At 41.5% G+C, this 144,179-nt stretch overlaps 1 protein-coding gene across 1 annotated transcript; it reads right to left on the bottom strand.

Annotated features, from left to right (window-relative positions):
- Positions 1 to 26,729: 26,729 nt before the first annotated feature.
- LOC115165596 (teashirt homolog 2-like) lies at positions 26,730 to 104,465 on the bottom strand. Its single transcript, XM_029718806.1, has 2 exons — positions 103,963 to 104,465; positions 26,730 to 30,464 (listed from the first exon to the last, which is right to left on the bottom strand). Exons 1-2 carry the CDS (start codon positions 104,000 to 104,002, stop codon positions 27,421 to 27,423), a joined length of 3,084 nt encoding a protein of 1,027 aa, XP_029574666.1. The 5' UTR covers positions 104,003 to 104,465; the 3' UTR covers positions 26,730 to 27,420.
- Between the last annotated feature and the right edge of the window lie 39,714 nt (positions 104,466 to 144,179).

Here is a 144,179-nt window from a genome sequence, read left to right as displayed (position 1 = left end):
CCAGCTGGCAAGTGTCTTCACTGACATTTTCAACCTCTCCCTGACCCAGTCTGTAATACCTACATGTTTCAAGCAGACAACCATAGTCCCTGTGTCCAAGAATGCCAAGGTAATCTGTCTAAATGACTATTGCCCCATAGCACACATCTGTAGCCATGAAAAATGCTTTGAAATTCTGGGTATGGCTCACATCAACATCATCATCCCAGACACCCTGGACCCACTCCAATTCCCATACCACCCCAACAGATCCACAGATGACGCAATCTGTATTGAACTCCACACTGCCCTTTCTCACTGGGACAAAAGGAACACCTACGTGAGAATGCTGTTCATTGACTACAGCTCAGTGTTCAACACAATAGTGCCCTTGAATCTCATCACTAAGCTAAGGTCACTGGGACTGAACACCTCCCTCTGCAACAGGATCCTGGACATCCTGACATGCCGCCCCCATGTGGTGAGGGTAGACAACACCACATCCGCCACGCTGACCCTCAACAAGGGGGCTCCTCTAGAGGTGCGTGCTTAGTCCCCTACTGTACTCCCTGTTCACCCACGACTGTGTGGCCGCGTACGACTCCAACACCATCATTAAGTTTGCCGATGACACAACGTGGTAGGCCTGATCACCGATGACGATGAGGGAGGTCAGAGACGTGGCAGTGTGGTTCCAGGACAACAACCTCTCCAGCAATGTCAGTAAGACAAAGGAGCTGATTGTGTACTACAGGAAAAGCCGAGCACACCCCATTCACATCGACAGAGCCGTAGTGGAGTGTCCACAACACTAAGGATCTGTCATGGTCCAAACACACCAACACCGTCGTGAAGAGGGCAGGACAACACCTCTTCCTCCCCAGGAGGCTGAAAAGACTTGGCATGGGCCCTTAGATCGTCAAAAAGTTCTACAGCTTCACCATCAAGAGCATTTTGATTGGCTACATCACAGCTTGGTATGGCAACTGCTTGGTGTTCGACCGCAATGTATTACAGAGAGTAGTACGTATGTTACAGTACATCCCTGTGCCGAGCTCCCTGCCATCCAGGACCTGTATATGTTACGCCCCTGAAAAAGGGGAGAAATAATCACGAGAGTGATACGGTATTGTTTCCTCAATGAGAACTTTTACTGTAATCATTTTACCAAAGTAACACATTTTACAAAAGTAACACATTTTACAAAACAACAGATCTACAGGAAAGAGCTAGTGTTGTAGGATACAAGGCTTATTCAAGTCACAACAGTATACTCTGTAATTCACTGAAACATACACTCATTTCAATATAACTGTCAAGCACAAAGCTTTAACTCAGTAAACCATAACTTAATTTATCAACAGTCAATAAAGTGTTTGAAAAACCATTACACAAATAACACCGCAAAATCGTATTAGCAACGCACATGTTCATTCACGATCGACATAAAATGGCAGCTACTCTCAGAACGAAGCTAGCCTTAGCTGCAACCGAGCAGGGCTCATATTACTCTGCAAACGTAACTCTAACTTTCTCAAGATGTTACTAAGACACACCTTAAACACTCTTGACATGTTAGCGAGTTATTACATTTAAATGACTCTGTTTTATCATCAATAACATACCTGAAAAAGGGGAGAAATAATCACGAGAGTGATACGGTATTGTTTCCTCACTGAGAACTTTTACTGCAATAAGGAAAAGACCGCGATTTCCCCGCGAACTTGGGTGGAGACCAGAGCAATCGATCTCAGGCTCATGGATTAAAGAGCATTTAGTAGATCACAGATTAACACTTTCCCCTTCAATTAGGCACCACAAAATAAAGTAATCAATATAACGTTTACACATTCCTTTTACAATTCTTACCCTTTGTACACTTGATGGATTTTAACTTTAACACAATTATATGAATGTTATCAATCTCTATCAACTAATACAGAATGCATGATCTGTTTAACCTTAGATGTTTTAAGATCCTCACATTCTATGAACTTACTAATACTTTTTAATGTATAACAGGATATGAGTATTTCCTTTAACCTGTCACATATACCAGGTGGTGTAAGAGAGGAAGGACCAAAAAAGTTCAAAGATGTACCAATGCACCACATCTGGAACCAACAGGACCCTGAACAACTTCTACCCCCAAGCCATAAGACTTCTAAACAAGACCGCAAACAGCTAATCAAATGGCTTCCCGGACTTCATGCATTGATCCTTTTTTTGCACTAACTCTATGCACACACACTGGACTCTAACGACACACTCAAACATACTGTACTTACACTGACACTCCAACACACACACACGCCCACATAACATTCCCACACATGCACACACACACACACACACACACACACACACACACACACACACACACACACACACACCAAATACGCTGCTGCAAGTCACTTTACCCCTACCTATACTGATCAAAAATATAAACGCAGCATGGTCCCATGTTTCATGAGCTGAAATAAAATGTCTCTCAAATTAGCAAGCATTTCTCCTTTGCAAAGATAATCCATACACCTGACAAGAAGCTGATTAAACAGCATGATCATTACACAGGCGCACCTTGTGCTGGGGACAACAAAAGGCCACTCTAAAATGTGCAGTTTTGCCACAGATGTGTCAAGTTTTGAAGGAGAGTGCAATTTGCATGCTGACTGCAGGAATGTCCACCAGAGCTGTTTCCAGAGAATTTAAAGTTTCTCTACCATAAGCTGCCTCCAATGTCGTTTTAGAGAATTTGGCAGTACGTCCAACCAGCCACACAACTGCAGACCAAGTGTAACCACGCCAGCCCGTGACCTCCACATCCGGCTTCTTCACCTGCAGGATTGTCTGAGACCAGCCACCCAAACAGCTGATGAAACTGAGGAGTATTTCTGTCTGTAATAAATCCTTTTGTGGGGTAAAACCTTATTCTGATTGGCTGGGCTTGGCTCCCAAGTGGGTGTGCCTGGCTCCCAAGTGGGTGGGCCTATGCCCTCCCAGTCCCCCGCATGGCTGGGCCCCTACCCAGTTATGTGAAACCCATAGATTTGGGCCTAATGAATTTATTTCAATTGACTGATTTCCTTATATGAACTGTAACTCAGTAAAATCGTTGAAATTGTTGCGTGTTGCGTTTATATTTTTGTTCAGTATATATGTATAGTGCATAGCTACCTCAATTACCTCGTACCTCTGCACATCGACTCGGTATACAGCCATGTTATTTTCTCTTCCCTATATATAGCCATATTATTTTTACACGTTATTTGTATTTGTTGTTCACTGTGCCACTATTTCTGTTAGTCTATACCTATTGTCTATGATGCATGTTACAAATACAATGTGATTAGATTTTTTTATTTGATTTTGACATCTCATTGATTTTGCATGGCTGACGACATCTGCCATGTATTTGATGTGTTTCGGGTCAATTTCACTGCTTTCAATAAATCAAATCAAATTTATTTGTCACATGCACATGGTTAGCAGATGTTAATGCGAGTGTAGAGAAATGCTTGTGCTTCTAGTTCCGGCCATGCAGTAATATCTAACAAGCAATATAACCTAACAATTTCACAACAACTACCATATACACACAAGTGTAAAGGAATTAATACAAATATGTACATAAAAATATATGAATGAGTGATGCCCGAACGGCATAGGCAAGATGCAGTAGATGGTATAGAGTACAGTATATACATATGAGATGAGTAATGTAGGGTATGAAAACATTATATGAAGTAGCATTGTTTAAAGTGGCTAGTGATACATTACATCAAGATGGCAAGATGCAGTAGATGGTATAGCGTACAGTATATACATATGAGATGAGTAATGTAGGGTATGTAAGCATTATATAAAGTGACTAGTGATACATTTATTACATCAATTTTTCCATTGTTAAAGTGGCTAGAGTTGAGTCAGTATGTTGGCAGCAGCCACTCAATGTTAGTGATGGCTGTTTAACAGTCTGATGGCCTTGAGATAGAAGCTGTTTTTCAGTCTCCCGGTCCCCGCTTTGATGCACCTGTGCTGACCTCGCCTTCTGGATGATAGCAGGGTGAACAGGCAGTGGCTCGGGTGGTTGTTGTCCTTGATGATCTTTTTGGCCTTCCTGTGACATCGGGTGGTGTAGGTGTCCTGGAGGGCAGGTAGTTTGCACCCGGTGATGCGTTGTGCAGACCTCACTACCCTCTGAAGAGCATTACGGTTATGGGTGGAGCAGCTGCCGTACCAGGCGGTGATACAGCCCGACAGAATGCTCTCGATTGTGTATCTGTAAAAGTTTGTGAGTGTTTTTGGAGACAAGCCAAATTTCTTCAGCCTCCTGAGATTGAAGAGGCGCTGCTGCGCCTTCTTCACCACGCTGTCTGTGTGGGTGGACCATTTCAGTTTGTCCGTTATGTGTACGCCGAGGAACTTAGCTTTCCACCTTCTCCACTGCAGTCCCTTCGATGTGGATAGGGGGGTGCTCCCTCTGCTGTTTCCTGAAGTCCACGATCATCTCCTTTGTTTTGTTGACATTGAGTGTGAGGTTATTTTCCTGACACCACACTCTGAGGGCCCTCACCTCCTCCCTGTAGGCCGTCTCGTCGTTGTTGGTAATCAAGCCTACCACTGTAGTGTCGTCTGCAAACTTGATGATTGAGTTGGAGGCGTGCATGGCCACACAGTCATGGGTGAACAGGGAGTACAGGAGGGGGCTGAGAACGCACCCTTGTTGGGACCCAGTGTTGAGGATCAGCGGGGTGGAGATGTTGTTACCTACCCTCACCACCTGGGGGCGGCCCGTCAGGAAGTCCAGGACCCAGTTGCACAGGGCGGGGTTGAGACCCAGGGTCTCGAGCTTAATGACGAGTTTGGAGGGTACTATGGTGTTAAATGCTGAGCTGTAATCGATGAACAGCATTCTTACATAGGTATTCTTCTTGTCCAGATGGGTTAGGGCAGTGTGCAGTGTGATGGCAATTGCGTTGTCTGTGGACCTATTGAGGCGGTAAGCAAATTGGAGTGGGTCTAGGGTGTCAGATAAGGTGGAGGTGATATGGTCCTTGACTAGTCTCTCAAAGCACTTCATGATGACGGAAGCGAGTGCTACAGGGCGGTAGTCATTTAGCTCAGTTACCTTAGCTTTCTTGGGAACAGGAACAATGGTGGCCCTCTTGAAGCATGTGGGAACAGCAGACTGGAATAAGGATTGATTGAATATGTCTGTAAACACACCAGCCAGATGGTCTGCGCATGCACTGAGGACGTGGCCGGGGATGCCGTCTGGGCCTGCAGCCCTGCAAGGGTTAACACGTTTAAATGTTTTACTCACGTTGGCTACTTCCATTTCAGTAAGTAGCATTTGGTATACTGTAGCCTATTCATTTATGAGTGGTTATTGAGTACATGCAGTTGTATCATGCTTGTTAGCATGAGCTCATGATAATCCCTTTCAAGGTTTTTGGAAATGTGTTTGTTATAGTGATGATATGTCAATTTTATGAGGACATTCTGGGAGCATTATGGTTATGTTTTGGGTACATTATGATGATGTTTTGGGGACACTATAGGAACATTATAGTAATGTTTTGGGGGCATTATAGGAACATTATGGGAGCACTATGGGAATGTTGTGATGTTATGGGAACATTATGGTGATTTTATGGGAACATCAGTGACATTATGGTAATGTTATTGGAACATTATGGGGTCTTTATGGGGATGTTACAGTGATGTTATGGGTACATAATGAGAATATTATGCTAATGTTATGGAAGCATTATGGGGATGTTGTGAGAAAATTATGGGGATGTTGTGATGTTCTGGGACCATTGTGGGGATAGTATGGTGATATTAAGGGAATATTGGGGAGATATATTTATGGTGTGGTTTTTATATAAGCCTTTTTGGGCTTCCAACCTCACCTGCACACTGTTTTGTCTTTCACCCTTTTCTTTGGTGCAAATAAATAAAACCTAAACTGTTATGGGAACATTATGTGGAAGTTGTGGGAACATTATGGAAAAATGATGGGTATGTTATGGGACTATTATGCAGAAGTTGTGGAAACATTATGAGGATGTTAGGGTGATGTTATGGGGTAGGCTTTGGAGAGGTTATGGGGATGTTATGGGACATTTTTGGATATGTTTTGGTGATGTTATGGGGCAGTCTTGCTATATTTAAAATATGTTGTTGAGGTCTGTATGATGATGCATTGTTGCTAAGTCTACCTTTACATGAAATATTCTACACTTTCTTTTAATGGGAGAAAAGTCCCGTATATGAGAGTCACACAAAGAAGAAAGAAGGTAGAAAGAAAAACTTGGACTGGAACAGCTTCCATTACAGATCAGTCAACTTGAGAAACGTCATTAAAACAAAATGTATGTACTTCCCAGAACACTTAAATAGAAATGCTTGGGAGAAGGATGATGAGAGCTCAGAGTGGGAGCTGTCTGACAATTTGATTGTTCACATTATTTTATGACATAAGATGATTATTTGTGCTGAAAGTGAAGCAAAGAAATTGTATTTGGAGGCCTGCATTTCACAGTTGTCATATAGATGTCTTGATTGAGTGACTATACCTGCAGGTCAGGTTATGTAGCTATTAGCTATAGTAGCTATTTACAGTAGCACAAATAGCATCTATTGTAGCAAGATCAAGGGTGTGGGGTTTCCACATCATCAATTCGATAACAAAACAGGAACCAGTAGCACAAATAGAATGCAAAGGGGAAGTTTATCAGGGATTTTCATACACGGGGAAAGAAGGGAGAATTCACCAATCACCATTCTCTTTGTCCGTTCTGTTTTCCAGGGGTAATCCTCACACTCAGGTCCTCAGCCAATCCGGTCCGGTACACAGGGGGGTAGTCCAACAGTCCAGGTCACAATGGGCAATCACACAGATTTTGCTCTCGTTTTTCTTACTCTTCATACCTCTCTTGTCTCTCACCTCCTTTGACCCTTTGTGCAGGCTGCTTCCTCCTTTATCCCCAAGCACTCCCTGGCTTAACGAGGGAGGGCAGGAAGTCCATATAAGGCTTGGGGGTGGAGCCAGCTACCTGCAAGATATCTATCCTCAATTACCACTCCCCTCACCTCTCACTGCCGTCTGCCACACTATGTAGGCATAATAGTAGCCATGTAGCCGTAATAGTAAGTAATGTAGCCACCATTGTAGCTACAGTGCATTCAGAAAGTATTCAGAACCCTTGACGTTTTCCACATTACAGCCTTATTTTAAAATGTATTAAATAAAAAAAATCATCAATCTACACACAATACCCCATAATGACAAAGAAAAAACAGTTTTTTTATTTTTGAAAATGTATTAAGAACAAAAAACAGAAATACCTTATTTGCATAAGTTTTCAGACCCTTTGCAGCAGTATGAGATACGAAATTGATCTCAGTTGCATCCTGTTTCCATTGATCATCATTGAGATGTTTCTACAACTTGATTAGAGTCCAACTGTGGTAAATTCAATTGATTGGAAATGACTTGGAAAGACACACACCTGTCTACATAAGGTTCCACGGTTGACAGTGCATGTCAGAGCAAAAAAACCAAGCCATGAGTTTGAAGGAATTATCCATAGAGCTCCGAGGCAGGATTGTGTCAAGGCACAGATCTGGGGAAGGGTAACAAAGAATTCTGCAGAATTGAAGGTCCCCATGAAATGAAAGAAGTTTGGAACCACCAAGACTCTTCCTAGAGCTGGCTGCCTGGCCAAACTGAGCAATCGGGGGAGAAGGGCCTTGGTCAGGGAGGTGACCAAGAACCCGAAGGTCACTCTCACAGAGCTCCAGAGTTCCTCTGTGGAGAAGGAAGAAACTTCCAGAAGGACAACCATCTCTGCAGCACTCCACCAATCAGGTGTTTATGATAGAGTGGCCAGACGAAAGCCCCTTCTCAGTAAAAGGTACATGACAGCCCGCTTGGAGTTTGCCAAAAGGCACCTAAAGAACTCTCAGACCATGAGAAACAAGATTCTCAGTCTGATGAAACCAAGATTGAACTCTTTGGCCTGAATGCCAAGAGTCACCTCTGGGGGAAACCTGGCACAATCCCTACGGTGAAGCATGGTGGTGGCAGCATCATGCTGTGGGGATGTTCATCAGCAGTACGGACTGGGAGACTAGTCAGGATCGAGGGAAAGATGAATGTAGCAAAGTCCAGAGAGATCCTTGATGAAAACCTGCTCCAGAGTGCCCAGGACTTCAGACTAGGGCAAAGGTTCACCTTCCAACAGGACAATGACCCTAAGCACATAGCCAAGACAATGCAAGAGTGGCTTCAGCACAAGTCTCTGAATGTTCTTGAGAGGTCCAGCCAGAGCCCGAACATCACTGGAGAGACCTGAAAATAGCTATGCAGCAATGCTCCCCATCCAACCTGACAGAGCTTAAGAGTATTTGCAGAGAAAAATGAGAGAAACTCCCCAAATACAGGTGTGCCAAGCTTGTAGTGTCATACCCAAGAATACTCGAGGGTGTAATTGCTGCCAAAGGTGCTTCAACAAAGTACTGAGTAAAGGGTCTGAATAGTTATGTAAATATGATATTTCACAAATCTATTTTTGCTTTGTCATTATGGGATATTGTGTGTAGATTGATGAGGAAATAAAATAATTCCATCAATTTTAGAATAAGGCTGTAACGTATCAAAATGTGGAAAAGTCAAGGGGTCTGAATATTTCCGAATGCACTGTATTTTTTTTATTTCACCTTTATTTAACCAGGTAGGCCAGTTAAGAACAAGTTCTCATTTACAACTGCGACCTGGCCAAGATAAACCAAAGCAGTGCGACAAAAACAACAACACAGAGTTACACATGGGATAAACAAACGTACTGTCAAAAACACAATAGAGAAATCTGTATACAGTGTGTGCAAATGAAGTAACGCGGTAAGGCAATAAATGGGCCATAGTGGCGAAGTAATTACAATTTAGCAATTAACACTGGAGTGATAGATGTGCAGATGAGGATGTGCAAGTAGACATACTGGTGTGCAAAAGAGCAGGAAAACAAAAACAATTATGGGGATGAGGTAGGTAGTTGGTTGGATGGGCGATTTACAGATGGGATGTGTACAGCTGCAGCGATCGGTAAGCTGCTCTGACAGCTGATGCTTAAAGTTAGGGAGATGTAAGTCTCCAACTTCAGTGATTTTTGCAATTCGTTCCAGTCATTGGCAGCAGAGAACTGGAAGGAAAGGCGGCCAAAGGAGGTGTTGGCTTTGGGGATGACCAGTGAAATATACCTGCTGGAGCGCATGCTATGGGTGGATGTTGCTATGGTGACCAGTGAGCTGAGATAAGGCGGATCTTTACCTAGCAAATACTTATAGAGGACCTGGAGTCAGTGGGTTTGGCGACGAATATGCAGCGAGGACCAGCCAACGAGAGCATACAGGTCGCAGTGGTGGGTAGTATATGGGGCTTTGGTGACAAAATGGATGGCACTGTGATATACTGCGTCCAATTTGCTGTGTAGAGTGTTGGAGGTTATTTTGTAAATGACATCGCCGAAGTCAAGGATCGGTAGGATAGTCAGTTTTACGAGGGTATGTTTGGCAGCATGAGTGAAGGAGGCTTTGTTGTGAAATAGGAAGTTGATTCTAGATTTAATTTTGGATTGGAGATGCTTAATGTGAGTATGAAAGGAGAGACTACAGTCTAGCCAGACACCTAGGTATTTACAGTTGTCCACATATTGTAAGTCATATTGTAAGTCAGTATGTAGCTATAATAGGAGCTACTTAGCCATAATAGAGATCAGGAGTATACAGTTGAAGTCAGAAGTTTACATACACTTAGGTTGGAGTCATTAAAACTCTTTTTCAGCCACTCCACAAATTTCTTGTTAAAAAACTATAGTTTTGGCAAGTCGGTTAGGACATCTACTTCGTGCATGACACAAGTAATTTTCCCAACAATTGTTTACAGACAGACTATTTCACTTATAATTCACTGTTTCACAATTCCAGGGGGTCAGAAGTTTATATACACTAAGTTGACTGTGCCTTTAAACAGCTTGGAAAATTCCAGAAAATGATGCCATGGCTTTAGAAGCTTCTGATAGGCTAATTGACATCATTTGAGTCAATTGGAGGTGTACCTTCAGACTCAGTGCCTCTTTGCTTGACATCATGGGAAAATCAATAGAAATCAGCCAAAATGGTAGACCTCCAAAAGTCTGGTTCATCCTTGGGAGCAATTTCCAATGCCTGAAGATACCATGTTCATCTGTACAAACAAGAGTACGCAAGTATAAACACCATGGGTGTCACAGGATCCAACGAGAGTGGCGCCCCTCCTCGGTCGGGCGGCGCTCGGCGGTCGTCGTCGCCGGCCTATTAGCTGCCACCGATCGTTGTTTCTGTGTCGTTTAGTTTTGTCTGTCTGTTCCGCACCTGTTTTGTGTATGTCATTAGTGGGGACTTATTTAATGTGTGTTTTCAGTTGGGATTTTGTGCGGGATTGTTTATTGTCCATGTTGTGTCAGCGACAATTATACGGGAAGGATTTACCGGGCTGCGCTCCTTGCCTTTTTGTGCCTTTGAATTATATTTTGTGTTTTATGGGAAAGTGTTTCTCCCAGGCGAACTTTGTATAGCGCCCTGTGCTTTTCGGCGTTTGTGTGTGTCCGTTTTATTATAAGACACTCACCTCCAGCACCTCTGTCTCCTGCATTTGATTCCGCCTATCTGCCAGTCCAAATCAGACGTGACAATGGGACCACGCAGCCGTCATACCGCTCAGGAATGAGACGCGTTCTGTCTCCTAGAGTTGAACGTACTTTGGTGCGAAAAGTGCAAATCAATCCCAGAACAACAGCAAAGGACCTTGTGAAGATGCTGGAGGAAACATGCACAAAAGTATCTATATCCACAGTAAAACGCGTCCTATATCGACATAACCTGAAAGGCTGCACAGCAAGGAAGAAACCACTGCTCCAAAACCGCCATAAAAAAGCCAGACTACGGTTTGCAACTGCACATGGGAACAAAGAACGTACTTTTTGGAGAAAAGTCCTCTGGTCTGATGAAACAAAAATAGAACTGTTTGTCCATAAAGACCATCGTTATGTTTGGAGGAAAAATGGGGAGGCTTGCAAGCTGAAGAGCACCATCCCAACCGTGAAGCACGGGGGTGGCAGCATCATGTTGTGGGGGTGCTTTGCTGCAGGAGGGACTGGTGCACTTCACAAAATAGGTGGCATCATGAGGCATTACAATTATGTTGATATATTGAAACAACATCTCAAGACATCAGTCAGGAAGTTAAAGCTTGGTCACAAATGGGTCTTCCAAACAGACAATGACATCAAGCATACTTCCAAAGTTGTTGCAAAATGTCTTAGGCCCATGGTTACGGATTTAGGGTTGTACCTGGTTGGTTCCTTGATGATTTGTGTGAGCTTGAGGGCATTTAGCTTAGATTGTAGGATGGCCAGGGCGTTAAGCATGTCCCAGTTTAGGTCACCTAACAGTACGAACTCTGAAGATAGATGGGGGATGATCAATTCACATATATGGTGTCCAGGGCACAGCTGGGGGCTGAGGGGGGTCTATAACAAGCAGAAACGGTGAGACACTTGTTTCTGGAAAGGTGGATTTTTAAAAGTAGAAGCTCAAATTGTTTGGGCACAGACCTGGATAGTATGACAGAACTCTGCAGGCTATCTCTGCAGTAGATTGTAACATTGCCCCCTTTGGCAGTTCTATCTTGTCGGAAAATGTTATAGTTAGGGATGGAAAGCCAGGATTCAGACACGGCTAGGACATCCGGGTTGGCGGAGTGAATAGAACAAACTTGGGGAGGAGGCTTCTAATGTTAACATGCATGAAACCAATGCTTTTACGGTTACAGAAGTCAACAAATGAGAGCGCCTGGGGAATGGGAGTGATACTGGGGGCTGCTGGGCCTGGGTTAACTTCTACATCACCAGAGGAACAAAGGAGGAGTAGTACAAGGGTACGGCTAAAGACTAAAAGAACTGGTTGTCTAGTGCGTTCGGAACAGAGAGTAAAAGGAGCAGGTTTCTGGGCGCAGAAGAATAGATTCAAGGCATAATGTACAGACAAGGGCATGGTAGGATGTGAGTACAGTGGCATTGAGTGACGATGAGGCAGGTGCAGTCACTGCATGTGTGGGGGTGGAACATAAGCTAAGGCATATTGAGCAGGGCTGGAGTTTCTACAGTGAAATAAGGTAAAAATTACTAACCAAAACAGCAATAGACAAGGCATATTGACATTAGGGAGAGGCATGTGTAGCCGAGTGATCATAGGGCCCTGTAAGTAGCTAGGCGAGCTGGAGGCATGGCGATTCAGACAACTAGCAGGCCGGGGCTAGCAGCAGGCTAGCAGATGGGCCTCAGGGGGAACGTCGCAACAAGAGTCTGTTGAAACTCTCTCGGACAGTTACGTCGGCAGGGGCTCTGTGTCGGCAGCAAAGGGTCCCGGCCAATTGGCAGAAGAGGTATTGAAGCCCAGGAATTATCTGATGGAATTCTTTGACTAGCCTGGAGAAGGGCCTAGCTCCAGGCTAGCTCCGGGCTAACTGGTGGTTGCTTCGGGACAGAAACCCCCTCAGACGGTTACATTGGTAGACCAGACGTGATGGATCGGCGAGGCTCCGTGTCGGCAGCAAAGGGTCCAGGCCAATTGGCAAAAGAGGTAATTGAAGCCCAGGGATTGCTTGATGGAATCTCTTCAGCTAGCTGGCAGATGGGCCTAGAAAGATGCTAGCTCCAGGCTAACTACTAACTAGTAGCTAGTTAGCTGGCTAGCTTCAGAAGTGGGTTCCGGTTCAAAAGTGTAAAAATAGAAAGATCCATACCACATTGGGTGAGGCGGGTTGCAGGAGAGTATGTTCAGTCCGTAGATGGAAAATTAGATAAAAAAATAAGTAATTATACCAATATATATGAAATATATACAAAGAAAAACTATATATACAAGGGACGGGACAAGACAATCAAAACAGGCATCCCCACTGCTACGCGATCTTGGTTGACAGTGAAGAAGCGACTTTGGGATGCTGGCCTTTGTCGGGCCAGTGTCTGTGTTCTTTTGCCCATCTTAATCTTAATATTTTTATTGGCCAGTTTGATAAATGGATTTTCTTTGCAACTCTGCCTAGAAGACCAGCATCCCGGAGTCGCCTCTTCACTGTTGACGTTGAGACTGCTGTTTTGCGGGTACTATTTAATGAAGCTGCCAGTTGAGGACTAGTGAATTTAGCCCACATAATTATACCTACGGAGGTGCGGTTTCTATAAAGGAACTTTGAATGTCTTTGAACTTCAGAGAGTTGGCTTAACTAACGTTTGACTGGAGCTAGCCCTTGATCATGACTCTCAGTTCCATTACATTACACATAATGCTGCCTAGAGTTTTCAAGAGCTAGAGCAGAGCTAGCTAACAAGCTTGTGTGTGCAGAGCAGCACCAGAATTAAAATAAAGACACATCTTTACTTTTTGTAGTTAATCCAATGTGAAAGTGATAACTATAGTATCCTTAACTATAATTGAAAAAGTTAATCCATTGTTCTCTAATTAAAAATCTCTCTCCCTAATTTCTGAATCACACCTATAACGTCAGTAGCTGCAGTAGACTATGCATGCTTTGGAGGGAGGGGGAGGGGCAGGTAGCCTACACACACACACACACACACACACTCGTAAATATTTTCATCTGGCAGACAGGCAGACAAAAGAATACGTTTCTTAGTGACAGTGAAGGCTTTGCATAGGCATTCTGTTGCGTTTTTTGTGGGACTGGAAAAAAATGCTCGGAACATGAAAAAGAGCATTATTAACCAGTTCATATGCTTTTAAAATAACGGTTCTGTTGGGGAAAAGTATAGATCACTTTCCTTCTCAGTTCTGGTTCTGTTCCTTGAAAAATGTATTTCTTTTCCAGTTTTTGGTTCTGTTTCCTGAACCGTTTCAAACCCGTGCTCTAAATGTAAAACTGCTCTTGTGGGCCATGCACCTGTCCTGAGGCCAGTGGTTTCAGGCCATGGTGTGGTTAGTGAAGGTTGTTCTTTCGATTTGGGCCTGCTATGTGAACTCTGCCTGTGTTTACAGACTGAGAGAAATGGCTTAAATCTTCTGCCGTCAACCCTGAGTGACGGGTGACCTAGGAGCTGCTCGTCTGACAGTGAGACGGATTACAAGTGAGCACAACGCCAACAACCTCTGGCCTGCTGTGGGGCAACAGATGACAGGAGAGGAGGGCAAGAGGTGGAGAGAAAACACTGGACCTGCATTCATCCTCCCATCCTTTTTATTTATCTCTGTATGCTCTTAGACAGCTTAGGCCTAATGTACAGAAGAGCGGTTGAAAAGCATCCTAAGGCCAAAACTTCATCTTTCTGTTTTTCATCAATCTAATCATAGACATATAATCATCAAGCATAAAGAATTTGCTACAAAGGATATATTTTTATGAATAATGTCTTAAAAATCCATATATACAGTCGGAAGTTTAAATACACTTAGGTTGGAATCATTAAAACTCGTTTTTCAACCACTCCACAAATTTCTTGAAAACAAATTATAGTTCTGGCAAGTCGGTTAGGACATCTATTTCGTGCATGACACAAGTAATTTTCCCAACAATTGTTTACAGACAGATTATTTCACTTATAATTCACTGTATCACAATTCCAGGGGGTCAGAAGTTTACATACACTAAGTTGACAATCAAAAGAAATCAGCCAAGACCTCATAAAAAATTGTAGTCCTCCACAAGTATGGTTCATCCTTGGGAGCAATTTCCAAATGCCTGAAGGTACCACGTTCATCTGTACAAACAAGAGCACGCAAGTATAAACACCATGGGACCACGCAGCCGTGGCTCATGGGCATCCCTGTGGCTCAGTTGGTAGAGCATGGTGTTTGCAACGCCAGCATGGTGTGTGCAACGCCAGGGTTGTGGGTTCGATTCCCACGGGGGGCCAGTACAAAAAAAATAATAATGCATGAAATGTATGCATTCACTACTGTAAGTCGCTCTGATAAGAGCGTCTGCTAAATGACTAAAATGTAAAATGATATAGCTCAGGAACGCGTTCTGTCTCCTAGAGATGAATGTACTTTGGTGTGAAAAGGGAAAATCAATCCCAGAACAACAGCAAAGGACCTTGTGAAGATGCTGGAGGAAACAGGTACCAAATTACGAGTCCCATATTAACATAACCTGAAAGGCCGCTCAGCAAGGAAGAAGCCACTGCTCCAAATGTGCCATAAAAAAGCCAGACTACGGTTTGCAACTGCACATGCTTTGCTGCAGGAGGGACTGGTGCACTTCACAAATGAGATGCTAAATTATGTGGACATATTGAAGCAACATCTCAAGACATCAGTCAGAAAGTTAAAGCATGGTGGCAAATGGGCATTCCAAATGGACAATGACCCCAAGCATACTTCCAAAGTTGTGGCAAAATGGCTTAAGGACAACAAAGTCAAGGTATTGGAGTGGACATCACAAAGCCCTGACCTCAATCCTATAGAAAATGTTTGGGCAGAACTGAAAAAGTGTGTGCAAGCAAGGAGGCCTACAAACCTGACTCAGTTACAGCAGCTCTGTCAGGAGGAATACTAATCAAGTGTATGTAAACTTCTCACCCACTGGGAATGTGAGGAAAGAAATAAAAACTGAAATTAAATAATTCTCTCTACTATTATTCTGACATTTCACATTCCTAAAATAAAGTGGTGATCCTAACTGACCTAAGACAGGGAATTTTTACTATGATTAAATGTCAGGAATTGTGAAGAACTGAATTTAAATGTATTTGGTGTATGTAAACTTCCGACTTCAACTGTAGGCCTTATAAAGGGTTTATAAAGGCTTCATTAATGCCTTGAAAATTATATTTAGTTTAATGCTTTTGACCAAATACCATACAGACAATATAGCTACATTCAGAGTTGGTTTCGCACCCACACTGTCTTCCATCAAACAACCACATTTGATTTGACTGAACACAGACATTGTTGCAGATGTAAGCTCTATTTACATCTAAACCATGTATTTACCGAGGCAGAATCCTCCTTCTCTCCCAACACATCTTTACAAGTGTATTAAAGTCATCTGATAAGCATAGGTGTCACCCTCATCTCTGGCGCCCAGCCATTAGTGTTTGGTCTGTGAGTCCGAAGTTGCTTCGGAGGCACAAGCAGCCAGTCGGCAGGAATTAGAGAGGCGTCTGTGATTGTGCTGACATCTGCAAGGGGGCTAGGCTGCAGATTAGGCTCCAATAAAAATGTGTGATTTGTTGTGTTCATATTTGGGACATGTCAGCTTCAATTTGAGCCAGCATGGTGCCTTGAGGCAGGCTGGGTGACACATTTGAAGGATGCACTGATGAACTGCTGGCAATCAAGTGTTCGTTTTCTCCTCCAGTAAATGATGGCAATGAAAATGTTGGTCATGCATTCCTACGCTGAAATTCGTCCACATTTCTCTGTGGCAAACTCATCCTGTTTAAAAAGAAACTTTGGAAGGGGAATACAGAAATGCTAAATGTGGACTTTTACCAATATTTTAATTAAGAGGATTTGAATAGAGGGTATATGTCTGGCTGAAAATAATCACACTATCCAAAGCAAATAGGAGAGTATTGGATAAACTGGAGGAACTGTTTCACCTTAGCTACCTTATCGTCCCCTGAACTACTCAATTACCCCATGTCAGATACATTTTTTGCTAAGATTGTTAAGTAAGTTAGTCTAGCCAGCTTTTAAAACCTTGTAGTCATTATGGCCGAATTACTGACCATGCCCAGTGGCCCTGACCAGTGGCCCTGACCTTCAGCTCTGATTTTGTCAGTTACTCTCACTCAGATATCATATGAAGATGGCTTAAGTCATGGAAAAATGTGTAGAACTGAAGGGCATTAGCTTTAAAACTGCTGAATGTTATCTCCATCTCATTGCAAAATGAGTAGAATCAGATGAAGATAGTTTTGGTCACACTTTATTTGAATAGTCTGGGTGTTCCATCTGTAGATGCTCTACAGATGATCATACTATCAAAAAACTATATTTTAATAAGCAACTGCTTGCTACGGTTAGGGTTAGTTTTAGTATAAGGGTAAGGGTTAAGTTTTGGGTTAGGATAGGAATTAAGGTTAGAGCAAGAGATAGGGTTAGTAGATAGTTGAAAGGGTACTGATTGTCTGTAGATAATCTGTAGAGCATCTACAGATGGACTATCCAAATAAAGTGTTACCTTAGTTTTAACACTGCAACATTTTGTCTCTGACCCATGGAAAAATGTGTAGAATTGCAGAAAATGTGCTTTAAAACTGCAACATTTGATCTACGACCCATGGCAAAATGCAGGACATTCACATTCAAGCTTCACATTTTTCTCTCCGCCGCTAATTTTTTTTTTCTTCATATAAAAACTGCCAAAAAAGCACTCACTATATATAACATGTTCTCTTGAGAAGATTGACTCACTTTGAAGAGTGACAAAGTAAGTATAAGAATATGAACTCCTGAAGCTCTGTCCTGCAGGACATTCAAGAAGATGTGTTAGGTTATTCTGGAAAATGTCACCATTCTTTCTCTTCTTCTTAACAACGTAAAAGAGTACACTCCACAGTAGTGGTGCGTGGGTGAAATTGCTGGGGAAGTCAAGCCCCCACCTCCTCCCAAAAATAAGCCGTATTACAACCTATGTGTTGTGATAATTGCGTTGTTTGCTCTATAATCAGTTAATTAATATGCCTTGCGACCGTGATATTCAGGTATAAAGGCAGAGACAATAAGAATTTTTATTTTTTATTTTTTATTTAACTACGCAAGTCAGTTAAGAACAAATTCTTATTTACAATGACGGCCTACCAAAAGGCAAAAGGCCTCCTGAGGGGGCGGGGGCTGGGAAATATAAAACAAAACACACATCACGACAAGAGAGACAACACAACACTACATAAAGAGAGACCTAAAATAGCAACATAGCAAGGCAACAACACATGACAACATAGCATGGTAGCAACACAACATGACAACAACATGGTAGCAACACAACATGGTAGCAGCACAAAACATGGTACAAACATTACTGGACACAGACAACAGCACAAAGGGCAAGAAGGTAGAGACAACAACACATCACGCAAAGCAGCCACAACTGTCATTAAGAGTGTCCATGATTGAGTCTTTGAATGAAGAGATTGAGATAAAACTGTCCAGTTTGAGTATTTGTTGCAGCTTGTTCCAGTCGCTAGCTGCAGTGAACTGAAAAGATGAGCGGCCCAGGGATGTGTGTGCTTTGGGGACCTTTAACAGAATGAGACTGGCAGAATGTGTGTTGTATGTGGAGGATGAGGGCTGCAGTAGATATCTCAGATAGGGGGGAGTGAGACCTAAGAGGGTTTTTATAAATAAGCATCAACCAGTGGGTCTTGCGACGGGTATACAGAGATGACCATGGCCGAAAGGAAAATAACATCTAGCCGCTCGAGAGCACCCTTACCTGCCGATCTATAAATTATGTCTCCGTAATCTAGCAGGGGTAGGATGGTCATCTGAATCAGGGTTAGTTTGGCAGCTGGGGTGAAAGAGGAGCGATTACGATAGAGGAAACCAAGTCTAGATTTAACTTTAGCCTTCAGCTTTGATATGTTCTGAGAGAAGGACAGTGTACCATCTAGCCATATTCCCAAATACTTGTATGAGGTGACTACCTCAAGCTCTAAACCCTCAGAGGTAGTAATCACACCTGTGGGGAGAGGGGCATTCTTATTACCAAACTACATGACCTTTGTTTTGGAGGTGTTCATAACAAAGTTAAGGGTAGAGAAGGCTTGTTGGACACTAAGAAAGCTTTGTTGTAGAGCATTTAACACAAAATCCGGGGAGGGGCCAGCTGAGTATAAGACTGTATCATCTGCATATACATGGTTGAGAGAGCTTCCTACTGCCTGAGCTATGTTGTTGATGTAAATTGAGAAGAGTGTGGGACCTAGGATTGAACCTTGGGTTACTCCCTTGGTGACAGGCAGTGGCTGAGACAGCAGATGTTCTGACTTTATACACTGCACTCTTTAAGAGAAGTACGTAGCAAACCAGGCCAAAGACCCCTCAGAGACACCAATACTCCTTAGCCGGCCCACAAGAATGGAATGGTCTACCGTATCAAAAGCTTTGGCCAAGTTAATAAAAATAGCAGCACAATATTGCTTAGAATCAAGGGCAATGGTGACATCATTGAGGACCTTTAAGGTTGCAGTGACACATCCATAACCTGAGCGGCAACCAGATTGCATACCAGAGAGAATACTATAGACGTCAGGAAAGCCAGTCAGTTGATTATTGACAAGTTTTTCCAACAATTTTGATAAACAGGGCAAAATAGAAATAGGCCTATAACAGTTAGGATCAGCTTGATCTCCCCCTTTAAATAATGGACGAACCGTGGCTGCCTTCCAAGCAATGGGAACCTCCCCAGAAAGGAGAGACAGGTTAAAAGGTTGGAGATAGGCTTGGCGAAGATAGGCGCAGCAATCTTAAAGAAGAAAGGGTCTAAACCATCTGATCCAGATGTTTTTTTTGGGGTCATGTTTCAGGTGCTCCTTTAGCACCTCGGACTCAGTGACTGCCTGCAGGAAGAAACTTTGTAGCGGGGCAGGGGAAAAAGAAGGAGAAGCATCGGGCATAGTTGCATTAGAAAGGGTGGGAGATGAGGAAATGTTGGACGGGCAAGGAGGCATGACTGAGTCAAATAGGAATCCTGACTTAAAAGTGGTGAGTAAAGAGCTCAGCCATGTGCTTCTTGTCAGTAACAACCACATCATCAACTTTAAGGGACATGGGCAGCTGTGAGGAGGAGGGTTTATTCTCCAGGTCTTTAACCGTTTTCCAGAACTTCTTGGGGTTAGACCCACAGAGAGAGAACTGCTCCTTAAAGTAACTAACTTTGGCCTTCCGGATAGCCTGAGTATACTTATTTCTCATTTGTCTGAACGAGAGCCAGTCAGCCTGAGTATGCATGTGCCGAGCTTTTCACCAAATGCAATTCTTGAGGTGGAGTAACTCTGCAAGATCACGGTCAAACCATGGGCTGAACCTTTTTTTACTTCTCATTTTCTTTATGGAGGTGTGTTTGTTAAAACCTGTTAGGGCTAGGGGGCAGTATTTACACGGCCGGATAAAAAACATACCCGATTTAATCTGGTTATTACTACTACCCAGAAACTAGAATATGCATATAATGATTGGCTTTGGATAGAAAACACCCTAAAGTTTCTAAAACTGTTTGAATGGTGTCTGTGAGTATAACAGAACTTATATGGCAGGCAAAAACCTGAGAAGATTCCAAACAGGAAGTACCCTCTCTGACCATTCCTTGGGCTTCTTGGCTCTGTTTAAAGAAAATGTAGGATCTTTGCTGTAACGTGACACTTCCTACGGCTCCCATAGGCTCTCAGAACCTAAAAAGCTGAATGATGTAATTCCAGCCGCTGGCTGAAAAACTTTAGCGCATTTGGATGGTGGTCGATCAGAGGGCCATCAGACTGAGGCTCGTGCACGAGGGGATCCCATGTTTTTACTTTCTCTCTCTTTGAACGTAAACACGCTTTCCCGGTCGGAATATTATCGCTTTTTTACGAGAAAAATGGCATAAAAATTCATTTTAAACAGCGGTTGACATGCTTCGAAGTACGGTAATGGAATATTTAGAATTTTTTTGTCACGAAACGCGTCGGGCGCGTAACCCTTATTTACCCTTTCGGATAGTGTCTTGAACGCACAAACAAAACGGCGCTATTTGGATATAACTATGGATTATTTGGGACCAAACCAACATTTGTTATTGAAGTAGAAGTCCTGGGAGTGCATTCTGACGAAGAACAGCAAAGGTAATAACATTTTTCTTATAGTAAATCTGACTTTGGTGAGTGCTAAACTTGCTGGGTGTGTAAATAGCTAGCCCTGTGATGCCGGGCTATCTACTTAGAATATTGCAAAATGTGCTTTCACCGAAAAGCTATTTTAAAATCGGACATGGCGAGTGCATAGAGGAGTTCTGTATCTATAATTCTTAAAATAATTGTTATGTTTTTTGTGAACGTTTATCGTGAGTAATTTAGTAAATTCACCGGAAGTTTGCGGGGGGTATGCTAGTTCGGAACGTCACATGCTAATGTAAAAAGCTGGTTTTTGATATAAATATGAACTTGATTGAACAAAACATGCATGTATTGTATAACATAATGTCCTAGGGGTGTCATCTGATGAAGATCATCAAAGGTTAGTGCTGCATTTAGCTGTGGTTTGGATTTATGTGACATTATATGCTAGCTTGAAAAATGGGTGTCTGGTTATTTCTGGCTGGGTACTCTGCTGACATAATCTAATGTTTTGCTTTCGTTGTAAAGCCTTTTTGAAATCGGACAGTGTGGTTAGATTAACGAAAGTCTTGTCTTTAAAATGGTGTAAAATAGTCATATGTTTGAGAAATTGAAGTAATAGCATTTCTAAGGTATTTGAATATCGCGCCACAGGATTCCACTGGCTGTTACGTAGTTGGGACGATTTCGTCCCACCTACCCTAGAGAGGTTAACAATGCCACTGGTCATAGCGTCTTCAACAGAGGGGATCAAGCTGATTCTATGCCATTTTACAGAGGCCAGTTCATGAAGGAAGGCTTGCTCATTAAAGTTTTTTAGCAAGCGTCTATGACAAATCAGGACAGGTCGTTTCACTGAGCAGCCATTACGAACACAGGCTGTAAAACAGTGATCACTAAGGTCATTACAGAAAACACCAGACTGATACCTATCAGGATTATTTGTGAGGATTACATCAAGAAGAGTAGCCTTTTCTGGGTATTTGGAGTCATACCTTGTGGGATTGGTAATAATCTGAGAAATATTTAGGGAGTCTCTTTAGGATTTGGTCAGGTGGTTTAAGCATGTATCAGTTTAGGTCACCTAGCAGGACAAATTCAGACTTGAAATGCCAATACCATCCTCCTCTCTTTCACATTGCCGAAACGGTCTATCACTCTGTCATACAGTACACATTTAAATGTTTTGTTGTCCTAGGCTACCTGGCTAAAATGCTTGCTCGCTAGCCTAACTTCCATTCATGGGCAACGTTAGCTAGTTAACATTAGCCTTCTACATCTAGCTACATATTGAACTTCCATCCTCTCAGGCCAGGGGCACAACAATGTATGAATTAATGGTTGGATCAAAATCGCCGTTTTAATCATTGGCTAGTACAGAGAATTAAGTAAAACCACAAGTCCAAATCCCGATCTCCATCCATGGCTAATTTAGGAAAGTGCCAATTTTAACTAGCTAGCCACCGGAGGACAACAACACAACGAGATGCAACAATTCAAGTTCTTCTGTCAATCACGGATGCCCTCAATGGGATGTACAGTTGAGCTCGCTCAGTTTAGCTCAACGCTGATTGGCCAATTTTTTATACTTTTTTTTTATCAAGGGAGGCCAAATGCTCGCTGGCTTCCCTTGCCTTCAATGCTACGGGTGGCAACAATGTCATACTCGTTTCGACAAGACAGCATCAGATAGATGGCCTACATGTAGAGAGACAGAGGGGTGCAGTTTCACTTGCTCAGATGCTTTCTCCTGTGAGATACATTCAGCCCCTTGCAAATTGAAGGAAAATTATGAAATATAGAGATATGAAAGATTATATATATTTTTTTGGGACATTGGTAAATTTTTTTGGGGAAACCTGGCCTTGCTTGGCATCCATGAATACACATCACTGACACCCCACTGCGTTGGACTCTGTGTTGATAGTGCAACATACAGCACTTCAAGAGGGAGGGAGACTCTTTAAATCTCCCTGACATCAGATGACTGACTGACACAATGGTGAAGCCTTTCAAATGTTCTTCTCCTCTCACAGAGAAGTAATGACATGACTCAGTCATTGACTGGCCTATGTATTTCACATTGAACAAGAAATGAAACAAAATTAATAATTAAGGACGACCATTACATGTTAAACCATAAGAGACAGATAGAGAAAGCACAAGGAAGAGAGGATGATTAGAAGAAAAGAGAGGGCAGAAATCATGAGTAGGCCTAAATTATGAAAACAATGTTTGAACTATTGTGATAGAACATTTTGAAGACTTCTAATGGAATACAGCACTGTTCCTGAGTTTTCACCTGTTCTCAACTACTTTATCTTACATGATTGATAAGACATGCATGTGCCATAATTGCTAAATGACAAGGAGTTTATAATTGATGATGCAAGATGAATATGCAGTATCATGCCACTTAATTGATTGATTAAATGTATTGAAGTATATTAATCAAGTGTTTATATGATTAGCACATTTGTAACAACACAACAATCTAACATAAATAACATGACAGATAGGCCTACTGAAGGAGGTGTAATGGAGATTGCTACTAATTTTGACCACATCTATAGGTAAAATCTGTGCAATGAGCGCTTTTATGTGAAAATTGCAATCCAGTCTTAGCTCATGCAATAAGTCATGCATACAGTATGAGGACTGAAAATGGAGGCCTAGAAGTAATGAGGTGTAATGGTGTAAAAACGGACATTACAAATCCTAAAGATTTCAGGGAAGAATAAATGATACTCAAGCGCTCGGTCTCTGTCCCTTATCTCTAACAGGTAATTATTTTCATGGTAATTCATTAAACAAATGAGATTCACTTATTATGATGATGTTATGTGACAAGCTTTTCAACCCTCTTTTCCTCTGTGATTCACAGAAAATGCAGAAAACACATCCCTGTCTAACCCATAGAAAGAAACAAAGTCAGGCATATAGTTAATGTTTTGTGTGTATCCAAGCAGGCAAATTCCAATGCACATTTGTCCCATTACAGCACATCAACATCAGAGCGAACCAAGCGCTGATTGGTTCGTACACTTATCATTATTTGATAACATGTTTAATGGCAGATTGACAAAGGATTTGCAAATGCGAGCTGGCATCAATTTTGCTAAGTTCGGTTTTCACGGCTGCTTCTGCAATGCAAGCATACTTATGTGCATAATTCGATTTTTCTACTAAGCCATTAGTACAGTTTTTAAAAAGAATCTCCAAGCCCTAGCCTGTGTGGAGAGAGTAAGCTGTTCTGATGTTTCGGATCCATCAGACTATGAATAATCAGAATCATGACATTTATAGACCTTAAGACAGTTTAAATGTTTCAAAAACAATTTTTCAGCTAGACAAACCGCATCATGGTATAGGCAGGCAGTTACTTTTCATTGTCTGCAAAACATTAGGCAAGAATAATTTCTTAAACACGATATGACTAAGACAGAGAATTTCACATACCGGTACTAATATTTTAACAAAGTTTATTACAGTTACTTTTCCTTCATTCAATTTCCATGGATGAGAGGAAATGTGATGACACATAACACAATCTAGCTTTAACAGTTCACCACAACTGCTGGATTTACAGTATTGTGTATACCACTGTCTCTGCTAACCAGGGGTGTAACTCCCCCCCACCCCCCACATTCTGAAATTGCATTTTTGTCTCCCCCAGTTTTATTACTTTCTATAACCTTTATTGAACTAGGCAAGTCAGTTAAGAACAAATTCTTATTTGCAATGAAGGCCTATACCGGCCAAACCCGGACTACGCTGGGCCAATTGTGTGCTGCTCTATGGGACTCCCAGGGTCTGGTTCAATTCCAGATGCTGGAATCAAACCAGGGTCTGTAGTGACGCCTCTGGCACAGAGATGCAGTGCAGCACCATGTGGTACAAAACAAGGCAACGGTGTGCTTTAGGACCATACTGACATCTCCGAGCGGTCGGGTAGGGTGTTTGGAGTGTTCATCGGACTGAATAAAAATGTTACATTTTTTTTAAATAAATGATGTCCCCCCCAAAGTTGCGCCCCTGCTGCTAACCATATATTTAGGTCCATGAAGTGCAGTAGGGATACAATACTATTACCTTCAGCCATTGCTGAGGTGCCCAGTTATTTTGCAAACGAAGATCAAAAATCTTAATAATCATGCCCAGTGCACAAAGATCATCTGCATTGAAATGGACACATTCCATATGAAAAATCATGAAGCCACAAATGGATTGTTTAGCAACTCACTTACCGGAGTCTGTTTTTTGTTTGATAAAATGGAATTTGAACCTTGTGGAATGCTTGTTTTAGCTCATGGTCACGTATACAGTACATATCTTTCACTTAAAGATTATACACTGAGTGTACAAAACATTAGGAACACCTTCCTAATATGGATTTGCATCCCCTTTTGCCCTCAGAACAGCCTCAATTCGTTGGGACATGGACTCTACAAGATGTCAAAAGTGTTCCACAGGGATGCTGGCCCACGTTGCCTCCAATGCTTTCCACAGTTGTCTTAAGTTGGCTGGATGTCCTTTGGGTGGTGGACCATTCTTGATACACACGGGAAACTGTTGAGGGTGAAAAATCCAGCAGCGTTGCAGTTCTTGACACACTCAAACCAGTGCACATGGCACCTACTGCCATACCCCGTTCAAAGGCACTTAAATCTTTTGACTTGCCTATTCATTCACCCTCTGAATGGCACACATACACAATCCATGTCTCAATTGTCTCAAGGCTTAAAAATCCTTCTTTAACCTATCTCCTCCCCTTCATCTACAATGATTGGATTTAACAAGTGACATCAATAAGGGATCATAGCCTTGGATTTATCTGGTCAGTCCATGTGATGGAAAGAGCACGTGTTCCTAAGTGTATCACTTCCCTGTACAGTAACAATAAATCACCAATGTGACTTTGACTTATTAGACCAAATTAAGGTAAGAAACAATCCAGTTGATTGCATTGATGACAGCGTTTTATCAATGGTAATCCTTAACCTAATGTTGATCACTTGCATGCTATGCTGATAGAGCCAGACTACTGTATACGCTTGTTGTCCCACATCCAATACTGCAGTGAATTTCTATAGTCATTTCACACAGGATAAAGGAACTTAAGCAAAATTGTGACATTCTGAATGCTTACAACTGCAGCAGTACTGAGGCATATCTCCTCTTTAATAAGACAATTCAATCTCACATTTTAATTTCCATGAATAAACACAAATGATCTGAATATTGCAATCAATTTTTCCACTATAATCTTCTCATATCTTAGATCATTTGTGCTGGTCTCAATTTAAAATAAGTTGCTACTCTACAACATAATGGCTCTACAGACGAATCAGGGGATCCATTGGTGAGGCGAGGCATTACATAATTTATAGCTTTAATCTGCTCACTGAGGTGTGAGGTCTATGACAGTAATTATAAATGCAAGAAGAAATTATAGCTGAATACTTTAACTGCATTAGGAGTCATCTGATGAACAATTGTGATTGCCTGCTCATTTCCAACAGAGGGCAAGTTGGTGTCACAGTATTCAAATCACCATAGCGCCCATGTGCTTTTCTCCATTTGCCATCAAATGTCAGCCGCCTGTTATAAAACAGAGATTTGATGGTGGTGGTAATTGAGGGACTTGATTGCTGGAAAGAAAAGAGATAAATTGTGTAAAATGTTTATGAATTTAGCAGGCAATTATATTTTATAGCTGTGAAATAAGAGAGCTGAAGAAAATGTCTACTTGTTATGAAGAACACAGTCATTCCCAACCACACATTGATCTACGCATATATTGTTAATTTACAATATTTCAGGAGACGTACAGGAGACTCATGAAAACTTAAAATGAACACAGTCTGGTATCAAATGTTAATTCTTTATTTCAATTGGTAAAAAAAGGTGCAGGTATCATTTGTCTCACTGTCATCCTTTTAAAATGAAACACATTTATATTTTATTTTTTCTTGTTTCCAACCTGTCTAAATGTGTTGGGTTCATGTACAGAATCTGAGTCTGAACTGGTGATTTAACATTTATTAAAGTGCTTTTCTGTTCTATCATTGAAACACAAAACATTTTTACATAGCAATTCACTGTACAGTTCAATGTACAGTGCAATAAATGTGTTAACATGTGTCTGGCTACCTGTTTAAAACAGCTGCATATTTTACAAAGGTGTAGTATTGGAGATGAACATTACAATTTATCCATTACATTGTCTTTGAAATAATACAATTGAAACTTGACATATTATACAAATAAATAGTAGTCATAGCCAGAGCTATTGCATGCGAACGTTAGCAATTATATTTCAAGCAGTAATAAATGTCATTACTGGTGATGCATTTGAGAAGGGTGCAAAGGTATAAGTTGGTGTATTCTTTAACATTTTAGGGTTTAGTCTAGCCAGTGTGTCCATGTCATATTCAATATAATGTTTTCAATGTCTTTATGCATACTACACAATGCTACTGGAAACATGGCTGAAATATCTAACCAGTGTTTCAAAAATCAATACCAACAAAAAGGTAGCAAAAATGAACAACTCCTACTCTTTATCCATTTCCACATATTGTGAATGGTTATCAGGTGATTTGCTGTGAGTTTTACTCAAGTGGAGTTTAACTGCATGGTTACTAGCAAATGTCCTACAACACAGCTTACATTTGAACTTAGTGTCTACATCCTCCTCTGTGACTAGCGTCTCTGTCGCACGGACACTGAGAGCCTTTGACAGTTCTGGCTCCTCTACCTTCGTCTGATGCTCAATAGGCAATTTGCGCATATCTTTGATTTGAAACCCTAGGTGTGATTCCAGGTGGGAGATGAAGGCTGGTGGTGTCCTGAACTGGGAAGCACAGTCATTGCAGTAGAAGATCGGATGGCCAGTGTCCATGCTCTTCAGAAACTTGGTCCCCCCTGTTTTCCTAAGTTGGTATTTCACATTGGCCAACCAGTGGCTGATGGTTGTCATGGACAGTCCAGTAAACTTAGAGATGTGCATTCGTTCCTGAGGACCAAGATCTGAGAGTAAGTACTTGCCCTCAGAAGTCAGAAAAAGGCTGGAGGCGAACTGGGCTTGGAGGATGATAAGATGTCGGGGGTTCCAGTTCGAATGCCTTCCCTTGCGCTTGTGAACCGAGTATACCTCAGACGACACGCCCTCAGAGCGCCTCACGTCTGTTTCCAGTTTCATGGTGGGTATCCTTGATGGCATAGAGGCTTTTGGTGTGGTGGCTTTAGGAAGAACCTTGACCATGTCAGCAATGTCAGACAGAGCATGTTTCTGTGGCATTGGGGCAAAGGGTTGTAGATGGGAGGAACTTGGCTTGTTAGGTTTATATTTTGTCAGGTCTATTGGCTGATCATTGCTAGCAAACAGGAAGGCAATGTTAGCACTGTTCCTAGCAGGGGTAGCATGCACCACTGCTGGTTTCTCCATACTCTGGTTGAGTTCTGCTAATATAGATTGAGAGCGAGCAGATAGTTTACTATTTTCAGATCTTGAATTGGTGGGCTTATTTGCTTTACCCAAATGGCTGTTCAGAACTGACTGCAGTGCACTTAGAGGATTTATGCCGAGTATTTCCGGGGTGTCATTGACAAGCTCTGAAGTAGTGCTTTGTCCACCGGTGGCAGGAGGGCTTGGTGTCTTGCCTCTGTCTGAGAAATCTGGGCTCCACTTCCCTTTGATCACATCACTCCCTTCATTCAGACAGTCTGCATCGAGCTTTGAAGAGGTAGAGGAATCGTCCTGACAATCGCTGTCATTATTCTCCACCATATCAAACTTAATATTCAGACGTTCTTTACCATCGCTAATGCCAACCTTTTCTTTCTTGGTGTCCGCTTTTCGATACTGTTGCTGTGGAGTGTCAACTCCCCCAGCACCCTGAAGAAACTTCCCCTTTGGGGCGATCGGTCTCAGCTTGTGGTTGAATGTGTGCTTTATCTGAATGGGGGGAGACGCTGAGAGATGAGTGTTGCTCTTGATGATCCCAGAGAGTTGATAGGAAGCGTGGATACTGGGGTAGGCACTCCAGCTGGGGGTCCCAGTCTGAGCCTTGTTGATTGCAGAGGCGACCGTGTTGGCTAAAGACTTGAGGATATCCCCTCCACCACCTGACAATCCCTGCTGCTCCAGATCCTCCTCACGAAGATATCGATATTTAATCACCCTGTTCCCTGCCTTTTGATCCTCACTGTCTGCCTTGTCATCTTTCACTTCACTTTCTTCCATTTTGTCCAATGTGCCTTCCCTCTGGCTATCTTTTTCACTGCCCCCTGGGGAATATGTTTTTGGAGACACTTTATCGCCATCAGTTTCGTTAGCAAGCGGCTCAGCTAATACCTGCATCTTTTCTATAACCAAGGGATCCAGGGCTAACTGTTTCCCTTTCTTAGAGGCAGAGTTTGTAACTTTCATGAAATGTCCAGTGACCATCATATGAGTGGTGAGTTGTTGCAGGGTATCGTGTGAGCTTCCACACTCCATGCATTTTAGAATCTGAGATTTGCATGTCTCAAACTGCCAAGTGTAGCTAGCCCCATTCTGATAACCATAGCGATTACTGTTAGCATTTGAAATAGCAGCGGACCGTTGGGCATCGCTGTAGCCAGCTAACCCTGTGGTAGAATCAGGAGAACAAGGTCTGTTCGCCTCATAGGTCCGTTTCTTTGCTGGTGGCAGTAATTTAGGTGAGAGTACTGGGATAGGTTCTTTCAAAGGTACTTTTTGGTAATGCTTAGTTTTTATCATATGGACACTCAAGTCCTGGAGGGACTCAAAAGAATGGCCACAGAACATACACTTCAGAACTTTCTGTGCATCCTCTTTCCCTTCCATGTCTTGCAAATTTCGTTTCCTTGATTTGGAAGAGGATGTGGAGGCATTGCTTGGTTTGCCATGATTGTTGTCCTGGTAATGTCCACTCTTGTTCATGTGCACTGTCAAATCCACAATACTGTCATAGGCTGCACTGCAGTCCTTACACTTGAATCGGCTGGCCCCTGTAAACACTGTCCCACCTGCTTTGCTGCTTTGTCTGTAGAGGTGGACCGAGCTGAAGAGGTTGGGTTTAGACACAGGCTTTGGGGAGTGTGTTTGCTGGAAGGTTTTGGATAGTGCATCCTGATGCCAGTCAAATTCACTCTTGGTGCTAACATTGGTGCTGTCACAGTTAGCTTTGCTGGGAGTTTTGCCAATTTTCAAGTCCATTCCGATCCCTGTGCAGTAGGAATCTGAGAGAAAGTTAGCATAGGCGGCCCTCATTTTCTCCAGGCTGCTGTGCATGTCATCCTTGTGTTTCGAACCGCTGCTCCCCTTGTCCTTCAGGCTTTCAGGTGGTGAGGAACTTTTGAAGTCTGAGAGTGAGAGTCTATCGCTGGTGTCGCTAAAGCGTGACTCCAACTCGGCTTCTTGATGGGAAAGGACACTGACGGGGGAGTCCTGGTAGCTGTAGCTGCTTTTGTTGTCCACCTCTTTGTCCTCTGAGGCCTTGGGACTCGTCTTCTCTTCAGTTGGAGTGTCATTCTCTCTGTCATCCTCAGGGATGGTCTCTCGCATGACGCCATGTTCATCAGGCTCGTATACTGAAAAAGAAGGAAAAAGAGAGATACAATTTAGAGACCTTTGTTATTACGCTTTACATAATCTCGTTCCCAGACACTTCCGACCAATGAAAGTCTGGTGGACCAACGTGTTAAACTGTGCCTTCGTTAGCCAATAAAGAAAGACCGGAAGAAACTCCCGGGGCATAGGCATTGGCTTAACCTACAACATCTTCCTTGTAACCCTCCCCATGCCTCACAGTCATGTGATAAATGATGACAAATACTTTACTCAGTAGGCAACTCCCATAGTGGGAGTGACCATAGAATTCTAAGGCCAAGTTTGAATCATTGATATCCCAGGCTTATATGCCCAATAGCCTGGGGACGAGGTTATTCATTACAAGACCCCTCTCTCTGTTTAGACAACATAATAGTAAGAAATCACCATAGGAGAGGGAAATGAGTTGAGTTGCAATCACTACTGAGCTTTTGAAATATTTCCAAGAATGGAAAAATATGCAAAGTACATCAAAACAAGAGATTTTGTTTGCTTTTTTGTTCTGTTTTCAAAGAATCTGTGTAATCCACACAAGGCTACATGCACACTGCAGGACTGAGCTACATGAGAGGATCAACAGTATGGATGTCACATGACTTTTCTAACAAACTACTAGAGGTCAAGCAGCTCCTTGTGATTCACGCGGGCCACTGAATTAGTGCTGTGTCAAAGGTTTCCCTGCCTCATGTTGAGATGTTTACAACAATCGTTGGCCAATGACAGGCAAAATGCAATGGATTTTTGCTAGGGTTTTACTAAGTGTTATTGCAAGTGGCCTATTCCAAACTGATTATGAGTATCTCCAAACTGCAATGAACTTGCAATGAAAAAACTTAAGCTTTCTCTGTTGGATAATATCTTTCCATGCTTGCATCCACCAAATTGTGTTGCAGTAAATTACAAAAAGACTGAGCGATATTCTAATATTCCACAAGTGTTCTATGAATAAATGAAAAAGCCTGAGCCTTGCAAGATGAGAGGGGTTTACTTACATTTCAGATTTCAAAATTAGCTGAAATGTATCCTGTCTCCATTTAAGTGGTTACAGAGTGAGATAGTCTTTCTTGACAGAGAAATTTGAATTCTTTATGCAAATGGAAACCTAAATCTGGATAATTATTAACACATGAATCACAGCACAACAATGAACCAGTAAATTGTTGAAAATATATGTATTTATTATAACAAGATCATTATCTAACATTTCTAGAAGTTGCTGGCAATCTGTCACATTGTTATATTGTCCTTGACAGGCTCATAAACAGCAATTATCCATTTCATTATTCACCTGTTTGTTCACACTCATAGGGCTAAATGTTATTGCATCAATGAACTGATAATTAAACAACAGTTTTTCTAATTGACATATTTAACATCATATAATTTGCATTACTTGTGATACAGCATATTAAGCAGTTTTGAACAGGGCTGGAGGATCATATATTCATACAGTAGATGAATCAGTAAAACTATTATCAATACAAAACAATCAAACTTTTCTCTGTTGAATTAAGGTCCCTCTCAAATTTAGCCAGTCCACAATATGAAAACAAAATACTTAAAAAATACTTTCGAAGAGACATCTCGCAGTATATGTCCTCTTATTCATGTTGGAAAATGTGCATTTTGGGAGAAGTTATGGCAGATGTGCTTTTAGTTAAATATGAAAAGGACACAACGGCCTTGTGTAGGCACCTATGCATTTAATGTGGGTAATATTTCACCTTTGATTTAGGGGCACTCTGTGGAATGCTGAATGTAAGGAGCACTCCAAGTACTACAGAACACTGGGTCAGCCCATAGAATGAAGAATGTCATCCTCCTTCGCATTCTGAAAATAATACTTTTTAAAAAATCAATATTTCACAAGTGCCTCAGGACAAGCTCTAGAGGTGAACTGGTTGCCAGCTAATGGATGAAGATGGCCATGGGACTCAAAACTTCAAAACAAACATGGAGAACAAGGAGCCACGCAGCACACCAGAGATTCCCGAATGTGCTATGACCCTCAAAGACAAGAGAGACTTCTGGATTGGCCAACTGAGATCATTGATGGCCTCCAAAACACCCTCTTCCTCCCCATGCTGGAGAGGGAGTGTTGTCAGAGTACAGACATCAGTCAGCCACGCGGCACACCAGAGATTCCCGATTGTGCTATGACCCTCAACCACAAGAGAGACTTCTGGATTGGCCAACTGAGATCATTGATGGCCTCCAAAACACCCTCTTCCCCCCATGCTGGAGAGGGAGTGTTGTCAGAGTACAGAGACATGTTTTATTGATCGTTTTTTATATACAGTTGAAGTCGGAAGTTTACATACACTTAGGTTGGAGTCATTAAAACTAATTTTTCAACAACAACTTTCTTGTTAACAAACTATAGTTTTGGTAAGTCGGTTAGGACATCTACTTTCACTTATAATTCACTGTATCACAATTCCAGTGGGTCAGAAATGTACATACACTAAGTTGACTGTGTCTTTAAACAGCTTGGAAAATTCCAGAAAATTATGTCATGGCTTCAGAAGCTTCTGATAGGCTAATTGACATCATTTCAGTCAATTGGAGGTGTACCTGTGGATGTATTTCAAGGCCTACCTTCAAACTCAGTGTCTCTTTGCTTGAAAATCCTGGGAAAATCAAAAGAAATCAGCCAAGACCTCAGAATGTTTTTGTAGACCTCCACAAGTCTGGTTCAACCTTGGGAGCAATTTCCAAACGCCTGAAGGTACCACATTCCTCTGTACGAACAAGAGTACGCAAGTATAAACACCATGGGACCACACAGCCGTCATACCGCACAGAAAGGAGACGCGTTCTGTCTCCTAGAGATGAACGTACTTTGGTGCAAAAAGTGCAAATCAATCCCAGAACAACAGCAAAGGACCTTGTGAAGATGCTGGAGGAAACAGGTACAAAAGTATCTATATCCACAGTAAAACGAGTCCTATATCGACATAACCTGAAAGGCTGCTCAGCCAGGAAGAAGCCACTGCTCCAAAACCGCCATAAAAAAGCCAGACTACGGTTTGCAACTGCACATGGGGACAAAGATCGTACTTTTTGGAGATATGTCCTCTGGTCTGATGAAACAAAAATATAACTGTTTGGCCATAATGACCATCGTTATGTTTGGAGGAAAAAGGGGGAGGCTTGCAAGCCGAAGAATACCATCCCGACCATGAAGCACGGGGGTGGCAGCATCATGTTGTGGGGGTGCTTTGCTGTAGGAGGGACTGGTGCACTTCACAAAATAAATAGCCTCACGAGAAAGGAAAATTACGTGGATATATTGAAGCAACATCTCAAGACATCAGTCAGGAAGTTAAAGCTTGGTCGCAAATGGGTCTTCCAAATGGACAATGACCCCAAGCATACTTCCAAAGTTGTGGCAAAATGTCTTAAGGACAATAAAGTCAAGGTATTGGAGTGGCCATCACAAAGCCCTGACCTCAATCCTATAGAAAATGTGTGGGCAGAACTGAAAAAGTGTGTGCGAGCAAGGAGGCCTACAAACCTGACTCAGGTACACCAGCTCTGTCAGGAGGAATGGGCTAAAATTACTGTGGGAAGCTTGTGGAAGGCTACCCGAAACGTTTGACCCAAGTTAAACAATTTAAATGCAATGCTACCAAATACTCATTGAGTGTATGTAAACTCATGACCCACGGGGAATGTGATGAAAGTAATAAAAGCTGAAATTAAATAATTCTCTCTACAATTATTCTGACATTTCACATTTCTAAAATAAAGTGGTGATCCTAACTGACCTAAAACAGGGAATTTTTAATAGGATTAAATGTCAGGAATTGTGAAAAACTGAGTTTAAATGTATTTGGCTAAGGTGTATATAAACTTCTGACTTCAACTGTAGTTATCACAGATAAACGAGAACACTATCGTCTATGACAAGCTTCTAATTGATGTCTTCTATTTTGAAAGTCTAGATAGAGACTGTGGACAGAAGTCAATTACAGCACATTGCTTTTTGTCAAATTCAAATTACCGTAGAACCTTTCATTTATGTCGACCATTACCAAATATTGATTGATAAAAGAGCATTTTCAAGTAGAAGTTTCAAGGATTGTCTGGTGACATATTGCAGATATAGCAAAACAGCTTTACTTAGCCTACTTCATGCAGATAGTGAACCTTCTAACTAATTCATGGATTAGGAATTAGCATTAATAAATATTTCACTAAGAGACACTTAGCAATTATACAGCAATGGAGCACAATGACATGCATCCGATAAATTGTTATTTCATGGCAATTAGATTATACAATTTACTATGTTCAAGTAACTTTATCTACACTGCCATAGAGCACTATCAAACTCAGCATGGCTATTTAATGAAACAAAAACTTAAGATAATAACTTAATTATCAGGAATTAAAATCCTAAAGTAACAGAATGTGAGAATAGTCTACATTCAGTATACTTTGTATTTCCAGATGATATTGACAGAAATTATCAGCAGCATTTCCTGCCCATTTGATCAGAAGTAATATCAGTGAAAAAGAGGTGACGCGAGAAGGTCCACTCCCGTCCATGCGGGAATACAGACCGCCTGCCTTCCCACATTTGGGACAACAACTCCCATAATTAGGGCGGAGAAAAGACCATCTTGTCATTATATACAGTATCTCTGGTTATCTACATCCAAAGGCACCAGGCAGGGGTGTCTCCAAGATACCCACTTGTCTACTTCCACTTCTCACACTCTTTGTAACTCCATTTTGCCAACCCTTGGTTGATGCCAATTAGCAATATCAAATGCAAGGGCAGAGCCTTCTCTGATGTTACTTAGGGACATTGTAGTCTACATCTCTGATACAAATGTATGATCTTAATTTGATCACCTGTTGCAGAATAACTTTCCAGGGATGCAGGAAATGTAAAACTTGTAGTCTATTTGAGGCTTGAAAAGGCATCTGAAGATTGTAACTTCCACTAATTTCCAAATTTTAGACTTGAATTTCTCTTACAAAAAATGTATAAACTCCTACACCGATGTCCATTAATCATAATCCACATAATAATTCACATTTCCTGGATTATTTTCCTGCTGTAGCAAACCGTCTCAAATTAAGATCCTAAAACTTTATGATGACAAAATGTGTCAATGCAATACTGGAACACTCCACCCTAGTAGTAAATCGTCAACTGAATACCTGTAGTTTACAATTGCTACAACTGTCAAAATACAGCACAAGAATAAACAAGACGCAATAATACTGATGATGTCATTTCAGTGATCATCAACTTTTATGAATGTTTCCTAAACTACAAAATAGACCTTCTGAGGAAATGTTGTGCCTTTTAGTCTGGTATAGGCAGCATTCAGTCTAACTAGGCTTGTAAAATGAGAGGGTTGGCATGCCAGGGCTGAGATTTATCATGTCATAAACCCCTGCAAAGCCTCCAATCTGTGTCACTACAAATATATATCTTCAGACAGGGATATGCAAAGGTCAAAAAACCTACGGTGTCCATCATAAAACAGTTACTTGAGGTGTTTATAACATTAATCCGTTAGAACAGACCCCTGGCACAACAAGGCCTGAATATCCAGGAGAAGCAGCCATTTTCTGAGCCAAGGCAATTTTAGAACACAGCAATCATGTTCTCACATTTACAGGAATTATTTATTTTTTTCAGTTAAAACAATACTGAATGGGTATTAAACATGTCAGAATATAGTAATACAAACATTTAAAAATGTACGACACAATCTTGGCATTTTCCAAGTTAGCATGCTGAAATTAGTCTGTGTTTCCCCAGTAACAGTATTTAACTTCCACTATTAGCCTGTTAGTATTAACTTTGTAATGGTAAAGATATCAACATGTGTCCAATTTTTAAGTCGCTCTGGATAAGAGCGTCTGCTAAATGACGTAAATGTAAATGTATCCCATGGAAGGTCAACATTTCCCTCATTAAAGTGACAAGGCAGTCAGTGAGCAGCCTGACAGGGTTAGCTAATGGACAGCTGCCTGCAATACCCTGAATATCCCAGGTAATACTATCTTCACAGAAAATTGGGTAATTCATAGGTGCCAGTGACAGGTCTGCATGTCTGTGCCACTTTCCTGAACTGCTCTCCGGTTGTCTCAAGCTACAGTTTTCGCTGCTCACAAATCAATATCCCTTTTTACTTCACATTGATTGCCTGGCGGTGGGACCGACCTAAGCAGGACTGTTATGACATTTCTAGATTTCCCCCTGTCCTTGGAACAATCAATTACACGCTCATAGCAATCAAAACCTCTTTGGAAAATGAACCTGCTCTGTGACATTTTCATCTCCCGGATTTATGGCACGCTAAATAGAAAAAACTAAAAAATACAGCAGGCCCGTCCGTCCGTCTATGCTAGCCGTCCGTCTATGCTAGCCGTCCGTCTATGCTAGCCGTCCGTCTATGCTAGCCGTCCGTCTATGCTAGCCGTCCGTCTATGCTAGCCGTCCGTCTATGCTAGCCGTCCGTCTATGCTAGCCGTCCGTCTATGGTGTCCCACATAAGAATGCAGCTTCTAGAGTCTACACGTTAATAAAACAGGTCAGGCAAATAAAGCAATCTACAGACTTTGTCTTCTGGAGTCAAATCTTCTCCCCAACCTCTTTTGTTGATATATTGTTGTAAATGAGCGGTTTCATTTGTTGTCACTATAGATTTCAGTTCTACAATAAGGTAAGTGAGATAGATATGTTGCAGGTTCCTCTCCAGAGCCCTCTATGGAGTTGGAGTCCTTGTAGTGTGAAGGGAGACATCTCAAGGAGAGGCTGTGGGGGGCTGACGCACTGTACTGTAATTTTGATCAAATATCTACTAAAACTATACTTTTGTTGTTGACTTCATAGTGTCTGCAAGATGGCTACACGTTTTATAGTGGTTAGTCATTTATGTACAGTATTAACTTACGCTTAATGCACAAGCCTGTCATAAGACCGAGAGACATACCAGCTGTGTAATATTTGACAGAGATGTACTATTTGACAGATATCAGTCAGTTGAAGTCAGGTTACAGTATGCTGTTTATCTAGATCAATCTGATGCTGGATACACTCCTGACATTGCATGAGTTAATTTTTAATCCGGGCCAATAGCTTACTGTAAACTCAATAATCATTGCTTTATTTTACAGACAGTATATTTGACTTGTTTGTCTTTTATACTGTCTCGAAACAATGAAGGGACATGTTTACAAGGTTCGCAGACTGCCTAGCCTATGTGATCCAGTTAACTATTACTGGAAGGTAATAGACAAAACACAAAATATCTGTATTTCTTATTGTAAATTAAGTAGGCCTAAATTACTAAATTACTTCTCACACTCCACCTATAGCCTAGATGGTTTATTTTGCTTGATACAGTACATCACCCCCACAGTCATAAATACACCCAGAACACTGTTATGTTACCAGCAACCATAAGATGAAGTCAGAATGCAGTCATACAGCGGTTGCAGAAATCTTTTTTTTTTTTTAATAGTTAGCCTAATTTCAGTTTATGTGACAAAACAAGCAAGTATAGCGTAGAGAATCATTGTACCATCTAAACCGCTGTGAAATATATTTTTCATAACCAAACATATTGTATTTTCAGCTGTTTGAAACTGGTGTCCTAAACCGAAAAAGATGCAAAACCAAAACTTAAGCACAGGAATCTCAGAAATAATGCACACAGAACAGATCTACCACTTCTTAGACTTGCTTTTAACGAGAATGACATAACTCACACTTCTATGTTGCCCAAAAAGTTACATATTGCAGCTTTAAGATCTCTCTGAGGGCTCTGCTGCAGTGTGAAACCATGCGACAGAGAGTTTAGTGTACATTTTTGCATGCATGAATGGGATGATACTTAAAGCGCATTACCTACTTCACTAAACAGGGCTATTCATGCAGATAAATGCCTTGCTTTCATACACCGGCCCATTCAATATTTCATAGTCTAATATGATCAAATAAAGAACCTCAACATTTCAAAGCAGACAATGTGAAGAAAGGCAGATTGTGAATTGTGCTAAAGGCAGCATGATGTAGCTACTGGGATGGACTCAAACCCAGATTTATATGATAGGATCGCAAATGTGACACCAGACCATACCCTACCATCTGGCGGTTGATTTGGGCAAAAATCATCACAATAATTATGGCAATCAAAACAATATTTCCACATTCACAACCAACATGTTGTTAGTGAATGAAGGTAAAATATTGAAAACCTTACTAACCTACACCATTGACACTTGATCTTGAAACAGCTACAATATGTTTCAAGACTGTAAGAATAAAAAGGAGCTGAATCTGCATGTTTATTTGGATAATTTTATCTTTCTGATTTGGGGATTTTCATGTCCAAAATACAATTCTGTCATTCCTCAGTGTCCCTGTTTCTTCATCGATACTAATCACAATTCTCACTTAGTCACATCAAGCTGTGGCTGCCATCCTACTGTAGCTCCAGGAGTCCCTTCCCCTCCCTCCCTCAATGATGTCACTGAGCGACACTGCTCTTTTTGATGCCTGGCTGCTAGAAGCTCCTGCTCCGAGACGCATCACTCGGCTCGCTGCCTAATTGGAAGTGAATAGCAGGAGAGCAATGCAATTTGCACTCCAGCACCTAAGTCATCACGTAAGCGTGCCACCGTGCTATCGCCAGCCGCCATGCCGCCTGCCTGCCACCGCCTCACATGCAGTACTGTTGCCTCGAGTTGCATCTCACCAGAAGAGGAGGGCCCCCCTTTCAGGGCTGGCAGGGGACATTTTACACACCCTTCTGGATGGATGGATGGAACCACGAGAATATTGCCTCACTGGTAGTGGCACTACAGTCCATTTGTTAAGTTCAACGATTTTGTTTCTGGCAAATGCAACAAATACTTTCTTAGGAAAAGGAAAACAGTACATTTAATCATGAACAGCAAATACTACTGTCAATATAATAAAAAAACATTTTATCTGAGCGAGAGAGACAGACACACAGAGAGAGCGAGAGAGAGACAGAGCTGCTACTCAGCCCAGCGTGCTGCTGCTTGCTCCTTTCTCTGTCACTTGGTTTTTGAAGAGCTTGTGACATGGCTCTCCAGGAGCGAGGGGATGAGGTCTGATGGTTCCTTTCTGCAGAATAGCAGTTTACCCCTCATTCACCCTTATCAGAGAGAACCCATCATCTTACTGTACACCACCCATCCAAACCGTGCATATTGGCGCTGACCAGTCAAGCAAACAGAGAGGTACTAATAAAAGACCATCTTGCTTCGGTTCAAATTTCTCTGATTGAATGTCAGTCAGGAATGTTTGCGTGGTTTGGCAGGCAGGGTAGGGGAAAGTGGGCCATCGTTTAAAGGACCACTGCCTCGCACAGATTAGGTCTTTGTTCAAAGCTTTTATGAGCCACAGGCTGGGAGGAGGAGGATGGGACAATTATTCTACACTTGTCTGACCGGACTGGGATTTTATGATGCCCAGTAGTTCTGCCACATACAGACTAATAAAACAAATGCATTATACATTTACCAGGTAATTTGATTGCAAATAGAGATTTGTATTTAATTCGATTTTGCTAAATTGTTATTTTACAAAGTGAAAGTGGTTGAATTGAATCTTTTTAGAGAAAATTCCTAAATGAAATAAATAACCAATACATTATAATTTGGTCCTTTGCTATATAACACATTGTGTTGTGACAATAAGCTATTACACATCATAGTGTATTTAATGTAATATACACTGAACATAAATATAAATGCAACATAGTAAAGTATTTGAAATTGTAGTGAGTTACAGTTCATATAAGGAAATCAGTCAATTGAAATAAATTCGTTAGGCCCTAATTTCACATGACTGGGAATACAGATATGCATCGGTTGGTCACCGATAAAGATTTTTTTTAAAGTAGGGGCGTGGATCAGAAAACCAGCCAGTATTTAGTATGACAACCATTTACCTCATGCAGTGTATAGAGTTGATAAGGCTGTTGATTGTGGCCTGTGAAATGTTGTCCCACTCCTCTTCAATGGATGTGCGAAGGTGCTGGATATTGGCAGGAACTGGAACACGCTGTTGTATACGTCAATCCAGAGCATCCCAAACATGCTCAATGGGTGACGTCTGGTGAGTATGCAGGCCATGGAAGAACTGGGATATTTTCAGATCTGGAGTCGTGCGTTATCATGCTGAAACATTTTTTATTTTATTTTTTTATTTAACCTTTATTTAACCAGGTAGGCAAGTTGAGAACAGGTTCTCATTTACAATTGCGACCTGGCCAAGATAAAGCAAAGCAGTTCGACATATACAACAACACAGAGTTACACATGGAGTAAAACAAACATACAGTCAATAATACAGTACAAAAATAAGTCTATATACAATGTGAGAAAATGAGGTGAGATAAGGGAGGTAAAGGCAAAAAAAGGCCATGGTGGCGAAGTAAATATACTGCTCAAAGAAATAAAGGGAACACTTAAACAACACATCCTAGATCTGAATGAAAGAAATAATCTTATTAAATACTTTTTTCTTTACATAGTTGAATGTGCTGACAACAAAATCACACAAAAATAATCAATGGAAATCCAATTTATCAACCCATGGAGGTCTGGATTTGGAGTCACACTCAAAATTAAAGTGGAAAACCACACTACAGGCTGATCCAACTTTGATGTAATGTCCTTAAAACAAGTCAAAATGAGGCTCAGTAGTGTGTGGCCTCCACATGCCTGTATGACCCCCCTACAACGCCTGAGCATGCTCCTGATGAGGTGGCGGATGGTCTCCTGAGGGATCTCCTCCCAGACCTGGACTAAAGCATCCGCCAACTCCTGGACAGTCTGTGGTGCAACGTTGGTGGATGGAGCGAGACATGATGTCCCAGATGTGCTCAATTGGATTCAGGTCTGGGGAACGGGCGGGCCAGTCCATAGCATCAATGCCTTCCTCTTGCAGGAACTGCTGACACACTCCAGCCACATGAGGTCTAGCATTGTCTTGCATTAGGAGGAACCCAGGGCCAACCGCACCAGCATATGGTCTCACAAGGGGTCTGAGGATCTCATCTCGGTACCTAATGGCAGTCAGGCTACCTCTGGCGAGCACAAGGAGGGCTGTGCGGCCCCTCAAAGAAATGCCACCCCACACCATGACTGACCCACCGCCAAACCGGTCATGCTGGAGGATGTTGCAGGCAGCAGAACGTTCTCCACGGCGTCTCCAGACTCTGTCACGTCTGTCACGTGCTCAGTGTGAACCTGCTTTCATCTGTGAAGAGCACAGGGTGCCAGTGGCGAATTTTCCAATCTTGGTGTTCTCTGGCAAATGCCAAACGTCCTGCACGGTGTTGGGCTGTAAGCACAACCCCCACCTGTGGATGTCGGGCCCTCATACCACCCTCATGGAGTCTGTTTCTGACCGTTTAAGCAGACACATGCACATTTGTGGCCTGCTGGAGGTCATTTTGCAGGGCTCTGGCAGTGCTTCTCCTGCTCCTCCTTGCACAAAGGCGGAGGTAGCGGTCCTGCTGCTGGGTTGTTGCCCTCCTACGGCCTCCTCCACGTCTCCTGATGTACTGGCCTGTCTCCTGGTAGCGCCTCCATGCTCTGGACACTACACTGACAGACACAGCAAACCTTCTTGCCACAGCTCGCATTGATGTGCCATCCTGGATGAGCTGCACTACCTGAGCCACTTGTGTGGGTTGTAGACTCCGTCTCATGCTACCACTAGAGTGAAAGCACCGCCAGCATTCAAAAGTGACCAAAACATCAGCCAGGAAGCATAGGAACTGAGAAGTGGTCTGTGGTCCCCACCTGCAGAACCACTCCTTTATTGGGGGTGTCTTGCTAATTGACTATAATTTCCACCTGTTGTCTATTCCATTTGCACAACAGCATGTGAAATGTATTGTCAATCAGTGTTGCTTCCTAACTGGACAGTTTGATTTCACAGAAGTGTGATTGACTTGGAGTTACATTGTGTTGTTTAAGTGTTCCCTTTATTTTTTTGAGCAGTGTGCAATATAGCAAGTAAAACCCTGGCATGGTAGATTTGCAGTGGAAGAAAGTGCAAGTAGAAATAGAAATAATGGGGTGCAAAGGAGGAAAATAAATAAATAAATACAGTAGTGGAAGATGTAATTGTTTGGGCTAAATTATAGATGGGCTATGTACAGGTGCAGTAATCTGTGAGCTGCTCTGCCAGCTGGTGCTTAAAGCCAGTTTCAGAGATTTTTGTAGTTCGTTCCAGTCATTGGCAGCAGAGAACTGAAAGGAGAGGCGGCCGAATGTGGAATTGGCTTGGTGGTGACCAGAGAGATATACCTGCTGGAGCGCGTGCCGCAGGTGGGTGCTGCTATGGTGACCAGCGAGGTGAGATAAGGGGGGACTTTACCTAGCAGGGTCTTGTAGATGACCTGGAGCCAGTGGGTTTGGCGATGGGTATGAAGCGAGGGCCAGCCAACGAGAGCGTACAGGTCGCAGTGGTGGGTAGTATATGGGGCTTTGGTGACAAAACGGATGGCACTGTGATAGACTGCATCCAATTTATTGAGTAGGGTATTGGAGGCTATTTTGTAAATGACATCGCTGAAGTCGAGGATCGGTAGGATGGTCAGTTTTATGAGGGTATGTTTGGCAGCATGAGTGAAGGATGTATGTTGCGAAATAGGAAGCCAATTCTAGATTTAATTTTGGATTGGAGATGTTTGATGTCAGTCTGGACGGAGAGCTTACAGTCTAACCAGACACCTAGGTATTTGTAGTTGTCTACATATTCTAAGTCAGAACCATCCAGAGTAGTGATGCTGGACGGGCGGGCAGGTGCAGGCAGCGATCGATTGAAGAGCATGCATTTAGTTTTACTTGCATTTAAGAGCAGTTGTAGGCCACGGAAGGAGAGTTGTATGGCATTGAAGCTCGTCTGGAGGGTTGTTAACACTGTGTCCAAAGAAGGGCAGAAGTATACAAAATGGTGTCGTCTGCGTAGAGGTGGATCAGAGACTCACCAGCAGCAAGAGCGACATCCTTGATGTATACAGAGAAGAATCGGCCCAAGAATTGAACCCTATGGCACCCCCATAGAGACTGCCAAAGGTCCGGACAACAGGTCCTCCGATTTGACACACTAAACTCTATCAGAGAACTAGTTGGTGAACTAGGCAAGGCAATCATTTGAGAAACCAAGGCTATTGAGTCTGCCGATGAGGATGTGGTGATTGACAGAGTCAAAAGCCTTTGCTAGGTCAATGAATACGGCTGCACAGTATTGTTTCTTATCGATGGCGGTTAAGATATCGTTTAGGACCTTGAGCATGGCTGAGGTGCACCCATGACCAGCTCTGAAACCAGATTGCATAGCGGAGAAGGTGCGGTGGGATTCGAAATGGTCGGTAATCTGTTTGTTGACTTGGCTTTCGAAGACCTTAGAAAGGCAGGGTAGGATAGATATAGGTCTGGGCGTCAAGAGTGTCCGCCCCTTTGAAGAGGGGGATGACCGCAGCTGCTTACTAATCTTTCAGAATCTCAGACGACACGAAAGAGAGGTTGAACAGGCTAGTAATAGGGGTTGCAACAATTTCTGCAGATCATTTTTGAAAAAAAAGGGTCGAGATTGTCTAGCCCGGTTGATTTGTAAGGGTACAGATTTTGCGGCTCTTTCCGAACATCAGCTGACTGGATTTGGGAGAAGGAGAAATGGGGAAGGCTTGGGAGAGTTGCTGTGGGGGGTGCAGTGCTGTTGAAAAGCATGGCCAGCCGTAGAAAAATGCTTATTGAAATTCTCAATTATAGTGGATTTATCGGTGGTGACAGAGTTTCCTTTTCCTCAGTGCAGTCGGCAGCTGGGAGGAGGTGGTCTTATTCTCCATGGACTTTACAGTGTCCCAGAACGTTTTTGAGTTTGTGTTGCAGAAAGCAAATTTCTGCTTGAAAAAGCTAGCCTTGGCTTTTCTAACTGCCTGTGTATATTGGCTTCTAACTTCCCTGAAAAGTTGCATATCACGGGGGCTGTTCGATGCTAATGCAGAACGCCACAGGATGTTTTTGGTGTTGGTTAAGGGCAGTCAGGTCTTGAGAGAACCAAGGGCTATATCTGTTCCTGGTTCTACATTTCTTGAATGGGGCATGCTTATTTAAAAACATGAGGTGATGGTAGTGGATGAATGGCATGACAATGGCCTCAGGATCTCTTCACGGTATCTCTGTACATTAAAATTAAAATAAAATGCAATTGTGTTCATTGTCTGTAGCTTATGCCTGCCCATACCATAACCCCACTGCCCCCATGGGGCACTCCGTTCACAACATTGACATCAGCAAACCGCTCGCCCACAGGACGCCATACACGCCGTCTGCCATCTGCCCGGTACAGTTGAAACCGGGATTCATCCGTGAAGAGCACACTTCTCCAGCGTGCCAGTGGCCATTGAAGGTGAGCATTTGCCCAATGAAGTCAGTTACGACACTGAACTGCAGTCAGGGCAAGACCCTGGTGAGCACAACGAGCACGCAGATGAGCTTCCCTGAGACAGTTTCTGATGGTTTGTTCAGAAAATCTTCGGTTGTGCAAACTCACAGTTTCATCAGCTGTCTGGGTGGCTGGTCTCAGATGATTCCGCAGGTGAAGAAGCCGGATGTGGAGGTCCTGGGCTGGCGTGGTTACAGGTATTCTGCAGTTGTGAGGCCCGTTGGACGTACTGCCAAATTCTCTAGGCATCTTATTCTTGTGGAGGTGGCTTATGGTAGAGAAACTAACATCCAATTCTCTGGCAACAGCTCTGGTGGACATTCCTGCAGTCAGCATGACAATTGCATGCTCCCTCAAAACTGCACATTTTAGAATGGCCTTTTATTGTCCCGAGCACAAGTTGCACCTGTGTAATGATCATGCTGTTTAATCAACTTCTTGATATGCCACGCCTGTCAGGTGGATGGATTATCTTGGCAAAGGAGAAATGCTCACTAACAGATTCAGAAAACTTTAATGTCTTCAGAGAGGCAATTCATAAAACCTAGCACATATAAAAAAATATTTAAAAAATAGCAAAGGATGTTTACAAGCATGTAGGCAGGGTAAGTGCAATTTCAGTGCAAGTGCTAATGTGCAATTAGTCCAACATTTTGTTAAGTTGCAGAATTTCATTCGGAATAAAAGAGTACTTGTCCCTATTTTTTTTTCTTTTTTACCTGCGGCCAGAGGGAAGGAGCTGGAATTTGGAGGGGAGTGGGTTGGAAGAGTCAACCTCTATTTTATTTGCCTTCTGTAGGGCTCTTCCCAGGGATGTAAACAAATGTGTGCACAACATGAGAACATTTGTGGTCTTCTATTTCAACTCATGAAACATGTTTACATGTTGCATTTATATTTTTGTTCAGTGTACAACATGAAATATGAAGGCTGCTGGTGGTTCACCTCTGTCACTGCATGGTTACATTTCCTCTCCTCCTGAGATAAGTGAATGTATATAGTCACAGCATCATGAACTTCACAAAAACGCTGGCCATCATGAATCTGATACTGCCTGGTGAAGTGTGTATTCTATTAAAACAATCTGCATTTCACTAACTCTCCCTCCCTCTTCTGGCTATGGATCTTTCATTAGAATCTGGACAGGAATCCAGAAGAGGCTTTCCCTATATAAGCAGTTTTGTGCCGTTTTCAGCAAAGGGAGGCATTTTTTTATATTCCAAATTCATTAATAGTAGATCGCTGCTTTTTCACTTCATTAAATACAACAGAAGCGTGGTACTGTCAGATGGTTTCTTGTGGGACCAAAGGCTGTTTCTTGTGGGACCAAAGGCTGTTTCATGACAAGTGTAAATGGGAGAAGCAGACCCGCCAAACCTGCAGCAGCTTTGGGGGACGAGATGAGCTAAAAAGTAAGAAAGGCAGAAATGCTTCAAAACAACCCAGCCTCCCTCCCATTCATTCATTTTAATGGCAAATTTGTTGTCAAATGTCCTCATGCAAAAATGATTAGGGCTCGCAGTTTTTCTGAAAAGCGCAAACTTCTGGATTTGCCTGCCGCTGCATTGTCACTTTGACAGCCCGTTCTGAGAACAATGGTTGCCCAAATAGTGAAATGTGTTGGCACCCAATCTCTGAAAGTTTCCCCTCAATACTGTGGCTCATGGCTTCTTTCCGCTGTTTGTGGATATTCTGTAGCATTGATATCTAGATGTTGATTAGAATGATAAAAGAAAGAAGCTAGTGAATTGAAGCTTCCTGCGGCGGCGCATGATCTATTGTTGAGAGATTGACATTCACTCTACTGAGTCAATGTTTAGTTCACAAAAACCTTTTTCTATAAGATCTGGTTAAAGAGTACAGTCATTGTGTCAGTGTAAGCCTCAGTTTGTAAAGCATTAATGTTTCCAGTAAAGCAATATAATTTAGTGGAAGGGCCTACCACAAATACTGGTTTGAAACTACAGAGTAACTTTATAACCCCGGATACAAATAACAAAATCCTTGTGATGATATTCCTTTAGTTTGTTAGGTTATTAAATCGATAGATTTAAATAGTATATTTAAGTACTGTATGTAACTGAGTAAAACAATTATGTGCACATATAGGTGTTCAAATATTTCCATTGCAAAACCACAACACAAATGTTTTCTATGTGCTACATCCTCAATTACCCTGTGCTTCTCAGCAGTGACATTTCTGTGGTGTTATGCTGCATTCGTAACCAAGTATGAGGTGGGAATTTACCCATTGTAAATACCAGTTGGATGCATTCATGTGCTTTGAATTTGTTGAGAAACGCAAATAAATTATAGCATTTAAAAACCATATTAATAGAACGCTTTTTATAAATAAAGTTTTGATGTTGCATTTAACTGCTGAAAATACTGTTATCAAGGTAATTTCCTTAGTAGGCAATGTCAGGGGTCACCATGTAGGAGAAGTGGGGGCTCATGATGATATGCTGTGTTCATATACTAGTCGGAACTAGGAAACTGAAATTTCTGACTTGTTAACTGGTTGTAGTTATACAGGTGCTGTGTTCAACCAATTAGCAAGTTGGACATTTCTGAGTTTCCTAGTTCCGACTAGCGCGTGAACGTGGCAATAGACCAGTTTCCAACTAGTAATTATCAGGTGGAGGGCTGCTCATGTATATTTGTCCCAGTCATATGTGGTAAATTCCCACTTCCCACTATGTTATGAAAGCAGCATTAAAGTAATGGAGGAGGAGTAGGAGCTGCCTGCCTGCTTGACGAGTACAGGGCCTTTTTATTCATTGGTTAATTTATTGAAAAGAAGGTAGGCGGACGGACGGGGCAGCGAAACGGAACTGATACCCTGTGTGGCTGTAGGTTGTGTATTGAGGGGGAGGAAAAGGAGGGAGGGAAGGAGAGAAAAAAAGAGGTTGAGGAAGCCGCAGACCAGAGCGACAGAGGAGGGGTTAATGGTAATGAGTGACAGGCTTTCAGAATGATTTACAACGGGTGGCGCGGCGGCAGAGCCGGAACTTGATGGATGATCCTGAAAGACGGAGACGAACCATAAATCATGTCTTTGAATCATTGACAGAGATAAAGGAGGGGGAGAAGAAGCAATGGCATTGACGTTCATTCTTCCAATAATGTACATTGACGAGTTACACTACGGAGCCTTAATTAAAAAGTGAACATGGCGGGTCCTCGCTTCCTATCCCCTCCCTCCTTCTGCTCCTCTATCCTCTCCTCTTGCCTCTCTCTCTCTCCTTTTCTCTCTGTGGCAATATCAACGATAATTAAAGATGCAGTAGCATCCATAGCCCGTTCCTGTCCCCTCTCCCTGCTCCTGTCCCGTAGCCGCTTCCTCTGGCTTCCCAAAGCACAGCAGACTGATTAGATAAGTGCACTGCTTAAAGATAGTCACTCCTCAACAATATCAATGAGGGTCTAGTCTGCAAACAGACCCGACAGCACAAACTGATAAAAGCATACAGCGGGCCTACACACAAGTGATAACATAGCCATGCAAATAGTAAACCATGTTTGAATGAGGCCTATTCAATAGAGTAATACTCATCAGTTCAGTTTTTGATAACAGAAGTTGGTTGTATTTAAGATAACACAGTCTATTTAACCTTTTTCTTTGGATAAAAATCCCACTTGCGGAGATTATGGCCTGAGACGTGGGTTAGAGCTACTCTTTGTCCAGTACAGATGGCTCTATGGAAGAAAGGCTAGAAAAGCCCTGAGGTAGCAAGGAGGTTGAATGAGTGGTATTCCACATCAGCTAAGCTCTGTTAAAGTGCAAACAAGGTGAAAGTAATCCTAAACATCTGTCTTATGTGTCCTACACACATGCTGTTTGTACAAGTTCTAGGAAAGACATTAGCAAGCAGAGGAAGACGAGGGAGAGAGAAAGAGGGATATGTAATTTCATATCCTAGTTTTCCAAAAAGATTCAGCATGCAAAAGGTTATTTTGTTGTGTGTTGCGTCACTGCTCAGTCAAACAAAATGGAGATGACTGCTCTAATGGTAACACTTTGATTTCTCAATATTAAAAGCCAATGGGGTGCTCTACATCTCTGTTTGCATATGGTTGCTTTGACATACTGTGTCATCAAGTAGCCTACAGAATGGACTGCGCCCAGGGGCATTAGTGGGTGGGTTGTTTAAGCAATAAGGCATGAGAACCCGGGAATGATCATGTGATAACTCTCGACTAGGGGCAGTTATTAGGCCCGAGGCAAAGCCAAGGGCTGGTGAAACAGCCCTTAGGATGGAGTTATCACACAATCATTCCTGGGTTTCAGGACCTTATTGCTTTCATGAACCGGTTGCCAACATATAAAAAAAGATGAACAACATGTTTTCAGTAGCCTTTAGCACTCGTACCCATATACGGGTTGAAAATAGCAGATTTGGCCACTAATAAGCACCTAAATTGGAACACAGTGGCTCTACAGTAACATGCTATACATGATGTGAGAGCTCTGGCTCTGCACTTCACAGCACTCTATGGGTTTTGACTGACCTTAAGCGTGTGACAAGTTGCCCCCATTCTTCCCAGTAATTGGTCAACTTGCAACAAAAAATAAAAATGTCTGAGTGAGGGAAACGCTATAAATTAAGATGACTCGATGTATTTTCAAAGGTGAGACGTTGAGGATTATAATAAATACTGCTTTGATTTCAAACAAGCAAACCATACGTGCACTTTCCAAATCATATACAGTGTCTATGTTTGATGTACAGTTACAAGATGACATCGCATCATACCCTGGGTTGTTCTGAACAGAATGAGCCTGTGTGTGTCTGTTAATTGTGAAGAAAATTTGCCGGGGCACAAGCACCTGAACGCACTCATGAGTTCTTTCTATGCTCACCAAAAGTACAAAAACGGTTTCACTGAATTGCATTGTGAAAGCATAAGAGTAAGATTATATTTTATAATTTATGTTGCCAATAGAACAAGCTTTCACATTATGCCCACCTAACCCAGATTACGATTTATAATGGACCGTTTCTTTTATTGTATAAACAGTAATTGTGTGATGGTGGGGATGCAAGGTTGTGTTTCAAATGAAACTACAAGTGTGCTTGCTCTAGACCCTCAATGGCACAGCTAGAAGAGCTACAAAAAACTTTATAAGACTCTGAGTCATAAAAGTGCATTGAAATTGCTTAGGAATTGTGCACACTTTGGAGAGGTGTGTGACCACTTGGAGACACCAGTTAGTCCTCCCCCTGAAACCCTTGTCATGTTTTTGTCTTATGTTGCAGCTACCCCACATTTTCCAGGATTAGTCTTACGTTACTGAATGTATCCAGATTATTTTCAGGTTTCAATGTAAAATGCACATAATGTAAACATTTTTGGATACAGTACTGTGTCAGGTGAACTGTTGTGTACTCACATTTGGTCTAATAATCTTCCCATTATCTCCGAACTGTTCCCTTTAAATTCCTACCGTTGTTATGCATACTGTATGCTTTTCAATTTAGCCTTATCCATATAGGCCAATTCCCACGACTGTAAAGGGTTAAAAACAATTATATTGAGTAAATTCCACCATACAAATTAATCTGGGCAAAAGCCAATCGTTAGTTCGGAGATTCTGACGTTGATATCCAAATGGGCTGGTTGTTCGTTCTATTCTCATGTTTTGACCCAGTTGTTCATTCTATTTATTCCACGTTGCTATGCTAAACAAATCACTGGCATGTAGCTAGTTAGCTAGCTATATAGTTAGCTAGCTAGCAGAGATTCAATGATGATGAGAGACAAGAACTTCAATAATTAATGATTTAAAGACATGTTCCCGGAACTTTGGCAACTAGCAAGTATTTTTAAAACCTCCGACTTTGGGCTGGATTTATCAATGTGTAGTTCATACATGCTTAATGAGCAGAATTACTGTCTTACCTCAATTAGCCACGAAATCCCTAGTTTGAAAGCAACTGTTTTCCAGAAGCTGTGAGCTTCAGCGCCTCACCATTTGATTGACAGCTAGTAAGATGCACACATACAGCAGAGACACAGAGACACAGAGAGACAGAGAGACAGAGAGACAGAGAGACAGAGAGACAGAGAGACAGAGAGACAGAGAGACAGAGAGACAGAGAGATAGAGAGATAGAGAGATAGAGAGATAGAGAGATAGAGATATAGAGATATAGAGATATAGAGAGAGAGAGAGACTGTTGTATTGGTGTATGGGCAGCCTATACTGTTTATGAGCTCTGTTGGGGTGTGACTGTGTGCACCATGCAGGGGCAGCAGGCTGGCTTATGGCATCAGTAAGGCACTGGGCTATGGCAATGACGTGGCGCACATATGTGATATAGTACTCAATACATTTTTGGGGACCACTTTTGTCTTGTGAGCACTACTTTCAGAACTACTGACTAAAAAGTATACAATAGTAAGAGAGAATCACTTTAATAAATATTCAAATACATACTGGTAGGCAACAACTAGTAAATGGTTGGCCAGTCCATATTATAGCAAGCTAGTAGTTGGTGATGTTGATATGAACAGCAACTTGTTAGCTAGCTAGCCAACTTGTGCTAATTTAGTCACATCAAACATGCCACTGGAATGACAGTACACTAGCTGCATTTTCATTTGTTTTAGCTTTTTCTATTGGTATTTAATTGGATATATCCATGATAACATGATAATGATGTTGATGTGTGACTTCGCTTGGCTCAGAAAAATGTGTCTCGTCTCGTCTGGGCACCGTTCACTCGTACAGGGCAGATTGCAACTTAAAAGTGAAACGTTGTTTCCAAGGTCAGATAGTCAGACAGTGAGGCTTACATTAACCCCCGCTGTACCAAACGCTAGGTAGGAAGCATGGGGAAATCATTGAGACGCGCGCGCCCCCCCCCCCCCCCCCGCCTGAGGGCATTTTAAGTTTAATTGCCTGGCTGGGGTGGGGGACAGTGGATACATATTGATAATTGAAAAGGACTTATGCCATTACAGCATCATGGTATTTTTCTGGAATTATTGTGTGTTATCTCCCTGCTATCAACCAATCAGCATCCAGGATCCAAGCAACCAGGTTTTATAATGTGTATGGGAGGAAAGGGCTACGTGATGAGTATGTAGCAGAATTACCAAGGCCTGGTGGACTGTCCTATATTCAATGGCTGTAGAGGGAGACTGGGGACAGCCGAGACACAAACAGCATTTTGTGGGATAATCTCCGTTGTTGCTGAACGACAGCAAAAGCGCACTCATTCCAGCTGGGAAAATACATTTTGTCAGTCTAAAATGCAACTGAAGACACAATGGCCATCTAGAATTGAAACTCTGTGGCAGTGGAATACTGTGGATATTGAATGCAGAAGCTCACATGCACACTGACACAAACAGCTTTTCAAATACAGTAGTAATCATTTTCAGGTGAGATTTGATACTGTATATCAATCATGTTTGATTCAACAATGGATCAAAACAGTTTGATGGACAACTGAAGTAATTGCTTGTCATTCATCTGTTTCAGTTTTTCTTTCTCTGTTTTCTTATTGTTGTCCCAACTCGTATAATTATTTTTCAAATTCAAACCACTGAGGGAGATCTCAGAAGTAACACAAATAGCATATCTGCTTTAAATAAAAATAAGAATTTGTCATAACACCGTTGGTATGTTTATTCTGTACAGAGATAAACAAAAAAAGACAAGCATGTCAAAGAAGAAGTACTCCTCAAGTTGAATGAATGAAAGAGCTTAATGAACATCTGAGTCTGTTGAAGTAGTCATTACTTGACTGTGACTCTGGGCACTGTGATCTTAAATGGTCTTAAAAGATGATCCATACAGTAACGAAGCGAGTGCTCACGTTGGCTCCAAGCCCAAAGTGGATCATAATCAAAGTAGAGTCACAGGGATACTACTGTAGCTTTGACTACTAAACAGTGTTTCTTCCTAGTAGTGTTGCTCTTCCAGATGACAAAAATAGACAAAACAACATGCATATTTATATTCAACATATCCTGAATATTTGTATTTAAACAGGCAAATTCATTCCAGGTCCATAGACCAGCAGACTGCAGTCAAGTGTACTGCGCCTACGCATATGCAGCATGTAACTTTTGCTCAGCTTGGACCACCCTGTTCGCTGTGTGGCTGCAGCTGCACATGACAGGACGATGCTACTCAGTCCTTGGACCCATCACATCCTTTTTCTTGGACAGTGGTGGAAGCAAATAGCAGCTAAAAGAGGCCCAATATCAGCAACCATTACTCCTGTGTTCCAATGGCACGTTGTGTTAGCTAATCCAAGTTTATCATTTTAAAAGGCTAATTGATCATTAGAAAACCCTTTTGCAATTATGTTAGCACAGGTGAAAACTGTTGTTCTGACTAAAGAAGCAATAAAACTGGCCTTCTTTAGACTAGTTGAGTATCTGGAGCATCAGCATTTGGGGGTTCAATTACAGGCTCAAAAGGGCTAGAAACAAAGATCTTTCTTCTGAAACTCGTCAGTCTATTCTTGTTCTGAGAAATGAAGGCTATTCCATGTGAGAAATTGCCAAGAAACTGAAGATCTCGTACAACGCTGTGTACTACTCCCTTCACAGAACATCGCAAACTGTCTCTAACCAGAATAGAAAGAGTGGGAGGCCCCGGTGCACAACTGAGCAAGAGGACAAGTACATTAGTGTCCAGTTTGAGACACAGACGCCTCACAAGTCCTCATCTGGCAGCTTCATTAAAAACTACCCGCAAAACACCAGTCTCAACGTCAACAGTGAAGAGGCGACTCCGGGATGCTGGCCTTCTAGGCAGTTCCTCGGTCCAGCGTCTGTGTTCTTTTGCCCATCTTAACCTTTTTATTGGCCAGTCTGAGATATGGCTTTTTCTTTGCAACTCTGCCTAGAAGGTCATCACAGAAGTGATGGTTGCTGATAATGGGCCTCTGTACGCCTATGTAGATATTCCATTAAAAATCATCAGTTTCCAGCTACAATACTCATTTACAACATTAACAATGTTTACACTGTATTTCTGATCAATTTGATGTTATTTTAATGGACAAAAAAATGGCTTTTTTTCAAAAACAAGGACATTTCTAAGTGACCCCCCAAACTTTTGAACGGTAGTATACATCTTCCCAGTGCCGAATAAACAAGCATGCAGAAAAACTATCCATCTTGAGAGTTATTGACAGTAGCGGCTCAGTGGATAAGCTCTTGGTGGATTTATTCAAAAGTAGGATGTAGAGGGAGCGAGACAGTACACACAGTACATACCCTTATAAATTACAAATATTGAATTGTTGTTTACAACCAGCCGTTGATGCCAACAGAAAAACAACGTATTATTAAAAAATAATGGCAGCAGCGTTTATCTAGAAGAGCCAGGATGTAAAACATCCCAATGCAACGTGTCCTTCTTCATACCACTAAACAAGGATGACCGACTATCCATCCATTTGTGGAAATATGTGTGACCTGCTGAACTGGGACAGGGGTTATTTTGACAGGAGCACTTGTACGTGTTTACATGGCATTCTGTAGCTGGGATATGAGCTGATGGCTGCTGATAGGGCCCCTCTCCTCTCCGGGCCTGTATCAGAGAAGCAGCTGACAGATAGCACTTCAGCCCAGCTTTAGCTGCAGCTCCCCTTGAGGGCCTTTGATTGATGATCACACTGCCACCTAGATCCACTTTTCTACACAATCTGGCTACTCTACCTCAGGTAGCCTAGCTAGTGGATACAAATAGTCCGTTTTTTCCTCTTTTCCCTTCTGTCAACGTTCTTACTTGTTAGATATTACTGCACTGTTGGAGCTAGAAACACAAGCATTTTGCTACACCCACAATAACATCTGCTAAACACGTGTATGTGACCAATAAAATTTGATCTTACTGTTTTAGTTTTACAAATACCGTCACTGGAAAAGATCTAGGTTGAACACATTAAGTAGGTGGAGTTTAGGAGGACTTATTTCAACTCAATGCTTGCTAGTGAATCATGATCTCAAACAGCATTTCAAACGGCAGGATGTTAAGAACAACAACAATACCATTAGTACTTAAAATGTTTGGACCTCAGACCCCTGCAGGTCTAAAGGCATTTAAGAACACTTAGCTTAGCCATCTGGTAGACAATTACACAGGAACAAACACTCCGCCTCAGCAAATAAGGCTTGGGTCATCAATCACGGTGGATAGGCAGAAGTTCAGCTGCTATTGCTCTACTGATTTTAATAACCCCATGAACTGCAGTGCTCTCCTCGTCTCTCCTTATCTATCTACAACAAAATTTCACTCAGCTGAAGAGCAACACAAAAATAAACATGAACCATTGCATGGGGGTTTGATTTTAAAAGAAAGCTGTAAATTACAGTTTCTTAATTTTTATATTATGATACCATAGTATCAGCTATCCTTAACATAATTATGTTTAATAGCAATAATTTCAAAACAAAGCAATTTGTTTTAGACACAGGGACTATAATGAGTATGCCAGTGAAATAAAGCATTATCATTATCTTAATGGGCAACAGGCAACAAAGATAAAACGGAAGTTAAATTGTAGCACAGAGTTATAAGTCAAGGAATTTCAAGCATTCATTGTTTCCCGTTTCAAGTAGTTTACTTAATTTACATTTAGCCCATGCTTTTTAATTGCAATCATGGTTCCCTTAGGGACTCATACGGGGGCTGTTCAGTAATTGTGAATGTTGATATGAGTTTGTGACAGTGTCAACCCTCCATGGTGAATTTTCAGAGTAGAAAACAGATAGGCCAGCAGGTTGATTAGTCATGCCTGTCTACGGAACATCACTACACTAGATGACAGGAAGAATATTCTCTGTGTTTCCATTCTCTCCACTGCAATAATCCTAAATTAATATGCACAAGAACAATAGAACATATTGTTATAGAACATTTTACTCAGGATACTACATATAGGTTACTGTAGTACGATGCCTTTTATCATCATACTGTACACTCTTAGAAAAATGGTTCTTTGGGTGTCCCCATAGGAGACAGTGAGTTCCAGGTAGAACCCTTTTGTGTTCAATGTAGAACCCTTTCCATAGATGGTTCTACCAGGAACCAAAAAGGGTTCTCCTATGGGGACAGCCAAAGAACCCTTTTGGAACCCTTTTTACTAAGAGTGTAAGTTAGATAATGGTTTAATGCTGTAAAGATCGTGCCAAAATGTTGCATAAACCCTTTAAAACCCCCAAGAGTTGATGTCCGCGCCCTGCAGAAATCCAATTAGCATATTAAAAAAAATCCCCATAAAAATCTGTCAGTTTAAGCTAGCGACATAGTTTTTTTTGCATTGGATGTGTCTCAATCTACCGTATCCGCCAATGTTGTACTTCCGCGTCTGTGGTAAAAGGTGACAGAGCTAGAGCGGTATTTGTCAGACCATGAGACACCACCCCCCACAAAATCGTCTGTAGTGTCCGAGCGGTTTGACCTACAAACTATTATGACCCCTCTATGGAAAGATGAGACTTGAACACGATGGTGTTCTCAGTTTTGCCCCTCCCAGTTTAGACAGGGCTTAGTCTGTAGAAGGTTAACCCACCTCAATGCCTGCAGGTCATGCTTTATACAGGTGTGTTTCTGAAACAAGACAAATGGATTCATTGGGTTGTGGCACTGGCCTGCATGGATACAGTAGAAGAAGTAGGCCACCACCACGGTACAGTCTCTAGTGTAGATCTCCTCTCCTCTGGTACACGTGCCACCTGCCTGCTTGCTCGCCTGCCTGCCCATGTGGCCCAGTTGAGACGTGACTTGAGCAGGTCTGGCAAGAACCAAAATGTTTTCATTTACCTCAGGGGCAGCTACACTCTTCTTCAGCAGGCAGTGGCAGCCTTACATGTCACGATACTGGCTCCAGACTCTATTTCTATTGGAAAAGGTCATGCACTCCGAGTTGGGTTTAGAAAACACCCCGACACACCTCTGCTCTACCCTGCACTCAGTGAGAGTGAAGGCTGTGTAGGGATATGGACCATGTCTGTCTACAGTGGCTAGGAAGTAAACCCTGAAAGACAATGGGACAATTGGACACAGAATACAGGCCAAATATGCATTTTCATAGAACCTAGATTTTTTTAAATAATAAATACAATGTCACCTTTATTTAACCAGGTAGGCCAGTTGAGAACAAGTTCTCATGTACAACTGCGACCTGGTCAAGATAAAGCAAAGCAGTGTGACAGAAACAACAACACAGAGTTACACATGGAATAAACACACGTACAGTCAATAACACAATAGGAAAAAATCTATATACAGTGTGTGCAAGTGAGGTAAGATTAGGGAGGTATGGCAATAAATAGGCCGTAGTGGCGAAGAAATTACAATTTAGTAATTAAACACTGGAGTGATAGATGTGCAGAAGATGAATGTGCAAGCTGAGATACTGGGGTGAAAAGGAGCAAATAAAAAATATGGGGATGAGGTAGTTGGATGGGCTATTTACAGATGGGCTATGTACAGGTGCAGTGATCTGTGAGCTGTTCTGACAGCTGATGCTTAAAGTTAGTGAGGGAGATATGAGTCTCCAGCTTCAGTGATTTTGTCACGGCTGTTGTAGAGAGGGGACCAAAGCGCAGCGTGTTGATAGTTCCACATTTTATTTACTCTGTGAAACTCATGCAATACATAAAAATAACTGAATAGATGAAAAACAACAAACCGTGACGCAGAGGAGAACAAACACTACTCACAAACATAATCACCCACAAAACCCAGGAAGAAAAACCCCTACTTAAATATGATCTCCAATCAGAGGTAACGAGGACCAGCTGCCTCCAATTGGAGATCAACCACCCCCAAAAAAACAGAAATAGAAAAACTAGAACTTAAACATAGAAATAGAAAACATAGAAAAACATAAAACACCCCCTGTCACACCTTGACCAACTCTACCATAGAAAATCACATCTTACTATGGTCAGGATGTGACAGATTTTTGCAGTTCGTTCCAGTCATTGGCAGCAGAGAACTGGAAGGAAAGGAAGCCAAACGAGGAATTGGTTTTGGGGGTGACCAGTGAAATATACCTGCTGGAGCGCGTGCTACGGGTGAGTGCTGCTATGGTGACCAGTGAGCTGAGAAAATGCGGGGATTTACCTAGCAAAGACTTGTAGATGGCCTGTAGCCAGTGGGTTTGGCGGAGTATGAAGCGAGGGCCAGCCAACGAGAGCGTACAGGTCGCGGTGGTGGGTAGTATATGGGGCTTTGGTGACAAAACAGATGGCACTGTGATAGACTGCATCCAATTTGTTGAGTAAAGTGTTGGAGGCTATTTTGTAAATGACATCGCCGAAGTCGAGGATCGGTAGGATGGTCAGTTTTACGAGGGTATGTTTGTCAGCATGAGTGAAGGATGCTTTGTTGTGAAATAGGAAGCTGATTCTAGATTTAATTTTGGATTGGAGATGCTTATTGTGAGTATGGAAGGACAGTTTACAGTCTAACCAGACACCTAGGTATTTGTAGTTGTCCACATATTCTAAGTCAGAACCATCCAGAGTAGTGATGCTGGACGGGCGGGCAGGTGCGGGCAGCGATCGGTTGAAGAGCATGCATTTAGTTTTACTTGCATTTAAGAGCAGTTGGAGGCCACGGAAATAGAGTCGTATGGCATTGAAGCTTGTCTGGAGGTTAATTAACAGTGCCCAAAGAAGGGCCAGAAGTATACAGAATGGTGTCGTCTGCGTAGAGGTGGATCAGAGAATCCCCAGCAGCAAGAGCGACATCATTGATGAATACAGAGAAGAGAGACAGCCCGAGAATTGAACCCTATGGCACCCCCATAGAGACTGCCAGAGGTCTGGACAACAGGCCCTCCGATTTGACACACTGAACTTTGTCTGAGAAGTAGTTGGTGAACCAGGCGAGGCAGTCATTTGAGAAACCAAGGCAGTTGAGTCTGCCGATAAGAATGTGGTGATTGACAGAGTCGAAAATCTTGGCCAGGTCGATGCATACGGCTGCACAGTATTGTCTCTTATCGATGGAGGTTAAGATATCGTTTAGGACCTTGAGCGTGGCTGAGGTGCACCCATGACCAGCTCTGAAACCAGATTGCATAGCAGAGAAGGTATGGTGGGATTTGAAATGGTCGGTGATCTGTTTGTTAACTTGGCTTTCGAAGACCTTAGAAAGGCAGGGTAGGATAGATATAGGTCTGTAGCAGTTTGGGTCTAGAGTGTCTCCCCCTTTGAAGAGGGGGATGACCGCGGCAGCTTTCCAATCTTTAGGAATCTCAGACGACACGAAAGAGTTTGAACACGCTAGTAATAGGGGTTGCAAGAATTTCGGCAGATCATTTTAGAAAGAGAGGGTCCAGATTGTCTAGCCCGGCCAGATTGTCTAGCCAGGAAGTCCAGGATATATATATATATATATATATACATACATACATACATACATACATACATACATACATACATACATACATACATACACACATGCATACATATACAAACGTATACATACATGTACAGTCATGGCCAAAAGTTTTGAGAATGACAAATATTAATTTTCACAAAGTCTGCTGCCTCAGTTTCTATGATGGCAATTTGCATATACTCCAGAATGTTATGAAGAGTGATCAGAGGAATTGCAATTAATTGCAAAGTCCCTTTTTGCCATGCAAATGAACTGAATCCCCCAAAAACATTTCCACTGCATTTCAGCCCTGCCACAAAAGTACCAGCTGACATCATGTCAGTAATTCTCTCGTTAACACAGGTGTGAGTGTTGACAAGGACAAGCCTGCAGATCCCTCTGTCATGCTGATTGAGTTCGAATAACATACTAGAAGCTTCAAAAGGAGGATGGTGCTTGGAATCATTGTTCTTCCTCTGTCAATCATGGTTACCTGCAAGGAAACACGTGCCGTCATCATTGCTTTGCACAAAAAGGGCTTCACAGGCAAGGATATTGCTGCCAGTAAGATTGCACCTAAACCAACCATTTATCGGATCATCAAGAACTTTAAGGAGAACGGTTCAATTGTTGTGAAGAAGGCTTCAGGGCACCCAAGAAAGTTCAGCAAGCGCCAGGACTGTCTCCTCTAGTTGATTCAGCTGCGGGATCGGGGCACCACCAGTACAGAGCTTGCTCAGGAATGGCAGCAGGCAGGTGTGAGGGCACGCACAGTGAGGCGAAGACTTTTGGAGGATGGCCTGGAGTCAAGAAGGGCAGCAAAGAAGCCACTTCTCTCCAGGAAAAACATCAGGGACAGACTGATATTCTGCAAAAGGTACAGGGATCGGACTGCTGAGGACTGGGGTAAAGTCATTTTCTCTGATGAATCCCCATTCCGATTGTTTGGGGCATCCGGAAAAAAGCTTGTCCGGAGAAGACAAGGTGAGCGCTACCATCAGTCCTGTGTCATGCCAAAAGTAAAGCATCTGAGACCATTCATGTGTGGGGTTGCTTCTCAGCCAAGGGAGTGGGCACACTCACAATGTTGCCTAAGAACACAGCCATGAATAAAGAATGGTATCAACACATCCTCCGAGAGCAACTTCTCCCAACCATCCAGGAACAGTTTGGTGACAAACAATGCCTTTTCCAGCATGATGGAGCACTTTGCCATAAGGCAAAGGTGATAACTAAGTGGCTTGGGAAACAAAACATCGATATTTTGGGTCCATGGCTAGGAAACTCCCCAGACCTTAATCCCATTGAGAACTTGTGGTCAATCCTCAAGAGGCGGGTGGACAAACAAACAAAAACCCACAAATTCTGACAAACTCCAAGCATTGATTATGCAAGAATGGGCTGGCATATCAGTCAGGATGTGGCCCAGAAGTTAATTCACAGCATACCAGGGCGGATTGCAGAGGTCTTGAAAAAGAAGGGTTAACACCGCAAATATTGACTCTTTGCATCAACTTCATGTAATTGTCAATAAAAGCCTTTGACACTTATGAAATGCTTGTAATTATACTTCAGTATTCCATAGTAACATCTGACAAAAATATCTAAAGACACTGAAGCAGCAGACTTTGTGAAAATTAATATTTGTGTCATTCTCAAAACTTTTGGCCACGACTGTATGCACGCACGCACGCACGCACGCACGCACGCACGCACGCACGCACGCACGCACATACATACATACATACATACATACATACATACATACATACATACATACATACATACACTTTTGCAGACCTATATGTGACACATATTAATGCCAAAATAACATGCAAAACAGGCAACAACAAAAATAAATACATTATAATTTTTTAGGCTAAACAGGTGGGGGCCTGAATGACAGGTCGCCATTGATCATAATGCTGTAGATTGCCAACCAAATAAATACTGCAATGTCTATTAATGAACCTACTAGTAGGTTTAAAAATAATACTGCTAACGACATGTCACAATTTTTCTGTCTTCATCGTCATACGAAACCATCTAAATCTCCTTTTCTGATACAATGAGTGATTGAGCCAAGCAATACAACAGGGCACAAAGTAACATCTAGACGAGGTGCTACTTATATCCCCGCTTGAAAAACTCCAGCATTTAATCATCCTCCAATAAGGAGAATCCACACACCTCAGAAAAAATTCAAATCCATTTTCCCACAGCCTCTTTCAACCTGTATGATAAATGACACCCTTCATTATGCTGTTGCCAAACAGCACAGAGGGGATTTGTACTGATATATGATTCGCAAGAAGAGGAAATAAACTCTCCCTTTCTCTATTGCAGCGTCTCTTACCAAGTGGGACGGACCTGGACAGTGTCAATGCTCAGGCTGAAAGCTCAGCATAAGGACTGAGGCACTGACTGACTAAACCTAAAAAGGAATAGACAGTGGTTTCAATACCTGAACTCTAACCTTTCTCAAATGCCTGAGCTGCTACTGACTGATGATGAAATGCAAGGGTCATTATGTAAAAAACAAACATAAAAGAATCAAATCAAATTGTATTTGTCACATACATCGTGAACAACAGGTGTAGACTAACAGTGACTATTGCAGTGTCGTCAGCAAACTTAATCATGCGCAGTCACGCATTTATGGGTGAACAGTGAGTACTGGAGGGGTCAGCGTGGCGGCTGTGTTGTTGCCTACCCTCACCACCTGGGGACGGCCAATCAGGAAGTCCAGGATCCAGTTGCAGAGGGAGGTGTTCAGTCCCTGTGTCCCCACAGTGACCATATGTACATATCCCAACCAGAAGCATGGAGCTTAGTGATGAGCATGGAAGGCACTATGGTGTTGACATGGAGTTGTAGTCAATGAGCAGAATTCTGCCATAGGTGTTCCAATTGTCCAGGTGGGAGAGGGCAGTGTGGAGTGCAATAGAGATTGCATAATCTGTGGATCTGTTGAGGCGGTATGCAAATTGGAGTGGGTCCAGAGTTTCTTGGCTGATGGTGTTGTGAGCCATGACCAGCCTTTCAAAGCATTTCATGGCTACAGAAGTGAGTGCTACAGGGCGATAATCATTTAGACAGGTTACTTTGGTGTTCTTGGGCAGGCTGGTCTGCTTGAAACATGTAGTTATTACAGACTGGGTCAGGGAGAGGTTGAACATGTCAGTGAAGACACTTGCCAGCTGGTCAGCGCATGTTCTGAGTGCACGTCCTGGTAATCTGTCAGGCCCCACGACATTGAGAATGTTAACCTATTTAAAGGTCTTACATCGGCTACGGAGAGCAAAATCACACAGTCAACCGGAACAGCTGGTGCTCTCATGCAGGGTTCAGTGTTGCTTGCATCGAAGCAAGCATAGAAGGCATTTAGCTAGTCTGGTAGGCTTGTGTCACTGGGAAGCTCACGGCTGGGTTCCCCTTTGTAATACGTGATAGTTTGCAAGTCTTGCCACATCCGACGAGCATTAGAGCCAGTTAATAGGATTCAATCTTAGTCCTGTACTGACTGGTGGTTCATCGGAGGTCGTAGCGGGATATCTTATAAGCGTTTGGATTAGTGTCCCACTCTTTGAAAGCAGCAGCTCTAGCCTTTAGCTCAGTGCAGATGTTGCCTGTAATCCATGGCTTCCGGTTGGGATATGTACGTATGATTACTGTGGGGAAGACGTTGCCGATACACTTATTACTGAAACCGGTGACTGATGTGGTAAACTCCTCAATGTTATCGGATAAATCCAGGAAGATATTCCACTCTGTGCTAGCGAAACAGTCCTTTAGTTTAGCATCCGCTTCATCTGACCACTTCCGTATTGAGTGCATCACTGGTACTTCCTGTTTGAGTTTTTGCTTGTAAGCAGGAATCAGCAGGATAGAGTTATGTTCAGATTTGCCTTTTGTGTTTCTGTGTGTGGAGTAAAGGTGATCTGGAGTTTTGTTGCCTCTAGTTGCATAGGTGACATGCTGGTAAAAATGTGTTAAAACGGATTTCAGTTTCCCTGCATTAAAATCACCGGCCACAAGAAGCGCCGCCTCTGGATGTGCATTTTTTGGTTTGCTTATGGCCCTATACAGCTTGTAAAATGTGGTCTTAGTGTCAGCCTCAGTTTGTGGTGGTAGATGAAAAATCTCTTGGTAAATAGTATGGTCTGCAGCTTATCATGAGTTTTTCTAACTCAGGTGATCAGAAACTTGAGACTTCCTTAACATTAGAGACCGCACACCAGCTGTTGTTTGTCTTACCCGAGGCTGCCGACCAGTCTTGACGTTGCATTGAAAAAGAAACATAAAATATTACAGTTCTTCAGGTCCCATTGATAGGATAGTCTCGAACCAAGCTTGTCCAGTTTGTTCTCTAGTGACTGTAAGTTCGCAAATAGAACGGAGGGTAGAAGTGATTTATTTGTTCACCAACGAAGTCTCGTCAGGATGCCGGCTCGCCTGCCTCTCTTGCGCCGTCGCTTCCTCTTTCGAGTCCAAGGGATTAGGGCCTGGTCCAAAGTAAGCATAACGTCCAGAGCTGCGAACTTGTTGAAATAGAAATTGTCATTCAAATTGAGGTTTGTGATAGCTGTTCTGATGTCCAGAAGCTCTTTTCGGTCATAGGAAATCATGGCGGAGACATTATGTACAAAACGGTTAAGATCAGTGTAGAAAAACACACCAAACAGCAGAATTGGTCATGAGCCCATAAAACGGCTGCTATCCACTTCAGCGGGACGAGTTGAGGAAAAGACTGAAGGAAAAAAGCTTGCTTGAGCAACCTAAAGTACATAATTATCAGAAAGAAAAGAAAAACATTAGAGAAAGATCAACCTCCTCCTGCCCCCAATTACCATGAAGCAAGTAAGGCTAATTACCGCTCCTTGATTATCTCAGATTCCTGTGAGAGTGAGTGATAGACAGACAGGAGGGTGAGAGAGGGTTTGAGAGAGAGAGATGGAGAGAAAGAGGGGAGAGAAAGAGAGAGAGAGCAAGAGGGGAGAGAGAGAGCGAGAGGGGGGAGATTCCTATCTGAAAGTTAATGGCAGGGCACACAATACTGTATTGATAATTTTACAGTACTTAAGGAGCATGCATGCTTCCCAGCTGAAACCACTTAGAAGAGTTTGTGCATATACTATGATGACATTTTGTGGTGTTTTTGTTTGGACTTCAGTGAGTTTGTTTGGGGCAGTTCCGGCACACAAACATTTTTCTATGCCCTTCCGTCGGTGATTGGTCAACATTAGGGATTCTTCTTTGTTGTCATTCAACGAGGGACATTTTTTTATTGAGAAATACTGCACCAAACATCTTAGTTAAATGTAAAATTGTGCGACTAAGATCTATTCCGCAAAAACTAAAAAATGAATGACAGATTTCTTGAGATATCTTAGATTAATTCTGATTATTTTGAGGAAGTGAATGCTGGCCATGGCGTCTCAAAATGGACAAACAGTACTATTGAATCTTTTAAGGGAGTATTGCGAGCATACTCGTTCAGTTCACCTAGCCGCCAGCCGAACTGAAGTCTGCTGACACCTTTAGGAGGTTACGTGAAGACACATTTATCACATGATCTACCCCAAAAAAATGGTATCATGTTTTTCCACTAAAATAAAACAATTCAGCACACCAAGTTTCACATTTCAGAAATTAATGTATGTTTCTCCCCACAGGCCTCTATGAGACAATACCCCATTCACACTGTGCTCACGGTGTAGCTGGCTGCACTGCAAGTGTTCCTTTGTCTGAGGTCTGAAAGGGAGAAAGGGTTTCTGCAGCTTTTATGCTGTGTGTGTAGCTGTATGTCTGCGACTGATCGGCCTGCGCTAGTAGAAGAGCCCCCTCAGGCCAGCCAGCCAGCCCAGTGCTCTGCTCAGCTCAGCGGTAGGCCTCCCATTTGGGTGCTGAGTACAGGGATGTGCCCAGGGCCAGGATCAGGAGCACTCAATCACTCAGCAACATCCTTTCGCCATCACCATCAGAGGGGCCCCTATGGGGGAGGGGATATTTATGAGCAGCATGTTCACACACACACACGCCCATGCGGCTGCGATTCCGCTGATATACTACCGTCTGGATTATGGGATGGAGTCATATAGTTCATCTCTCCCCATCCCAGAGTCAGACCCCTGGGAGACCTGCAGGTTGGACCTGATACTGGGAGCAAACGTATGACTCACACACACACCACATGTAAATCTGATCAGGATATGTAGTTAGAATGTCTGACAAAAATGTGTTTGGTGGTTATCATGAATTTGTTTGATCGTTATCATTTACAATGCTTTAGAAAAGTTGTAACTATGTACCCTATATCTCTGTTTTCAAAGGATTTTCCATTTTTTGTTACAGTTCATTATTAGCAAGAGCCATTTTCAGTTGATGGTATCAATCTAAACACAGACAACTAATACGATAGATTTACCTCAGAGTTATCTTTCTTTACCTTATTTCAGTTAGTAGAGTAATTGCATCGGAAGCCCTGTAAAGCCTGCTGACAGATAAGGGAATGAATTGGAAATGGCTTCAAATTATCTCTTAAAAGTAAAGAGGCTACTTTGCACCACAAGGGTTTTCTTTCCTCTGGGCGAGCGGGTTGAGGGACAAAAAGAAGGCAATAAAAGGTCTCTGTAATGGCATCAGTAATGTTTCCCCACCATTAAAATAAAGAGAAAAATATCTGCTTTGCATTTTTCACTCTTGCTACTCATTTGTCTTCCTAACTATATTTGTATGCCTTGATTTAAATGCTCTCTCCGTTGAAAAAAAATGACAAGAAAAAGTTACTTTTATAAACTTCAACAGATGAATGTTTTTTTTGAAAACTGTTTATTCAGTTTTACACACAGGACAACACAAAACAATATAAATAATATACTCAACTAGAAAAAATACAAATAAAAAAGAATAGCTTTAAAGATACCGTACTTTGGACAAGTTAAACACACCGGGCTACCGGTGCTACCAGGGTTAAAGGGCAATCTGTAGTACAGGAGCAGAGCAGACACCTCACCTTTGTTCCTGTAAACAGACAAGGGATAGGGGTGGAGAAATGCAATCACTCAAAGACAGTCATGGCCACAGACCGACCATCCACTGGACCAAAAAAAAGAAGTTTACAATGCTTTAAAAAATAATTATGATCATTTTATGTAAGAGTGAACAAAACCAAAAATAAAAAACAGGGTAAAACAAGCTCACATTTTAGTCTCTGACAGGGCAAGGTGAAAAATGCACCCGCAGGTCACATTCAATAGGCACATCATCAACCTGAATGTCCCCCCCCCCAAAAAAAACCCCAAAGAAATGCTCATCAGCCCTTAAGTCACAAGGGAGTCAAATACAGACTTATTTTTGTTTTAATATGAATGCCATCAGAGGATGGACTGTTTAAAGTAAGACCGGAATGGAACCCAAGCCTCATAAAACAGTTTGGGGTTCCCACGTGTATTGAATTAAATTTTTTCTAGTTTCAGAGAGCACCACACATCTCCCACACAATATTTATAAGATGGGGAACTGCCATCTTCCAGTTCTGTAATATTAGCCGTCTAGCTAAAAGAGTTGTATAAGCAACAGTGTCCAACTGAATTCTTGACAGGGGGGTACCTATGGGCAGTACTCCAAAAAGGGCTGTAAGGGGAGACAGATCTAGAACAGTGTCATATATATATATATATATATATATATATATATATATATATATATATATCAGAGAAACATTGAAATATTAATTCCCAGAAACCTGACAGTTTGTGACAGCCCCAAAACATATGATACAGTGTGGCTGGTTCCGTTTTACATCGGACACAGGTAGGATCAAAATCAGAGAATATTCTTCCAAGTTTGGCCCCAGACCAGTGGATACGGTGAACCACCTTGAATTGAATGAGGCTGTGTCTGGTGCGAAAAGAGGACGCATGTACCCTGTGCAGCACAGATTCCCAAGTGTCTTCCCCAAGTTCCTCCCCCAAATCCTTTTCCCATCGAGTCTTTCAAGGCACCAAAGAAGGGTTCTGTAAGTCATTAATGATTGCATATACATCTGAAATTGCACCCCTAGGAAGCTTGTTCAGCTCAAAGATGCTCTCTAAAGCTGTATTCGCAGGCCTATGGGGAAATTTAGGTGTGTTAGCTCTGACAAAGTTCCTATTCTGGAGATAGCAAAAAAAGTGGGATTAGGGGAGGTTTAACTTTTCCTGTAGCTGAGAAAGTGAGGCAAATGTATCATCAAAGAATAATTGGGCTAGTGAGGAGAGGCCTAGCAAGTGCCAGATGCCAAAAGCCCCATCATTTAAAGACAGATGAAATAAAATGTTCTGATTGATTGGGCCCGATAGAGAAAAGCCTCGGAGGGTAAAGGCTAAACGGAACTGATTCCACATTTTAAGAGACTGCTTTACAATTGGGTTGACACACCTTCTGCCTAGGGACACTGGGAGAGATGAGCACAACACAGAAGAAAGTGCAGCAGGTTTACACGATTCAGACTCCATCTGGACCCAGAATGGTCTAGGGCCAGTAGGCTCAGTCTGCAGCCAGTACAAAAGGGCTCTGAAATTTGCAGCCCAATAGTATGTTTAATAATTTTGTAGAGCTAAACCACCCAATGCTTTCAGCTTCTGTAAATGTTTTATACCAATCCGTGGTACCTTGCCATCCCAAATAAAATACATGAATGTTTGATCCAGTGAATTAAAAAAAGATTTTGGAATAAAAATGGGTAAACATTGAAAGAAATATAAACACTTGGGCAACATATTCATTTTAATGATATTAATCCTTCCAATAAGACAAATAGGTAGCGAATTCCAAAAAGTAAAAGATTGTTGTTCTAGCAGTTTCAAACTATGTTTTCCTGAAACAAATTTGAATATTTCCTTGTTAATTTAACTCCCAAGTAGGTGAATTGATCCTGGATAATCCTAAACTGAAAACTTGTAAAATAGCACGTTAAAGCAGCCATATTTACAGGAAAAAGCTCACACTTGCCTACATTCAGCTTGTACCCTGAGATTGATCCAAACTTTTTCAGAACAGATACGGCACGTGGCAATGAGGTATCAGGGTTGGAGATAAACAAAAGGCGGTTGTCAGCATATAGCAAGACTTTCTGCTCTAAGCCAGTCCTGATTATACATTGAATGGCATCATTAGAGCATAGTGCGATGGCGATGGGATCGATTGCCAAAGCAAACAACAAGGGGGAGAGTGGACAACCCTGTCTGGATCCATGGTGAAAGGGAAAATAGTTAGAGGACAAGTTGTTAGTCCGTACCAAAGCCATGGGAGAAAAATAAAGAATGTTTATCCACGCAATGAATTTGGGGCAAAAGCCAAATCTATAAAGGGCAGCTGTTAGGTAATCCCACTCAACACGGTCAAAAGCATTGAGCGAGACCACCACCTCCGGGTTCCCCGATGCTGGGGAGTACAGTATATTCATAAGGTGTCTAATATTGAAAAACAAATGCCTATTTCTCACAAAGCCAGTCTGGTCAGGGTGTATTACATGGTGCAGCGAGCCTTCCATACGGATGGCTAAGAGCTTGGCTAGGATTTTGTAATCACAGTTTAAAAGAGAGATTGGGCGATAGGATCCACATTCCAGGGGGTCTTTGTTTTTCTTTAATAGTAATGAAATTGAAGCCTGATAAAGACTAGGCAATAGCTTTGAGATATTAAGGCAATCGAGACAAGAATGGGCAAAGCAGACCAGAAAACATCCTGTAAAATTCAGTTGGAAAACCACCCGGACCCGGTGATTTACCACTTTTCAATGTGGACACTACTGTTGCAATCTCCTCAAGTCTAAATTCTTCTTCTAAACAGTCATTGAGTCTGTATTAATTGAAGGCATATTCAGACCATTAAAGAATGAATCAATCCGCAAAGGTTCTTGAGGAGATTCAGAGGTGTATAACGCAGAGTAAAATTGTTCTCCTGCACCTTTTTCAGATCCGCAGCCAGGCGTTTCACGTCAGCTTCCAGGGAGGTAGTTAGGTCGGAAACATTGGTAGCAGAGGTCTCCAGTGCTGCAATTGTTGTAGTGTGCAACTCAGTTTTTGTTTTGAGTGATGTGATTGCTGGCACTGTCTCGTTCCGCAGGATGGTTAAACCTGCTTGTAAAGTATCAGAAACCTCCTGTATTCGGGCCTCAATCGTAGCAACTACCTCTGTTTTCATTTCAACTACCTCAGAGTGTAGTAGTTTGATGGCCTCGAGAATGTTCATTTCAGAGCCGCCAGGCCAAGCCGTACCTCCAGGTAAAGTGTGAGTCCCCGGGCCCTCAGACTCAGGAGAGGGCGGTGATAAGAGTGGGTCTTGTAGGCTGGGTTTTCTCAAAGTCATGTTTTTGGCCTTATGTTTCGTCGACATGCTGACATTCCAAAGCAAAGTAGTCTTGGTTTTTACGGAAAGGGATCACTGAACTAATATTGGAAAATAAATACGGTTCTGCTGCAAAATTTACATAAACTTTAAGAATACTGCGGGAGCAAACGGAAAACACGTAAGTCACACATTGCACCCCTCCAAAACCCCTCAAAAGAGGAAGTTAATTGTACAATGGAAAAGTACTACACTCACACACCTGATCCAGCTATACAGATGTCAGATCTTAATTTGATCACTCTGTTGCATGATAACTTTCCTGCAATGCAGGACATTTTTTTACTTGTATATTTGAGGTTAAAAAAGGCTTCTGAAGTTTGTAATTTCCACTTCCACTTTCCCTTACAAAAAATGTATCAACCGCTACAAAAAAGTCTATTAATTATAATCCACATAATAATTTACATTGCCTGTTGCTGTAGGATTATTCTCCTGCTGTAGCAAACTGACTAAAATTAAGATCCTACATCTGTATGTGTACACCACTATTACATGAAATGAGAAACCAATAAAATAACCAACTTAGTGTGATTAGTTTAACATCTTTTGCCATCTTAAATTGAATTTCCCAGTGTAGACACCATCAATCTGCAGTGTCAACTATAATTTTGAACTCCAGCCTACGACACAATGTTTCTGTATTTTTTGGGGGAGGGGTATATTTGTGTCTTTAGTAGCAGTTCACAAATATTTTAATATTTAAGTCTGTAAAGTCAATGTTAGGCTCCCTAAATTTTATCAGCATAACGAATGCGCGACCCGGGCTGGCAAAATTCTGGATCATTGCTACTAACTTCCGCGACGCATACAAAGCCCTCCCTTGCCCTCCTTTCAGCAAATCTGACCACGACTCCATTTTGTTGCCTATAGACAGATACTAAAACAGGAAACGCCCGTGGTCAGGTCTGTTCAACACTGGTCCGACCAATCTGATTCCATGCTTCAAGATTGCTTCGATCACATTGACTGGGATATGTTCCAGATACCCTGAGACAACAACATTGATGTATAAGCTGATTCGGTGAGCGAGTTTATTAGCAACTGTATCGTTGATGTTGTACCCACGGTGACTATTAAAACCTTCCCAACCAGAAACTGTGGTTTGATGGCAGCATTCGCACAAAACTGAAAGCGTGAACCACTGCTTTTAATAATGGAAAGGCGACCGGAAACATGACCGAATACAAACAGTGCAGCTATTCCCTCCGCAAGGCAATCAAACAAGCTAAGCGTCAGTATAGAGACAAAGTAGAGTCACAATTCAACGGCTCAGTCACGAGATGTATGTGGCAGGGTCTACAGTCAATCACGGATTACAAAAAGAAAACCAGCCCCGTTGCGGACACCGATGTCTTGCTCCCAGACAAGCTAAACAACTTCTTTGCTCGCTTTGAGGACAATACAGTGCCACTGACACAGCCCACTACCAAAGCCTGCGGGCTCTCCTTCACCGCAGCCAACGTGAGTAAAACATTTAAACGTGTTAACCCTCGCAAGGCTGCCGGCCCAGACGGCATCCCTAGCCGCGTCCTCAGAGCATGCGCAGACCAGCTGACTGGTGTGTTTACCACAGATATTCAATCAATCCCTATCCCAGTCTGCTGTTCCCACATGCTTCAAGAGGGCCACCATTGTTCCTTTTCCCAAAAAAGCTAAGGTAACTGAGCTAAACGGCTATCGTCCGGTAGCACTCACTTCCGTCATCATGAAGTGCTTTGAGAAACTAGTCAAGGATCATATCACCTCCACCCTACCTGACACCCTAGACCCACTCCAATTTGCTTACCGCCCCAATAAGTCCACAGATGACGCAATCGCAATCACACTGCACACTGCCCTAACCCATCTGGACAAGAGGAATACCTATGTAAGGATGCTGTTCCTCGATTACAGCTCAGCATTTAACACCATAGCACCCTCCAAACTCATTAAACTCGAGACCCTGGGTCTCGACCCTGCCCTGTGCAACTGGGTCCTGGACTTTGACGGGCTGCCCCCATATGGTGAACGTAGGAAACAACATCTCCACCCCGCTGATCCTCAACACTGGGGCCCCACAAGGGTACGTTCTCAGCCCTCTCCTGTACTCCCTGTTCACCCATGACTGCGTGGCCATGCACGCCTTAACTCAATCACCATGTCACTTCTAGGTTAGACTACTGCAATGCTCTACTTTCCGGCTACCCGGATAAAGCACTAAATAAACTTCAGTTAGTGCTAAACACGGCTGCTCGAATCTCGACTAGTACCAAATCTTTTTATCATATTACTCCATTGCTAGCCTCTCTACACTGGCTTCCTGTTAAGGCAAGGGCTGATTTCAAGGTTTTACTGCTAACCTACAAAGCATTACATGGGCTTGCTCCTACCCATCTTTCCGATTTGGTCCTGCCGTACATACCTGCACGTACGCTATGGTCACAAGACGCAGGCCTCCTAACTGTCCCTAGAATTTCTAAGCAAACAGCTGGAGACAGGGCTTTCTACTATAGAGCTCAATGTTTATGGAATGGTCTGCCTACCCATGTGAGAGACGCAGACTCGGTCTCAACCTTTATGTCTTTATTGAAGACTCATCTCTCAGTAGGTCCTATGATTGAGTGTAGTCTGGCCCAGGAGTGTGAAGGTGAATGGAAAGGCAACGAACCACCCTTGCTGTCTCTGCCTGGCCGGTTCCCCTCTCTCCACTGGGATGCTCTGCCTCTATCCCTATTACAGGGGCTGAGTCACTGGCTTACTAGTGCTCTTCCATACCGTCCCTATGAGGGGTGCGTCACTTGACTGAGTTGAGTCACTGACGTGATCTTCCTGTCTGAGTTGGCGCCCCCCTTGGGTTGTGACGTGGCGGGGATCTTTGTGGGCTATACTCGGCCTTTTCTCAGGATGGTAAGTTGGTGGTTGAAAAATCCCTCTAGTGGTGTGGGGGCTGTGCTTTGGCAAAGTGGGTGGGGTTATATCTTGCCTGTTTGGCCCTGTCCGGGGGTATCGTCGGATGGGGACACAGTGTCTCCCGACCCTTCCTGTCTCAGCCTCCAGTATCTATGCTGCAGTAGTTTGTGTGTCGGGGGACTTGGGTCAGTCTGTCATATCTGGAGTATTTCTCCTGTATTATCCGGTGCCCTGTGTGAATTTTTATTTCTTTATTTCTCTCCCTCTCGGAGGACCTGAGCCCTAGGACCATGCCTCAGGACTACCTGGCCTGATGACTCCTTGCTGTCCCCAGTCCACCTGGCCGTGCTGCTGCTCCAGTTTCAACTGTTCTGCCTGCGGCTATGGAAGCCTGACCTGTTCACCGGACGTGGTACCTGTCCCAGATCTGCTGTTTTCAACTCCCTAGAGACAGCAGGAGTGGTAGAGATACTCTGAATGATCAGCTATGAAAAGCCAACTGACATTTACTCCTGATGTGCTGACCTGTTGCGCCCTCAACAACCACTGTGATTATTATTATTTGACCCTGCTGGTCATCTATGAACATTTGAACATCTTGGCCATGTTCTGTTATAATCTCCATACGGCACAGCCAGAAGAGGACTGACCACCCCTCATAGCCTGGTTCCTCTCTAGGTTTCTTCCTAGGTTCTGGCCTTTCTAGGGAGTTTTTCCTAGCCACCGTGATTCTACACCTGCATTGCTTGCTGTTTGGGGTTCTAGGCTGGGTTTCTGTACAGCACTTTGAGATATCAGCTGATGTAAGAAGGGCTTTATAAATACATTTGATTTGATCAGTTTGCAGACGACACTACAGTGGTAGGCTTGATTACCAACAACGACGAGATGGCCTACAGGGAGGAAGTGAGGCCCTCGGAGTGTGGTGTCAGGAAAATAACCTCACACTCAATGTCAACAAAACAAAGGAGATGATCATGGACTTCAGGAAACAGCAGAGGGAGCACCCCCCTATCCACATCGACGGGACAGTAGTGGAGAAGGTGGAAGGTTTTAAGTTCCTCGGCATACACATCACAGACAGCGTGGTGAAGAACCTAGGAGGCTGAAGAAATTTGGTTTGTCACCAAAAACACTCAAACTTTTACAGATGCACAATCGAGAGCATCCTGTCTTGCTGTATCACCGCCTGGTACGGCAACTGCTCCGCCCACAACCGCAAGGCTCTGCAGAGGGTAGTGAGGTCTGCACAACGCATCACCAGGGGCAAACTACCTGCCCTCCAGGACACCTGCACCACCCGATGTCACAGGAAGGCCAAAAAGATCATCAAGGACAACAACCACCCGAGCCACTGCCTGTTCACCCCGCTATCATCCAGAAGGTGAGGTCAGTACAGGTGCATCAAAGCTGGGCCCGAGATACTGAAAAACAGCTTCTATCTCAAGGCCATCAGACTGTTAACCTCTATGGGCTACGTGGGACGCTAGTGTCCCACCTGCGGGACACAGCCAGTGAAATATCAGGGTGGCAAATTCAAAAACAACAAAATGTCATAATTCAACTTTCTCAAACATACACTTCTCCTTTATGTAACCACATTGTCCGATTTCAAAAAGGCTTTACAGCGAAAGCAAAACATTAGATTATGTTAGGAGAGTAGATAGACAAAAATAATCACACAGCCAATTTCCAAGCAAGGACATGTGTCAATAAAACCCAAAACACAGCTAAATGAAGCACTAACCTTTGACGATCTTCATCAGATGACACTCCTAGGACATTATGTTACACAATACATGTATGTTTTGTTCGATAAAGTTCATATTTATATCCAAAAACAGCATTTTACATTGGCGTGTGATGTTCAGAAAATGTATTCCCACCAAAACATCCGGTGAATGTGCACATCAATTTACAAAAATACTCCTCATAAACGTTGACAAAATAGACTACTCCTGGATGCAACCGCTTTGTCAGATTTTAAAATAGCTTTACGGAGAAAGCACATTTTTCAATATTCTGAGTACATAGCTCAGCCATCACGGTGAGCTATTCAGACACCCGCCAAGTTCGGGGCAACCTAAACTCAGAATTAGTATTAGAAATATTCTCTTACCTTTGCTGATCTTCGTCAGAATGCACTGCCAGGACTGCTACTTCCACAAGAAATGTTGTTTTTGTTCTAAATAATCCATATTCATGTACAAATACCTCCGTTTTGTTCGTGCGTACAGATCACTTATCCAAAGGCATAACGCGTGAGCGCTGAACCAGAGACGAAAATGTTCCATTACCGTACTTAGAAGCATGTCAAACGCTGTTTAAAATCAATCTTTATGGTATTTTTTACGTAAAATTGCGATAATATTCCAACCGGACAATAGCATATTCATTCAAGAAGAAAAAGAAGGAACGGCGCGCTCGCGTGACTGCGCGTATCCAATCCCTTTGTTGCCAGGCAGTCCACTCAGAAACTGAGCTCCTATTATCTGCCCAGTGACAGGAGAATGCTCAAACCACTTTTTGAAGGCTGTAGACACTGTAGTTTCGATAGAGAATCAAAAGAAGAACTACAATTCTCAGACTTTCCACTTCCTGCTTGGATTTTTCTCAGGTTTTTGCCTGCCGTATGAGTTCTGTTATACTCACAGACATCATTCAAACAGTTTTAGAAACTTCAGAGTGTTTTCTATCCGAATCTAATAATATACATATTCTAATTTCACTAATAATATACATATTCTAATTTCTGGGCCAGAGTAGTAACCTGTTTAAATTGGGTACGTTTTTCATCCGGCCGTGAAAATACTGCCCCCTAGCCCAGACAGTTTAAACAGCCATCACTAACATTGAGTGGCTGCTGCCAAAATACTGACTCAAATCTCTAGCCACTTTAATAATTAAAATTGAATGTAATAAATGTATCACTAGTCACTTTAAACAATGCCACTTTATATAATGTTTACATACCCTACATTACTCATCTCATATGTATATACTGTACTCGATACCATCTACTGCATCTTGCCTATGCCGTTCGGCCATTGCTCATCCATATACTTATATGTACATATTCCTATTCATTCCTTTACACTTGTGTGTATAAGGTAGTTGTTGTGAAATTGTTAGATTACTTGTTAGATATTACTGCACGGTCAGAACTAGAAGCACAAGCATTTCGCTACACTCGCATTAACATCTGCTAACCATGTGTATGTGACCAATAAAATTTGATTTGATTTTAAATGTATGTCAATTGTAAAGCCTTTTTGTCTGTAATTAATCTTTCATTATGTGTCGACCCCAGGATGGCGTCATTATGTGTCGCCATTTGCGTCGGCTAATGGGGATCCTAATAAAAATCCTAACATTTTTATTTTCTCTCTCTCCTACTAAAATACAGAATGTATAAAGCTTTGCATTCACATATATTCCCAGGTCACATAGTAGGAGCCAGTGTTGAGTTAACACCTTGACTGCTTTATGTCTGTCTGTCTGTCTGTCTGTCTGTCTGTCTGTCTGTCTGTCTGTCTGTCTGTCTGTCTGTCTGTCTGTCTGTCTGTCTGTCTGTCTGTCTGTCTGTCTGTCTGTCTGTCTGTCTGTCTGTCTGTCTGTCTGTCTGTCTGTCTGTCTGTCTGTCTGTCTGTCTGTCTGTCGAGAAATCCAGGCCCAGCAGTAATCTTTTCCCTGCTAGCCTTTAATAAACCACAGGCCGCTTCATTAGCCTGCACTCACAAAGTGATTGATTGCTGCCAGTCACACAAACCCCATCCTACCTCTCCTCTCCCTCAACCCACAAAGTAAGCTACCTTTTCAGCTACCAACCATCACACTATTAAAGGAGAGTATTCACAGGGAGCCAGAGAGGGGAGCCAGAGAGGGGAGTGGCATCAGCTCTCTAACACGGGCAATGTAACAGTGATGTTTTTGTTCAAACGCTTGAGTCAAAATCAATTTATGGGATGTGTTATACAGCCTATGCATATTAGATTTTTTATGAGTTCACATTATGTTTTGGCACATGAGTAAAGATGGGAAAATTATCCAATGAGAGGGTTCAACAATGAGCTGTTCATTCTACTACTGTACGTTACATTATTTATATACTGGATTCTTGACATAGCTCACTGCAATATACTGCATCTACTGCTGTACATATCATTCTTAGTAAACAGTTGAAGTTAGAAGTTTACATACACCTTAGCCAAATACATTTAAACTCAGTTTTTCACAATTCCTAACATTTAATCCTTGTAAACATTCCCTGTCTTAGGTCAGTTAGGATCATCACTTTGTTTTAAGAATGTGAAATGTCAGAATAATTAGTAGAAATTAGACTGATGTCTTGAGATGTTGCTTCAATATGTCCACATCATTTTCCTGCCTCATGATGCCATCTATTTTTTGAAGTGCACCAGTCCCTCCTGCAGCAAAACACCCCGCAACATCATGCTGCCACCCCGGTGCTTCATGGTTGGGATGGTGTTCTTCAGCTTGCAAGCCTCCCCCTTTTTCCACCAAACATAACGATGGTCATTATGGCCAAACAGTTCTTTTGTTCAGTTGTTTCATCAGACCAGAGGACATTTCTCCAAAAAGTACGGTCTTTGTGCAGTTGCAAACCGTAGTCTGGCTTTTTTATGCCGGTTTTGGAGCAGTGGCTTCTTCCTTGCTGAGCGGCCTTTCAGGTTATGTCGATATAGGGCTCGTTTTACTGTGGATATAGATACTTTTGTACCTGTTTCCTCCAGCATCTTCATAAGGTCATTTGCTGTTGTTCTGGGATTGATTTGCACTCTTCGCATCAAAGTACATTCATCTCTAGGAGACAGAACGCATCTCCTTCCTGAGCGGTATGACAGCTGTGGGGTCCCATGGTGTTTATACTTGCGTACTATTGTTTGTACAGATGAACGTGGTACCTTCAGGTGTTTGGAAATTGCTCCCAAGGATGAACCAGACTTGTGGAGGTCTACAATCTTTTTCTGGGGTCTTGGCTGATTTCTTTTGATTTTCGCATTATGTCAAGCAAAGAGGCACTGAGTTTGAAGGTAGGCCTTGAAATACATATATAATGTATGTAAACTTCCGACTTCAACTGTATCTTGTGGAAATTCATCCGGTCTATATACGTAAAGATTGCATTTGGATTACTTGGGTTGTTAATTCGATTTGTTCAGACATTTCTTGATTTTGTTTAATTATTATTTTTTTATATATATACACTTTTTGTACTTGTTTGAAATGTTACTGCATTGTTAGGAGCTAGTAACATAAGCATCCCGCGGAACCCGCTAAAACATCTGCTACACTGTCTACACAACCAATAAACTTTGATTTGATTTTTATAAAAAAGACGATTGAAAATGCACCATGATTGATAAAGAACCTGTTTGCTTTAGTAGAGAAAGTTTTTGTAGATGACATTTAAATACATTTTGTTTTTGCTTTATAGCTCAACAACAAGAACTCATACATCATGATCTCATTTGTAATCCTTTGTAGTCCTTGGCACAAATTCTTATTTTGTATGTGTAAAGTAAAATCATTCATTTCAGAATGTGGTTCTTACATTCTACATTTTAGTCATTTAGCAGACGCTCTTGTCCAGAGCGACATACAGTAGTGAGTGCATACATTTTCATATTTTGTTTGTACTGGTCCCCCGTGGGAATCGAACCCACAACTCTGGCGTTGCAAGTGCCATGCTGTACCAACTGAACCACGTTTGCCTTTTTAGTCCGGACTACTAAAAGGCAAACATGAAACATAATACAAGCCAACTCAAATGTTAATGGCTCTTTCCACCAATTCTTTGCCTTTTGAGAAGTGCAACTTGGTCAAAAAAATAAGAGCACATGTTCAACTTCATAAAAAAACTAGTTTTCCAATCTCAAGAGGTTAAATAAAAACAGGGGGAATGGAATCTTATGTGCAACAGGGAGTGGCAACTGAATGAAACCTTCACAACAACAAAGAAATTGTTAAAAACATTTCTAGCCTATGTGTAACAGTGTTATGCCGGACCCGCTCAGTTTTCCACCAACAACACCAAAAGATTGCCAAAGAGTAGAACCAGCTCACCTGATTTTACTCTATGATTTGACTACTAGATGTTCAAATGTGTCTTTTGAAAAATATATATTTTAAAATGAATGGTTTCACAATATTAAAACGAGAGTTCAGTTCATGTAACAGGGTTGTATGTAAAATGCGGGACAGATGTAAATTAATCACATTAAATAAATAATCATCTTCAGAGATAATTTTGTCAAAGCAACTAGGGCTTTACAATAATGGTGACATTTTGGGATAAAGTGAGTTCATAACTTCCTAGAAGTGACACAGGGACATGTCAAAATGCAGAATTTAGGCACTTTAGCGAGCTTTCACATTTATTGCATTCTCCATGTGGTCTTAAAATTCAATACTGGTGCACAATTTCTACTTTAAAATTACCAATAATGGTGAAAACAAGGTCATGCTAGCAGACACACCACCACAATAACCAAGGGCTGCAACTACAGTAATGTAACAGAGGATCAGGAAACTGGAACACAATTTCTGACATTATTACATCAGTAATAGAATATACGGTAGGCATTGGTAATAAGACATTATGTATGGTGACGTTTCATCCTCCTATTCTGTATTGTACGTAAGTACAATACAGAATCGCTTTCGCTTTGGTAATATCTCAAATGTACGGGCCATGTGAACCTTCACAATAGTGTTCAATAGAGGAATAGAGAGATACTGAGGGGAAAGGTGCTAGATGGTGTTCAGCTACAGTAATAAAGTCAGTAATATCGCAATCTCACTCTCCTCTCCCAAGAATTGCTATAAACCCAATTACGAAAATTGCACCCATATATTTGTGGGAGACAGTTAGCTCATCTTGGTGACAGTGCAAACTTTTAGGGTGAATTATGCCTGTGTCATTCAGAGGAGTTTACCAGAGCAAGTCAATTACTCACAGGCTGGAATCTCAGCTAGCCCAGTGCCTTACTGATGCCATAAGCCAGCCTGCTGCCCCTGCAGAGAGGGGACTCAAGATGGTGCACACAGTCACACCCCAACAGAGCTCATATACAGTATAGGCTGCCCATACACCAATACAACAGCATATCTCTCTCTCTCTCTCTCTCTCTCTCTAATCGCATATATGAATCGCACCACCTATTACAAGAAGAAGTGGGTGTCTTTACAGTAACTGTGGTTTATGCCTATCTACTAAAAAAGTTACGTTTCTGTTACTCAGATCGAAACACAAATACACTATTCCGTTCTCATTAGAATAAGCATAAACCTTCCTATGACTTTCTGTCATGAATAATGATCAATGTGGGCTGTTTGAAGACTGCAGACACATTCTGCTCAATGTGCCTGTAGGCGAGAGGGAGGCAGAGAGCAGGGAGCACATTCCTCGCTGACTGAACAGAGCCGAGACAGAGACCCCTCATGATCTGAGCTAGAGGTGGAGATCATCCTCTCAAAGCTAAAGGTGCTGCAGTTGTGTGTATGTGTGTTTAGAGTTGACATGGCAACCATACAGACTACAGCCTACAGAGTCACAGAGCTATAGCTAAGCTACCCCACCCAGGCCTGCATATTTAGAGGAAGGATACTTAATATTGTGTAAATGATAGGGTGGAAGGTAGCCTAGTGATTAAGAGCGTTGGGCTCACTTGGTGAAAAATATGTCAATGTGCCCTTGAGCAAGGCACTTAGCCCTAATTGTTCCCGTAAGTCGCTCTGGATAAGATGTAATGATACCTGAGTTTTGGATAAATAGGTAGATGCGTATGCTGTCTGTATCATATAGCACCATCAAAGTATGCCAGTAATTACAGAGTTGAGTTACATGACTGACTTATTTTCATTACCATTAATTTCCTCAACGTCCTCAGTAAGAAAATAAATATACAGCCAGCAGTCTAATCATAGTAATTTATTTAAAATCTCTATATCATCGAGCACTAATAACTTTATTTAGAGGTTTTTTTCAGTTCAGGATGAGAAACACATCTTTAAGATGACACAAAAGTGTACTAGTATATGAAGCAACTAAGATATGGATATCTGGAGTGATGAATGTCATAAAAAAAAACACCCAACAAAGAGTTCACTAACACTACACTCAGTAATCGCAGATCCTAACATGGAGCTTTCCTTCTTCCTACCCTCTGACATGGCATGACAATCATTAACAGTCTAGGGTCTAAATCAAATGGGAATGTATAAGCTGGAAGTAGAAGCCTAAGTATTGTTGTCCATTACTTTACTTCAATTAGAGGAGGGGTGGTAGGGTTAGGGGGAAATAATACATTTGAAAAATACGAAAAATGTAAATGTGAATGAGTGTGCAGGTTTGTGTTGGAAGTAACGCAGGCAGGAAATAAGAGTGGGGGGAAGAAACTCGCCTTTTATCGTTTCCCCCAAATCAGAGGAGGAAATGAATATGAATGCCCTCCGGCAGGCGAGAGGGAGGGGGGGAGGGGATTCAGGGCCTGATGAGGTCCCTAAAGGATGCGTCTGGACACTGCCGGAACCTTCTCAGCTGGGTCCATGCCAGAATGGTAGGGCTGCCATAGCGCATGTAGGGAACATGCAAAAATAAACACATATGTACGCACAAACAAGTGTGCAAACACATGTCACTGACAATGTATAAGGACTGCAAATGCGTATGTACAGTAGAGCACAAGACATACATGCAAACACACTACAAAACAACAACAACATAAGGATAAGAGATCTTCTAAGACAATGTATAGCAGCTGTTATTTTGGCCATCGTACATGTGTCCTGACAGCTGCAGACAGCTCTTAGATTGACAAGGTAAGAGAGTGGACGGGACAGGAAGTCATGAGTCATAACTCAGCGCTTCTGGATCCGCCTCTTTTGTGTTTCATCAAATGGAAGTGGCGGCAAATAGGGTTAGGGGTTCAGAGTCAAAGTTATTCTGAAGGGGGAGGGGGTGTTGTCAAAATACAAGGGAAATGCACTTAACATTTAACAATGTTTACAAACAGAAAGTCAGATCTATATAAACTACATCAAATGTGTTCCCAAAACACTTCACTCCTTGACTGATATAGGTGTTAAATAGACATCATAAATGAATCCGCTTACATCCTCCATATGACATCTGATATACAGTTTCACGTATCAAACAGCCAATCACAAAGTCCCTTTTTCAAATTGAATCAACCCCTGTCTCTAAGCCTTGTTCAGCCAGCCTTACAGGGCTGTGGATGAATGCATATACTGTAAGGTACTGAGACATGCAATGATTGTTGTTGGGTACATACAGAACTGAAACAGTCTGGCTCAGTTCATAACAATGATAGAGGAGCAGATTGTTTGGATGTATGTTTCCAGTAGATATGAAGACATATGCAGTACCCTGTCCAGCTGACAAAGAGCCTGTCCAGTGTTGATGTCATGGCTCTGGGCAACGTGTTTTGATCTATGTGTGACCTCTGTTACGTTGTCGTGGAGATGATCTTCCCACAGCCCTGAGCTCTGGTCATGTCACTCAGACTCACAGACAGAGAATTGCTGTGGCTTATTATGGCCAAGGAGACGACTGGCTCATGGTTCACTCCCAACATGATCACCTTCACCACCAGACAATGGCTTCCCTCTTATCCAAACACTACACCACAGACTGTCATGGAGAAAATGGCCGTGATCTACTTCACAAAATTACCTGAGGGGACTGTGAGATGATTCAAATCAAATTGTATTTGTCACATGCTTCGTAAACAACAGATGTAGACTAACAGTGAAACGCTTACTGAAAGGTCCTTTTCCAAAAATGCAGAGTTAAAGATAAAAATATAAAACTTATGAACTTTGATCAAAACAAAAAGGAAATGCTGAGTCAGCATGTTTTTCAGGATATGAGAGGGAGGGGGAAAGAATATTGTCCTTTACAGCTAAACTGGCTTTTGGACTCATTTTAACATTCCTTCTGAATGTGAAGACTTCCCACCAGTACCTGATCACATCACTGTTAGCTAAATAAGTATTGATATTTCCCTTTTCCACTTTCCATTTTCCATTTTATTGAAAAACAGTAAGGTAGAAATAAATATGTACACTGTATGTTCAGGGAACAACAGTGGAAATGCCTGAGAACATTAAGGTCTGGTTTCCACTGAAACGCATATTGTCATTTTACCACAGAATTCATTTGACTGCAGTATGATGTGGAACAGGATCCTGCTAACCCTTAATGACTCCCCCTGGCAATGTAATGGCATGTATTACACTGCTGATCCCCAAAGCCCTGCCTCCCACACACACACACACACAAACACACACACACACACACACCAGGGTTATCGTTAGGAAAATGTGGCGCCAGACAATTGACCGGGAACATTTAAATTTACTGGTCATTTGAGAAATGTACCTGACCCATATGCATTGGGTGTGTAACCTGAGTAGGGCGTCCACCCACGGTGTTCAGAATGACAGAAATCTCATTTTGATTATGGTATTAATATTAAACAGAACATGCAAGTTGAGGGTGCAACGATGTGCGGTCCTTCTTACCAAATTCTGATGCGCACTTTGAAGGAGTAGTGAAATTAAATGTTTTGTCATACCTGTGGTATACAGTGTGATATACCACGGCTGCCCGCCAATCATCATTCAGGTCTCAAATCACCCAGTTTATAACATAAAATAATTGCCTCAACGGATATGGTCTGATTTTGGCTAGGCTACTTTGAAGCAAGGTAAGACATGCCTCATAATATGTAGTAAAACGTTCAGGTTTCAAACAAAGTACGCACTACCAGTCAAACGTTTTAGAACACCTACTCATTCAAGGTTTTTCTTTATTTTGAATCCTTTCTACATTGTAGAATAACAGTGAAGACATCAAAACTTTGAAATAACACATATGGAATCATGTCAAAATCAAAAAAGTGTTAAACAAATCAAATTATATTTCATATTTGAGATTCTTCAAACAGCCACTCTTTGAATTGATGACAGCTTTGCACACTCTTAGCATTCTCTCAACCAGCTTCCTGAGGTACTGTAGTCACCTGGAATGCATTTAAATTAAGAGGTGTGCCTTGCTAAAAGTTGTGGAATTTCTTTCCTTCCTAATGTGTTTGAGCCAATCGGTTGTGTTGTGAAAAGGTAGGGGTGGTATACAGAAGATAGCCCTATTTGGTAAAAGACCAAGGTTATTTTAATCCAAGACGTGGGTGTTTGTCTTTTCCCGTGTATATATCGTTTTCTTCGTATACATTTTAATCTCACTTTCCAGCTACAGACTGAATATACTCTCCTTCAACCGCCTCACCCAATGTGGTACGGATCTGCTATTTTATACTTCAGAACCGGAACCCCAATCAGAAGCTAGCCAGCTAACTAGCTACTAGCTAGTAGTCAGTTAGCCACTGCTAGCAGTCCTCACCATTAACTCGGACATCAGCCAGCCTCAGCCCGGTCAATTCCTGCCAGTCTGCACAGCGCGACATCAACCCAGAGCATATCCGACTGCTTTTTCTCTACCACATCTCCGGATTCCTATCGCAAGCTCTGACCCTTTACACCGGATCATCACAGCTAGCTAGCTGCTATCCGAGTGGCTACTCCTGGCTAACGTCTCTGTCCCGAAGCAAGCACCAGTTAGCCTGGAGCTAGGCCCATCTCCTGGCTAGCCAAAGAGGTCCACCAGCCAATTATTGGGCTACAATACCTCTTTTGCCAATTGGCCTGGACCCTTCACTGCCGACACGGAGCCCCGCCGATCCATCATGACTGGTTTGCCGACGTAACTGTCCGAGGTGGTTTCAACAGGCTCTTCCGTTGCGACGTCGCCGGATGCCCATCTGCTAGCCCCGGCCCGCTGTCTGAATCGCCGTATCACCAGCTCGCCTAGCATAGTAGATACTACTGAATTGGCTCCCTGACTCATCTAGTGCTACTCATTGGACCCTATGATGACTCGGCTACACATCCCTCTCCCTAATGTCAATATGCCTTGTCTATTGTTGTTTTGGTTAGTGATTATTGTCTTGTTTCACTGTAGAGCCCCCAGCCCTGCTCAATATGCCTGAGATGGCCCTTTTGTCCACCCCCCACACATGCGGTGACCTCACCTGGCTTAACTGGTGCCTCTAGAGACAAAACCTCTCTCATAGTAACTCAATGTCTAGGTTTACCTCCACTGTACTCACATCCTACCATAACATTGTCTGTACATTATGCCTTGAATCTATTCTTCCGCGCCCAGAAATCTGCTCCTTTTACTCTCTGTTCCGAACGCACTAGACGACCAGTTCTTATAGCCTTTAGCCATACCCTTATCATCCTCTGTTCCTCTGGTGATGTAGAGGTTAACCCAGGCCCTGCAGCCCCCAGCACCATTCCCATTCCCAATCCCCAGGCACTGTCATTTGTTAACTTCTGTAACCGTAAAAGCCTTGGTTTCATGCATGTTGACATTAGAAGCCTCCTCCCTAAGTTTGTTCTATTCACTGCTTTAGCACACTCTGCCAAACCTGATGTCCTAGCCGTGTCTGAATCATGGTTTAGGAAGGCCACCAAAAATCCAAAAATGTCCATCCCTAACTATAACATCTTCGGACAAGATAGAACTGCCAAACGGGGCGGAGTTGCAATCTACTGCAGAGTTCTGTCATACTATCCAGGTCTGTTCCCAAACAAATCCACCTTTCCAGAATCAAGTCTCTCACAGTTGCCGCTTGTTATAGACCCCCTTCAGCCCCCAGCTGTGCCCTGGACACCATATGTGAATTGATTGCCCCCCATTTATCTTCAGAGTTCGTACTGTTAGGTGACCTAAACTGGGATATGCTTAACACCCCGGCCATCCTACAATCTAAGCTAGATGCCCTCAATCTCACACAAATTATTAAAGGAACCGACCAGGTACAACCCTAAATACGTAACCATGGCTACCTTCTTAGATATCATCCTGACCAACATGCCCTCTAAATACACCTCTGCTGTCTTCAACCAGGATCTCAGCGATCACTGCCTCATTGCCTGTGTGTGTAATGGGTCTGTGGTCAAACGTCCACCCCTCATCACTGTCAAATGCTCCCTAAAACACTTCAGCAATCAGGCCTTTCTAATCGACCTGGCCCGGGTATCCTGGAAGGATATTGACCTCATCCTGTCAGTAGAGGGTGGCTGGTTATTCTTTAAAAAGTGTTTTCCTTGCCATCTAAAATAAGCATGCCCCATTCAAAACACTTAGAACTAAGAACAGATATAGTCCTTGGTTCACCCCAGACTTGACTGCCCTTGACCAGCACAAAAACATCCCGTGTCATTCTGCATTAGCATCGAAAATAATAATCGATCATTTCAATAAGCATTTATCTGCGGCTGGCCATGCTTTCCACCTGACTACCCCTACCCTGGCCAACAGCTCAGCACCCCCTGCAGCAACTTGCCCAAGCCCCCGCCCCCCGCTTCTCCTTCACCCAAATCCAGACAGCGGATGTTCTGAAAGAGCTGCAAAATCTGGATCCCTACAAACCAGCTGGGCTAGACAGTCTGGACCCTCTCTAAAATTATCCGCCAACATTTTTGCAACCCCTATTACTAGTCTGTTCAACCACTCTTTCGAATCGTCTGAGATCCCCAAAGATTAGAAAGCTGCCGCGGTCATCCCCCTCTTCAAAGGGGGAGACACTCTAGACCCAAACTGCTACAGACCTATATCAATCCTGCCCTGCCTTTCTAAAATCTTCAAAAGCCAAGTTAACAAGCAGATCACCGACCATCTCAAATCCCACCGTACCTTCTCCACTATGCAATCTGGTTTCCGAGCTGGTCATGGGTGCACCTCAGCCACGCTCAAGGTCCTAAAAAATATAACTGCCATCGATAAAAGACAGTACTGTGCAGCAGTCTTCATCGACCTGGCCAAGGCTTTCGAACCTGTCAATTACCGTATTCTTATTGGCAGACGCAATAGTTTCTCAAATGACTGCCTCGCCTGGTTCACCAACTACTTCTCAGATAGAGTTCAGTGTGTCAAATCGGAGGGCCTGTGGTACGGACCTCTGGCAGTCTCTATGGGGGTGCCACAGGGTTCAATTCTCAGGCCAATTCTTTTCTCTGTATATATCAATGATGTCGCTCGTGTTGCTGGTGATTCTCTGATCCGACACCATTCTGTATACATCTGGCCCTTCTTTGGACACTGTTAACAAACCTTCAAACGAGCATCAATGCCATACAACACTCCTTCCATGGCCTCCAACAGCTTTTAAATGATAGTAAAACTAAATGCTTGCTCTTCAACCAATTGCTGCCCCCCCAGTATCATTACTCTGGACGGCTCTGACTTAGAATATGTGGACAACTACAAATACCTAGGTGTCTGATTAGACTGTAAACTCTCCTTCCAGACTCACATTAAGCATCTCCAATCCAAAATTAAATATAGAATCGGCTTCCTATTTCGCAACAAAGCATCAACAAAGCATTTCGCAACAAAGCACCCTCGACAATTACTATGATTATTATTATTTGACCATGCTGGTCATTTACGAACATTTTAACATCTTGACCATGTTCTGTTATAATATCCACCCGGCACAGCCAGAAGAGGACTGGCCACCCCTCATAGCCTGGTTCCTCTCTAGGTTTCTTCCTAGGTTTTTGGCCTTTCTCAGGAGTTTTTCCTAGGGAGTTTTTCCCAGCCACCGTGCTTCTTTCACATGCATTGCTTGCTGTTTGGGGTTTTAGGCTGGGTTTCTGTACAGCACTTTGAGATTTCAGCTGATGTACGAAGGCTATATAAATAAATTTGAAATTTTTTTAAATTTGAAATTTGAATCCTTCACTCATGCTGCCAAACATACCCTTGTAAAATGGACTATCCTACCGATTCTTGATTTCGGCGATGTCATTTACAAAATAGCCTCCAACACTCTACTCAGCAAATTGGATGCAGTCTATCACAGTGCAATCCGTTTTGTCACCAAAGCCCCATATACTACCCACCACTGCGACCTGTATGCTTGGCTGGCCCCACTACATATTCGTCACCAAACCCACTGGCTCCAGATCATCTATAAGTCTTTGCAAGGTAAAGCCCTGCCTTATCTCAGCTCACTGGTCACCATAGCAACACCCACCCGTAGCACGCACTCCAGCAGGTATATTTCACTGGTCATCCCCAAAGCCAATTCCTCCTTTGGCTGCCTTTCCTTCCAATTCTCTGCTGCCAATGACTGGAACGAATTGCAAAAAAAAAAAATATATATTTTTTTAAATCACTGAAGCTGGAGTCATATCTCCCTCTCTAACGTTAAGCATCAGCTGTCAGAGCAGCTTAACGATCACTGTACCTGTACACAGCCAATCTGTAAATAGCACACCCAACTACCTCTTCCCCGTATTGTTGTTATTTATCATCTTCTCGCTCTTTTGCACCCCAGTATCTCTACTTGCACATCATCATCTGCACATCTATCACTCCAGTGTTAATGCTAAAGTGTAATTATTTTTCCTCTATGGCCTATTTATTGCCTTACCTCCCTACTCTTCTACATTTGCACACATTGTACATAGATTTTTCTACTGGCCTATCTGGCTAAATAAAGGTGAAATAAATAAATAAAATAAAAATGACCTGGCCTCCACAATCCCCCGACCTCAACTAAATTGAGATGGTTTGGGATGAGTCAGACCGCAGAGTGAACGAAAAGCAGCCAACAAGTGCTCAGCATATGTGGGAACTCCTTCAAGACTGTTGGAAAAGCATTCCAGGTGAAGCTGGTTGACAGAATGCCAAGTGTGCAAAGCTGGCAAGCCAAAGGGTGGCTACATTGAAGAACCTAAAATCTAAAATATATTTTGATTTGTTTTACACTTTTTTGTTTACTAGATGATTCCATATGTGTTATTTCATAGTTTTGATGTCTTTACTATTATTTTACAATGTAGAAAATAGTAAAAATAAAGAAAACCCCTTGAATGAGTAGGTGTTAACACTTTTGTCCGGTAGTGTATGTTTTCAAAATGCATACTACCTACAGCTCACTGCAAAGTGATGAAGCCTGCCTTCTGTTGCCTATGTGTGCTGTTTGAGATGTGGCAGCAGTATCTGCATGCTGTACGAGTGTGATAAATAAGATACATAACGAATATACTGTGTACACACGCGCCATTTTAATTCCACTAAATTATGCAAATTAACCTATAGACCGAATAGCATTACCAGTCAAATGTATTTACATCGACTGGTATTTACATCAATGAAGAGGCTAAAACGCATTATTTCGCAACAGGATTTTTTCTTATTCTCCCGGACAATTGGCTGGCACCAATTTTATTTCTAGCCCAAAATAATTTAAAAAAAATACCAAAAGCCGGCTATTACCGGAAACCCTAACACACACACACACACACACACACACACACACACACACACACACACACACACACACACACACACACACACACACACACACACACACACACACACACACACACACACACCTCTGCCTTTTCAACTAACAACATTTCTTTGGAAAAAGTTGCCTGGGTGTTCTTTAGAATTGTGTGGAAATGCCAGAAACGCATTTGCCCAATCAGTCATGAAACATTTGCGGTCTCCAAAATCTCATCTGTGACATCATCACAGCATCCAACACCCACGTGAACCTTTCATGATTAGTCATGTCACTTCATACGGAAGCCTTTGGCATCATGTTTTCTTTCACTTAGATACACTTGGCCCACAATAAGATGTAGCTCTTTCCTGTACAAAGCCCTCCCTGTCTACTATTAATCATGTGAGGACAAAATTATTGAGCTTTAGATCCATCTCCTTCGGAAATCCCCCCCTTTTCCTGATCTTAAAAATGGTGAAAAGCACTCCATTTGAATTGTGTGGTTTAATCAGAGGTCTGCAATCTGAGATCATACATGGGCCAAGTACTGGAATCTGCAATGATTAATGTTCTTAAGTACGATATGAGTTAATGGTAAAAAAGAGGAGGGGGGGGCAAAAGAAGAAAAAGTGGGCTAAGAAATGGATTCAATTTTGAAAATATTTGTGTAGCCTACTCGTCTTCATACACACACTATCTATGCTCTGTTCATCTATCAAATCTACATTGTCCATACATCATTTGTGTTACTACCAGACTATAACAATGTTAGAAAATACGTAATGATTAACTGGCGATCATACATTTCCTGGTATATTTAGCAGAATTAGTGAATCTTCATGGCGAATAAAAAATGCAGCAGAATCATTATTTCTTTGGTTTGCCAGCATTCATTTCCTTTCCCTAAATTATACCATTCGTCATCCTCTCATTACAAGGACAGACAATTTTGAACCAATTCCAATTGCCTTTTATTGCTAGCTTAGATGATACAGGATGCATATTTTTCATAACTCTGTCTACTACGGACTCTGTTATTGTAGCTAAGATAATATATTGTGCCCTGCATGAATAAATGCAATAATAAAGTGAAAATGATTCACATTTTGGGTTGCATGCAAACTGTCCTGTTACTGCATAGTACTTTGTTGTTGTGCATGTTGAGTTTCCAAGGTAACATTGTTCCAGTGGAATAACAAAGTAACAGGCTATTACAAGATAACATACTACAAGATATTACATACAGTACTACAAGATAATAAAAACATATGAACTCATGCAGTAATTGTCTAAGATGCTCAATTATTTGTTTAGTACTGTATTTTCTTGGAAAATGAGAATGTAATTACTAATAGGCACGTACAGTGCATTCGGAAACTATTCAGACCCCTTGACTTTTTCCACATTTTGTTACGTTATAGCATTGTCCTAAAATTGATTCAATGTTTCCTACACACACACACACACACACACACAATACCCCATAATGATAAGTATATATTTTTTTGACATTTTTTGTAAATGTATATAAAATAAAATATTAGATTTACATAAGTAATTAGACCCTTTCCTCAGTACTTTGTTGAAGAACCTTTGGCAGGTCTGTAGCATCCTTGAGTCATCTTGGTTATGACACTACAAGCCTGGCACACCTGTGTTTGGGGAGTTTCTCATATCCTCTCAAACTCTGTCAGGTTGGATGGGGAGCGTTGCTGGACAGCTATTTTCATGTCTCTCCAGAGAAATTTGATCGGGTTCAAGTCCAGGCTCTGGCTGGGCCACTCAAGGACATTCAGAGACTTGTCCCAAAGCCATCCCTGCATTGTCTTGGCTGTGTGCTTAGGGTCGTTGTCCTGTTGGAAGGTGAACCGTCGCCCCAGTCTGAGGTCCTGAGTGCTCTGGAGCAGGTTTTCATCAAGGATCTCTGTACTTTTCTCTGTTCATCTTTCCCTCGATCCTGACTAGTCTCCCAGTCCCTGCCACTGAAAACATCCCCACAGCATGATGCTGCCACCACCATGCTTTACCATAGGGATGATACCAAGATTCCTCCAGACGTGACGCTTGGCATTCAGGCCAAAGAGTTCAATCTTGGTTTCATCAGACCAGAGAATTTTGTTTCTCATGGTCAGAGTCCTTTTAGGTGCCTTTTGGCAAACTCCAAGGAGGCTGTCGCATGCCTTTTACTGAGTGGCTTTGTCAGAGTGACCATCAGGTTCTTGGTCACCTCCCTGACCAAGGCCCTTTCCCCCAATTGCTCAGTTTGGCCGGGCGGCCAGCTCTAGGAATAGTCTTGGTGGTTCTAAACTTCTTCCGTTTAAGAATGAGGGAGTCCACTGTGTTCTTGGGAACCTTTAATGCTGCAAACATTTTGTGGTACCCTTCCCCAGATCTGTACCACGATACAATCCTGCCTCAGAGCTCTAATGACAATTCCTTCGACTTCATGGCTTTGTTTTTGCTCTGACATGCACTGTCAACTGTGGGACCTTGTATAGACAGGTGTGTGCCTTTCCAAATCATGTCCAATCAATTGAATTTACCACAGGTGGACTCCAATCAAGGTGTAGAAACATCAAGTATGATCAATTGAAACGGGATGCACCTGAGCTCAATTTCGAGTCTCATAGCAAAAGATCTGAATACTTAAGTAAATAAGATATTTCCGTTTAACATTTTTGATACATATGCAAACATTTCAAAAAACCTGTTTTCACTTTGTCATAGTGTGTTGTGTGTAGATTGAGGAGGAAAAACAGAATACAAAAATGTGGAAAAGGGGGAAGGGGTCTAAATAACTTCCGAATGCACTGTAAGTAACATAAATGTTACCTAGTAAGTACATGCCTGGTGAAAAGTAATTAAACAGGTTATTCCCTTTAATGATTGACTTATTAATTTTACATACCAGAGTAAACCAAGGCATACAATAATATGTTCTCTTGAATCCTCTTAATCAAGTTGCAAGCACAGCAGAATTATTCTATATTCAACACGAACACCCAAGCTGTCAGTGCTATTTAATGAGATTCAATTAAGATGTTGGTTTCAAAAGACTGGCTCAGCACATGCAGGCAAATAACTCAAGGCTTGAAATGCACACCAATGGAAAGTGAAGAGCGAAAACAGTCTGATTTGAGTAACCATACTACATTTGCTGTATTGAATTTTAGGAATATTGTTCAGTATGAATGTTTATTGCAATATGTTACTAAGAGGCCCATCAACTGACATTATATACACTGAAGCTACCATAGCAAAATAGTTTTAAATGTCCAAAATCAGAAGAAACCGATATACGGTTCTGTTTAGTCCATTGATTGATCAATGAATTGATTGTCAAATACAGTACTATACAGTAATTGACATTGAAAATAACATGATTTTTTTGCCCACTTTATATTCCTGAATAGTTGAATACTAAGAGGTTAATGTACAAGAGTCGTTCTTCAAGACATGAAATGTGATTGAATTGGTGAAATTCTTTCAAACGTAAAAGCCTCCGTTTGACCCCAGTCTAGAGAATGGAGAGCATAGGCCAGGGAGGTCAGCTTTTTGGTTCCAGGTAGAACTCTTTTGCGTTCCATGTAGAATCATTTTGCGTTCCATGTAGAATCATTTGCACAGAGGGTTCTACATGGAACTCAAAAAGGTTCTACCTGAAAACAAAAATTGTTCTTTAAAAGTTACTCATATGGGGACAACTGAAGAATCCTTTTGGAACCTTTTTTTGTAAGAGTCTATGCTAAAATATCAACAACATTTAAATGCAAATTGAACTGCCTTTTGACCTCTAGGAAAAGCATAAAGCCACAGTATGAAGTCAGTTTACCTTTGTAATTGTTACAGATCACACCATTAGCACAATATTGTCCTAGCTCCTAATACTGCAGACAGTGACTGCTGAGAGTTAATTTGCATAATACATCTTAATTTAAGCCTATTAAGGATTTGATTAGAAGCAAATCAGGTACACCGCAGACAACTTCAGATGAATGTTTTCACTGTGTTTTAGATTTTATTGCATTCAGTGGCACGGAGCAATTAACCAAAATGTTGATAATTTTTTTGTTTAAAACAACTAATTGAACCAATCAGTTCAATTATTTGTCTGTTTTTTCAGTGAGCTTAATATGCATATTGCACAGTTTCTCTAAAGATCAATCAGATCACTACTGCAAACTGTGTGATGTTGTAGGGAGTTGTAGGTTCCAACAGACCAATAATTCTACATAATTTACCACATTGTCTGCGCTAAACTAACTACAATGACCATAATCCATTGCACGCCTACTTGTCTGGTCTGTGTGTTTCTTTTACGCCTGCCACATTAGGTTAGTGTGGGGAAGAAAAGGAAAGAGAGAGAGAGAGAGAGAGAGAGAGAGACAGAAGAACGCATGATGGAAAGGGATAGAGAGCAGTTACTTCGCGAGGTCTCTCTACCTGAAAATACCCAATCTAAGTGATTGATAGTAGGTATTCAGCAGTCATAAAAGTATGCCTTATTTACTTTGAAGAACTACTAAAATTATGATTTTGTCAGACAGTATAGGCAGCAGCTCTATAGAGATGAGTTGATGACTTGAGAATAAAATAATGAAGTAATAAAATAAATCAAATGTAATATACACAACTACTGAAATATTTGATTAAAGTAATGTGAATAAATAAATTATGGGTTATAACCGATTAGCAGTAACAGGCAGACACTAACATCATGGGACTGGTATTAAGTTGTTTTATTCTGTGTTGTTACAGCATTCAATCCACATAGTGCATTCTGTAAAACAAATATATATATATATATAAAATAATCGAAACCCCAAAAAATAAAAATAAGATTCAAAACGAAACAACTTCAAAAAGCACTGAATCGCTCAAATGTGGTATAGTTTCTCGAGGTTCTGTCGTCAAATTTGAAATTTCTCTATGCTAATCTTACACACACAACTACTTTTTCTTTATTTTACAATTTAAGTAACTTACAATATGATGTGGCGTACACAATATTATGTGTATACAACTGAAATGAGAGAACATCGTATATACAACACAGGATATTCTTCTGTGAATTGGGTCAAATAGAACAGATATGGATTTATATGGATGTATCCATTTGAGAGGCATCTGGCGCTAGATACCTGATCCAGCACTGCCTTCAGAGCCATATGTCCAAAAAGTAGGTCTACAACCATACATTTCATTCAACAACTCTCAGGTAGTCCTAGTCTTTCCTGTGTTGGAGTAAACTGTGTTTTATAAGGTGATGTACAGGGTAAATGTGCTTTTTGCGTACTTATAAGAATGCAGTGCTCTCGGCAAGTGGAAATCCTCCACTGTACTTCATATACAAACGTCCTTCACACAGCAGGAACAGAGTGTTATTACATTATCGCTACTAGTCCTTCCCCATTTTCATCTTCAAAGTACATTTAGATGAACTGCCCTTACTCTTCAGTCTTTTCCCCATTTCGGTCTTTAAACCATTGTATCTGGAACCTGGACAAAGCACAGTGCTGTGGCATAATTTCCTTGATCCTTGAGATTTAGCCCGCTTACAATAAACTCTCCCAATATTCTAGTTATTGTCTGCCTTAATGAGGAAAAAAATATAACAAGAAAGCCTTTTTCTGCTGCGATGATCACATGATCCACATGAATCACCCAGCCCAGTGGCATATCAAATTGTGTAATTTGCCTGGAAACTAGCGCAGGTCTCAGAGGGAACGTAAGGTGAATGAGCAGTTGCAGGCTGCAGTTGCGTTGAGACTGAGGCGGTACGGTGCAACACTGCACAGGCAGTCAGGCACTCGCCTTGAGACCAATCACAACAGTCTGTTTTCCACACAGGAGAGGAGCTAGAGTGAGGAGAGATCAGTCCGCTGGAGGGCATAGGAGTCTCTGTTCTTATCACATAGATAGTGCGCCCCCCTGCTGACTCCCTCTCAGACTATTACCTATCCACACCTGCTGTCACCTCACCTCACTGTCGTGAAATGTAATGAGATCTCTATAGCTTAGCTGGTAGAGCATGGTGCTTGCAATGCCAAGATTGTGGGTTGATTCCTGCTGGGTCCACCCACTCGAAAAATGTATGCATGCATGACTGTAAGTCGCTTTGGATAAAAAACATTTGCTAAATGGCATTTATCATTACTAAATCACACAACACACCCCATATTACTCTTATACCAAATATGAGGACAACTCAATAGGAGAGCAAAACTAAGCCATCAAGACCTTCGACAAAGTCAACACGTTTTGGTACAAAACACAATAATTAGCAAAGGTTATAATCTTCTATAGAAAAATAGGCCAGAAAATGTATCACTTCTATATTTGGTGGTGCCCTTTCCTTTCATCTTTTGTCACTCAAATCAAACTGCTGCACTGGACATCCTTGTCTTTTTACATGAACTAGAATAAACAACATCTGCCCTGATGATAAGACGTTTCCAGAACAAATCACTTTCAGTTTGCCAATCCCCACAAGCTACTGTCACTAACTTACTGGCACTGCAGCACTTAAAGCCTTTGTTTGTTGTCCAATGTATCTTGTTAACAGCAAATTGGGCTAACGGTTTGAGGCACAGCTAGAGCTACAGTATTTATTCCAGTCATAGGGTTGCATGTGTCTGCAACATATGAAACAAAACACTGATATGCTTTCCTATACTCCATCCCATATTCCTTAACGTTTCCACAATGGCGTATGGTGACTTAAATCTAAATCTAAAAGTTTTGTGTGTTTTGCAGTGTAGGAAGGAATTGTCACTTTAAGTTACCCTTACGTTCATGAATGATGAGCAAATCTAATACTGTAACTGGACTTCGCATGAATGTCTGTCGCCTCAAACAAAATGTCCCATAAATGAATGGGCTGTAGCTGAGGACATTTTCTTCATTACACCTTCAAAATCACATTTTCACTGAGGTATAGGCCTACTACATCTGCACACAAAAAAAACACCTAATCCTTGCATCTCTTATTTCAATAGCCCTCTCTCCCTGTTCCCTTCCACACATCATTAAACATATTATTATACCATGACTGTCAGCCCGTGTCTCTCTTCGCACCATTCTTGCTCTGCCAGGTAATCAATTTGTCGTCACTCTCTGTAGCCCCAGTAAAGTCATCAAGCGAAATGAGTTACAGCTGCAAAGAGCCTTCAAGAATACAGAGGGGGAAAAAAGCGAGTGAGAGAAATGACAACACCGCCCAGGAATATTCAGCTGCCTGCTAGTACATCCCAGGTCTTGAAGATGAAATATTAATGCACAATTTGTTTATCTGCAGGCCAACATCTCTCCGGTGCCGAGCTGTTAATTTTCTATCGGCACAGACAACGGATCAGTCAGTCATGAACTCTTTACAACCATTACCGGTAGACATTTTGATTAAGTATTCCTAATGTAGTGGATAGGAAAGAATGGAAACACTCTGCCTGCCAACTTTTGATTGACCATTAAGCCACTGATGAATGTGCCTGTCAAAGAGGAGACAATTACCTCAACAATGAAGAAACTCTTCAGGAAGGCTTATTTCTCTAAAGGGCTGACACATTTACCAGATTACAGGAGAGGCAGCTGAGAGCGTGTAAAGGGATCTTAGGCATCTTCTCAAAAGTTCCCAGGATAATAGTGGGTTGGGGACACATTGTTTTTAGGGATTTTTGTGGGACAAAAATATTTAGTGTGTGAATAATAATAATAATAATAATAATAATAATAATAAATACCCAGTGCATTTGGAAAGTATTTAGACCCTTGAACTTTTAATATTTTGTTGTTACAGCCTTATTATATAATGGATTAAATAAAAAAAGTTTCCTCATCAATCTACACACAATACAAAGTGAAAACAGGTTTTTAGAAATTTTGTCCAATTTATGAATAATAAAAAAACAGATACCTTATTTACATAAGATTTATGACCCTTTACTATGAGACTTGAAATGAAGCTCAGGTGCATCCTGTTTCCATTGATCATCCTTGAGATGTTTCTCCAATTGATTGGACATGATTTGAAAAGGCATACACCTGCATAAGGTCCCACAGTTGACAGTGCATGTCAGAGCAAAAACCAAGCCATGAGGTCGAAGGAATCGTCCGTGGAGCTCCGAGACAGGATTGTGTCAAGGCACAGATCTGGGGAAAGGTACCAATACATTTTGGCAGCATTGAAGGTCCCCAAGAACACAGTAGCCTCCATCATTCTTAAATGGAAGAAGTTTGGAACCACCAAGACTCTTCCTGGAGCTGGCCTCCTGGCCAAAATGAGCAATCTGGGAAGAAAGGCCTTGGTCAGAGAGGTGACCAAGAACCTGATGGTCACTCTGACAGAGCTCCAGAGTTCCTCTGTGGAGATGGGAGAACATTCCAGAAGGACAACCATCTCTGCAGCACTCCAACAATCAGGCCTTTATGGTACAGTTGCCAGATGAAAGCCACTCCTCTGGAAAAGGCAAATGACAGCCCACTTGGAGTTAGCCAAAAGGCACCTAAATGACTCTGACTATGAGAAACAAGATTCTCTGGTCTGATGAAACCAAGATTGAACTCTTTGGTCTGAATGCCAAGGGTCACGTGTGGAGGAAACCTGGCACCATCACTACGGTGAAGCATGGTGGTGGCAGCATCATGCTGTGGGGATGTTTTTCCGTGGCAGGGACAGGGAGACTAGTCAGGATCGAGGCAAAGATTAACGGAGCAAAGTACAGAGAGATCCTTGATGAATACCTGCTCCAGAGCTCTCAGGACCGCAGACTGGAACGAAGGTTCAGTGGCTTCGGGACACGTCTCTGAATGTCCTTGAGTAGCCAAGTCAGAGCCCGGACTTGAACCCGATCGAACATCTCTGGAGAGACATGAAAACAGCTGTGCAGCAACGCTCCCAATCCACCCTGACAGAGCTTGAGAGGATCTGCAGAGAAGAATGGGAGAAACTCCCCAAATACAGGCGTGTCAGGCTTGTAGCGTCATACCCAAGAAGACTCAGGCATTTTTACTAGGATTAAATGTCAGGAATTGTGAAAAACTGAGTTTAAATGTATTTGGCCAAGGTGTATGTAAACTTCTGACTTCAACTATATATATATATATATATATATATATATATATATATATATATATATATGCGTGTGTGTGTGTGTGTGTGTGTGTATGTATATATATGCGCGTGTGTGTGTGTGTGTACACACACACACACACACACACACACACACACATTTATATATACAGTTGAAGTCGGAAGTTTCCAACCTAAGTGTATGGAGTCATTAAAACTCGTCTTTCAACCACTACAAACTTCTTGTTAACAAACTATAGTTTTGGCAAGTTGGTTAGGACATCTACTTTGTGCATGACACAAGTAATTTTCCCAACAATTGTTTACAGACAGATTATTTCACTGTATCACAATTCCAGTGAGTCGGAAGTTTACATACACTAAGTTGACTGGGCCTTTCAACAGCTTGGAAAAATCCAGAAAATGATGTCATGGCTTTAGAAGCTTCTGACAGGCTAATTGACATCAACTGAGTCAATTGGAGGTGTACCTGTAGATGTATTTCAAGGCCAACCTTCAAACTCAGTGCCTTGACATCATGGGAAAATCAAAAGAAATCAGCAAAGACCTCAGAAAAGAAATTGTAGACCTCCACAAGTCTGGTTCATCCTTGGGAGCAATTTCCAAACGCCTGAAGGTACCACGTTCATCTGTACAAACAATAGTACGCAAGTATAAACACCATGGGACCACACAGCCGTCATACCGCTCAGGAAGGAGACGCGTTCTGTATCATAGAGATGAACATACTTTGGTGCGAAAAGTGCAAATCAATCCCAGAACAACAGCAAGGACCTTGTGATGATGCTGGAGGAAACAGGTACAAAAGTATATATATCCACAGTAAAACGAGTCCTATATCAACATAACCTGAAAGGCCGCTCAGCAAGGAAGAAGCCACTGCTCCAAAACCGGCATAAAAAAGCCAGTGTCACAACGTCCACAGAAGGTGGCGCCTCTCCTCGGTCGGGCGGTGCTCGGCGGTCGTCGTCGCCGGCCTACTAGCTGCCACCGATCTATGTTTCAGTGTCTGTTAGTTATGTCTGTTTTTGGTTGCACCTGTTTCGTGTTTGTCATTAGTGGGGGGGGGGGGGGGGTATTTAGTTTGCCTGTGTTTAGTTAGGATTCGCGCGGGATTGTTTTATGTTGTGTGGTAGGGGTTGTAATTATTTAACGTAGTTGCATTTGCTACGTATCGTTTAGGCATTAGGGTTGCCGGGCTGCGCCCCGTTTGTCTTTTAGAGTGGAGCTTCCCTCTCGTCATTTGACTTTTGTGCACCCTGCCTTATATGTGGATTTTGCCCCTTGGCAGTATTAAATTAAGTTTGTTCAAACGGACCTCAGTCTCCTGCGCCTGACTCATCCTCCAAGTGTTCTATCTGCCCGTGACAGCCAGACTACGGTTTGTAACTGCACATGGGAAAAAATATTGTACTTTTTGGAGAAATGTCCTCTGGTCTGATGAAACAAAAATAGAACTGTTTGGCCATAATGACCATCATTATGCTTGGAGGAAAAAGGGGGAGGCTTGCAAGCCGAAGAACACCATCCCAACCATGAAGCACGGGGGTGGCAGCATCATGTTGCGGGGGTGCTTTGCTTCAAGAGGGACTGGTGCACTTCACAAAATAGATAGCATCATGAGTGAGGAAAATTATGTGGATATATTGAAGCAACATCTCAAGACATCAGTCAGGAAGTTAAAGCTTGGTCGCAAATGACTCTTCCAAATGGACAATGACCCCAAGTATACTTCCAAAGTTGTGACAAAATGGCTTAAGGACAACAAAGTAAAGGTATTGGACTGGCCATCACTAAGCCCTGACCTCAATCCTATAGAAAATTTGTGGGGAGAACTGAAAAAGCATGTGTGAGCAAGGAGGCCTACAAACCTAACTCAGTTACACCAGCTCTGTCAGGAGGAATTGGCCAAAATATACACTACCGGTCAGAAGTTTGGGGTTACCTAGAAATGTCCTTGTTTTCAAAGAAAAGCACATTTTTTGTCCAATAAAATAACATCAAATTGATCAGAAATACAGTGTCGACATTGATAATGTTGTAAATGACTATTATCCCTGGAAACAGCAGATTTTTTATGGAATATCTACATAGGCGTACAGATTATCAGAAACCAGAACTCCTGTGTTCCAACGGCACGTTGTGTTAGCTAATCCAAGTTAATAATTTTATAGGCTAATTGATCATTAGAAAACCCTTTTGCAATTATGTTTGCACAGCTGAAAACTGTTGTTCCTGATTAAAGAAGCAATAAAACTGCCTTCTTTAGACTAGTTGAGTATCTGGAGCATCAGCATTTGTGGGTTCAATTACAGGCTCAAAATGGCTAGAAACAAAGACCTTTCTTACGAAACTCGTCAGTCTATTCTTGTTCTGAGAAATGAAGGCTATTCCATGCGAGAAATTGCCAAGAAATGTAAGATCTCGCACAACGCTGTGTACTACTCCCTTCACAGAACAGCACAAACTGGCTCTAACCAGGAAGGAAAGAGGAGTGGGAGGCTCCAGTTTGAGAAACAGACACCTCACAAGTCCTCAACTGGCAGCTTCATTAAATAGTAACCGCAAAACACCAGTCTCAACGTCAACAGTGAAGAGGCGACTCCGGGATGTTGGCCTTCTAGGCAGAGTTCCTCTGTCCAGTGTCTGTGTTCTTTTGGCCTTCTTAAACTTTATTGGTCAGTCTGAGATATGTTTTTTTCTTTGCAACTCTGCCAAGAAGGCCAGCATCCCGGAGTCGCCTCTTCACTGTTGACGTTGAGACTGGTGTTTTGTGTATGTAGGTATGTATATTACAATGCATTCGGAAAGTTTTCAGACCCCTTGACTTTTTTTACATTTTGTTACGTTAAAGCTTTATTCTAAAATGTATTAACTCGTTTACCCACACAATTTACACACAATACACCATAATGACAAAGCAAAAACAGGTTTTTAGAAATGTTTGCAAATGAATAAAAAATGTAATTAAAAAAGGAAATATTTCATTTACGTAACTATTCAGACCCTTTCCTCAGTACTTTGTTGAAGCACGATAGGCAGCGATTACAGCCTCGAGTCGTCTTGGCTATGACAGTTCAAGCTTGCCACACCTGTATTTGGGGAGTTTCTACCATTCTTCTCTGCAGATCTTCTCAAGCTCTGTCAGGGTGGATTTGGAGTGTTGCTGGACAGCTATTTTCATGTCTCTCCCGAGATGTTCGATCGGATTCAAGTCCAGGCTCTGGCTGGGCCACTCAAAGACATTCAAGGACTTGTCCCGAAGCCACTCCTGCGTTGTCTTGGCTGTGTGCTTAGGGTTGTGGTCGCGTTGGAAGGTGAACCTTCATGGTCCTGAGCACTCTCGAGCAGGTTGTTCCACTGGATATCATAAGGTGAATGCACCAATTTGTAAGTCGCTCTGGATAAGAGCGTCTGCTAAATGACTTAAATGTAAATGTAAATGTGATCTCTCTGTACTTTGAGTCGTTCATCTTTCCTTCAATCCTGACTAGTCTCCCAGTCCCTGCTGCTGAAATACAACCCCACATCATGATGCCATCACCACCATGCTTCACCGTAGGGATGGTGCAAGGTTTCCTCCAGACATTACGTTTGGCATTCAGGCCAAAGAGTTTAATTTTGGTTTCATCAGACCAGAGGATCTTCTTTCTCACGGTCTGAGAGTCATTAGGTGCCTTTTGGCAAACTCCAAGCGGACTGTCATGTGCCATTTATTGAGGAGTGGCTTCCGTCTGGCCACTCTACCATAAAGGCCTGATTTGTGGAGTGCCGCAGAGATGGTTGTCCTTCTGGAAGGTTCTCCCATCTCTACAGAGGAACTCTAGAGCTCTGTCAGAGTGACCATCGGGTTCTTGGTCACCTCTCTGACCAAGGACTTTCTCCCCCGATTGCTCAGTTTGGCCTGGCGGCCAGCTCTAGGAAGAGTCTTAGTGGTTCCAAATTTCTTCCATTTAAGAATGATGGGAGGCCACTGTTTTCTTCGGGACCTTCAATGCTGCAGATATGTTTTGGTAACCTTCCCCAGATCTGTGCCTTGACACAATACCATCACGGAGCTCCACGGACAATTCCTTTGACCTCATGGCTATGTTTTTGCTCTGACATGCACGGTCAACTGTGGGACCTTATATAGACAGGTATGTGCCTTTCCAATTCATGTCCAATCAATTGAAATAACCACAGGTGGACTCCAATCAAGTTGTCAAAACACATCTCAAGTATGATCAATGGAAACACAGGATGATCAATGGGAACGCACCTGAGCTCAATTTCGAGTCTCACAGCAAAGGGTCTGAATATTTATGTAAATAAGGCATTTCTATTTTTTTTATTAATAAATTAGCAAAAATGTCAAAAAAACTGTTTTCGCTTTGTCATTATGAGGTATTGTGTGTAGAGTGCTTTTTTATCATTTTTATTATCCATTTTAGAATAAGGCTGTGACGTAACAAAATGTGATAAAAGTCAAGGGGTCTGAATAATTTCCGAAGGCACTGTATATATATATATATATATATATATAAGGATGAGTGTGTGTGTTTGGAGGTGATTTTCTGTCTGTGTGTGTGTGTCCATACACTTGAGTGGGTGTCTATTAGATAAGGGTTTCACTATCTTAAGCGACTATATAGATCCGCCATTACTGGCAGAGAACAATCCCCATCTGGTGCCTACATCCGCAATCATAATAAGGAGTGACCCACTGAACAGCATCCTGCAGGGTCGGTATAATTTGTGGAACGTTCCAAAAGGAATCTGTTCCACAAACTTCATAAAGTACAAGGTTGCCAACAAACAACACATACAAAGTAGCATGATCAATTCACCTAGCTAACTAGCTGCCGAATATGCATAAACTCACCAACGTAGCTTATTCTTCATCTTTGTCCATAGGCTACCAGAGACAGAGTAGGACAGCCTGATGGTTTTGGTAATGATCGATCTGGCTTAAGTAACCCGATTAGTAAACACTAAAATGAGTTGGTCACCATAACAAACCAAGTATTGGCACACTGATGACCTTTAACACTACAGTACTATTTCACTATTGGTCATGACATGAAGAAAGGCCACGCTAAGAACATATGCTTAAGTACACACACACACCAACAACTAAGGGCAACACAAACTCTAGCCTTATTTGAAAGATGTGCATATATTTTTCCTGATGACCCCTAACACCTACATTTAGGCAACAGAGCTTTGTTCATATTTTACACCTTGCACTGTAGATGATGTAGGCCTACTGTATGTATTCAGTTTACTGAGTGACAGTCAGGTATAACTATTTACATAACATTTGCATTACACTGTTACAGTGGTTGTCAATGATTGTCTCAGGTGTTCTCCATCTTGTTTAAACACATAACACAGTAGACACACACACACGCCAAAAAGTAAAATAAATGCTTCTTTCTCACTCTGTTCTCCATTTGTCTGTGATATCAAATACTTTGTAAGTTAAACTGTTTCAGATAGCCTACCCGAAGCACACATCTGAAATATACTTTTACGCACGTCTTAATCGTTTATGGCAATACACACCACTTTTGCTTTCTAGTAAAACTATTTTCGAATGACTTGGACTAAATTACAAACCCTAAAGTAGACTAATTCAATGAAATTACCCCCACATATGTGCGCATAATAGCCTATGCATCTCTCGCTTATTCAAAAACAGAAAACTTTAACTTATAATAAAAAAAGACTCGCGTATATTTGAATAAATTGCACCTTTGTCATCTCGTATTACCGTCACTTTGATATTCGCTTTGGGTCAGTAAAGAGGCTATCTATATCAGTTTGATAAGAATAACATCTAATATTGTTCAAGACCAATATACGTGTGAATGTCCTCTTACCCGCAGCCCTTTTCGGCGCTTGCTGTTTCCTCCTAGGCATTTTTTAACTCGTAGTTCACGTAGCTCACTCCGTCCAGGTGAAATCAGTATGCGGTCTAATAAACTAGTCCATGCAGAGCGAGCGACTCTCTATTTTGCTCTCAGAGTAGCCTACTTCTTTCCTCTTACTATAAAATCCAGAGTCAGAAAACGTTGCCTGGGCAATGCAGGTGTCAAAGCAATTATTCTTCTTTCACCGTTCCTAGATCATATAGGGCGGATTGTCTTCTCCTTTTCTTTCCGTTTCGGTCCACCAAAGCCATAGGACGACGTCCGTCAGATAGATGCCAGTCAGGTTCTGAGAGCACCCTGTATTGAATAGCATATATGGAAGGAAGAGCGTAAAACGTTTGGGTAATGGTACAGTAGGCTATATCACGCAAGGAGCAGGCAGGGTGAGGCGATGCCAGCAAACATCGATACATAGTACAAACTGAACATTAAAAACTCCTCCCTCCTCGCCTGGACTTGATGATGGCAGTGAGACATTTGGTCGTCACTAGCCACAAAGTCATAATTATGTCTAAACCCCGCCCATTTCTAAAATGCATCTTATTAAAATGTTATATTAAACCTAACCTTAACCACACTGCTAACCTTATGCCTAACCTTAAAGTAAGACCAAAAAGCTACTTTATTTTGTGCCAATTTTCGTTTTATGGCTATGGAAGCTAGTGGAAACCAGACATTTGTTACGCTCAATAACTTATTAAAGGGACAGGGGCCAGAGAAAACACCAGGATATGGCCCCGTAGAAACTGTATAAAAGGTACTGGACGTCATTGATTTAAATTCCCTTTTGTTTTTACAATGTTTTGCTGAGGTGTTGGAAGAAAGACATAGGCATTTCAAAACTGAAATTACTTCCAAACATAGTAAATGCTATATTATGAGGTTATAGAGTTGTATAAGAAGTATACAACACCTGTTCATGTCTTTGTATTCTGTGATTCATCAACTTCACATTCACCCTCACAAAAACACGTTTTGTGCTGTAATATTGTGCTCTAATATGTTGGAAATATCTTGTACAGTGATAATTATGTCTAATCCCCGCCCATTTCTACAATTTCTGTTTGAGAATTGCATTGCTGCAGGAGAACTTGACCAACTGCTTCACCAGAAATATCCTTACTAGATTATTGAGGTAAGTAGGTACCTGTATGTTTAGACAAATTGTGTTCCTATTACATAGAGAAGCTACTCATGACATAATCAGAAACTAGGTTTAGGTAATATGATGGATGACTTCGGTGGTCCTCACAGTGCAACATGATCTCACAAACCCTTTCGGAGAAACTGGTTTGCCCTGGCCAGTCCGTCCCCACATTACAAATGGCTTCATAATAATATTCCATCATGCTATTGATGTGGATATCAGTCATCTTACCCACAATGCCAGCGACCTCCCCTGAACTCGGCCTGAACCGGTGTGATCAATCACGGCTTAGATGCAACCCCAGCCATACCTGTCTGATAGCTTTTAACACCCACCCCGGTCCCGGCTGTGTGTTTCAAAAGAAGCATGTGTGTGTGTACACCGCCACCCAGCTCCCCTCAGTTCAGGGGTGTGTGTGTGTTCTTATGTGTGTGCATGCGTGTGTGTGTACATCATGCATTTATGTGTGTGTGTGTGTGTGTGTGTGTGTGTGTGCGTGCGTGCGTGCGTGCGTGCGTGCGTGCGTGCGTGCGTGCGTGAATCATGCATTGATGTCTATGGGATATCTCTGCTATACACTGAGTGTACAAACGCCTTTGTCGGGCCATGGACTCTACAAGGTGTAGAAACTGTTCCACAGGGATGCTGGCCCATGTTGACTCCACCACCCAAAGGACATCCAACCAACTTGACACACACATGAAACTGTTGAGCGTGAAAAACAAACCAGTGTGCCTGGCACCTACTACCTACTACCATACCCGTTCAAAGGCACTTAAATATTGTCTTTCCCATTCACTCTCTGAATGGCACACATACACAATCCATGTCTCAATTGTTTCACGGCTTAAAATCCATATTTAACCTCCTTCCCTTAATCTACACTGATTGAAGTGGATTTAACAAGGGACATCAATTAGGGATCATAGCTTTTACCTGGATTCACCTAGTCAGTCTATGTCATGGAAAGAGCATGTGTTTCTAATGTTTTGTACAATCAGTGTATATACAGTATATTGCTACTAGTCTACACTATAGTACAATTTCCCATCTTTTTGTCAAGCATTTCAGTGTTACACGGCTGCATCTCTCTTACTTGGCTGCTTATGGATTTTCCACCACATAGCTGATGATCCACCACCATAACATATGGTAACAAACCAGTTTTAGTGGGATTATGTTTCTAACTGTGGACACTTGTGGCTTCAAGCTTCCATAATTTTCAGTGTTGCAGCAATTAGATGCATTGTGTTGCCTGCATGCTGAGAAGGCCGTAAACAAAGACACATTGATGTGTGTATACTTAGTTAGAATTTTGTCTGTCTGAGGATATCAAAGCCCCAACATTATAAAATCAAATCACATATTCCAGTTGCAAATGATGTTGCTCACATGTACTCATTCAATGATGAAACATGTAGTCGATGTTCGCTAAACACAAGAAAGGCACAAACATGCACTTTGACATCAATCAGTCACATTTTTTTGTCCAAAAATCTCTCAAATATCTCTGTAAAAAAAAACTGTTTAATGTTGGAAAGGCCGCATCCTATGACATTGCCAATTTGAAAGTCACTGAGCTCTTCAGTAAGGTCATTCTACTGCCAATGTTTGTTTATGGAGATTGCATGGCTATGGGCTCGATTTTATACACCTGTCAGCAACGGCCGTGGCTGAAATAGCCAAATCCACTAATTTGTAGGGGTGTCCACATACTTTTGTATATATAGTGTATGTGAAACAAAATAAAAACCTTTTGACTACGACCTCATGTTGAACATGGGTTTTCTTATTTAAGGAAATCAGTGTTCTGGAATTCACTAAGAGCAGTTAGTTTCACCTCCTGACTGTTTCCAATATTGCAACAACCCAACAACCCAGTACTCATTTGCATCTTTGGTTCAACTATTTAGTTACGCAGGTTGGCTACAAAACCGAGCAGCATAGCCAGTCTAATTAAAATGTTCTAGTCATGATGAAAGAAGGAAGGCCTAGGGAATCCAAACCTGTTTTTGATTCAAAGCTAAAATTTCATGTGAGACGGACAGCCAGTGATCCATCTTGAGAGTCATAGGTTTCAAGGTAGAACAACAACATATGCATACTGTTAACAGCAGATGCCCATTTCAAAATCAAATATAGAAACCAGTTCGGAAAAAAAACTAGCTAAAAGAACAAAGAGCTTCAATAAAATATCAAACTATATTACAATTAGCTGCATGAGAACTTTGTATATTAATTTGGAGTAATTTGAAACGCACATATTTATGTGATTTATCTGATTGCTAACCTTGAAGCAAACGCTTCACTGCGAGAAATCTTTGTCAAAGTTTGCCAAGACTAACATGTTAGAGAATGACATTGCTCAATGTCCAACAATATTGTATTTGGATCTAAATATCTCTGTTGTTTTTAATTCTAAATTTGGTGTCTATTATCTAAGTTGACTAAACAATGGCCTTGATATCTTTAGGATAATATTTAAGCAATAAGGCCCGAGGAGGTGTGGTATATGGCCAATATACCACGGCTAAGGGCTGTTCTTAAGCGCAACGCAACGTGGTGCCTGGTGGTATATTGGCCATATATCACAAACCCTGAGGTGCCTTATTGCTATTATAAACTGGTTACCAACGTAGTTAGAGCAGTAAAACAAAATGTTGTGTCATACCTGTGGTATACCATGGCTTTCAGCCAATCAGAATTCAGGACTCAAACCACCCAGTTTATAAATCCTAATATATCAGTTTTGGCATAGGCTACATCAAACATGTTAGTAATTTTTTTTACTATGGTGGTTGAAGGTGGTTGTGGTGTTGAGAAGCGAGAAAGTGTGGAAGTTAGGTTATTCTTTACCAGATTAAAGTGTGTCTTTTTAACCCAATAATATAATTTTCAAAAGATATTTCTACCATCGAGCCGCTTGACCTATTTCCTCTCCTGTAATATATCGTTAAGGAAGCCTTGTGAAATTAATTAATTATTCATGCTTGATTTCAAAATGAAGCGCTTTAAGAACATGGATCCACTGGAGGATTGACACATGCAACGGTGTTCTTACAAGAACACACACTGAGGCACACTGGGACTAAGCAGCAGGGCTGTTCAAAAACACCCCATTGGGTTCAGGGAGTGTGTGTGTGTGTGTGTGTGTGTGTGTGTGTGTGTGTGTGTGTGTGTGCATGCGTGTTGGTGTGTGTGCGTGTCGGTATGTGTGTATGTCGGTGTGTGTGTGTTGTGCACTTTGAGACAGTAAAGCAGGAGTGAAGATAAATGCCCTGTCAGTGTCTTTAATGATTTATCTCAAACATTTCACTTGATCCTATAAGGTTCACCCTGTGGCAGGTAATTGCTTAAAAAGGAAAAAGAGCATTTGTTTGTTAAAGTACTGAACATTGAACACACTGTCTAGAGCTCTACATCTTACCTAGTCTAGAGCTGTATGTCAATGTATTGCACATGTTATTGAACTGTAGGCCTGCTGTTAGTACATCGTTTTGCCTTTCCCTGAGTTTCTGCAGTTTAAACATTTGTGATGGCCTGTATGTATCTTTAGGGTATATTTACGATAACGTGTGTGTGTGTGTGTGTGTGTGTGTGTGTGTGTGTGTGTGTGTGTGTGTGTGTGTGTGTGTGTGTGTGTGTGTTTGTGTGAGCATGCGTGCATCCACTCCGTGTGCCTATTTCTGCCTCCCTGTTTGCATGTGGGCCTACTGCAGTGGGCAGTTAGGTAAGGCATCAAAGCAACCTGTCACTTGTCTCTTGGCATTGCTTTAGTCTGTGTCGACAGTATGTCCACCCTGGGTTTGTCAGTGTCTGTTCAGACCTGAGCTGTCTTGTTCAGCACATGGCACTGGCTAAAGGATGCTGATGGACATTTCCAGTGCTCCTTCTCCATGTCCATCACCCAGCCCAGGAAGGATGGCAGGATGCATCCCTGACGCATCTTGTTGACAGCTACAGAGGGTGGTCTGCAGTTCTGCCACCCTCAATTATGGGAGATCTGATCTGATTCTAACTTGAGAAGTTTAGGTTGGTGGTTGCCTGCTGTGCAAACACTTGCCTGATTGTGGCCAATCAATATTTTTCTAATTGACTCTGAAAATAGAAAGTAATTTGATTTGATCTCATGATCTCAGAATTATGCATGCATAATGAAGATATGACTCAGTTGATATAGTAGTATAATACAAACGCAATCATAAGTCTTAAGGGATATTTGATCTACATTTGTCCAGTTTTTATGTCTGTATTTACAGTGGCTCTGAATTATTTTGTATAGATCTCTTAAAAATATCAACATATTTTATCGGAGTTGGAAATTAATCCCAACTCCTTTTCTATTGAAGTCAGTGAAGACAATGAATCCCAACTCCTTTTCTAATGAAGTCAGTGGAGACAATGAATCCCAACTTCTTTTCTAATGAAGACAGTGGAGACAATGAATCCCAACTCCTTTTCTAATGAGTTCAGTGAATGAATCCCATCCCCTTTTCCATCTCAATGAATCCCATCTCCTTTTCTAATGAAGACAGTGGAGACAATGAATCCCAACTCCTTTTATAATGATGTCAGTGAAGACAATGAATCCCAACTCCTTTTTTAATAAAGTTAGTGGAGACAATGAATCCCAACTCCGTTTCTAATGAAGACAGTGGAGACAATGAATCCCAACTCCGTTTCTAATGAAGACAGTGGAGAGAATGAATCCCAACTCCTTTTCTAATGAAGACAATGGAGACAATGAATCCCAACTCCTTTTATAATGATGTCAGTGAAGACAATGAATCCCAACTCCTTTTTTAATGAAGACAATGGAGACAATCCGATCACAGACAGACATTGCCACCCATACTTTATATTTTTTTCCTTTTCTTGAAGAGGACAACAACTCCAGCTTTTAATAAACATGTTATAAGAACGAAAACAGCTGGCAGCAGCCTCACAGATGGCTCCGTTCCTGGCATCTCCAAGGAGGAGACCACACATGCAGATGTCTCATTATTCCAGCATTTGGTTATGCATATTGCTCAACATTTTATTCCAATGCTTAACAACCAGTATAAGCAATACAGGTGTTACTATTTTTCACGTGACTGAGGCTCTGAGTCCACTGCACAGTAAGAATTTGGGACCTGGATCATGCTTTGGTCGTAAGGCTATCATTGGTGCAGATCAGTTGCTATGTGTCTTATGTACCAGCAGCCTTTTACTTGTATACATTTTTCATTCCCTGCTGTCTCTGTTTGTGATTGTGACGTATGCTCTGTTAAATCTTCAGTAAGGGAATGATTCATCGGCGAACTGGCTGTCAATCTATTTCTGACTGCGACTTAGTCTCAAGCAGAGCTGCACGTTGTGTCGTTAGGGCAGTTGTGTCGTTAGGGCAGAGCTGCACATTGTGTCGTTAGGGCAGTTGTGTCGTTAGGGCACTTGTGTCGTTAGGGCAGAGCTGCACATTGTGTCGTTAGGTCAGAGCTGCACGTTGTGTCGTTAGGGCAGTTGTGTCGTTAGGGCAGAGCTGCACATTGTGTCGTTAGGTCAGAGCTGCACGTTGTGTCGTTAGTGCAGCACACAGATATTTCAGCCAAGCATCCGTTTCTTAAGACAGGATGTAAGGTATTGATACAAAGAGCAATAGCCAAACATGTCAGCTATAGCCAGACGTGAGCCTAGTGATTTCTGGCCTTAACCTTGACCTATTGTACAAAGGTATTCACACCATACATAGATAAGCCATCTACATGCATTTAAGCCTGAATATACCCATAATATTATATGCATACACTTCAGTAACGTCATAAATTGTGTTACTGGGAAAACGTAATTTGAATTAAAACAAGGCAAAGATGGAGTCCCATGAGAAAAATGTGTTTTTGGTTTAAGTTTGTTCTATTTAGGTTGAGTGTTTTAAATTACATATGCTCTCTAATTGGCCGCGCAGGCATGGTCAAATAAAACCATGCTAATGAGGCATTGCATTAATTTGCTTCCTTCCTTTCAAGTCTCTCTCTCTCCCTCTGAGCAAAAGTCTGCTACTCGCACACTTATACAGGCTTTTCCGGACAGGGTAGCTGACAGACCATTACGCCTGCAATGAATATGTAGATATACTACATTCTAGAAACAGAATAAATAAGACCTCCAAATTTACATGATGACCAGACAATATCATGAAGGAAAGATGAATTATCCAGTATGAACTGTTCGTTGACTGTTCCTGCATGATGCAGAATACTGATGACCCCTGGCAGGTTTCAAACCTTCTAGTTCAGAAAGACAGTAGTGAAAATCAAAAGGGCATTTTCACATTTTCACACAGAGGCACAGCATCTCCATGTCATGTCTATTATCTCTTATGTAATGAACTGGTTAAAATACTTCTCTCTCTCTGTTCAATTTGATGATTAAGTGTCTGCTACTCACAAAGAAGGAAGGAGAGATCTTTCGAGGTCTGTCTACGTCTGTCCCTAAAAGATCCAAGGGATTTTCCTTCAGACTTGACACTGCATGTATGCTCAAGCTGTCCGATTTAATTTATAACAGCAGGCTACGTGACCTTTATCCAAGCTATAACTATAATGCACTTTAGCACATGTCAGTCTGAAGTGTCATATGGTTGTTTTGTACATAATACAATCAGCAGGGACAGCCATGGGTTTGGTTGGTGTTTAATTCTAACCAACTTGGTAACACTTAAAGATGGACAATGCAGAAATCGCTCTGCCATTTCCTGATTGCTTAAATTCGAATAGTTCTCCTAATTTCAGTTAGTGACAAAACAAGCAAGTATAGTGTAGAGAATCATTGTACCATCTAAACCACTGGGAAAAATATTTTCCATCACAGAAAAGATTGTATCATCAGCTGTTTAAAGCTGGTGTACAAAACCGAAAGTAAAAGATGCAAAAACAAAACTTAACATTTTCCAAAACACTTCATCAAGTGAGTCTGCCATCTCAATATCAATGTCATCCAGTAAATACGTATGTCTCCAAGGGAACCTGATACTTTTAAAGTGACAACAACGATGACCTTGAAATGTATTTTTGTCAGACCCAAAACTGTCTCCCTCAGCAGTGAGAGATGTGTGTCTGTCCAGATGGTTTTGTGTGGCACTGTCTTGCTAATCGTCAGCGATGCCATCAAAGAGATGAAGCAGACCTGACAACATACCTAAAATTAGAGCCGAAAGACATGTGACCGTTATTTTGTGAAGCTTACCTATGCTATAATGAAAACGCCAACTTACACTCCTGAATTTTTTACTTGTAAGCCCCAAAGACATTAATGATATTATACTCAACACTTCTTTATCCTCTCTGGGCCAGTGGGAGGCTTGCGTCCCACCTACTCAACAGCCAGTGTAATCCCGTGGCGCGATATTCAAATACCTTAGAAATGCTATTACTTCAATTTCTCAAACATATGACTATTTTACACCATTTTAAAGACAAGACTCTCGTTAATCTAACCACACTGTCCGATTTCAAAAAGGCTTTACAACGAAATCAAAACATTAGATTATGTCAGCAGAGTACCCAGCCAGAAATAGTCCGACACCCATTTTTCAAGCTAGCATATAATGTCACATAAACCCAAACCACAGCTAAATGCAGCACTAACCTTTGATGATCTTCATCAGATGACAATCCTAGGACATTATGTTATACAATACATGCATGTTTTGTTCAATCAAGTTCATATTTATATCAAAAACCAGCTTTTTACATTAGCATGTGACTAGCATGTGACTAGCATTCCCACCGAACACTTCCGGTGAATTTACTAAATTACTCACGATAAACGTTCACAAAAAACATAACAATTATTTTAAGAATTATAGATACAGAACTCCTTTATGCACTCGCTATGTCCGATTTTAAAATAGCTTTTTGGTGAAAGCACATTTTGCAATATTCTGAGGAGATAGCCCGGCCATCACAGGCTAGCTATTTTGACACCCACCAAGTGTGGCACTCACCAAACTCCGATTTACTATTAGAAAAGTTTGATTACCTTTGCTGTTCTTCGTCAGAATGCACTCCCAGGACTTCTACTTCAATAACAAATGTTGGTTTGGTTCCAAATAATCCATAGTTATATCCAAATAGCGGCGTTTTGTTCGTGCGTTCAAGACACTATCCGAAGGGTAAAGAAGGGTGATGCGCCCGACGCGTTTCGTGACAAAAAAATGCAAAATATTCCATTACCGTACTTCGAAGCATGTCAAACGCTGTTTAAAATCAATTTTTATGCTATTTTTCTCGTAAAAAAGCGATAATATTCTGACCGGGAGTCGTTGTTTTCGTTCAAAGAGAGAGAAAGTAAACATGGTGTCGGCTCGTGCACGCGCCTCCAGTCTCATTGTCCTCAGATCGACCACTATCCAAATGCGCTAATGTCTTTCAGCCATGGCCTGCAAAGCCACCATTCATCGTTCTGACGCCTTCTGAGAGCCTATGGGAGCGTTAGAAAATGTCACGTTATGCCAGAGATCCCCTGTTTTGGTTAGAGATGATCAAGAAGGCCAAGAAATAGTCAGAGAGAGCGCTTCCTGTTTGCAATCTTCTCAGATTTTGGCCTGCCAAATGAGTTCTGTTATACTCACAGACACCATTCAAACAGTTTTAGAAACTTTAGGGTGTTTTCTATCCAAATCAAACAATTATATGCATATTCTAGTTACTGGGCAGGAGTAGAAACCAGATTAAATCGGGTATGTTTTTTATCCGGCCATGCAAATACTGCCCCCTATCCCCAACAGGTTAAATGATGGGACTGTTCTGTTAGCATCTAAAGACTAGTCATCCTGTAGTACATCAACGCTCATTTACAGTATAAGTAGGGCTGTGACGGTCATGGATAAAAAATTTAAAAAATCCCATTTTCTCCTCTCCTCCGCTCCTGGCTGCATGTGCTGCCACAGAAATAGAATGAATAAAACCGGCGTCCCCATTCAAGTCAATGATGGTAAATTGGTGGACTGGCGGACATTGCGAGTAGCAAAGCAGGAAGTAAAAGCAGGAAGTGTACCCATCAATATGTGCTGGGATTTGTTGATTCAACTCAACTGACATTACAAAAAATACATTCCAATGCATGTGCCACATCAGTTTTAACATAATTTGAATAAACATTCTACATTACCATAGAAATTAGTGACTCACAATACCATGCAGCCATTGCGAGGGTACCCATGAATTTACCAGTCAAATTGCCAGGGTTAGAGGTTTCAAGCCCCTTCTATCCATTCTATTTCTATATGTGCTGCTGCGGGTAGGGGTGCGTTGTCTAGGCAACTGAAGACTTGATTGCTACAACAACCTTGCTTGTTTCAGCAAGGAGCAACAAAGTTTCATCACGTTATTAAGAGTCCATTTTACTGCAGAAACACACTCAACCGCATTAATTGCCTAGTCATCCCGTCTTCAGTCACCTGGTTGCCCCTCCTCTCCAGAAAAAATTATAATATATGCATACAGTTGTGATGTTTATTTTATTTTCATGACAGTCCTCATTCATATCTGTTGGTTACACAGTTATGCAGTAATTGTGCCCGCCCCAAGTATTAGGCTTTATTTGCTGTAAATGGGTAACACCTTATTTGAAGTACTTGTGCCACGTTCAACCAGTTAACAAGTCGGAAATTTCAGAGACACCCATTCATAATATATTCATATGCAGTACAACAAAATAAATATAAAAAATCATTAAAGCTGCAATATTTAACTTTTTAGGAGACCCAACCAAATTTCACATAGAAATGTAATCTGTCATTCTCATTGAAAGCAAGTCTAAGAAGTGGTAGACCTGTTCTATGTGCGCAATTTATATGCTTCCCGTTCTTAAGGTCCTGGAGTGGCCTAGCCAGTCTCCAGACCTTAATCCCATAGAAAATCTGTGGAGGGAGCTGAAGGTTCGAGTTGCCAAACGTCAGCCTCGAAACCTTAATGACTTGGAGAAGATCTGCATAGAGGAGTGGGACAAAATCCCTCCTGAGATGTGTGCAAACCTGGTGGCCAACTACAAGAAACGTCTGACCTCTGTGATTGCCAACAAGGGTTTTGCCACCAAGTACTAAGTCATATTTTGCAGAGGGGTCAAATACTTATTTCCCTCATTAAAACGCAAATCAATTTGTAACATTTTTGACATGCGTTTTTCTGGATTTTTTTGTTGTTATTTTGTTTCTCACTGTTCAAATAAACCTACCATTAAAATTATAGACTGATCATTTCTTTGTCAGTGGGCAAATGTACAAAATCAGCAGGGGATCAAATACTTTTTTCCCTCACTGTAAGTACATTATTTACCTTCAGAGGTGAATGTATCAAAACAGTTGCCGGGATTTTTGTTGTTGTTGTTGTTGTGCACTCTCCTCAAACAATAGCATGTTTTTTTTCACTGTAATAGCTACTGTAAATTGGACAGTGCAGTTAGATTAACAATAATTTAAGCTTTCTGCCCATATAAGACATGTCAATGTCCTGGAAAGATTATTGTTACTTACAATGTCATGTTAATCATATTAGCGCACATTAGCTCAACCGTCCCGGTATAGGGACACCAATCCTGTAGATTAACCTGTCTGGGCTAGGGGGCAGTATTTTCACGGCTGGATAAAAAACGTACCCGATTTAAACTGGTTACGACTCTTGCCCAGAAAAGAGAATATGCATATTATTAGTAGATTTGGATAGAAAACACTCTAAAGTTTCTAAAACTGTTTGAATGGTGTCTGTGAGTATAACAGAACTCCTATAGCAGGCAAAAACCTGAGAAGATTCTAAGCAGGAAGTGCCCTGTCTGCGATTTTGTAGTTCTGCTTTTGCTTGTCTATCGAAACTACCGTGCCCGTGGGGTTATGTTGCACTTTCTAAGGCTTCCATTGGCTCTCTAAAGCCGCCAGAAAGTGGATTGGGGCGTCATCTGTCTCTGGGCAAAGTATAGGAGCTCTGTTTGTCAGTGGACTGCCTGAGGACAAAGGCGCAGGCACGAGAGATCGCCATTTTTTTCTTTCTCTCATTGAATGAATACAACGTTGTCGGGTTGGAATATTATCGCTACTTTACGAGAAAAATAGCATAACAATTGATTTTAAACAGCGTTTGACATGCTTCTAAGTACGGTAAAGGTAAATGTTTTAATTTTTTGTCACGAAATGCGCTCGCGCGTTACCGTTTGGATAGTGACCTGAACGCACAAACAAAACGGAGGTATTTGTATATAACTATGGATTATTTGGAACCAAAACAACATTTGTTGTTGAAGTAGAAGTCCTGGGAGTGCATTCTCACGAAGAACAGCAAAGGTAATCCAATTTTTCTAATAGTAATTCTGAGTTTACTGAGCAGCGACATTGGCGGGTGTCTGAATAGCTAGCCTGTGATGGCTGAGCTATGTACTCAGCATATTACAAAATGTGTTTTCGCCGAAAAGCTATTTTAAAATCTGACACCGCGATTGCATAAAGGAGTTCTGTATCTATAATTCTTAAAATAATTGTTATGTATTTTGTCAACGTTTATCATGAGTAATTTAGTAAATTCACCGAAAGTTTTAGGGGGGTATGCTAGTTCTGAACATCACATGCTAATGTAAAAAGCTGGTTTTTGATAAAAATATGAACTTGATTGAACAAAACATGCATGTATTGTATAACATAATGTCCTAGGAGTGTCATCTGATGAAGATCATCAAAGGTTAGTGGTTTGGGTTTTTGTGACATATATGCTTGCTTTGAAAATGGCTGTGTGAATATTTTTTGCTGGGTACTCTCCTGACATAATCTAATGTTTTGCTTTCGCTGTAAATCCTTTTTGAAATCGGACAACGTGTTTGGATTAACGAGCGTCTTATCTTTCAAATGGTGTAAAATAGTCATATGTTTGAGAAATTGAAGTTATAGCATTTTTGAGATATTTGTATTTCGTGCCACGCGATTGCACTGGCTGTTGACTAGGGTGGGACGCTGACGTCCCACTAGCCCAGACAGGTTAATGTGCTTCTTCTTGAGCCACTCCTTTGTTGCCTTGGCCGTGTGTTTTGGGTCATTGTCATGCTGGAATACCCATCCACGACCCATTTTCAATGCCCTGGCTGAGGGAAGGAGGTTCTCACCCAAGATTTGACGGTACATGGCCCCGTCCATCGTCCCTTTGATGCGGTGAAGTTGTCCTGTCCCCTTAGCAGAAAAAAAAACCCTAAAGCATAATGTTTCCACCTCCATGTTTGACGGTGGGGATGGTGTTCTTGGGGTCATAGGCAGCATTCCTCCTCCTCCAAACACAGCGAATTGAGTTGATGCCAAAGAGCTCCATTTTGGTCTCATCTGACCACAACACTTTCACCCAGTTGTCCTCTGAATCATTCAGATGTTCATTGGCAAACTTCAGACGGGCATGTATATGTGCTTTCTTGAGCAGGGGGACCTTGCGGGCGCTGCAGGATTTCAGTCCTTCATGGCGTAATGTGTTACTAATTGTTTTCTTGGTGACTATGGTCCCAGCTGCCTTAAGATCATTGACAAGATCCTCCCGTGTAGTTCTGGGCTGATTCCTCACCGTTCTCATGATCATTGCAACTCCACGAGGTGAGATCTTGCATGGAGCCCCAGGCCGAGGGAGATTGACAGTTCTTTTGTGTTTCTTCCATTTGCGAATAATCGCACCAACTGTTGTCACCTTCTCACCAAGCTGCTTGGCGATGGTCTTGTAGCCCATTCCAGCCTTGTGTAGGTCTACAATCTTGTCCCTGACATCCTTGGAAAGCTCTTTGGTCTTGGCCATGGTGGAGAGTTTGGAATCTGATTGATTGAGTGCTTCTGTGGACAGGTGTCTTTTATACAGGTAACAAGCTGAGATTAGGAGCACTCCCTTTAAGAGTGTGCTCCTAATCTCAGCTCGTTACCTGTATAAAAGACACCTGGGAGCCAGAAATCTTGCTGATTGAGAGGGGGTCAAATACTTATTTCCCTCATTAAAATCTAAATCAATTTATTACATTTTTACATGCGTTTTTTAGGATTTTTTTGTTGTTGTTATTCTGTCTCTCACTGTTCAAATAAACCTACCATTAACATTATAGACTGATCATTTCTTTGTCAGTGGGTGAACTTATAAAATCATCAGGGGATCAAATATTTTTTCCCTCACTGTACATTCAGTAATCTTTCTCTAATTCGTCATCCTGAGGGTCCCAGAGATAAAATGTAGCATAGTTTTGTTTGATAAAATCCATTTTTATATTCAAATGTAGGAACTGGGTTCTACAGTTTGAACCCCTGCTGTCTCTGGCTCCACACCCACCCTGCCCAGCCATCTAGATGTGTGAAAGTTAGTGTATAAGCTAATGATCCATCATGTATGACATTCCTGGGACTGTGTAAACTTACATTTTGTATTACCATATCATGTTTGTATGTTCTCTATAGTTTTGTACTTGAAAATGTATCAATTGACCAATTCAGCACATTTGGCCAGACTTGATACAAAATGTTGTCCAGTATTACAACGCTTCACTGGATCAATCTAAAACTTTGTGCACACACTGCTGCCATCTAGTGGCCATAATCTAAATTGTGCCTAAACTGCATATTATATTATGGCCTTTCTCTTGCATTTTAAAGACGATGGAAGAAAAAAAAGAAAATGCATGTTTTCTGTTTGTATTATCTTTTACCAGATCTAATGTGTTATATTCTCCTCCATTAATTTCACATTTCCACAAACTTCAATGTGTTTACTTTCAAATGGTATCAAGAATATGCATATCCTTACTTCAGGTCCTGAGCTACAGGCAGTTAGATTTGGGTATGTCATTTTAGGCAAAGATTGAAAAAAAGGGTCAGATCCTTAAGAGGTTTTTAAACAAACATAAATGCAGTATATCTAACCTATGGTTTTAAACTCCACTGTTAGAGATAGATTGTGCATTGATCGATAAATAGATTGATAGAAAGATATATAGATATGTTACGGTAAATGCGTAAAACCAGAAAAACTACACTGAGTATACCAAACATTAGGAACACCTTTCTAATATTGAGTTGCACCCTCCCTTTTGCCCTCAGAACAGCCTCAGTTTGTTATAGCATGGACTATACAAGGTGTTCCACAGGGATGCTGGCCCATGTTGACTCCAATGCTGTTGTGTCAACTTGGCTGGATGTGTGAGGACAGACACTGGGAGACGAGAAGCAAGTATAGGGAGTGAATATTTAATAAATAACGGACATGAAACAGAGAGGGGGAGCGGGAGCAAGCATGACAGTACCCCCACCACTAGGGGCGCCACCCGGCGTCCCACCTGAGCGAGGCTGACAGACCGGCCGAGGCGTGGGAGCCAGACGAGCCGTCTGAGGCATGGATGCCCAACACGCTGGCTGAAGCAAAACGACATTAATGCAGACACGGGGAAGATATTGAGGAAGTGACAGATATAGGGGAGGCAATCAAAAAGTTAAGAGTCCAGGTGAGTCCCATGAAGCGCTGATGCGCGTAACGATGGTGACAGGTGTGCGTAATGATGGGCTGCCTGGCATCCTCGAGCGCCAGAGAGGGGGAGCGGGAGCAAGCGTGACAGAATGTCCTTTGGGTGGTGGAGCATTCTTGATTCAGAATATTTGGCGTGGAAAACCCAGCAGCGTTGCAGTTCTTGACACACTCAATCCGGTGCACCTGGCACCTAGTACCATACCCCATTCAAAGGCACTTAAATCTTTTGTCTTGCCCCTTCAACCTCTGAATGGCACACGTACACAATTCATGTTTCAATTGTCTCAAGGCAATCTATCTACACTGATTGAAGTGAATTTAACAAGTGGCATGGATGCCCAACACCCAATAAAGGATCATAACTTTCACTTGGATTTAGTCAGTCTATGTCATGGAAAGAGAAGGTGTTCTTAATGTTTTGTATACTCTGTGCATATCTATAATCTGTGATTTTACACATTTACCATAACCAATAGATTCATTCATAGATACACCACCTACAGTAGATACATACAGTCCATATAGATAGAAGGATATGTGTGACAGTGATATTGACACATTGGACCTGTTCCAGGCCTGGTTGATGAATGAGTGTTGGCTCTAGGCAGTAAGAGAGACACTGGGTTGCCCAGGGGTCAGAAGCTTCCAGGAAATGAGGCCTTGGCAGCTTTACTACCATTCCAACTATGATAGACCTGGCTTGTCATCTTTCTCTCTGGGAGCACACTCAGAAAAGCCATCAATTATCAGTAGGAGCGGGAAATTGATTCCCATCTTTTCCGTACACAGCAAATGTTCCCCATAAATACACAGTGCTTTGACATACCTCTTTGTTTTAAACATGTGCAAACAAGGGACTGGTGTATTAGAATCATAGTGAGATGTACAAGATGATTAGCGTGATATGTCTTTAGGTATCTAATAGCCGAATTAGTAAAAAATGAGCAGAAACTGACCAGTAAAACCCTAAAAACGTATGCAAATTCATGAAATTCATACTTCATAGGAGGCCTGTGCTGCTAAAAATGACTGTCCTTTACCTTGGCCTAGCCTGTAGTACTGTATGGTTTACTCATATACGTAATGTGTGTACTCTGTGTACTCAAGCAGGACTGGTGTGGAACACAGGCTCCAGAGTGTCATGGAGACAGAGTTATCCTTCACTACTGGCTGACGCTGGCATTATTGTCATGGGCATTGTTTGACTAATAAGCATTTTCACTTCACTGTGAAGTGCTGGCTCCAGTCAATCCGTTCTAGATTTTTAGAGGACACCTTGTTGGAGGAAAAAGTGGCCAACACCATTAAATGCAGCCACTGATCTGGAAAACACACTGTGATTTCATTAGGAAAATCATAAAACGGTCTAAAAGACTATAACGGAATTGCGCTTTGTCTTAAAAAAACTGTAGTGTATGCCAAATGCAATAACTTCCTCTGTCAGGAAATGTTTTGATGATTTAACGTTGAGTAAGGCTTGCAGTGGACAGTAAAGGATTGTTGTTTGGGTTTTTGGGCAGGTTGCCCAACAGACACTTAGCATTTATAAGCATCGAAATGCAGCATTGTTGTCAAATCAGTGACAAGAACGATGTGAAGTCTCTATCTCAGAGAGGTTCCAGGAACATATGAGCACCTGCCTCATCTAATGTACAAGCTAAGAGTGGCTGTATTGTCCATGTATAATTGGTGATAATCTCACTAGAATTTGCTGTTCCTCCGTAAGACCTGCAGTCAAGAGATCTCCTGCTGGTTGCTGGAGATCTTTACAATCCGAGTGCATCCAACAGAAGTGGAACTTCCAGCAGACTCATGAGACTCCGTATTTCATGGAGATTTCTTCAATCAGATTGTGTAGAGGATTCTATAGTCTCTCACGGTTTCGGTAAAGGTTCAACACACATGGGACGGGTCATTTGAAAAACATCTGTCACTCTGACAATAATAAGTGCACTGGCCCCTTGGGGAAAAAGAAGTGCAAGCTACATATTTTATGTTCTGTGCATGTGATGCCAAGGCTGCTGTGTGTGTGTGTGTGTGTGTGTGTGTGTGTGTGTGTGTGTGTGTGTGTGTGTGTGTGTGTGTGTGTGTGTGTGTGTGTGTGTGTGTGTGTGTGTGTGTGTGTGTGTGTGTGTGGTGATCTGCACTTTATTTCTAATAGAAGACAACTGACATTTTAAGGGCATTGCGCTTGATCGAGAAACCTGGACAAATAAATATAGTAGGCAGAATGACATGAGGAATGAAAACGATTTGTATTTGCTTGATCTCACATATACATATTACTATGTTATGTCTAAAATAAATCCCATATGAATACCTATGTATGTACATATTTATCCCTGTTTCTGTAATGACCGTCGCAATGAGGGGACCAAGGTGCAGCGTGGTAAGTGTTCATCTTGATATTTATTTTTACTCAGAACACTTAAACAAAATAATAAACAATGGAAACAAAAGCACACAGTTCTGTCAGGTAAAACAGAAAACAACTATCCACAAAACACAGGTGGGAAAAGGCTGCCTAAGTATGGTTCCCAATCAGAGACAACGATAGATTGGAAACAATTCCAGGCCAAAACATAGAAATAAAATACATAGAATGCCCACTCCATATCACACCCTGACCTACCTAAACAGAGAAAAACGTCTCTATCAGGTCAGGGCCTGACAGTTTCAGCCTTTGTATTACATATTTAGCCCTGTTTCAGCCTATATCACTGTATGTACAAATTTAGCCCTGTTTCAGCCTATGTGTGTACAAATGTAGCCCTGTTTCACCCTATGTATGTACAAATTTAGCCCTGTTTCAGCCTATGTATGTACATATTTATCCCTGTTTCAGCCTATGAATGTACATATTTATTCCTGTTTCAGCCTTTGTATGTACATTTTTAGTCCTGTTTCAGCCTATGTATGGACATATGTAGCTTACGTGACCCAAGGCATATGTACATTTTGTTACGTTACAGCCTTATTCTAAAATGGATTAAATAGTTTTTTCCCTCATCAATCTACACACAATACCCCATAATGACAAAGCAAAAACAGGTTTTGGGGAATTTTTGCAAATGCACAGCTATTTTCAGGTCTCTCCAGACATGTTTGATCGGATTCAAGTCTGGGCTCTGGCTGGGCCACTCAAGGACATTGAGAGACATGTCCCAAGTCACTCCTGCTTTGTCTTGGCTGTGTGCTTAGGGTTGTTGACCTGTTGGAAGGTGAACCTTCGCCCCAGTCTGAGGTCCTGAGTGCATTGGAGCAGGTTTTCGTCAAGGATCTCACTGTACCTTGCTCCATTCATCTTTCCTTCCATCCTGACTAGTCTCCCTGGTGCTGAAAAACATCCCAACAGCATGATTCTGCCACCACCATACTTCACAGAGGAACTCTGGAGCTCTGTCAGAGTGACCATTGTGTTCTTGGTCACCTCCCAGACCAAGGCCCTTCTCCCCCATTTGCTCAGTTTGGCTGGTTGGCCAGCTCTAGAAATAGTCTTGGTAGTTCCAAACTTTTTCCATTTAATAATGATGGAGGCCACTGTGTTCTTCAATGCTGCAGAAAATGTTTGGTACTCTTCCCCAGATCTGTGCCTGACATGCACTGTCAACAATGGGACCTTATGTAGAGAGGTGTGTGCCTTTCCAAATCATGTCCAATCAATTGAATTTACCACAGGTGTACTCCAATCAATTTGAAGAAACATCTCCAGGATGATCAATGGAAACAGGATGCACCTGAGCTCAATTTCGAGCGTCATAGCAAAGGGTCTGAATACTTATGTAAATAAGCTATTTCTGTTTTTTTTAAACAGTTTTTGCTTTGTCATTGTGGGGTATTGTGTATATTGATGAGGAAAAGGTTTTATTTAATCCATTTTACAATAAGGCTGTAACATAACAAAATGTGGAAAAAGTCAACGGGTCTGAATATTTTCTGAATGCACTGTATCAGGTATCTTTCCCTTGGGTCATAGCAAAGCCAATACAGCACCGCACTGCACTGCAGTGCTCTCATCCTCTATTTCTCCACAGTTCCTCCTGCCTTAATTGAGAATTTGAACAAACAAATTAATCATTTCAGCCCATAAAAATGACAGGATTCATGCAGTAGCATTCTTCATTCTCTGTAATTTGTTGTGTGTTGTCGTCGTCCCTCTCACCCTGCTCCCCTCTGCCATCCCTTTCTTAAACCCACACAGCATTTTTTTTGTGCTGAATCTGCTATAGTTTTCCCCCCTTATGGAAATTACAAATACTTGTCAAGGTTAACGAGTTAATATTCTCATTTAATATTTATTTTACAGGCAAGAGAGAGAGCATCTCCCTTTAGCGCATCGTCCTCTTGCAGAGGCGTTCTCTTAATCAATATGACAAGGACAGTGTCCTTTTGATAATCCCCTGAATCATCGAGAATAAAAAAAGATATAACTTTATTAATCAGCGGACTCTGATTAATTGTTATGAAGTGTTGCTCGTCCATTTCCCCCTGCATTTCCATAATTTCCACAGAAGCCTAACAATCTCCCCAATGATTTGAAGCCTTTTGGGCTGCATGCATTGCACTCAGCAGCACGGCAATAGAAAGTGGGCTACACATTAGCCGTAGCTGGGGGTATGCATACTGTAGTTGAAAATACAATTATTTTATGTCTTGTGTATTTTGTCTGATGATACAGAATCTACAGCCCATAATGCGGAAGAAATCTAAAGAAAAGTTTTGTTTATTAACTGTTAATAACAACATTGACTATATCACGGTTCAAATGTTTGATTGAATTTATGTTTAATTGCATCTGAGATGTTAAAGAGGTTTTATTATTGTCACATACACTGGATATATGCACACCAGATATATGCAGGGAAATGTGGGATTTTACAGGGTCAGCTGAAGTAGTATGGCGCCCCTGGAGAACATGTTGGTTAAGTGCCTTGTTCATGGTCACATCAACAAATGTTTCACCTAATCAGGTTGGGGATTCAAATCAGCAACCTTTTGGTTACTGGCCCAATGCTCTAACTGCTAGGCTACCTGCCACTCTACATGAAAGTGGTTGGTCACTGAAGTCAATTAGCTAAGGTACTGTTCAAATGGACATGTTTGAAAGTTTTGTCCAGATATGAGCTTTTAGAGAAGATACATGGTGTGGGGAAAAATGATGCCCCACTGAGTTTGATTTGAACACACATGTATATAGTATGAAGTGTGATCCCAAAACTCTCCAACAGACCATCTTTAAGATGTTTAAATAAGTAAGGCAATTAATACTGCATCCATTGAATGTTTTATAATGAATATATGAAATGAAATGCCTTTTGCATAGCGGATGGGCTCAAGGTTGGGGTTCTGATCTAATCTAATTTACATGAGCATGTCAGACGTGTGGTGCTCATTTTCTCTGAAGTTCTGTCCATGAAACAGAATACAGTATACAAGCTAGGAAAGTTTCATATCTTAAGGGTCTATCTTTTCTTTCTTTCTATCTCTTCAATGCTTATTATTAGTGGAGGAGGCCATCAGACCTTAATTTACAGTGTGTATCTACTGTAGCCTACCAAATATCTGATACAATTCATTTCAGAGTCCAAAGCAATGTTTACATAATATTGTTAGTATCAAATTGCTATTATATTTGTTTTGCAACAAATGAGCCTATAAAATCCTGAAAACGCCTCAAAGTAAATGAATGGGTGTTGGCTATGCGGTGACTGCAGTATCTGCCCTATCAGTAGTTTTCAGAGGGTGCTGGTGGCTCATATGCAATTAATTGTGGAGGTGTTTTATCCATCAGCATGAATAATTTAAAGGAAGTGTTAATAGGTAGGCCAGACTAGGCTTGTGGAAGAGAGAAAAGCGTTGTTGAAGGACTTATCATTACTTTTCTCTCAGATCAGGCGCTTCCTACAGTCTCCTGGGTCGTCTGTGGCGTTGCAGAGATCGGAGGGAAAAACAAACGGCACACTACTACTAATTCATACATTCATAAGAAGGTAAATAAACTGTAAGATGATGAGATATTCTGCATTGTTTACAATACAGTGTACTGTATATTCCTCGTAAAGTCTAATGGTATTTACAGTGACATGGAAGTCAATAAACTTGAGAACATGCTGAGAAAATTGCTTATTCAACCATTCCTCATGAGGAAAAGGAGAACAACCTTTTTAAACTTAACACGAAGTAAATGTTTAAACATTTCAACAGGAATACAGAATAACGGTATCTGAATCAAAAGAATCAATTTGTCACAGACTGCTGTGCCATACAATGGCTGAGGTTGAGCAGCATCTCAAACAAAAGCCATTGTGCATGGTGAAAGTCAAACATTCCAATGAAGCTAAATATTGTTATCTCTTCCAAATTGTTTAAGATTAGTGTGCTGTGTGTTCCATTTGTTACACAGACTGCTGAAACATAAAACTACATGAAAAAAAAACAAATCTATAGAATTAAAAAATCTGAAGTTTTCATCATGATCCTCCAAAATTATTGTGTCCACAAACGCAATCATCTTGGCCTGAATTACTGTTTCCCAAAAACCCACTTCAAATCATCATCAGTAATTCAGTGATGATGGCCAAAGTTTATTGTTTGACTAAATATCTTAGTTTAGTAGTTGGAACTCCCACATGCAGAGTACAGACGAAGACACGACATTAAAAAGTAATCTGTCAGCTGCAGTAAAACGAAGACCAGAGGTACATACTTTCCCATCCTTCACACAGTTGTATACATCACTCCAAGACATACATTAGTTAAGGTCATTATTTCTTTTTATTAACCATTCAGGACAAAGAAAGACATCTGGACAAATATGAATATTTACTGTCATAATATATCAATATTACGACAGTATATCCTTCCTCAACCAGACATGTTTAGGACAAAACAGGGATTTCAATCTTCCATGTCGTTTTTAGATTTTCCTGAGAAAACCTTCAAAAACGATGTCATGATGATTATATTTACAACTCACATTGAGTGCACAATGTGTTACCAAATGGCATACAGTTTATCTAACATGTACTGTAGATGTACATTATATTGCATACAAACATACATTTTTACCAGGAACATACATTTCCTCGTTGTATATTTGTTGACTTTGGGAGGATACTTTTCCACAAAAGATTTCACCATTGCATATCAGTCCTCGTCTACAGTCAGTCGATTTCCATGTTGATCTATGAGTTCTGGGATAAAAGACACTCCTTCAATGACAAGTGGAGAGTACATCAGTCCTGTCCCTTTTCAAGTAATTCCAGCCCTGGCTATTCAGGGTTTGCCCTGTGGCAAAGACTCAGCACTTAATTCTCCAGAAATAGCCATAGCTCATCCTTCACAAGGACTCAGGTAGCCTTGTCATGGAGAACGAGGTTCATTTTAATTTCTGTGTTTCTGTCTCTTCAATGAAACTGGCGATCATAATGCTCGGTTAATATTGAAGTTTGGGGAGCACTTGGTGTTTCCCTCCCCCACGGCCCATATTGTAGCATGCAGAAGGAGCACGTAACTTGTCATCAAACATCTTATCACATAACGGTATCTGCCAACAATGGCCAACATTTGCGTTCCCCCACCTTGCAAAGCTGATGATCCTCAGACTTATATATTCTCTATTTGTCCTCTAATATCTATTTGCTTAGACGCAATAGAATCGCTGTGTTTATCTTTTGGAATCAGGAAAGAAATATATTATAGTATAGTATGATAAAAAATATTAACATAAGTCTAAACAGTAATTGACCCTTATAACAATTTTGCTCTAGTGGCTTCCTGTTTATTTGTTGTCCAGTGGAATGGAGTGTATAATGTCCATATAGAATTTACATTCCCTCTGCCCCCTTTAAATAATTCACCATAAAATAATATTGCTTATCCAGTTTATCCAATATAGCCTACTTGCAAGTGTGCCACGATTACATACACACTCAAATCTGTTTTTGAAAATTAAATATGCATGGAAAAAAATCCACACCAAAAAAATCCCATCATCTGAAAAGAAAGGCATTTTGATACATTTCAGATAAAAGGTAAGACTGTCATTTTTCCCGTGACATATTTGTTCTTTAACAACAAATCAATGGCAGTGGAAGCTTGGCACCTGAATACAGAATAATGAAGGTAATGAAGCAAAGATTGTCTTCATTAGGCACATTAATATTCATAGAAAGTAGATAATCTGACACCATGGAGGACTTGGTAACCTTTTCTTATATTAGATTATTTTCTTTTTTTACTTCTTAACACAATTAAAGTCCAGCAATGACTTCATTAATTCCGCTTTCTGTCAGCTGCTTTAAAGAACTGTCAATTTGGCCCCGGCCTGCCTGTCAGTGTGGAAGAGAGACAGTCATCCCACTCTTTCTGGAAGACAGTTGGAATCACAGTGCTGTATGAAGTCACATTCCCAGACACCTTGCCAAATTGATTCTTTTAAGGTCTTTCTTTTGTATAATTTTTTTCCCTGTCTCTTCTTCATGTGAAGAGTGTCAAATCTAGGCTAAATCTAAATCTGGTGTCGGTTTAGCCATTATCAATGTCTCCTGTATTGCTCTGTTTAAATAGCATTTTCTGGAATTATAGGCTACTATACATTAAATTCTAATACTGCTTTCTGTCAGTGATGACGGCAACTAACATAGCTAATAACTAAAGTAGCCTATATAATGTTGTCCTCCATCATACTCTCCCACAGCATTCTCTTGTGTTAAAATATACATTCTTCGTCTGGGTAGTGTGTTTCTTGACAAATCAGCATCTTCCCTATATAGTGCTATATAGTGCACTACTTTTGACCAGATCCATACGGGCCCTGATAAAAAGTAGTGTCCTATAAAGGGCACATATCCTGGAGAACCACAGCCATCGTGATGTGAGAGCCACAAGCTGTCAGTGTAAATGGCTGACTCTCCTCCTGTCTGTGTTTTGATCAGAAACACAATAGCTTCTGCTAGCTGGGGATATGGCAGTGGCCAGAATTGTACCACATCAGATCAGCCTATTCTTAGTGATGGTTTGTTATCACATCAGAGATCTTTTATTTTTAGCCAGGCAAGTCAGTTAAGAACAAATTCTTGTTTAACAATTACAGCCTACCATGGCCAAACCCTAACCCAGGCAACACTGAGCCAATTGTGCACCACCCTATGGGACTCCCAATCACAGCCAGTTGTGAGACACCTCTAGCACTGAGATGCAGTGCCTTAGACCACTGCGCCACTCAGGAGACATGTAATGATATCATTCAAAATCTATACTACTAACGTCAGTCAATCCATATTATTTTGAGAATACCATCTCATTGTAAGAAAGGAGGCATTCAACACATTAAACCTGTGGTGGCACGTAACCTCCATCAACCTGTAGTCTATAATTACAATTCTAGAAAATAATATTCAATTCGCATATGAATTTTCACAGATGTGACCTAAGGGATGTGTATACTCCTCTCCTCGGTATTAATTAACCAATACCTGTTTAATCATATGCTACTATGTGTAATTCACCAGGTGCTGGCTTATACAGGGAAAACAGTCTGGGCTCCATTCACTGCTGTACCTAAAACAATGGTGTCTGAGGCTTCATATGGTGGTAATCATGCCGTAGTCTGAGAAGAGGGCCTAATTGGAATGATACTAGAACATGCAGAGAGCTCATTAAAAGCCGTGAACACTACCTCATGGTAAACAGTCACTTTAAGGGCTGGCACTAATGTGATGAGGCAAAGGCTTGATATCTCACTTTCCAATGAACACATCTAATGTTTAAGCTCCTTATATTCCCTCAGAGGTAGCAGCTGTAGGAGCAGTGCAGTTTGGAATGTATATAGGCTCCTAATTGCCACTGGAAATTAGTCAGATGCTTGTAGAGCTATTGAGGATGCAACGGCGCTGAGAGATTCGTTATATTGTCTAGGTACTTTAGCATGACTTTGCCTTTGCTCCTCATGGCCGGTTACAGGCTAAGATAGTTTTATTATGTTCTTGATTGACAAATGTTATATTTATGGTACAGTACAGAAATTACCAGGTAAGTACATGGTCTTAGGGTAATAACTAGGGCTGCCAAACGATAAAAAAATATAATTGAGTTAACTTGCAGGAGTTTCTGCATTTATTCGTAATTAATAACACATTCTGAACATGCTACATTTTTGTAATGTATGATATTTCATACAAAAAACATTACAAGAATATCCCATCAAACCAAAATTGATTCTGTGAAACTTCCCAGAAGATTCGTTAGGTCGCAGCAAATGTTCTAATAACTCAAACTGTCTAGTCGTGCTGATGATTATAGAATGTTTGTAGAACATTCCTAGACCACATTTAAACTAAAGGTTCCCAGAATGTTTTATTAGGTTGTGGGAACAGTCTGGTGGGAACATTGTGGGGACATCACAAAATATATGTTCCCAAAACACAAAAAAGGCATAGTTGTTTGGACAATTCTACAATGTTTCTTTTAGGGTGCAAAAAACATTCACCTGGTGTTACAAGAACCTTCCCAAAACACATTTAGTATGTTCTTTAAAGGTTCCCATAATGTTTATTTAGGTTGTGGGAACATTGTGGGTAAATCGGTTCCTAAAACACAAAATATGCTCAGTTGTGATGACATTCATGCAATGTTTAAGTTGGGTTGCACAGGACATTCCTAGCATGTTAACAGAACACCTGGTCTATGTTGTTTAAAGGTTCTCAGAACATTTAATTAAGTTATGGGAGTTGTCTGGGATGTTGCAAGAATATTCTTGTGATATTCACATAGGTTGCACAGAACATTCCCACAATGTTACACATTCCACAATTTCCAAGTAAGTCAGTTTTTATGATGTTCATAGCATATTTGTTTTAGGTTTAACATAATATTTATTGATCTTCATACAATATACACTACCGTTCAAAGTTTGGGGTCACTTAGAAATGTCCTTGTTTTTGAAAGAAAAGCATTAAAATAACATCAAATTAATCAGAAAAACAGTGTAGACATTGTTCATGTTGTAAATGACTATTGTAGCTGGAAACAGCTTTTTATGGAATATCGACATAGGTGTACAGAGGCCCATTATCAGCAACCATCACTCCTGTGTTCCAATAGCACGTTGTGTTAGCTAATCCAAGTTTATCATTTTAAAAGGTTAATTGATCATTAGAAAACACTTTTGCAATGATGTTAGCACAAGTGAAAAGTGTTGTTCTGATTAAATAATCAATAAAACTGGCCTTCTTTAGACTAGTTGAGTATCTGGAGCATCATCCTTTGTGGGTTCGATTACAGGCTCAAAATGACTAGAAACAAAGATCTTTCTTCTGAAACTCGTCAGTCTATTCTTGTTCTGAGAAATGAAGGCTATTCCATGCTAGGAATTGCCAAGCAACTGAAGATCTCGCACAACGCGGTGTACTACTCCCTTCACAGAACAGCGCAAACTGGCTCTAACCAGAATAGAAAGAGAAATGTGAGGCTTCGGTGCACAACTGAGCAAGAGGACAAGTACATTAGTCTCTAGTTTGAGAAACAGACGCCTCACAAGTCCTCAACTTAAATAGTACCCACAAAACAGCAGTCTCAATGTCAACAGTGAAGAGGCGACTCCGGGATGCTGGCCTTCTAGGCAGAGTTGCAAAGAAAAAGACATATCTCAGACTGGCCAATAAAAATAAAAGATTAAGATGGGCAAAAGAACACTGGACAGAGGAAGATTGGAAAAAAGTGTTATGGACAGATGAATCTAAGTTTGAGGTGTTCGGTTCACAAAGAAGAACATTCGTGAGACACAGAAAAAATGAAAAGATGTTGGAGGTGTGCTTGACGCCATCTGTCGAGCATGGTGGAGGCAATGTGAGGGTCTGGGGGTGCTTTGGTGGTGGTAAAGTAGGAGATTTGTACAGGGTAAAAGGGATCTTGAAGAAGGAAGGCTATCACACCATTTTTCATTGCCTTGCCATACCCTGTGGACGGAGCTTAATTCGAGCCAATTTCCTCCTACAACAGGACAATGACCCAAAGCACAGCTCCAAACTATGCAAGAACTATTTAGGGAAGAAGCAGTCAGATGGTATTCTGTCTATAAATGGAGTGGCCAACACAGTCACCGGATCTCAACCCTATTGAGCTGTTGTGGGACCAGCTTGACCGTATGGTACGTAAAGTGCCCATCAAGCCAATCCAACTTGTGGGAGGTGCTTCAGGAAGCATGGGGTGAAATCTCTTCAGATTACCTCAACAAAATCACAACTAGAATGCCAAAGGTCTGCAAGGCTGTAATTGCTACAAATGGAGGATTCTTTGACAAAAGCAAAGTTTGAAGGATGCAATTATTATTTCAATTAAAAATCATTATTTCTAACCTTGTCAACGTTGACTATGTTTCCGATTCATTTTGCAACTCATTTCATCTATGTTTTCATGGAAAACAAGGACATTTCTAAGTGAACCCAAACTTTTGAACAGTAGTGTACATTTTACATTGTCTTGGAGGTCCTTAGAACATTTTGTAAATGTTATATTTAAGTTTGAACTAATATCACCACAATTTGAGCATGCAAAACTTTAAAGCATAGGACAGCAGATTGGAATACATCCAAATTACCTTTCCACATTTAATGCCAATTCATATTTGAGAATTGTATCTGATTTACAGACACAGGGCATTTTAATTTTATTCATAAGACATTTGAACAGCATTCAAATCATACAAATCTATTGTGTTTTACATGTTGGCAATCTGCACATAAGGGGTTTGAACCTGCAGTGATTGGTTCCCCAGTCAAGTCTTTCAGCCTCTGCGCCACCAGGGAAGCTCTTTCACAGCTTATTGTTTCCGTATTTACAGTAGCTATGGCAGTATGGTCAATCAGGAATTCCATGCTTTTTAGTGTTCTTAGACATAACTAACTTATTCACCATCACTCCACCCATCCTTTTTATATGCTGTGTACTTCTGGGCCCATATCTACAAGTTAACCAAGACAATGAGTGCGGATTTAGGATCTCTTTTGCTTTTCAGATCATGAAAAATAAGACAGGGGGGACCATATCAAGCGCAGTGCAACTGACGTACAAAATGAGTCTGATGCCAAGCAGAAATTACCAGCGTCGCCCTGTTCATTAGGGGCGGCGCCCCACTTGTGATTGATCAACAACAAAAAAACGTGTGATTGGTAAACAAATATATATTTGTTTTATTTATACAAATATATATTATATAATTAATGGATTATGTTTTAAATGCTCATAAAAGTGTGGTAAGTGTGTACATTTTCCTACTACCAAAATATATTGTTCAAAGACAAGCTGTTCAGCAGCTGCGCCTCCGTGGGCACATAGGCCGTGTAAACATTACTTGGATTGTTTTGCCAGCTATTTGCTATGAGGGAGAACTGCCCCAATAAAATCGCAGGATTTCATAGCAAAATTATAACAGCACAAAGTAAATGGACCATCCTGGGGCGCTCAAATGTTTGTCCATTAAGTCATAATTTCTAGGTCTGCTCTACTCTCCCTCCCAATGAGTCTCACACGCCAGACGGCTGACTTCCTCATGTGAGACTAGATCAGGTGCAGATTGTGCCAAAGCAAAAAGCTAATTGTAATTAACTTGTAAATGAATAATCATAACAGTCATGGGAGCCTGGGACCTGATAAACCGGACATTTACATCCAACAACAGTCGAAGGACAGAGGGATACACTAGCTAAAACCTCATTGCACATCTGGTAGGGCAAAAAAGCATGGCCAATTTTGTTTCCCCTCATGTTGTTCATCAGGTTCTACTGTAGGTGACAGGGCAACATGTGTGGAATAAAACAGCATAAAACTGGGTGAATCACAACGCATTATCAAATTAATTAACCAGCTACAGTAATTTTGAGAAACATTGAGAAATAGTTTGGGTGATGTTTTGCTCAAATTAACCAGTGATCTACAGTACCAGTCAAAAGTTTAGACAAGAGTGTGCAAAGCTATCATCAAGGCAAATGGTGGCTACTTTGAAGAATCTCAAATGTAATTTTTCTTTTGATTTGTTTAACACCTTTTTGGTTACTACATGATTCCATATGTGTAATTTCATAGTTTTACATTTACATTTACATTTAAGTCATTTAGCAGACGCTCTTATCCAGAGCGACTTACAAATTGGTGCATTCACCTTATGATATCCAGTGGAACAACCACTTTACAATAGTGCATCTAAATCTTTTAAGGGGGGGGGGGGGGGTTAGAAGGATTACTTTATCCTATCCCAGGTATTCCTTAAAGAGTTGGGGTTTCAGGTGTCTCCGGAAGGTGGTGATTGACTCCGCTGTCCTGGCGTCGTGAGGGAGCTTGTTCCACCATTGGGGTGCCAGAGCAGCGAACAGTTTTGACTGGGCTGAGCGGGAACTGTGCTTCCTCAGAGGTAGGGAGGCGAGCAGGCCAGAGGTGGATGAACTCAGTGCCCTTGTTTGGGTGTAGGGCCTGATCAGAGCCTGAAGGTACGGAGGTGCCGTTCCCCTCACAGCTCCGTAGGCAAGCACCATGGTCTTGTAGCGGATGCGAGCTTCAACTGGAAGCCAGTGGAGAGAGCGGAGGAGCGGGGTGACGTGAGAGAACTTGGGAAGGTTGAACACCAGACGGACTGCGGCGTTCTGGATGAGTTGTAGGGGTTTAATGGCACAGGCAGGGAGCCCAGCCAACAGCGAGTTGCAGTAATCCAGACGGGAGATGACAAGTGCCTGGATTAGGACCTGCACCGCTTCCTGTGTGAGGCAGGGTCGTACTCTGAGAATGTTGTAGAGCATGAACCTACAGGATCGGGTCACCGCCTTGATGTCTTCATTATTATTCTACAATGTAGAAAATAGCAAACATAAAGAAAAACCCTTGAATGAGTAGGTGTGTCCAAACTTATGACTGGTACTGTACCTTTGATAAGCAACTAGCTAGCTAGCTATATCTAGCTGGTAGCTTGCCAGTTAATTAGCTCCCATGCCAATTTCAACTCGTATCTGACTCGGAAATATGAAGTTATTTCATAATAAAAGTTAACTGGCTAGCGCAACATGCTTTCTGACATTATGTTAGCTAGCTATCCCCAGTTAGATCATATGTTTTCACTTATTGCATCTGCATGCTTTTGCGTTCTCCCTGGTTTCCACTAGTTACCACAAGCAAAAACAAAATTGGATATATAGTAAAAATTCCTGAAAACAAATATTTTGTTTTTGGTTTTAAAATCCTCAATAGTCTTAATAGTCTATTGACACACCCACGCGTCAATCTAATTAACATAATTTAACAATCTTAAAACAATTCCATAAGTTAGCTTAGTAGTGTGGTAACTAGTGACAACCATTCTCCCTGATGCACACGTTTGTTTGTGAGCTGTCTTCTCATTCTAAATAGTATAATCTAATCTGTTCAAAACAGTGGCAACATGTGCAGCAGTACTCAGTTGGTTTTTGACATGAAAAAGTGAAATAGGTGTATTTATGCTGTTGTTAAAATGCACAGATCACTTTATATATCTTCTCAAAGAAACTACCGGTAGTTAGAAAACTTGGCATCATATTTCTTCCATGCTGCTTTGTTGACAACTCCAACCACCTCGCTCCCTGGGTATTCAGCCAATCAGCGGCTGCTGCTGGAAATTACAATAACAAGCAGTTTATAAAACGCAGCAAAGATATTTCTTATGTGTTTTCCATATATTTTTCTGCATGGAAAATGCTGAATTCTGCATTAATGCGACCCCTGGTAAGTTCCCTATCACGATCAAACTCTCCTATCACAGCACAACTAGCTCCATGACAAATCATATGCTTATTAAGCACAAAGGAATGTTATCGGAGGCGGCCAAGCAGCAGAAATATGGCTGGTGACAAGTCTGGTGAGTATGCAGGCCATGGAAGACCTGGGACATTTTCAGCTTCCAGGAATTGTGAAGAGATCCTTGCGACATGGGGCAGTGCATTATCATGCTGAAACATGAGGTGATGGCAGGGGATGATTGGCACAACAATGGGTCTCAGGATCTTGTCACGGTATCTCTGTGCATTCAAATTGCCATTGATAAAATGCAATTGTGTTCATTGTCAGAAGTTTATGCCTGTCCATACCATAACCCCACCACCACCATGGGGCACTCTGTTAACAATGTTGACATCAGCAAACAGCGCTCCCAAACAACGCCATACACGCTTGTGTGCCATTTGCCCGGTACAGTTGAAACAGGGATTAATCCGTGAAGAGCACACTTATCCAGCATGCCAGTGGCCATCGACGGTGAGCATTTTCCCACTGAAGTCGGTTACAACACCGAACTGCAGTCAGGTCAAGACCCTGGTGAGGACGACGAGCATACAGATGAGCGTCCCTGAGACGAATTCTGACAGTTTGTGCAGAAATTCTTTGGTTGTATGAATCCACAGTTTCATCAGCTGTCCGGGTGGCTAGTCTCAGACTATCCCGCAGGTGAGGAAGCAGATGTGGTCTGCGGTTGTGAGGCCGGTTGGACGTACTGCCAAATTCTTTAAAACAACGTTGGAGGAGGCATATGGTAGAGAAATTAACATTAAATGATGTGGCAACAGCTCTGGTGGACATTCCTGCAGTGAGCATGCCAACTGCATGCTCCCTCAAAACTTGAGACATCTGTGGCATTGTGTTGTGTGACAAATTTAGAGTGGCCTTTCATTATCCCCACCACAAGGTACGCCTGTGTAATGATCATGTTGTAAAATCAGCTACTTGATATACCACACTTGTCAGGTGGATAGATTATGTTGGCAAAGGACACATGTTCAATAACAGGGATATAAACAAATTTGTGCTCACATTTTGAGGGAAATACGTTTTTTGTGCATATGGAAAATAAAACTATTTTTAAAAAATGAAGTACTCCAGAAAATCAGTTATTTTCTACGTCAAACGTTTTTGTTATATTTCAGTCTTTTGTGATGTATATAAAGTATAATATTGGGACACAAACTCAAAATGTTATTAATGTCAATTACATATGTCTTTTTTTAAGCCCATAACCATGTGTGTGAGGTGAATACTTTTATTTCAAAGTAGATTTGTTGAAGACTACCAAGAAACACTCTTTGTGACCCTGATTTAGCCCACTGCAGTAAAAGGTTAAACAACTCTGAAAGGCTGTTCTGTCAACATTCTTGCAACATCAGAGGAATGTTTTGTACACCCTGATACAAAACAATTCTGAATGTCAGCACAACTGGACAGTTTTAGTGTTTTGGGAACATAAACTCAGCAAAAAAAGAAACGTCCCTTTTTCAGGACCCTGACTTTCAAAGATAATTCGTAAAAATCCAAATAACTTCACAGATCTTCATTGTAAAAGGTTTAAACACTGTTTCCCATACTTGTTCAATGGAACAGTCGTTAAGACACTAACAGCTTACAGACGGTAGGCAATTAAGGTCACAGTTATGAAAACTTAGGACACTAAAGAGGTCTTTCTACTGACTCTGAAAAACACCAAAAGAAAGATGGTCGCTGCTCATCTGTGTGAATGTGCCTTAGGCATGCTGCAAGGAGGCATGAGGACTGCAGATGTGGCCAGGGCAATAAATTGCAATGTCCGTACTGTGAGACGCCGAAGACAGTGCTACAGGGAGACAAGATGGACAGCTGATCGTCCTCGCAGTGGCAGACCACGTGTAACAACAACTGCACAGGATCGGTACATCCGAACATCACACCTGTGGGACAGGTACAGGATGGCGACAACAACTGCCCGAGTTACACCAGGAATGCACAATCCCTCCATCAGTGCTCAGACTGTCCTCAATAGGCTGAGAGAGGCTGGACTGAGGGCTTGTAGGCCTATTGTCAGGGAGGTCCTCACCAGACATCACCGGCAACAACGTCGCCTATGGGCACAAACCCACCGTCGCTTGACCAGACAGGACTGACAGGAAGTGCTCTTCACTGACGAGTCACGGTTTTGTCTCACCAGGGGTGATGGTCGGATTCGCGTTTATCGTCGAATGAATGAGCGTTACACCGAGGCCTGTACTCTGGAGCGGGATCGATTTGGAGGTAGAGGGTTCATCATGGTCTGGGGCAATGTGTTATAACATCATCGGACTGAGCTTGTTGTCATTGCAGACAATATCAATGATGTGCGTTACAGGGAAGACATCCTCCTCCCTCATGTGATACCGTTGCTGCAGGCTCATCCTGACATGACCCTCCAGCATGACAATGCCACCTGTCACGGTTGTCGTCGGTAATGGAGGACCAAAACGCAGCAGGTATGTGTATGCTCATCGTGTGTATTTATTTACAAACTAAATTAACACCAAAACAACAAAACGAAACGAACTCACGAACAACAAAACAGTCTGGCAAGGCACAAGGCTAAACTCAGAACAATCTCCCACAATTAAACAGACAAACACACCCAACTAATATAGGACTTCCAATCAAAGGCAACACCACACAGCTGCCTTCAATTGGAAGTCCACCCCAATTAACTCTACATAGAAAACAGACTACCTAGACTAGACATAGAATTACATAAACATAGATCATAAACCAAAAATACTAAATCAAACGCCCTTTTACCAAAACACCACCCTGAACCACATAAAACAAATACCCTCTGCCACGTCCTGACCAAACTACAATACCAATTAACCCTTATACTGGTCAGGACGTGACACCACCAGCCATACTGCTCATTTTGTGCGGGATTTCCTGCAAGACAGGAATGTCAGTGTTCTGCCATGGCCAGCGAAGAGCCCGGATCTCAATCCCATTGAGCACGTCTGGGACCTGTTTGATCGGAGGGTGTGCTCTAGGGCCATTCCCCCCAGAAATGTCCGGGAACTTGCAGATGACTTGGCAGAAGAGTGAGGTAACATCTCACAGCAAGAACTGGCAAATCTGGTGTAATCCATGAGGAGGAGATGCACAGCAGTACTTAATGCAGCTGGTGGCCACACCAGATACAGACTGTTACTTTTGATTTGGACCCCCCCATTTGGTAAGGGACACATTATTCAATTTATTTTAGTTACTTGTCTGTCGAACTTGTTCAGTTTATGTCTCAGTTGTTGAATCTTGAATCTTCATACAAATATTTACACATGTTAAGTTTGCTGAAAATAAATGCAGTTGACAGTGAGAGGATGTTTCTGTTTTTGCTGAGTTTATGTTTTGTGATGTCCGCACAATGTTCCCACCAGACTATTCCCTCAACCTAATTAAACATTTTGGGAACATTTAAAGAACAGACTAAATGTGTTCTGGGAATGTTCTTGTAACATCTGGTGAATGTTTTTTGTACCCTAAAATATATATTTTTGAATTATTCGCACAACTGGACAGTTTTTGTGTTTTGGGAACATATATTTTGTGTTGTCCCCACAATGTTCCCACCAGACTGTTCCCACAACAAAATGAAACATTCTGGGAACCTTTAAAGAACAAACAAAATATGTTCTGGGAAAATCCTTGCAACATCATGCGAATGTTTTACAGTATACAAACATTGTATAATCATAAGCACAACTAGACAATTTTTGTGTTATGAGAACATTTGCCACAACCTAACGAATGTTCTGGGAACTTGCACAGAATCAATTTTGGTTTGCTGGGAAAACATTACTGGTACATTGTGATATTACATTATCTGGAAACCTAATGAGAACTTCTGGGGAATGGTCTGTGGTGGTTATTACAGATGTTGCACACAACATTTTAGTGAACGTTAATTTATTTGTTTTAATTCTGAGAATGTTCTGAGAATGTTGAGCTAATGTTCCCTGTTCGCTGGTTGATTTTGTGTAATGTAACTGTTAGCAAAATTTGATCAAATGAGAAAGCAGACTTTATTTAACCTCAATGTCAATCTATTTCTGACAATGTGATTAATCGCAATAAAAAAACATGAAATTTGGGAATTAAAATTATTAAACGTTAACTCGATTAACTCTGCGAGCACTAGTAATAATACAGTAAAACCCTATGAATTACTTGGTTGTTTCTTAGGATTCATTAAATCAAGCACCGTTTGCCAACATTAGCTCCCAGAAAGTAACCATTTTTACCACATCATTTTCTAATAAATACCAGGCAAATACCAGTGGAAAGTACTGTAAAATAAAACCTAAATTTCACTCAATAAGCAGTACAATGTCCTAATCATGTCCAATAGTCTATTTCATAATTTTATTACAGCAATATGACACCAGACTAATGAGAAAAAATAACAATAACCATCCATCATCTTATGGACTATGACCAATGACGAAGTTATGAGATAAAGACTAATTTTGTTCAATAAGAAAATGGTATTGCCCAAAATAACTCCTTTATCCCCTAGCATTTCAACCAACCACGATTCATTAGCTACATCTTAGCTCAGACAGGCAGAAGCCTCTGCTGTGCCATTTTGACTGTATTCAAATCTCTTTAATACCATCTCATGTTTAAAGACTGCCCATAAATCCCATATCAGGCCAGCCGGTAATATGTCATTGTTCGCAGGCGATCACCCAGTGGGGAATAGACCATGCCAGTCTGTAATTGCAAACAGAAAGATTTATATCGCCATTATGAACACCCATGAGAAATAATTCAAACATATCATTGAAAAAAAGCCTGCCAGTTACTAATTCCCAAAACCTAAATTAGGCATACACATTGTACAATATTCTATAACTGCGATTTTTATCCAATCGTCATTCAGGATTTCTCCTGAGGAAGATGTCTCACAGAGTCTAATTTGATGTTTTCAATTCAGTTTGTTCATTGCAGGTCCTTCTCCTACAAGGTAGCTTTATAGAATGAAAATAAGGAAGAAATGATATTGAATGTTATGCTAATTGTTACACAATACCGGATTATTTCTTGGTGCGATATTATTTAGTGAATACTTGTGTAAAAAGACCATCCCAGAATAAGTGGGGACAACGTTTTATTTTATCAACAGGAATCCAAAATCAAATTCCCCAAATGCAATGCAGTCAGTCCCCCTTTTCCTGGTATTAGAAATGTTCCAATGGCCATGAGACTGTAATTGAAGAAGCTGCTAAAGGAACTCCCATAGTGTGTCAATATAGCTTTGTTATGCAACCACTGTTGGATCCTCCTGAGAAGGAGAGGAGGCAGGTGTAGGCTGACGCAGGCTGAGGTTTAATCACCATGGGGAATGTGGACCTGAGTGTATTCTCTGTAGCCAAGGGGAGAGGTAAGGAAGAGCAGCAACAAACTGAAGTGGACCACTGTTTGACATTGCCTAACGAATTACCTCATTGAGTACACTTTCAACACGGTTGTTATTGTTTACTAGAGTTTGATAGTTCTTCAAATGTTTATTAATTGTTGGTTCTAATTTAAACTAAAATATCGGGACCAGTTTGAAGCAATAGGGAAATGTTGTATAATAGACCATTACCAGTAGCACTAGCAGGAATGATTTTATGGATTTGTTACAATGCTTTCCAATCAATAACTGATGTTTATGCATTTATTCCATGTATCTATTTCCTATATATTTATAATAAACTCTTATCAAATCTCCATAACTAAAATGGCAGAAAGGCTTTGTTTTTGTACTAAGTCTCAGGGCAATTGAGAGCAAGGCTTGGCAACAGAAGGAAGTTGAAATGCACTGTTGGAGTCAGCCATCAAAAGCAGGCCAGTCATGCAGACTCCTGTTCTTGAGTCTACTGAGATTGCTCTGAGGGACTCTGTCTTTGTCCTTCCTCAGCCAGACTGCTGCTGTCTGGGAGCTCTGGGGGCTCACTCACCACTGACAAGCACAGTCAGATCATACCCCCTAAATCAAATATAGTTTTATTAGATCTGTCTTGTGGAGCGGCACTCCACTGCAAAAACATGTTTTGTTCTCTTTAACCTATTCCACCAGGGATGCAAACCAACAGTGACACTGTCATTTGTGAGCAATGCAGTATGACTCCCTTGTGGTACAAGTGTCAGATTATACCGTGCAGTACTAGTTATCCTCACTAAATATATCCTCTCTGGTATCATAGGGCTGTCGTAAGAAATTCATGGTTCACACACATGCCCTTTAGTGAAGGCCAGAGAGACACTGTCATAAACCTTAAGAAGTTTGCCAGGATGAAGCTAATTCTAAATTCAAAACTGTCTTCTAACTCTCCTTGCGATTAAAAAAAAGGTATCTGCGATAAAAAAAGGTACCTGTTCCTGCTTGATCTTGACTCTTATCGTACGATATGCAGTTTTATGTCCCGACGGACACCAAATTGACTGCACACGGAATTGCCATCTCTTATTATGCCTGCATTTAAAATGTATTAGATTCAAATATGCAGATGCGTTTAAAATGAATGAATCATTCCCATTTGTGACTGAATTAGTTACTAATTTGACAAAGACATTGGTTTAATATTGACTTAAATACTTTGTTAACCTCAAACTTTGTATTTTAACTCTACATAAAGACAGATTATAAATACTGACATTATATTTCTCTGTTACTTGTTGCATACAAATGACAACTATTGTCCCTTGAAGACTGTTTTCAACCTCTCTCTCTCCATTGTGACAGACGAGGGTCAGAATGACATGTTGTGAGCTTCACATGTTGGTATAATTGTGAGCGACTCATTGAGTGACAAGGCCTGAGGTTATGCCATACTGTAGATGGTAGAAAACAATACGGTGACTGTTGACTGTTGGACTGATGGGCTCATTCAACTGACCTGATGTTGAGGAGACAGGCTTCTTCAGGTGAAGGATGGCAGACAGCACAAGTCTCAATGTGGAGGATGGGTCCCCTGGAGAACGTTCCCTTAGGACAATTAAGCAACGTTCATAGAACGTTCTCAGAACGCCAGAGGGATACCGTCGTGCCGAAACCCTTAAGGGACCTAATGGGAACGTCGCAGAATGTCCTCAGGACATCCGCTATTTGATGGGATGTTGCTGAAAGGGAGATACAGATCCCAATAAAACCATCTAAAAAACAGAACTACAGTAACAGAACTACAGTAAACATGTTTCCTATAATCTAACTAATTCATTCATTTTGATTAGGACAGAAGAAAATAATGTGCTTTATGTTTGCAGTTTATTTCCTTTAATTGACCCAAGGATGAGGAAAGGCGATACATTAGCTTTGAAGGCTGAATGTTATTACATTCACCTATATAATTTGGTGGGTTGTAAATCAGGCCTTCCTATGTCTAAGAGACACAATGACTACAAGGATTACATTAAACCAGAATGTATTTGTCACATGCTTCATAAACAGGTCAAATCAAATTAAATCAAATTGATTTATAAAGCCCTTCTTACATCAGCTGATATCTCAAAGTGCTTTACAGAAACCCAGCCTAAAATGCTTACTTATGGGCCCTTCCCAAGAATGCTGAGAGAAAAAGATAGAAAAAAAGGTAGCTGAGGTAGATATGTACATATTCAGTGCATTCGGAAAGTATTCACACCCCATCACTTTTTCCACATTTTGTAACTTAAAGCTTTATTCTAAAATGGATGAAATTATTTTTTTCCTTTTTTCCAATCTACACACAATACCCCATAATGACAAAGCGAAAACAGATTATTAAAAATGTTTGTAAAATAAAACTGAAGTATTCAGACCCTTTGCTATGAGACTCGAAATTGCGCTCAGGTGCATCCTGTTTCCATTTATCATCCTTGAGATGATTCAATTGATTGGACATGATTTGGAAAGGCACACACCTGTCTATATAAGGTCCTACAGTTGGCAACAAATGTCTCCAGCATTGAAGGTCCCCAAGAACACAGTGGCCTCCATCATTCTTAATGGAAGAAGATTGGAACCACCAAGACTCTTCCTAGAGCTGGTTGCCCGGCCAAACTGAGCAAGAACCCAATGGTCACTCTGGCAGAGCTCCAGAGTTCCTTTGTGGAGATGGGGGAACCTTCCTGATGGACAAACATCTCTGCAATACTCCACCAATCAGGCCTTTATGGTAGAGGAAACCACTCCTCAGTAAAAGGCACATGACAGCCTAGTTGGAGTTTCTTATGTTCTCCCCTCGGGTGTAGCTCGTCTGAGGAGGAGACGTAAGTGCCTGGGCCTAAACACACCAGGTAACACGGATGAAAGGGGAAGAAATGTGGGGTGCAATGAGCGATAAATAAATCAGACCACAACCAGAACTCAATTTTAACCCTCAGGGGATGTTTAGTGAATTAGTTAAATAAACAATATAAAACACCCATAAATAATCAGTAAGAAACAAAACAACCACCACAAGGGAAGGTAAGAGAAGGGAATGTTTGGGATCGGGGTCCAAGTAATGAAAATAAACAAAAGGTCCCTCCTCTTCAACACACCTATTCCTTCCTAACACATTCTAAACCCTAACCCACTGTCCTACCTGGTTCCAAGAAAAATACAAGGGTGACACCCGCCCGGCTAACCTAGTGTATAAAACAATGGGTTTTCTACGTGAGAATGTACACCCATGGGCAGATCTACCTTTTCCCTTCTCCAGGACCTAGGTAGGGTGGAGCGCCTCAGG

The sequence above is a fragment of the Salmo trutta genome, chromosome 28, assembly GCF_901001165.1.
Source record: "Salmo trutta chromosome 28, fSalTru1.1, whole genome shotgun sequence".
Lineage (NCBI taxonomy): Eukaryota > Metazoa > Chordata > Actinopteri > Salmoniformes > Salmonidae > Salmo > Salmo trutta.
The sequence above is the reverse complement of the archived record's forward strand: the minus strand, read 5'-3'. Positions and strand labels throughout refer to the sequence as shown.

Bases quoted from the DNA above. Each gene is read 5' to 3' on its own strand.
- LOC115165596 (XM_029718806.1), bottom strand. From the start codon at position 104,002: ATGCCTAGGAGGAAACAGCAAGCGCCGAAAAGGGCTGCGG. The intron at 30,465-103,962 runs GTAAGAGGACAT...CTTCTTTTTCAG, and splicing joins AGCGCCGAAAAGGGCTGCGG to TATACGAGCCTGATGAACAT.